The sequence below is a fragment of the Triticum urartu genome, chromosome 7A (assembly GCF_056163025.1).
Source record: "Triticum urartu cultivar PI428250 chromosome 7A, HENAU_Tu73, whole genome shotgun sequence".
Classification (NCBI taxonomy): Eukaryota; Viridiplantae; Streptophyta; class Magnoliopsida; order Poales; family Poaceae; genus Triticum; species Triticum urartu.
The window spans coordinates 204,387,568-204,531,746 of record NC_141879.1 but is presented as its reverse complement, the minus strand read 5'-3'; the positions used below and the strand labels follow the sequence as shown (position 1 = coordinate 204,531,746).

Sequence of the window (144,179 nt, the reverse complement as noted above, 5' to 3'; positions counted from 1 at the left end):
AAACCTTGCGTGGTTTGTCTCGCTCCTGCTGCGTCGTCGTCCACCCTAGCTCAGCTGCTCCAATGACAGAAGGGTCCAGCACAGCAGGGATCCGGCCTCCAGACTGTCTTTCGCCGCCTCAGATCTTCTTCCCTGCCGCTGGCAGCCATGAAAACTGCATTACCATCATCAACCGAGCAGATGACCTCGAGGACTACATGGGTCTGCAAGAGAGGTCGCACTCTTTCGTGTCTGCTTACGTTATGCATCGCTTAATATTACATGCTACTTTATCGTCCTGTTCACTAATTAGACTCTGAGTCAGCTCCAAACTAATGGTCAAACTTGAGTTTTTAAATGGTTGTGGGGTACATATCGGGGCCGCTATCAATAGTATCTATCTACTATCTGGTTAATCTCCGGTGTCTACTATGAGTTTCATGTTGGGTGGGAAACAAACAGTAAAGAAGCCATTATCTGTATTTTTTAACTGAAGCCATTATCTGCCTGCTATTATTGGTTTTGGGTCTATCCACAGGTTGCTACCATCACTCTGGATTTCTGCATGCACTCCTTACATAATCTCACTATGTTTTATTCCTATGCATGACAGTTATTGTAAACAATGGAACTGAACATGTAGAGCAAAAGATACAAGCCTTGTGTGGCAATAAAATTTCATGCAGACGTCGCTCCATGGTAGGCGCAAAGGCAGCCCCCCTCCACACATTTCGGATTGTAAACGAGAGGAAGATATCTGTTCTGAGGGGGATTCAGAAGGAGAAGACAACTCCTATTTACCCCCTGAGGTCTTCGCTCTAACTTGGCATGCTGATGTTGGTTATATCATGCATATGGTGTCTTGCATTGCTTACTTTATGAATCAAATATGTCATCTGCTTAGTTTTGTAGCGACCAGACCTCAAACAGTCTGATCTCTGTGCTCCGGTGTCATCCCTGGATCAGTAATGCTGACACCACACAGTACTCGGAGGATTTATAGCAGAGTAGCAATCACACACTTATTACATCGAGTGTCTCAAAAGAGAACTTATTACAATAAATATGGCTTAAGGCCATCTAATAACGATAACAGCGGAAGGCTTGGAAGATAAGTGAGTCCATCAACTCCAATGGCATCACTGAGTATAGAACCATGACCTAAAACTCCTTAATCGTCGTCTGAAAAGTCTGCAACATAAACGTTGCAGCCCGAAAATGGGTCAGCACATGGAATATGCTGGCAAGGTAACACATAGAGAGTAATGGAGTAAAACAGCTATACTATATGCATATTTGGCTGGTGGAAAGCTCTATGGTTACAGTTTTTGCGTAAAGCCAATTTTTCCCTACTTCAAAGGAATAAAATTTATTTAACTATCATGGTAGTTGTTAAACATTGAGAATGGTTGACAGCATTCTCAATCCTAATTAAGCATCAATATTAAACATAACCCAACAATATTAATTTAGAGTAACATGTTGAGATTCACATGAAAATCCAAGTACTAGATACTCAAGATGTCCATAACCGGGGACACGGCTAATCATGATTAGTTTATTACACTCTGCAGAGGTTTGCGCACTTTTCCCCACAAGACTCGATCGCCTCCGTTTGTTTTCTCGCACTACAGGATGTTTGAGAAGACGGATGACCGAGACATAGTCTTTCAGAAGCGCTAGCACCTTACGATCGGGTAGACCGTACCACCTACATCCCCTACATCTGCTAGTCTACCACTGTAAGAGTTCGCACAACTTAGTCAACTATGCTAGAGCCCATAATAGCTTGTGGCTGCACACAGAAGTTTCTAGTATGAATAGTCTCATGATCCCTTTGAGCCTGGGTGGCGGTCCAAAAGAAAACAGGCAAGACCTGGAATACCCAGGTGCCTCAATCCACCCAGATATGTGTTTAAGTTGCCACCTTAGATAAACCATTAATTATCAATCTCACATCTGTCAATGGATTTCACTCACCCAATCCACGTCTACTAGCATAGCATGGCATGATAAGAAAACGTAGAAGTAACTCCCAAAGGTTTGAAAATAAACTGGTAATAGGTACTACCTCATCTACTTCCCATCCCACAATTTAATTAGATCCTAATCATGCAATGTGTGAGGATTGATCTAATGCAATAAAATTGGGTAGTAGAAAAGGTATGATCAAAGTGTTACTTGCCTTGCTGATGATCCGCGAAACCTAACGATTCGAAGTAACAGGCGGCGCACTCCGGGTATTCTATCGCAGACAAACAAACAAGCATACAATAATCACTCATCTAATGCACAGGTAAAACCCAAATAAGATATCTAACCAGAAGGTTCAACTTAAGAACACCGGTTGGCAAAAGAAATCAAATCGAACGAAGCAACGAAAGTCAAACGGCGAAAGAAAACAACTTCGTTCTAGTAATCTGGATCTAGGGCAAATTTTACAGTAGCAAAATCTTGTTTAAGTTGGTTAAACGGATAGAGGGTTTCGAGACGAATCCCTAGGCGCTTGAATCGCCTGATTCCGATAAATGAGCAAAAAGTTAAACTAAAACGAAAATCGGATCAGAAATCGCTATCAGAAAAATCGCGGATTTAATCCGAGAAAAGAAAAAAACGAAGAACAGATTAACGAACGAACGTTCGTTATCTGAAACTAAACGATGAACGCGTTCGTTAAAACGAATGAATCGGTGAACGTTCACTAATTAAATAAACCAGGGAAATAAACCGATCTAGGGTTTTGAAAAAAAAACCCGAGGCGGTTTCTTAAAAAAACCGAACGGCGAACAGCGGCGGCTATACCTCCGGCGAGGTACTCCGGCGGGCGGGGCGGGGCTCCGGCGGCGGCGGCTATGCGGGGCGGCTCGGCAGCGGCGACGGCAGCAGCAGGCGGCGGGGCGGCTGCGGCTGGCGGGCGGCGGGGCGGGTGTGAGGTGAGGGCGGCGGGGTGGCTTGGTATTTAAGAGAAGGGGGGGTGCTGCCTTGGGGAGGGGGTCGGGCGGCGGCGAGGCGGCTCCGGCTCAGATTCCTCCCGAGTCCGGCGGCTGCTCAAGCGGGAGGCGGCGGCGGCTGGGCCGGCCTGGCTCGGCTGGGCCCTTGGCCCAGTCGGGCGCGGGTTTTTTTTAAATAGTTACGCACGGAAAAAAAAAGAAATACTAAACGGACTCCAAAAATTCCGAAATAAATTTTCATGGGCTTCTAAAATCAAGCCTCACAAGGTGAACATTTATTTGGGACCTAAATGCAATTTTGAAAAACGCACTTTTTTTCCTAATTCAAATAAAACACCGAAAAACTCCTGAAATAAAATCCTATTTGATTTTATTATTAAATCCTCAATATTTCTTTATTTTGGGAAAGTCATTTTATTCCCTCTCTCATATTTTTGTATTAGAAATAATTGATGATAAAATAAATAAAATCAAATGATCCTATTCTCAAAATTTGAGAGAACTCAAATATGAAAATATCGAAATCCCCAACTCTCTCCATGGGTCATTGAGTTGCGTAGAATTTCTAGGATCAACCAAAATGCAAAATAAATATGATATGCAATGATGATCTAATGTATAACATTCCAAATTGAAAATTTGGGATGTTACAAACCTACCCCCCTTAAGATGAATCTCGCCCTCGAGATTCGGGTTGGCTAGAAAATAGGTGAGGGTGGTCCTTGAACAAATCTTCCTCTCGCTCCCAGGTGGCTTCATCCTCTGAGTGGTGGCTCCACTTGAATTTGCAAAACTTGATAACCTTGCTGCGAGTAACTCGGTTGGCAAACTCGAGGATCTTAACAGGCTTCTCCTCGTAGGTCAGATCGTTATCCAACTGAATAGTTTCCAAAGGCACTGTATCTCTCAACGGTATATCAGCCATCTCCGCATGACATTTCTTCAGCTGAGAAACGTGGAACACATCATGAACTCCTGACAATCCTTCGGGCAATTCCAACTTGTAGGCTACTTCCCCCATACATTCCAATACTCGATATGGTCCTACAAATCGTGGTGCTAACTTCCCTTTACTCCAAATCGCTTTGTTCCCCGAAGTGGAGATACTCGAAGATAAGCTCTATCTCCGACTTCGTAAACTGTCTCCTTGCGTTTAGAATCTGCATAACTCTTCTGTCTGGACTGGGCTACCTTGAGCCTATCGCGAATCAACTTCACCTTCTGTTCAGACTCTTTAATCAAGTCAGGACCAAACAACTGACGGTCTCCAACCTCGTCCCACGATAACGGTGTCCTGCACCTCCTTCCGTACAAGGCTTCGAAAGGGGCCATCTTTAAACTGGTTTGGTAACTGTTGTTGTAAGAGAACTCTGCATATGGCAAATTGTCGTCCCAACTAGATCCGTAATCTAGCGCACAAGCTCTCAGCATATCCTCCAAAATCTGATTAACTCTCTCGGTCTGTCCATCTGTCTGTGGATGAAAAGCTGTACTGAATTCTAGCCTGGTTCCCAAAGTTTCATGCAACTGCTTCCAGAACTTTGAGGTATACGATACTCCTTGGAACTCCATGCAGACATACTATTCTGGTTATGTATATCCTTGCCAACTTAGCACTGGTGTAAGTGGTCTTTACTGGGATGAAATGAGCTACTTTCGTCAATCGATCAACTACAACCCAAATTGAGTTATAGCCTGAACAAGTCCTGGGCAATCACGTGATAAAATCCATGCCTAACTTATCCCACTTCCATTCGGGTATCGGCAATGGTTGTAACAATCCTGCTGGCTTCTGATGCTCTGCCTTTACTCTCTGGCATACATCACAAACTGCTATGTACTCCACTATATCCTTCTTCATTCCGGTCCACCAGAAAATATCCTTCAAATCCAAATACATCTTGGTGTTTCCTGGGTGAATTGAATACGGTGAATCGTGTGCCTCTTGCAAAATCAGCTTCCTGATCTCCGGGTCGTTGGGCACATAAACGCGGTCTTCAAACCATAGGGTATCATGCTCATCCTCACGAAATCCTTTAGCTTTACCTTTGCTCAGTTTCTCTTTTATAGCGGCAATCTCTTTGTCAGATTTCTGAGCTTCTCTGATTCTATCCATCAAAGTTGACTGAATCTCCAATGCTGCTACATAGCCTCTCGGAACTATTTCCAAACATAGTTCACGAAGATTTTCGGCTAACTCCCTAAGTATTTCTCCCGTCATTAATGTATTGACATGGCTCTTGCGGCTTAATGCGTCAGCTACTACATTAGCCTTTCCGGGGTGATAATGCAATTTCATATCATAATCCTTGATAAGCTCCAGCCATCTCCTTTGTCTGAGATTTAACTCCTTCTGTGTGAAAATGTACTTCAAACTCTTATGATCCGTGTACACCTCACAATGATTACCAATGAGAAAATGTCTCCATGTTTTTAACGCATGCACTACGGCTACTAACTCCAAATCATGCGTGGCATAATTTAACTCATGAGGCTTCAGTTGTCTTGAGGCATATGAAACAACTCTCCCTTCCTGCATAAGTACTGCTCCAAGTCCTCGACGTGAAGCGTCGCAGTACACCTCATAATCTTTGGTCTGGTCTGGCAAAATCAACACTAGTGAGGTGACCAAACGTTTCTTCAACTCCTGGAAAGTAGCCTCACACTACTCTGTCCATATGAACTTTGTATCCTTCTTCAATAACTCAGTCATAGGCTTCGCAATCCTTGAGAAATTCTCAATAAATCTCCGGTAGTATCCTGCGAGTCCAAGAAAACTCCGGATCTCTCCAACTGTTGTTGGGGCTTCCCACTTGGTCACGGTTTCAACTTTAGCGGGATCTACTGCTATACCTTCTCCGGATATAACGTGTCTGAGGAATCCTACTTCCTTCAACCAAAACTCACATTTGCTGAACTTGGCATATAATTGGTGTTCTTTGAGCTTTCCAAGTACCAAACGCAAATGCTCCTTATGCTCCTCTTCATTCTTCGAATAAACCAGGATATCATCAATGAACACTACGACGAACTTATCCAAAAACTCCATAAACACTTTGTTCATCATGTTCATAAAATATGCAGGTGCGTTTGTCCGACCAAATGACATAACGGTATACTCATACAGTCCATACCTGGTAGTAAAAGTTGTCTTCGGAATATCCTGTTCTCGAATCTTCAACTGGTGGTATCCTGATCGCAGATCGATCTTGGAAAATACCTTCGCTCCTTGCAATCGATCAAACAGATCGTTGATCATTGGTAGTGGGTACTTGTTCTTGATCGTTACTTCATTCAATCCTCGATAATCAACAACCATCCTTAACGATCCATCCTTCTTCTCCACTAGAAGTACTGGCGATCCCCAAGGTGAAGAACTTGGGCGAATATATCCCTTATCCAGTAACTCCTTAATCTGCTTCTTAATTTCCACCAAATCCTTTGCTAGCATCCTATAAGGTCTCTTTGATATTGGCCCAGTGCCGGGCAATAGCTCAATCAAGAACTCAATATCTCTATCTGGTGGCATGCCTGGCAACTCTTCTGGAAATACATCAGGGAAATCCCTTACCACTGGTACTTCCTCCTGCACAACTCCTGTTAGGCAATTTACTTGAGTCCTATTTGGCACATGCCGGGATACATACTTGATCCTTCTCCCTTCTGGTGTGGTAAGCAAAATTGACTTACTAGCACACTCAATATCCCTTCATACTTTGATAACCAATCCATGCCTAATATCACATCCAATCCTTGAGATTCCAATACTATTAGGTCTGAGGGAAAAACATAGTTACCAATCCTTAATGGTAACCGATCACACCATAGACTAGCCACATACTCTGCTCCGGGCGAGGTTACTAACATGGGTGGCCTAAGGGCTTGGGTTGGTAGGTTATACTTATCCACAAATCCCCTTGAGATGTATGAATGCGATGCTCTAGTATCAAAAAGAACGAGTGCAGTAAATGACTTAACCAAAAACTTACCTATTACTGCATCGGGCTGAGCTTCAACCTCCTCCATGCTAACATGGTTCACCTGTCCCCTGTTGAAAGGGTTCGGCTTCTTCTCGGAACTTCCATTGCCATTTTGGCCTTCAGGACATTCATTGGCATAATGTCCGGTCTTCGAACACTTATAGCAAGTGACTTGGCTTAGGTCCTTCTTGGCTGGGGTCGAGGGGTTGGTGCGGTTCTGGCCGTTGCTTCCTCCATTGCCATTACCATTCTTGGTGCCATTGTGATTCTGCGAGCTACCTCCTCCATGGGTATGCTGAATATGCCCTCCTGGTCTAGGGGTAAAACGTGGCTTCTGCTGAGCTCCTGAATTGTACTTTCCTTGTCCATACTTCCTCTTGCGATTCTCAATTTGTTGTTGCTTCCCTTCAATCATAAGGGCACGGTCTACCAACTCCTGGTAGTTGTTGAAGGTGGCTACCATCAACTGCAGGCTCAACTCATCATTCAGTCCTTCTAGAAACTTCTCCTGCTTAGCTGCATCCGTAGCAACGTCATCTGGGGCATAACGTGCTAACTTACTAAATTCCTCCACATACTAGCCAACTGTCCGTCCTCCTTGGCGCAAGTTACGAAACTCACGCTTCTTCATGGCCATAGCTCCTACTGAAACATGGGCAGTATGGAAAGCCTGCTGAAACTGGTCCCATGTGACAGTGTCGACTGGGAAAGTGGCTATGAAATTCTCCCACCATGATGTTGCGGGTCCTTCTAGCTGATGTGCGGCAAACTTCACCTTCTCCGCATCTGTGCATCCTGCTGTGGTCAACTCCCTAGCTGTCTTGCGGAGCCAATCATCTGCTACTATCGGCTTGGTGCTACAGGAAAACACCGGCGGATTCAGCCTAAGAAAACGGGCTAAGTGGTCAACAGGTGGTGGTGGTGGTGGTGGGTTGTTGTTGTTGTTCCCCTGATTCTGATTCTGGACTAGCAACTGCATCAATGTGTTCTGCTGCTGGATCAACTGGGTGAGCTCCGGTGGAAAGGCAAATCCGGGGTCATGTCTCGGAGGCATCTGAGGGTTTAGAAAAGATGAGATGTAAGAACAGAGGGGGTCTAAAGAGAAAACACTACCCATATGCACATGAGGCAAAAGCAAACAATTCACTTCATTCAATCAAACAAGGCATACAATCGATCTAACTATCGCAAAAGTGCTCGGGCTACTATATTTACATGGTGGACTACTACTACTGATGAGGTGGTCTACTAGAAATATTCTTCAGTCGTTGACTCCATAATATCTGCTCCAGCTTCATCAACATAGTCATCATCGCTACTATCTGCTTCCGAGTCGGTGCCGTCGATGATGATGTAGTCTTCCGGGTTAATTTCCTTGGGTTCTTCGTCTTCATCTACTGGTGTTGGGCCTCCCATAAATATTCCAATCTTCTTGATCAGGTCGTCATTCTTCTCCACCAATACTTCAATTTCTTCTTCATAATCTTCACGTGTAGCCTTGAGTTCTTCCTAAAGTTCCTTGATTCTAGTCTTAGCCTTCTTCAGATCTATCATGTCGGCACACATCTGGTTCTCCTGTCGTCGAATGTGCAGGTTTAATTCCTGGATAAAAGCTGCGATTGATCTATCCTTCCTGGTGCTGATCATCTCCCAGTGTTCATCTTGGCGCCCACAAATCTGGTAGATAGTATCTTTGAGATCCTTGCGGTAGACTTCTCCAATGCGTCCCATGGCTATGTGAGCTGCCATGCTCTTTCCTAGACTCCAAGTTGGTGCATCAAAAGAAAACTCTATGGGCTCAGTGACTGGCATGAACGTCCTTCCTGGAACTTGAACTTGAATCATCCAGCGCTCTTCTTCAGGTAAAGTGGCATTGTAGGTTCCCGTGAAGCTTGGTATTCCTATATTCAGGTATCTAGTGACTTCCTTCAAGTGGCGTCCAAAGGGTGTATCTTCATCCGGTTGTGTGGACTTGTTCCTTGCATCCGCCATCCTAAATAGTAGAAAAGATGAGAGGTCAGAGAAGAAGAGAGTGAATAGTGATCTATGTCTTTTAGCTTAGTGGTCGTGTCCTACAGTCAGCGTGTGCTCTGATACCATCTCTGTAGCGACCAGACCTCAAACAGTCTGATCTCTGTGCTCCGGTGTCATCCCTGGATCAGTAATGCTGACACCACACAGTACTCAGAGGATTTATAGCAGAGTAGCAATCACACACTTATTACATCAAGTGTCTCAAAAGAGAACTTATTACAATAAATATGGCTTAAGGCCATCTAATAACGATAACATCGGAAGGCTTGGAAGATAAGTGAGTCCATCAACTCCAACGGCATCACTAAGTATAGAACCACGACCTAAAACTCCATAATCGCCGTCTGAAAAGTCTGCAACATTAACGTTGCAGCCCGAAAACGGGTCAGCACATGGAATATGCTGGCAAGGTAACACATAGAGAGTAATGGAGTAAAACAGCTATACTATATGCATATTTGGCTGGTGGAAAGCTCTATGGTTACAGTTTTTGCGTAAAGCCAATTTTTCTCTACTTCAAAGGAATAAAATTTATTTAACTATCATGGTAGTTGTTAAACATTGAGAATGGTTGACAGCATTCTCAATCCCAATTAAGCATCAATATTAAACATAACCCAACAATATTAATTTAGAGTAACATGTTGAGATTCACATGAAAATCCAAGTACTAGATACTCAAGATGTCCATAACCGGGGACACGGCTAATCATGATTAGTTTATTACACTCTGCAGAGGTTTGCGCACTTTTCCCCACAAGACTCGATCGCCTCCGTTTGTTTTCTCGCACTACAGGATGTTTGAGAAGATGGATGACCGAGACATAGTCTTTCAGAAGCGCTAGCACCTTACGATCGGGTAGACCGTACCACCTACATCCCCTACATCTGCTAGTCTACCACTGTAAGAGTTCGCACAACTTAGTCAACTATGCTAGAGCCCATAATAGCTTGTGGCTGCACACGGAAGTTTCTAGTATGAATAGTCTCATGATCCCTTTGAGCCTGGGTGGCGGTCCAAAAGAAAACAGGCAAGTCCTGGAATACCCAGGTGCCTCAATCCACCCAGATGTGTGTTTAAGTTGCCACCTTAGATAAACCATTAATTATCAATCTCACATCTGCCAATGGATTTCACTCACCCAATCCACGTCTACTAGCATAGCATGGCATGACAAGCAAACGTAGAAGTAACTCCCAAAGGTTTGAAAATAAACTGGTAATAGGTACTACCTCATCTACTTCCCATCCCACAATTTAATTAGATCCTAATCATGCAATGTGTGAGGATTGATCTAATGCAATAAAACTGGGTAGTAGAAAAGGTATGATCAAAGTGTTACTTGCCTTGCTGATGATCCGCGAAACCTAAGGATTCGAAGTAATAGGCGGCGCACTCCGGGTATTCTGTTGCAGACAAACAAACAAGCATACAATAAGCACTCATCTAATGCACAGGTAAAACCCAAATAAGAGATCTAATCAGAAGGTTCAACTTAAGAACTCCGGCTGGCAAAAGAAATCAAATCGAACGAAGCAACAAAAGTCAAATGGTGAAAGAAAACAACTTCGTTCTAGTAATTTGGATCTAGGGCAAATTTTACAATAGCAAAATCTTGTTTATGTTGGTTAAACGGACAGAGGGTTTCGAGACGAATCCCTAGGCGCTTGAATCGCCTGATTCCGATAAACGAGTGAAAAGTTAAACTAAAACGAAAATCAGATCAGAAATCACGATCAGAAAAATCGCGGATTTAATCCGAGAAAAGAAAAAACATAGAACAGATTAACGAACAAACGTTCGTTATCTGAAACTAAACGATGAACGCGTTCGTTAAAACGAACGAATCGGTGAACGTTCACTAATTAAATAAACCAGGGAAATAAACCGATCTAGGGTTTTGAAAAAAACAGAGGCGGTTTCTTAAAAAAACCGAACGGCGGCGGCTATACCTCCGGCGAGGTACTCCGGCGGGCGGGGCGGGGCTTCGGCGGTGCCGGCTATGCGGGGCGGCGGGGCGGCTCAGCAGCGGCGGCGCCGTGCGGCGTGCAACGGCGGCGGCAGCAGTAGGCGACGGGGCAGCTGCGGCTGGCGGGCGGCGGGGCGGGGGTGAGGTGAGGGCGGGGGGGGGGGGGGGGCGGGGTGGCTTGGTATTTAAGAGAAGGGGGGGCTGCCTTGGGGAGGGGGTCGGGCGGCGGCGAGGCGGCTCCGGCTCGGACTCCTCCCGAGTCCGGCGGCTGCTCGAGCAGGAGGCGGCGGCGGCTGGGCCGGCCTGGCTTGGCTGGGCCCTTGGCCCAGTCGGGCGCGGGTTTTTTTTAAATAGTTACGCTCGTAAGAAAAAGAAAAAAAGAAATACTAAACGGACTCCAAAAATTCTGAAATAAATTTTCACGGGCTTCTAAAATCAAGCCTCACAAGGTGAACATTTATTTGGGACCTAAATGCAATTTTGAAAAAACGCACTTTTTTCCTAATTCAAATAAAACACCGAAAAACTCCTGAAATAAAATCCTATTTGATTTTATTATTAAATCCTCAATATTTCTTTATTTTGGGAAAGTCATTTTATTCCCTCTCTCATATTTTTGTATTAGAAATAATTGATGATAAAATAAATAAAATCAAATGATCCTATTCTCAAAATTTGAAAGAACTCAAATATGAAAATATCGAAATCCCCAACTCTCTCCATGGGTCATTGAGTTGCGTAGAATTTCTAGGATCAACCAAAATGCAAAAGAAATATGATATGCAATGATGATCTAATGTATAACATTCCAAATTGAAAATTTGGGATGTTACAAGTTTAGACATCCTTTGTGTGAATGCCATCTGTTTAGTTTATTCATCGTTTATGTGAATTATGCAACGCCATCTTGTTTAGCCAGGCATCATATATGTGAATTTTGCAATGCCATCCTGCTTAGCACGTCATCTTATATGTAAATTATATCAGGCCATCCTTTTTTTGTTACATATTACATTTGTTAACAATGTTAGTACATTCAACTGCTCTTCGTGTGCATCAGCCATTTGACACGGTGATGGCAAATTCTGGTGTGAAAACAAGGTCTTCAGAGCAGACTATGCTATCTGACGAAGCGCATATCTCGCTGGTTACGGATAGCTCCTCAGAGGAGGATTCAGAGATAGATGACCAGTCCTATTCCCCCCCGAGGTGTATGCTCTAACTTGGCAGGGTTATGTTGCTCATATCGTGTGGATGGTGTCTCGCATTGCTATTCATTTGATTAGTTTAGACATGCTTTGTGTGAATGCCACCTGTTCAGTGTCTAATTACCATATATGTGAATTATGCATTGCCATCTTGTTGCAAGACATTATATATGTGAATTATACAATGCTATCTTGTTGCAAAGGCATTATATATGTGAATTATGCAATGACATGCTGTTTAGCCAATCATCATGTATGTGAATTATATCATGCTATCATTTTTTTGTATTACGTGTTCCATTTGTCGACAACGTTTGTATATTCAACTACTCTTCCTGTGCATCAGCCATTTGAAGCGGTGACGGAAGTATCTGGAGTGAAAACAATGTATTCAGAGTAGACAATGCTACCTGCTGAAGCAGACATCTTGCTGGTTACAGAGTGCTCCTCAGAGGAGGATTCAGAGACTAATGACCAGTCCTATTTCCCCCCTGAGGTCTATGCTCAAACTTGGCAGGGTTATATTACCCATGTCATGCATGTTGTCTTGCATTGCTTAGTTTTTACATCATATATGGATTGCCATCTGCTTACTTGCTTACTATATAAATCATATATTTGAATTATATCATGCCATCATGTTTACATAGTACATACACATCATCTATCTGAATTATGGCATGGCAACCCATTTAATAAAGACATCATATAGTTATATCATCTCATCCTGTTTAGTGTTTACAGTCATCATATTTTGAATTATGGCATTCTATCCGTGAATGTATGTGAATTATGGCATGCCAACCTATTTAATGAACACATTATATAGTTATGTCATGTCATCCTGTTTACATAGTCTCATATTTTGAACTATGTCTTTCCATCTTTTTTAGTTAGCCATCATAATGTGAAATTGTGTCATGCTATCCTGTTTAGTTAGCCATCATATATGTGAAATTGTGTCATGCTATCCTGTTTGGTTAAACAACATAAATATGAATTATTTCATGCCCTCTTTTATTCCCCACTATCCATTGCACCTGTCTATCATACAATGTCTATACTTTCAATTACTTTTCTTGTTTATCAGCCATTTGAATTGGAGAGCGTGATGGCGGTATCTAAGGGAGTAACAACACGGTCTTCAGAAAAGATAGTGCTCCCAGTAGATGCAGATAGAACCACGGTTGTACTTGCCCAAGGACCAGATCCACCACACATAACCTAGACTCTCGCAGATTGTACCCCTACCCAGTTGGACTGAGAACCAGCTACACCCCTTCTAACCCCAACCCCGGCAGATAGTAACCCAGTTCCAATTGACACAGCACTGTCTCCACCACAGAGCACCCAAACACGAGCAGTTAGTAAGGGAACTGTAGTGCCCAAAGCATGAGGACCACCACTCTGAATCCCAACTCAACGCTTAAAGGAGAAGAAGATTTGTTCTCAGATCAGGTTATGTAGCTATGGTTCATAATCCTTTGCTCTTGCATTACTGTATTTACTCATACCAACTATTTTCAAATTTGAAGGATGGAATTGAAACTCCAATGGCGCAACAGGTATGTTTTAAACCTGTTCCTTTAACTGGTTTGCTATTGTAACCTGCTCTATGTTGATTTCAGTTTCAATTGAATAAACAGTTATGTTCTCATGTCATGCACATTACAAGTGTTGTTATTGCTCTATAGTTACCCACACTTATATTATGTCTATTCTGCTTTGTCTTGAAGAAATATTATTTAAACTGTGTCTCTATCTTGATTTGGCAACAAAAACTAGAATGATATAGACCATAAAGTGACCATGGTACATAGATATATGTTTGTTTCATGCTATTATCCTGTCCACTTTACTACTGAACTCATTTACCAAAATGAGTTTCATATACAACATGGTAAACATGTGATGTGTCTGCTTGTTTCTCTTTTAGAATGCGGACAAAATATTGGAGAACAGTACCACATTATCCAATGGTAAAGGAAGTAATGCAGATAAGGTTCAAGATAGTGAGACATCCCTGTTGGTCTCCAAGAAAGCTGATAAAAACTATCTTGACGATAGTGAGGGAATCCAAAAGTCCTGTCTTGATGTAGTGTTCGAGTTACTGGCCACTACTGCTGGCACAAACTCTTCGAACTCGCTGCCTGAATCAGTTCGTCTTCTTGAGTCTCAACTTCAAGTTGAAAGACATCGATCAAATGTGCTGCGACAGGAAGCTAAAGGACTGAGGAAGTCCCTGTAGAATTCAGATGCATATTTTCTGGTGCAACAGCAAGCGCTGGAGGATTTAAGCGCCAAACAAGAGAAAGTTAATAAGCTTGCTAAGCATCTTGCCAGCATTATGGGTACCCAGGATATTGTTTCTTGAGATCTTCTGAAGTGGTTTCAGTTCTGGATTTGTTTTGCTGCGGCGTTTATTTGCGCTGGTCGCCAACTTTGACAACCAGTGTATACGATATGCTGCTTTGTTCCCTATATTTGCACTGGTGGCGAACTTTGATGCCCAGTGGATGTAATATGTGTAATAGCCGTGATAGCCTAGTGTTAGTTGCTTGCTTATTTATTTCCTTGTTGTCTTCTTTATTTGTTTGCTTGTAGTCATTGCAGTTCTTTTTCCGCGGTTAGCTAGTGGCTCCAATAACCTATTTTTTAAAACTAGGCCACAATAACCACGGGCTAATATTTACTGTAGTGACACTGGGCCTCCTACTAGTCGTAGAAATAGTGGGCCTTCTACGGGCCATAGAAACAATGGGCCTTCTACGGGCCGTAGAAACAATGGGCCTTCTGCGGGCCATATCATCAATGGGCCTTATACAGGCCATATGATCGATTGGCCAAACATGGGCCAAACAGACCACATTATGGCCGTAAACGGGCTAGAGTTGGAATCGTCCATTCATGGGACGACCATAACGGGCCATCGTTAATAGGCCGTATTTGATGACGCTATGAAAACGGCCCAACGTATTAAAGGACCACAAACGGGCGGACTGTAACCATGGGCTGAATTTGGCCCACCAGCAGAAAATGACAGTAATGGGCCGTAAGTAAACGAATGCTGGAAATGAGACCAAGAATAAATGGGCTCTGAGAAGGCCAAAAGATAACATGGGCTGGAAACGGCCCAACAGAATAACGAGCCGTTAATGGGTATAAAGTGATACACTGTTCATTACGGGCCAGTTTCACCACGGGCCGTTAATGGGTGTAAAGTGATACACTGTTCATTACGGGCCAGTTTCACCACAGGCCATTAATAGGCCAAGAGTTACATAGGGCCTCATATGGACCGAAAGACGTCATGGGCCATACATGGGCCAGAAGTGAAAACGGGCTGGAATCATATTGGGTGGCCCAGATGACGCTACTGGGCCTAATTCGGATAGGGCGTAACGGGCCTTTGGTTAGCGGGCTGTAAATGGGCTATATGCGAACAGGATGTTAACAGGCTTTACATGGGCCGGCCCGCCACCTTTTGACCAAGTCAAACAGGCCGGCCTTTTCACAGGAATGGGCCTCTGTTGGGCCGTGCCACGTGTCGACGTATCATAGGCGCCTTCTGTCCAATGAGTGGATGACATCTGTCCCAACGATGAGCCGACACGTGTTTCCTCCAGCCAATGATGATTTTACACGTGGAAAATCCCCATTGGTCGGGGCTGTTAATGGGTTATCGGATCCAAAACCCAACCCGATAGCTTAACGGCGTTCCATTACGGTGGATGCCACGTGTCGGTCACCCTTGACGAAAGCACTTCTGTGACGCGGGATTTATCGTCATGGAAGTGGACACTTCCATGATGATAATTTTGGTAATGCCATGGAAAACTTCTACGACAGCACAGGTATGACTATCTTGATTCTGTCATAAAATCGTCATGGATGTACATGCATGACAGAAAATGCGACCTACTATGACAAACACGTATCATCACGGAAGTGTATTTTCTTGTAGTGGGAGAGGGGAATCCGTCGCCATCGTCATCATCAACCTTCCTCCATCACCAATTTCATGATGCTCACCACCGTGCGTGAGTAATTCCATCATAGGCTTGCTGGACGGTGATGGGTTGGATGCGATTTGTCATGTAATCGAGTTAGTTTTGTTAGGGTTTGATCCCTAGTATCCACTATGTTCTGAGATTGATGTTGCTATGACTTTGCTATGCTTAATGCTTGTCACTAGGGTCCAAGTGCCATGATTTCAGATCTAAACCTATTATGTTTTCATCAATATATGAGAGTTCTTGATTCTATCTTGTAAGTCTATAGTCACCTACTATACTATGTGTTATGATCCGGCAATCACTGGACTGGCGTTGTTTTTAGCAATATATGAGAGTTCTTGATTCTATCTTGCAGAATAATGGATTGTAGAACATAAGAAGAACCACTGGTGTAATTTGCATCACCTATGTAGGTCTGAGGAGTATCATTTGCAGGGGGCAGCTCGTTAATTGGAGTCAAGTGGAACGTCCACTCCGGGAACTCGTTGTTTAGGTGGAAACAGTTCTTTATGACTGTAAATTGTGTAAACTTGATCATCAACGATGCGTCGACGGGGTTCAAAATGATTGGCCGAGGAAGCACGACAAATTGACTAAATTCATACACCACACCCTCATGTAGCATGTCAATATGAGCGGCAAGAATATTCGTTGGGACACTTGCGTAACCATGGTTACCCTACAAAAGTAACGCATTATCCTAGACAGACAGCAACGCCGAGCATCAGGAATATACTTCTAAATAGCTTTAATTCGTACCTGAGCATCCACAAGAACCATGTGCACAAATTTGACAGGTCCATTCTCCAAACCACCACGGTAATGCCATAGGCGTGACAGATGGACACAGACAGACTGTTTGTCCCAGCCGGCGTGCAGATCGAACTGAGCAACACAAGCCATCTGGCAAGAATGACACCAAGATAACCGTTGTTAGATTCCAGATGCGAGAAGAATAAGGCAAAGAACATGTGGGTACTCTAGATCGATACAATAAAAATCAAAAAGACATGCAAGGAGATTCTTGAAGGCACGCAGAAGCTTAGGAACATGTAATGGCATGTCGGGGAAAGCAACGACAAGGCCCGGACATTGGGGGTATAGGGTGGCACGCCATTACATCAGCAGAGGAGAATGGAAGCAAGAAGAAACTTACCAGAAGGATGAGAAGGCGAAACCCTAGAGGTGCCGCCGACCGAAGGGGGAAAAACCAAGCTGGAGACCTAACGGAGCAGACGGGCAGTATATGCAGACCGATATACAGGTGGGCCAAACCAGAAGCCCATGAGAGGGTTAAAGCTTCGTATGGTTCTCATGGAAAAAACAACATGGTAATAGCAAGCGGGCCATGGATGCATCGGCCACGGTTTTATAATATCATGATGGAAAAACAAAAGAGAAAAATAGATACTATCATATGGATGAATGTAGCTATCTTACTTACTCAAACTAAAGAGGTAGGTCACGAATTCAGACTCGGCAATACGTGAGAAGTTTATATAGCTTTGAACCTGGCCATGGTTCAGACCGATTACAGCCCTGCCTATATAGTGGTGGCTAGTTCAAACAGATATAAAATGTCTTGTGCATGGTGCAATTGCTTGGAAGCAAAAGCTAATGCAAGGTACCTTGCATAAGCAGAGGTCCTCTAGGAGGGGTATGAACCAGAGGGGCTACAAGGATGCACCAAACATGATACACAGGATAACACAGAGCGCTTACTTTGCCAAATAATTTATCAGGGTAACCTGTTAACACCAGAACCGAGCAAGACATAAGAAACAACCCACAGGGGAGCCAAGAGGTGAAGCTTACACAAATTAAAATAAGAAAGACAACACGGGCATAGATTAGGTTCAACGATTCATAAACATCTGGAGTACAAAGCAGAGCTACGATGATGTGATCAGAGTGTATCAATCGCCTTTTCATTTACAAAGGTAATAATCCTGACACAAGTATTTCTACCCTCCACACACGGATATCGCCATGACCGAAACTAAAACAACAGGGCCAAAAGTACTTCACAGGGCATGTCCAGCCACTCGCCTTCCCATTTCACCTCGGGCGCCGAGTCCAGGGCATGTATGGATGCATTGATCATGTATCCTAGACAGATGCAACGGACAAGTAATAAGCACAAGACATCATACATATGTAAACCTGGAAATGAAATTGTAGAGAGTGAGCCAAGCCATCCAAACCTGTCAAAAAGATGGTTTCTAGCCAGGTAGCATGATAGTCCGGATGGACAGCAACATGAATGATCGCAGTTATTGTCACCCATAAGCAACCAAGTGATGTGGTGTTATGTGCCTGCGAGCGGTAGCTCAAGCAGGGGAATTGCTCGTACAAGCATACCGGGAAGGAACCACCAATTTACAACGACACTACCCAAAAGTGTTGCATCTCCAAAAGTTGTGTTGCCTCCTGCAACAGCAGCCAGAAAAATAGGAAACCATCGATGAGAATGGTCGGTGTAAACGCAGGTCACAGGACACCTAAAATGAAATCATGAAAAAGAATGTTCTGTGCTTACCCAGGCAGTATTCCTACTTATTTTTGCCCCGCTTACTCGGGTTGCCTCGAGCATCAGCAGGCACAGACAGGCGAGGCCTGAAAACAGCAAGGGAAATTAAATCGTTTTGCAATGGAAGCAAAACGCCCGGACACAAGTAAAGAAACAGAGCTTACTTATTTGCATCAGAAGCCTGATCAGGTACTGGCAGGGCATCTGTCTCGGTGGAACCAGCAAGCAGTGGTGATCTCTCCTGCTCAGCGACAGATCAGTTGCCCCTGTGAGAGCAAATATGTATACATAAATAAGTATAGACCAGCAAGAGATATTTGCAAAGACAGATGATGGGGAAATTACCAAGCCGTCATATTCTTCATCATCAAGAGGATTTTCAACTGGATCAGATATCACAGGGGTAGCCGAGACAGGTGTATTGTCCTTGAAAAGTCCCCGTTGAGCCTTTGATTTAACCTCAGATGCCACACCGCTGTAAAAAATAGAGAAAATGTATGAAACACAAAGGTGCATCGCCAGCTCAAAAGAAAAATGTTAAATTGAGTGTAACTGCACGGACCTAGCTACACTTGGCTTCGTCGCAGAAGGTGGAGATGACAAAGCAGAAAGCAGAGCCTGCCTCTTATCGAAAAGGAAAAAACTGATCAAATGACTGGGCAAAGTAAAGAAACAGAGCAAGTAACCAATCTATAAGAGCAAACACGATAAGAATGGAGTTGAACCTCAGGGGTGTTGACAACTGAAGGTGGGGGCGTGGAACTGCCAGGGGGCAGATTGCTGGATGATGCACATGGCGCTGTTAAAGGAGGAGGACTCTCATCTGGCAAAGATCCTGAGCTAGTTGCTCCAGTTGTTACACTTGAAGCTCGATACGCTACTAAAGACTATGGCTGCTTTCCTAGAGGCGTGTCAATCCTAAGCACCTGGAATGACAGCTCATCATCATCACTGGTGAAACACTTGCTTGATATGGAGACAACGAAACGGAATTTCCTTGAGATAACAGCAGAGAGCTCTCGTGGTGTGACAGGGTCTCCGCGGGCAGACTAGACAATCTCTAGAAGCGGGGCAATAGGTGATCGCCCATGGCGTAAAAGACTTATCAGTGGTGCTCCAACCAGCTCCCTTCCCACTCTGTCAAAGAAGACAAATTTAGCCTCACCAGGCTCATTGACCTCTGCATCATCATCTCTTGCAACGTAACAAATCCGGTACCCTCAAGACAAGACAAAGATGTATCTCAATAAAAGCAACAAACCAAAACAAATTGCTCATATGGTAGCAGACACGGTTCTCCAAACAGATAGTTACCTTGGTATTGCATCTATTCCAGCACAAGCTGGATCTGAGCATCTGTAGGCAGTACCATCTGGAAGGGAAGACTTGTGACAGGTAGTGCATGAAGAGGACCACCAACATTGAGAAGGATTAAGTCTGCTAAGAACAGCCGTGCAAAAGAACCGAGCATCCTATAACCAAAGCAGGGAAATGTGTTAGATAAAAACAGTCGAAGAACAATCGGTTCCCAACGGAAAAAACAGTTGGGTAAATTAATTACCCGGTTATCAAACATATCCAGATTAGCCAGTTCTTGGACCGTTTTTGTCTCTAAGTTAACCTGCGCATCCACTTCAACAGTTGTCTATGCATGTAAATTGATATGCTGAATAGCAGTGAAATTGTCACGGAGCCTACAGGTCAACGACAAACAAGAATCATGTTCTGAAACATAGATGAGCCACATCACTGGTCATTCGAAGTCGGTCAAGAAGATTGGGCGAGCAGCGGACAGTAGGCGTGCATACAGACAAAGATTGGATGCAGAGGAAGGAACAAACTAAATCACCTGTTGCGGAAGTCACGGATATCAGGAAGGTCTTCATTGATGTACCATCGGCAGGCAGCACTGCCGCTCACACCCATGTGACCTATTAAAGGATGAGCCCACAATTATTTGTATGATACTGAGAAACCAAAGCAGATACCAAATATGAGATGTGACAACCTAGCTAAGCAAAATCAAGTATTCTCACCATCATAAGTCTTGACCAATGTACCAACAAGGATGACTATGACAGGGTCGGTGCTGCCGAGCTCCATCACCTCATCAACTTCAAAATTCAGGGCTGCTTCTCCCCACAGTATGACCGTGATCTGATGGCCCCTGTGTAAATTAAACCAATATGTGCTTAGGTACAGGGAACCATTTGCAAAATTTACATGCTTCTGAAGACAAAGGAAACATCGGGATCATACGTGAGATCTTTCAAATGAATAACTCATTTAGTGGAAGGCTCAGTCCTGCTTGCACTAAATACTGAACAGCCTCAGAAATGCCAGTAATCAATCCAGTGACATCTAAGCAAGGAAAAGAGGTTATTGAAGATCCCCAACTAAGCACAGAAGACAGAAGCTGATCATTTGCAGAATCACCTGTAAAGCGCTCAGGCATGTCTGCTGGCCTGGGGAGGTGAGCTATCGGAGTAAGCGCATACGTACAGAAGGGGAACTCCGCCTCCATTCCAGTCCTTTCCACAAGCTCAGTGCGCTTCATAAACTTTATCATTGAATGACCTTCCACCGGTCTAAAAACATATTTCCTTGGGAACACCAGGAACTTTCAGATGTCATATATCTTCCCCTCTTTGATATGATCGATGAAGCTATCAACGTTCTTCTCTGGGACCTCAGCGTACATGTGATTGCCCTATCAATCGAAGGAGCAGAGTATAAGTGACAATATAAACAAGGATATGTAAATTCCCGTGGAGGACGACAACCATTAAAAAGGGGCGTGGACACTATACCTGTGCATCCAAAAGGACCATATCTGTATGCTTGATAGGGCCGTGGTCAGTTCCACCACGATGCTGCCACAACCTAGAGATGTAAACACGAATGTGCCAGATGGTGGTACCCTGGCGAAGCTAAGACAAAGGACTAAACTCCATCTGTAAAAAGAAAACAGTAGTTTGAAAGGAGTGAGCGTCAAGGAGAGCACATATAAAGCCGAAAAAATAGCAACGGAGGGTATCAAATGGCACACATTCACAAACTGCCAATGATATAGAAAAGAACCTTGCATGAAGAAAAAATCATCCGCAGGATACAGCGGTAGGGACGGACGAGATCCTAAGGAAACGACCAAAAGCATATTCACACTGCAAGGCCAGCAAGTTTGTCCGTAGCGTGGCAAAAGAGTATAACGACGGGTAAGGCAATGATACTAAATATGCGCATGCAGTAGTGATTGCATACGTGCTAATCAGGTATAGCAGGAAAGCATAAATTGTTACAAACAGTCCGAACAAAAGCAAAGGCATATGTAACCACTACAGGATCAACGCGAGGAAGATCAAAAGGAGCCAGCCGAGGCATAAACCTCGGGATAGACGATATTTCGAGTCTCAGACGTGCACTTCTCATCTTTATCTTCTATAAGAAACTTAATGGATTTCCTAGACATGACGCATGACACAGCAACATAAAGCTGCCCATGAGTAAACACGGGCTACTTCAGATATATTCCAACAAAAGATAAGGTCTAAACCTGACTTTTGTTTATCGTCATCGCATAGCACAATCTAATAGGAAACTATCGTCGCTTCAAGATGAAAGGCCATTTGGTTTTCTTCCCTGTCAATTCTATTCTGGGTATGTAGACAACGTTTTCTATATGAGAACCCGTCATAATAACAGCCTGAATCCCACGATCAGCCAACTCTCTAACAATCAGACGAGTCCCATTGCACAGGCCATTGGATTGACTCAAATTTCTAAGAAGCATGATAGGAACACCGGGTTTTAAGAATATTCTATGCTCAGGAAAATTTATCATAGAAACCGCGTTCAAAACCTCTGGAGGATAAAAAACATTGCTTTCTTTCACAGTATCAACGGCTTCAAATATTGAGTCGCAGCTTAAGTATTCTCGACCACTCTGCGGCACAAGAGACATCACATGAATATTAACCTTCTCAGCCACCTCATTGGTTGGGGTTAGAATAGCTCGCTCACGAAGGTACCCAGGTTTATCATAGTTTGCAAGAAAATCTGTATAAGTCGACGAAACTATGGCAGAAATGTTATCTCTGTTAGTATGAATCAATAGGTCATCAGGTATTTTTATCCATGTGGCTTCAGATTCTCCTTCCCTTTTGGTTGCTGGGAGTTTTCCGTTTCCAAGATCTAACACCCACTTACTAAAGAATTACACACCTTGTTGTAACACAGGATCCACACCAGGCATTGAGAGACACATGTTGATGGACAAACGTAGGACCAAAACAGATTTCCAAATAGGAGAATTTGTTATGGTTGCATCGACAATCTCTGGTCTAGACCCACCTTCAATAACAGGTAATATTTGTCTAAAGTCACCTCCTAAGACAACAATTTCCCCCCGAATGGAACATCAGCAAGAAAAGGATCATCATAGGACAGAAGGTCACGCAAAGTTCGATCTAAGCACTCAAAGCATCTTCTGCTTGTCATAAGTGCTTCATCCCAGATGATCAAAGAGGTATCTCTTATAAGATTGGCCAAGTGTGTGCCTCTTTTGATATCACACAGGGTGGTCTGGTCTATTAAAATAGGTATTTTAAATCGAGAATGAGCAGTCCTACCACCCGCAAGTAACAAAGCCGCAACACCCGAAGACACAACAGTCAAAACAATTTTTTTTGTCCCCTGAGAAGAGAGATTATAGCATTCCACAGAAAAGTTTTCCCAGTGCCACCATACCTAGAGACGAAGAAAACACCAGAATTTTCTTGTAAAACACAGCCAACAATAGTCTGGTAAGCAGCTCGTTGATCAACATTAAGCATCCCAAGCAAAACTATCGCTTCCTTTGCAAGTTTTTCAGAGTCATACGACAGTTCCTCACGGATCAACCTATTCTCGTAGAAAGTCATTTCAAAGGATGTTTTAGGAGGGAGATTGAAGTCGTTTATCTGAGCCCCATTTTTAACAAACACACCAGTCAGCTCCTCAAGCAACAGGTCTCTAAGTTGGTCAATTGGCATTTCATATTCAAGATTACCCATGGCAAGCCTAACATGATGTTTAATATCATCAGCAAGCGTAACCCAGTACCGCTCAAAGAACAATCTCTCATCCCTAACCCCACAATGAATAAGCATAGTAACAAACAACTGTCGAAGGCTTGGCCCAAAACCCCAGACAGACGCTTCATCAAATGCATGGTACCATTCTAGATCATCACCCAGTAAACCTCTAGCTACGCACGCCTCTTTGAAAGTACCGTAAACAACACCCTCAAAGGTTCTAAGGTCTTCATAACTCGTTGCTCCTTTTACAATCATAAGAAGCATCCGCAAGTAATATAGCTCGCCACCTGTTGGGTGAACATAGTAAATGCGACCTATCTTTTGGCAGCCCTCTCTAATATGCCATGACCTATCAGCACTATCCCACGTAAATTTAGTAGGGAAATCAGAATACGTTAATCCTAAACCTTCCTCAAACTCTAAATTAGCTTTGAACCACTCAGTGAGCATTATTTTTCTTAGGAAGTGAGAATCAGCTATTGGTTCTAGATTTGCCTGGGCACTGAAACTAACAAAGTTCATATTTGGCAAATGAACAACCAAACGCTCAACAAAGAGAATCTTTCCGTGTATAATAAAACCATATATACGCCACAAACCACTATACTCGCATATATACCTACAGCTTCGATATTCTTTAATCTCATCCACTCCATCAGAGGCAGAAGCATGATCATCATTGCTCTCAGCATTGGCTCTTTCCAAAACCACTTTTGAAAAATTTGGGCCTTCCGTGACATACTTAAATAGATATTTCATAACTTGTGTTTTGTTACACCACTGAACATTGATGTGCCCTTGAAACTTTTTCAGTAAGGTCATATTATAAGGTACAACATGTCTATTCTCAAGATAGTGACCATTTTTAAACACACGGTGCCCGCTGTCACGGCGCCTATACAAAGTGAATCCATTTTCATCTATGGTCGTCATATCCTGAAAACTCTTAGGGAAATGCTTAGAGCAGACGCCTTTTTTCATACAAACACACTTATCATTCATGTCGCCACACGGGCCATGCATCATAAACTCAGAAACTAATGAATACCCCAGTGGATCAACAAGAGGATCTGGGATCTTGCTACCTCTTGAGCACTGCATTGGTTTTCCCCGAAGAGGAAGGGATGATGCAGCAAAGTAGCGTAAGTATTTCCCTCAGTTTTTGAGAACCAAGGTATCAATCCAGTAGGAGGTTACGCGTGAGTCCCTCGTACCTGCACAAAACAAATAAATCCTCGCAACCAACGCGATAAGGGGTTGTCAATCCCTACACGGCCACTTACGAGAGTGAGATCTGATAGATATGATAAGATAATATTTTTGGTATTTTTATGATAAATGCAAAGTAAAAAAGCAAAGGAAATTACTAAGTATTGGAAGATTAATATGATGAAGATAGACCCGGGGGCCATAGGTTTCACTAGTGGCTTCTCTCAGGAGCATAAGTATTCTACGGTGGGTGAACAAATTACTGTTGAGCAATTGACAGAATTAAGCATAGTTATGAGAATATCTAGGTATGATTATGTATATATGCATCATGTCCGAGACAAGTAGACCGACTCCTGCCTGCATCTACTACTATTACTCCACTCATCGACCGCTATGCAGCATGCATCTAGAGTATTAAGTTAATGGAAACAGAGTAGTGCCTTAAGCAAGATGACATGATGTAGAGGGATAAACTCATGCAATATGATGAAAACCCCATCTTGTTATCCTCGATGGCAACAATACAATACGTGCCTTGCTGCCCCTACTGTCACTGGGAAAGGACACCGCAAGATTGAACCCAAAGCTAAGCAGTTCTCCCATTGCAAGAAAGATCAATCTAGTAGGCCAAACCAAACTGATAATTCAAAGAGACTTGCAAAGATAACCAATCATACATAAAAGAATTCAGAGAAGATTCAAATATTATTCATAGATAGACTTGATCATAAACCCACAATTCATCGGTCTCAACAAACACACTGCAAAAAGAAGATTACATCGAATAGATCTCCACAAGAGAGGGGGAGAACATTGTATTGAGATCCAAAAAGAGAGAAGAAGCCATCTAGCTAATAACTATGGAATCGTAGGTCTGAGGTGAACTACTCACACTTCATTGGAGGGGCTATGGTGATGATGTAGAAGCCCTTCGTGATCGATGCCCCCTCCGGTAGAGCTCCGGAACAGGCCCCAAGATGAGATCTCGTGGATACAGAAAGTTGCGGCGGTGGAATTAGGGTTTTGGCTCCGTATCTGATCGTTTGGGGGTACGTAGGTATATATAGGAGGAAGGAGTACGTCGGTGGAGCAACAGGGGGCCCACGAGGGTGGAGGGCGCGCCTGGGGGGTAGGCGCGCCCCCTACCTCGTGGCCTCCTCTTTTGTTTCTTGACGTAGGGTCCAAGTCTCCTGGGTCTTGTTCGTTGAGATAATCACATTCCCGAAGGTTTCATTCCGTTTGGACCCCGTTTGATATTCCTTTTCTTCAAAACCCTAAAATAGGCAAAAAAAACAGCAATTCTGGGCTGGGCCTCCGGTTAATAGGTTAGTCCCAAAAATAACATAAAAGTGGATAATAAAGCCCAATAATGTCCAAAACAGTAGATAATATAGCATGGAGCAATCAAAAATTATAGATACGTTGGAGACATATCAAGCATCCCCAAGCTTAATTCCCGCTCGTCCTCGAGTAGGTAAATGATAAAAACAGAATTTTTGATGCGGAGTGCTACTTGGCATAATTTTAATGTAATTCTTCTTAATTGTGGTATGAATATTCAGATCCGAAAGATTCAAGATAAATGTTTAATATTGACATAAAAATAATAATACTTCAAGCATACTAACAAAGCAATTATGTCTTCACAAAATAACATGGCCAAAGAAAGTTATCCCTACAAAATTATATAGTATGGCTATGCTCCATCTTCACCACACAAAATATTTAAATCATGCACAACCTCGATGACAAGCCAAGCAATTGTTTCATACTTTTGGTGTTCTCAAAGTTTTCAATCTTCACGCAGTACATGAGCGTGAGCCATGTATATATCACTATAAGTGGAATAGAATGGTGGTTGTGGAGAAGAAAAAAAGGGAGAAGATAGTCTCACGTCAACTAGGCGTATCAACGGGCTATGGAGATGCCCATCAATAGATATCAATGTGAGTGAGTAGGGATTGTCATGCAATGGATGCACTAGAGCTATAAGTATATGAAAGCTCAACAAAAGAAACTAAGTGGGTGTGCATCCAACTTGCTTGCTCATGAAGACCTAGGGCAATTTGAGGAAGCCCATCATTGGAATATACAAGCCAAGTTCTATAATTAAAAATTCCCACTAGTATATGAAAATGATAACATAGGAGACTCTCTATCATGAATATCATGGTGCTACTTTGAAGCACAAGTGTGGTAAAAGGATAGTAACATTGCCCTTCTCTCTTTTTCTCTCATTTTTTTATTTGGGCCTTTTCTCTTTTTTATAGCCTCTTTTCTTTCCCTTTTTTTTATTTTTCGTCCGGAGTCTCATCCCAACTTGTGGGGGAATCATAGTCTCCATCATCCTTTCCTCACTGGGACAATGCTCTAATAATGATGATGATCACACTTTTATTTTCTTACAACTCAACAATTACAACTTGATACTTAGAAAAATTATGACTCTATATGAATGCCTCCGGCGGTGTACCGGGATATGCAATGAATCAAGAGTGACACGTATGAAAGAATTATTAATGGTGGCTTTGCCACAAATACGATGTCAACTACATGATCATGCTAAGCAATATGACAATGATAAATTGTGTCATAATAAACGGGATGGTGGAAAGTTGCATGGCAATATATCTCGGAATGGCTATGGAAATGCCATAATAGGTAGGTATGGTGGCTGTTTTTAGGAAGGTATATGGTGGGTGTATGATACCGGCGAAAGGTGCGCGGTATTAGAGAGCCTAGCAAAGATGGAAGGGTGAGAAAAGTGCGTATAATCCATGGACTCAACATTAGTCATAAAGAACTCATATACTTGTTGCAAAAATCTACAAGTTATCAAAGCAAAGTATTACGCGCATGCTCCTAGGGGGATAGATTGGTAGGAAAAGAACATCGCTCGTCCCCGACCGCCACTTATAAGGAAGACAATCAAAAAATAAATCATGCTCTGACTTCATCACATAACGGTTCACCATACGTGCATGCTATGGGAATCACAAACTTTAACACAAGTATTTCTCAAATTCACAACTACTCAACTAGAATAACTCTAATATCACCATCTTCATATCTCAAAACAATTATCAAGCATCAAACTTCTCATAGCATTCAACACACTCATAAGAAAGTTCTTTTACTATTCTTGAATTCCGAGCATATTAGGATTATTTAAGCAAATTACCATGCTATTTAAGACTCTCAAAATAATCTAAGTGAAGCATGAGAGATCAATAGTTTCTATAAAACAAATCCACCACCGTGCTCTAAAAGATATAAGTGAAGTACTAGAGCAAAACTATATAACTCAAATGGTATAAGCGAAGCACATAGAGTATTCTAACAAATCCCAAATCATGTATGGCTCTCTCAAAAGGTGTGTACAGCAAGGATGATTGTGGTAAACTAAAAATCAAAGACTCAAATCATACAAGACGCTCCAAGCAAAACACATATCATGTGGTGAATAAAAATATAGCTCCAAGTAAAGTTACCGATAGAAGTAGACGAAAAGAGGGGATCCCTTCCGGGGCATCCCCAAGCTTTGGATTTTAGGTGTACGTAGATTATCTTGGGGGTGCCATGGGAATCCCCAAGCTTAGGATCTTTCCACTCCTTGTTCCATAATCCATCAAATCTTTACCCAAAACTTGAAAACCTCACAACACAAAACTTAAAGTAGAAAATCTCGTGAGCTCCGTTAGCGAGAGAAAACAAAAGACCACTTCAAGGTACTGTAATGAACTCATTATTTATTTATATTGGTGTTAAACCTACTGTATTCCAGCTTCTCTATGGTTTATAAACTATTTTACTAGCCATAGATTCATCAAAATAAGCAAACAACACACGAAAAACAGAATCAGTCAAAAACAGAACAGTATGTAGTAATCTGTAGCTAGCGCAAGATCTGGAACCCCAAAAATTCTAAAATAGATTGCTGAACGTAAGGAATTTATCTATTAATAATCTGCAAAAAGAATTAACTAAATAGCACTTTCCAAATAAAAATGGCAGCAGTTCTCGTGAGCGCTAAAGTTTCTGTATTTACAGCAAGATTAACAAGACTTTTCCCAAGTCTCCCCAACGGTTCTACTTGGCACAAACACTAATTAAACACAAAAAACACAACCTAAACAGAGGATAGATAAATTATTTATTATTAAACAGGAGCAAAAATCAAGGAATAAAAATAGAATTGGGTTGCCTCCCAACAAGCGCCATCGTTTAACGCCCCTAGCTAGGCATAAAAAGCAAGGATAGATCTAGGTATTGCCATCTTTGATAGGCAATCCATAAGTGGCTCTCATAATAGATTTATAAGGTAATTTAATTGTCTTTCTAGGAAAGTGTTCCATGCCTTTCCTTAACGGAAATTGGAATCTAATATTTCCTTCCTTCATATCAATAATTGCACCAATCGTTCTAAGGAAAGGTCTACCAAAAAATAATAGGACATGAAGGATTGCAATCTATGTCAAGAACAATAAAATCTACGGGCACATGATTCCTATTAACATCATTAATTCTTCCCATAGGTTTCCTAATAGTGGAATCTGCAAGGTGCAAGTTTAGAGAGCAATCATCAAAATCACGGAAACCTAACAAATCACACAAAGTCTTTGGGATCGTGGAAACACTAGCACCCAAATCACACAAAGCATAGCATTCATGATCTTTAATTTTAATTTTAATAGTAGGTTCCCACTCATCATAAAGTTTTCTAGGGATAGAGACTTCTAATTCAAGTTTTTCTTCATAAGATTGCATCAAGGCATCAACGATATGTTTAGTGAACGCTTTATTTTGACTATAAGCGTGAGGAGAATTTAGCATGGATTGCAACAAGGAAATACAATCAATCAAAGAGAAATTTTCATAATTAAATTCCTTGAAGTCCAAAATAGTGGGTTTAGCAACATCTAGGGTTTTAATTTCTTCAATCCCACTTTCATCAATTTTAGCGTCAAGATCTAAAAACTCCGAATTCTTGGAACGTCTTCTAGGTAAAGGTGGATCATAATCAGTCCCATCATTATTAAGATTCATATTGCAAAACAAAGATTTAATAGGGGACACATCAATAACTTTTAGATCTTCATCTTTATTTTCATAGGAACTAGAAGAACACGCTCTTATAAAGGCATCTTTCTTAGTGCGCATCCTAGCGGTTCTTTCTTTGCACTCATCAATGGAAATTCTCATGGCTTTGAGAGACTCATTGATATCATGCTTAGGTGGAATAGATCTAAGTTTCAAAGAATCAACATCAAGAGAAATTCTATCAACGTTCCTAGCCAACTCATCAATCTTAAGCAATTTTTCTTCAAGCAAAGCATTGAAATTCTTTTGCGAAGTAATAAATTCTTTAATATTAGATTCAAAATCAGAGGGCATCTTATTATAATTTCCATAAGAATTGTTGTAGAAATTACCATAATTATTAGAGGGATTACTAGGATAATGCCTAGGATTAAAATTTCCTCTATACGCGTTGTTACAAAAATTGTTCCTACCAACAAAATTCACATCCAGAGATTAATTATTATTATCAATCAAAGTAGACAAGGGCATATCATTAGGATCAGAAGAAACACTCTTACTATCAAATAATTTCATAAGTTCATCCATCTTTCCACTCAAAACATTAATTTCTTCCATCGCATGCACCTTTTTATCAGTAGATCTTTCAGTATGCCATTGAGAATAATTAACCATAATATTATCTAGGATTTTAGTAGTTTCTCCTAAAGTGATTTCCATAAAAGTGCCTCCCGCGGCCGAATCTAAAAGATTTCTAGAAGCAAAATTCAATCCGGCATAAAAAAATTGTATAATCATCCACAAATTCAAACCATGAGTAGGGCAATTACATATCATTAATTTCATCCTCTCCCAAGCTTGTGCAACATGTTCATGATCAAGTTGCTTAAAATTCATAATATCGTTTCTAAGGGAGATGATCTTAGCGGGAGGAAAATACTTAGAGATAAAAGCATCTTTGCACTTATTCCATGAATCAATACTATTCTTAGGCAAAGACGAAAACCAAGCTTTAGCACGATCTCTAAGCGAAAAAGGAAATAGCTTAAATTTAACAATATCGTTATCCACATCTTTCTTCTTTTGCATATCACACAAATCAACGAAGCTATTTAGATGGGTAGCGGCATCTTCACTAGGAAGGCCGGAAAAAGGATCTTTCATGACAAGATTCAGCAAAGCAGTATTAATTTCACAAGATTCAGCATCGGTAAGAGGAGCAATCAGAGTGCTAATAAAATCATTGTTGTTGGTATTGGTAAAGTCACACAATTTAGTGTTATCTTGAGGCATCGTGACAAGCAAGCAATCCAACACACAAGCAAACAAAAAGCAAGCGGGCAAAAAGAGGCAAATAGAGAAAGAGAGGGAGGATAGAGAGAGAGGGGGCGAATAAAACGGCAAGGGTGAAGTGGGGGAGAGGAAAACGAGAGGCAAATGGCAAATAATGTAATGCGGGAGATAGGGATTCTGATGTGTACTTGGTATATTGACTTTTGCATAGACTCCCCGGCAACGGCGCTAGAAATCCTTCTTGCTACCTCTTGAGCACTGCGTTGGTTTTTCCCGAAGAGGAAGGGATGATGCAGCAAAGTAGCGTAAGTATTTCCCTCAATTTTTGAGAACCAAGGTATCAATCCAGTAGGAGGCTACGCGCGAGTCCCTTGTACCTTCACAAAACAAATAAATCCTCGCAACCAATGCGATAAGGGGTTGTCAATCCCTACACGGCCACTTACGAGAGTGAGATCTGATAGATATGATAAGATAATATTTTTGGTATTTTTATGATAAAGATGCAAAGTAAAATAAAAGCAAAGGAAATTACTAAGTATTGGAAGATTAATATGATGAAGATAGACCCGGGGGCCATAGGTTTCACTAGTGGCTTCTCTCAGGAGCATAAGCATTCTACGGTGGGTGAACGAATTACTGTTGAGCAATTGACAGAATTGAGCATAGTTATGAGAATATCTAGGTATGATCATGTATATAGGCATCACGTCCGAGACAAGTAGACCGACTCCTGCCTGCATCTACTACTATTACTCCACTCATCGACCACTATCCAGCATGCATCTAGAGTATTAAGTTAATGAAAACAGAGTAACGCCTTAAGAAAGATGACATGATGTAGAGGGATAAACTCATGCAATATGATGAAAACCCCATCTTGTTATCCTCGATGGCAACAATACAATACGTGCCTTGTTGCCCCTACTATCACTGGGAAAGGACACCGCAAGATTGAACCCAAAGCTAAGCACATCTCCCATTGGAAGAAAGATCAATCTAGTAGGCCAAACCAAACTGATAATTCCAAGAGACTTGCAATGATAACCAATCATACATAAAAGAATTCAGAGAAGATTCAAATATTATTCATAGATAGACTTGATCATAAACCCATAATTCATCGGTCTCAACAAACACACTGCAAAAAGAAGATTACATCGAATAGATCTCCATAAGAGAGGGGGAGAACATTGTATTGAGATCCAAAAAGAGAGAAGAAGCCATCTAGCTAATAACTATGGACCCATAGGTCTGAGGTGAACTACTCACACTTCATCGGAGGGGCTATGGCGATGATGTAGAAGCCCTCCGTGATCGATGCCCCCTCTGGCGGAGCTCCGGAACAGGCCCCAAGATGGGATCTCGTGGATACAGAAAGTTGCGGCAGTGGAATTAGGGTTTTGGCTCTGTATCTGATCATTTGGGGGTATGTAGGTATATATAGGAGGAAGGAGTACGTCGGTGGAGCAACAGGGGGCCCACGAGGGTGGAGGGCGCGCTTGGGGGGGTAGGCGCGCCCCCTACCTCGTGGCCTCCTCTTTTGTTTCTTGACGTAGGGTCCAAGTCTCCTGGGTCTTGTTCGTTGAGAAAATCACATTCCCGAAGGTTTCATTCCGTTTGGACTCCGTTTGGTATTCCTTTTCTTCGAAACCCTAAAATAGGCAAAAAACAGCAATTCTGGGTTGGGCCTCCGGTTAATAGGTTAGTCCCAAAAGTAATATAAAACTGGATAATAAAGCCCAATAATGTCCAAAATAGTAGATAATATAGCATGGAGCAATCAAAAATTATAGATACGTTGGAGACGTATCAGATCTTGACACACACAAAGGTCAATGACATCTGCACTAACCTTTGAATGATCTCCCTTCAACCAAACAAGGATATGAGCATGTGGCAGTCCCCGTTTCTAGAACTCAACGCTGTATAGAACTGAAAAGCAAAAACAATAGCAGGTCAAAATAAACAGAGAAACACATATGCACTAAGCAGAAAATCTCAGACAGCAGACCAACTGAAAGGGGAAAAGACAGCACCAGCCTTTATAGGACTGTAGGCACGCCCCGACTTAATCTGATCTAGATATTCATCAAGTTTCATGCTAAAGACCCTAACAACAATGTCAGCCATGTCACATGGCTTTTGTCCAGGTTCTAACAGTAAGGCCTCAGCGATCTCAAGCCACTTTGGATTACACGTAAAAGTAGTAAAAATATCAGGGGCACCATGCACTCGACAGATTGCAAGACCATCTTGGAAGTTCTCCTGAAAGTAACGTTTCCCACCAGTATGACTCGACGGGCAAATGGTTTTTTTCCCAACAGACCAGCCATTGACATAACCCTGGCCAACTGCATCTGTAACACCCTGCATATGCTCAGATCGAAAATCATCCTGGTGCCTAAGTATGTACCAAAGTCGCTGCTCATCAATGCAAGCACGACAGTCAACAACAATTTGTGAAGACAAAGACCCATAACATATATAAGTAAGGATTTGGTTGTTCCGTGCAATAATGACACACATAACAGTAATAGTCCTGCATAGTAACTTTACCCCTGGTTTTTTCCCCGGCTCACAATCCTTTATATGGAACATCAATTTGGAAACCTCTCTCACCATACGGGAACAACAGCGGATACTGCAATGGCATATAGGCTGGATGCAAAGAATTAATTTGCTGTAGCCCTTCAACCCTATCATGTATCATGATATCTCGAGAAGATGCGTCTAAAGTAAAATCACCAACAACCAGGGCCGCCAGCTCATTAGCCGTGGGCAGGTTATACTGTGGACCATCACCTTCACCAGGCGCAATGATCCTAATAGCTATACGCTCAGCTGGATGCTCCTCTAACCTCTCTTTAGCCATCCTAAACTTCTTAACCAAAGAATTGTTCTGGTCAAGCATATCCTTTAAACCCTCCACAATAGAACGACCTAACTGTCCCGAGGAAGTACCATCTACATTGACTGCATTCATCCTATGGTCCACTTCATTAGCAGTGTCATAAATATACATCTTAGCGAATTTAGGCGACTCATTTTCGATGGAAAAAGAGAACCAATACAGTGATGGACCTGACCACAAATCTTGTAAAGGTTAGGACCCCGCGTACCCTCTAACGAACGATCAATGGTCACCCCCATAGATGTAAATGCAAACATGCAATTGTATTGTCGTATCTTAGCCAGGAATTGCTTGGAAACACGATCACCATCATAAGATAACAAGCGATTCAACAAAGCGGGTGGTTCCTTGAAGGGTTTAACAACGACTTTTCCACCTTTGCAACAAAGGTTATAAACGATTTTACGTTGCACCCATGAAGAAGACGACTTGACCCTCTCCTCAAACCAAAAAGAGGCCTTACAATGGGGGTATTGATACTCGTGAGGACCATAGTAAGACCTGTCCTTATAGGACGCTGCAGAAAACGCAATACTCAGAGGCCAGCCATCATAAGAAAAGGAGAAAGCACAATTATCAAGAACCTAACAGCCAGCACCTTTGAGATTGTCAACAACCTCGGCAGGAAACCCGGTCCAATCAGCTGGCAACTCATCTGGTAACCCATCTATAAACCCAAGATCTACACACGCGTTTGTTGTGAGAAACAACACCCGAAACATACCAACCAAACAAAATAAATATGCACCCACGGACATGCAGACCAGCACCTGTAACACCGTGGCGATGAAGGGTCCTAAGTAACTTACGCCTTTTTCGGTTTCTAGCCGACATGGCAGGAGTGAGAACAGGGAACCAACCATCCCCTGGGAAACCGACAGAACCAACACAAGTGAACACGTGCATACCAAACAAAACATAAACAAATGACCACACAAGACAACGTACTCTTTCTCTTACGAAGACCCAGAACACCAACAGCAAGAGCATGTAACACACGGCGACGACGAGCCATCACCAACAATGAGAAGACATGAATGCAAGTACTACATGTTGAGATAAAACAACAGCGAAGGCAGAAGATGTAAACACAGACAAATGCCAAAGAGGAGCAACCTAGACAGGATGATTAATTAAAGAACCCTCAATTAATGACAAAGTTGAACTGTTTATTACAGAGATCCCTAATAGAACACTATAATAATTTTGACACAGCCTACCCACACTCTCCTAACTAGCCCCTAGAACTCACCAACCGAACCAACCAACTGCGAATACAACAGCTGGAGCTGAACACTCGCATTTACACCAGCGGTGTTCCTGTGTCCACCTGAATGCACCAAAGGCCAGGTAGACCGAGCAAGCGCGCCTGCAAGCACCACAGCCGACTAGCGCAGCACCTTTATACGCTAGCATGCTATCATAATTGTAATCCGCAATAACAAAGCCATAAACGCCCTGTAAAAACCGGACCGCCTGATAAGCAGCCTGATCATATAAAGAGGAGCAGCCGTCAAACGAACTGCCCCAGAAAAAATGTGTTTGGCACCGTACTACATCTTCGCTAACAAGAACATCGATCTCAACCCCTCCAAGTAGAGAACCATCATATGCCACCTCTCGAACATATGAATGGAACGGTAGTCGACAGTAGCTCACAACAGCCTCAAACAGAGGCACATGGGAAGAGCGCAGGATAAACATGCCTGTAGTAATGACACATTAAGGAAAACCGAGAAAATACCGACGCACACCACACAAAGGGACAAACGCATGAGCATATATACTGAAGGGCATGAAAAATAATCTTATAACCAAGAACAGGAAATCAATCAGGTTATAGCTTACCGTGCGAAGCAACCAACAACACCACGACGTTACAGGGCCTATCAAAACGGCACGCTCGAAGGAATAACCTCTAGACCGAAACAACCTGCAAAACAGAGAGTAGATGTGACGCCCCCAATTTGATCGTACACTAATCATACACGCAAACATGTACGATCAAGATCATGGACTCACGGGAAGATATCACAACACAACTATACAAATAAAATAAGTCATCCAAGCATCATATTACAAGCCAGGGGCCTCGAGGGCTCGAATACAAGAGCTCGATCATAGACGAGTTAGTGGAAGCAACAATATCTGAGTACAGACATAAGTAAACAAGTTTTCCTTAAGAAGGCTAGCACAAACTGGGATACAGATCGAAATAGGTGCAGACCTCCTACCTGGGATCCTCCTAAACTACTCCTGGCCATCGTCAGCGGCCTGCACGTAGTAGTAGGCACCTCTAGTGTAGTAGGAGTCGTCGTCGACGGTGGCGTCTGGCTCCTGGGCTCCATCGTCTGGTCGCAGCAATCAGGTATAGGAAGGGGGAAAGGGGGAGCAAAGCAACCGTGAGTACTCATCCAAAGTACTCGCAAGCAAGGAACTACACTACATAGGTATGCATTGGTATCAAATGGAGAAGGGGTAACATATGTGGACTGAACTACAGAATGCCAGAATAAGAGGGTGATAGCTAGTCCTATCAAAGACTACGCTTCTGGTAACCTCCATCTTGCAGCAGAAGAAGAGAGTAGATGGTAAGTTCACCAAGTAACATCTCATAGCATAATCCTAACCGATGATCCTCCCCTCGTCGCCCTGTGAGAGAGCGATCACCGGTTGTATCTGTCACTTGGAAGCGTGTGTTTTATTAAGTATCCGGTTCTAGTTGTCATAAGGTCAAGGTACAACTCCAAGTCGTCCTATTACCGAAGATCACGGCTATTCAAATAGATTAACTTCCCTGCAGGGGTGCACCACATTTCCCAACACGCTCGATCCCCTTTGTCCGGACACACTTTTCTGGGTCATGCCCGGCCTCGGAAGATCAACACGTCGCAGCCCTACCTAGGCACAACAGAGAGGTCAGCACGACGGTCTAAATCCTATGGCGCAGGGGTCTGGGCCCATAGCTCATTGCGCACCTGCACGTTGCGTACGCGGCTGGTGAGCAGACCTGGCCTCCCTTATACAAGAGCAGGTGTTCCAGTCCAACCCGGTGCGCGCCGCTCAATCGCAGACGTCACGAAGGCTTTGGCTGATACCACGACGTCGAGTGCCCATAACTGTTCCCGCGTAGTTGGTTAGTGCGTATAGGCCAGTAGCCAGACTCAGAGCAAATACCCAGATCTCGTTAAGCATGTTATTTTAAAGTAACCGCGAACGCCGACCAGGGCCAGGCCCACCTCTCACCTAGGTGGTCTCAGCCTGCCCTGTCGCTATGCCTCAAAGTAATAGTTGGGGGCCGCCGGGAACCCAGACCCACCACTACCTGGGTGGAACCACCTGCCCCTTCAACCCCCAACATCGGAATCACTTGCGGGTACTCAACGAGCCGACCTGACTTTAGTCACAATATGTAATATGTATAAAGTATATAGTATATACCCGTGATCAACACCCGACGTGATCACGGCCCGGTAGTATAGCATGGCAAACTGACAAGAATGTAGGGCCACTGATGATAAACTAGCATCCTATACTAAGCATTTAGGATTGTAGGTAAGGTATCAACAGTTGTAACAACAATGAAAGGCTATGCATCAGAATAGGATTAACGGAAAGCAGTAACATGCTACACTACTCTAATGCAAGCAGTAGAGAAGAATAGGCGATGTCTGGTGATCAAGGGGGGGCTTGCCTAGTTGCTCTGGCAAGAAAGAGGGGTCATCAACACCATAGTCGTACTGGGTAGCAGCGGCGTCGGTCTCGGTGTCTAGCGAGAGAAGAGGGGGGAGAAACAATAAATATTAAGCAAACATATGCGCGAAGATGCATGCCATGTCAAGAAATGGTGCTAGGGGTTCCCTAACGCGGTATGAGGTGATACCGGTGAAGGGGGAAACAACCGGGAAAATATCCCTGGTGTTTCGCGTTTTTGGACAGATGAATCAGAGGGGGAAAGTTGCGTTTTCACTATGCTAGGTATGCGTGGCGGACGAACGGGCTGCGAATCCGAATTCGTCTCGTCATTCTGAGCAACTTTCATGTACAAAGTTTTTCCATCCGAGCTACGGTTTATTTTATATTAATTTTAAAAGTTTTAATTTAATTTTAGCATTTATTTAATTATTTTAATCCAACATTATCCAGAACGGTGCACGCTGACGTCAGCATGATGTCAGCAGTCAACGTTGACCGTTGACCTGGTCAAACTGACATGTGGGTCCCACTGTCATACACTGTTAACTAATAGTAGTTAGTTTAATTAGTTATTTGGTTAATCTAATTATGTTTAATTAGTTTAATTAATTGTTTTAGTTTAATTAATCAAGATTAATTAAGTTAATTAATTAATTAATTTTATTATTATTTCTTTTTTGTAAACGTTCTAGGCGCGTGGGGCCCCCATGTCATAGGCCCCAGGGGCCAACTGGGCGGGGTTGCTAGCGGGCGTGGCGCCCGTTTGCGTGCACTGCGGCACCCAGAGGGGCACCGGCCGGGGTAGGGCGAGGCCGGGCCGGGGCACCAGAGGCAGCGGGCGTCCGCCTGCGAAGCTGCATGTGGGCGGGCCAGGGGGAGCGCAAGGCCGGCGCGTGGGCGCGCGGCCTGGAGGTCGGGCGCGGCTCGGCGCACCAGGGGATCGGGGAGAGCGCGTGCCGGAGTGAACCACCAGCACGGCCATGGCGAGCGGTTGCAGGCGACAGCGGCGCGTGATGGGGAGCGGTGAGGAGGAGGGGCGTGACCATGGAAGGTATGGCGCGCGCGAGCGCTTGAGCGCGGCCGGCGCAGCGAGCTGCAAGCTACGGGGAGGTGCGAGCGAGCGCTCTGGAAGGCGGTTGTAGCTACGGGGAGGTGGCTGGCAGGAGCGGGGAGGGCACGGCCCGGGGCGGAGGCCTCAGAAGCGAGCGAAGGGCGCGGGGGCCGGCGGGGATGCGGGCCGCGGTGAGCGAGCAGGGACGAGGGGCGCGCGTGCGAAGGAGAGAAGAGGAGAGGGTGAGCTCACGGGGGCCATAGGGATTTAGGCAGCGGGGCGTGGGGTGGACGACGAGGACGAGGCGACGACGAAGAGGAGGCGAGGCGGTGAAGTGGTCGACGACGAGGTGGCCGTGGTGGAGGCGTTCCGCGCGGCGTCGAGGTGATGGGGATGGTCGATAGGGTCGGGGCGCCATGGGGAGGTTCGTTCCCCCGATCTGGATCTGGGAACGGGAGAGAGACGTGGGGATTGTGGGGAGGAGGAGTGGGGCGACCGGTAGTGTAACGCCCTCGATGCGGCTATATCTCCCGCGTGTCGAAGCACGACTTAGAGGCATAACCGCATTGAAAGCAATGTCGCAAATGAGGTAATCTTCACACAACCCATGTAATACATAAGGGAAAGAGATACATAGTTGGCTTACAATCGCCACTTCACACAATACATGAATAAAGCATTACATCATCCAAATACACTCAAGGTTCGACTACGGAACCAAAATAAAAGAAGACTACCCCAAAAGCTACACAGATTCCCGATCGACCCCAACTGGGCTCCACTACTGATCAACTGGAAATGGAAACGACATAACGAACACGATCTTCATCGAGCTCCTCCTTGAGCTTGGTTGCGTCACCTGCATGATTTCATCGGCACCTGCAAGCTGGTTTTGGAAGTATCTGTGAGTCACGGGGACTCAGCAATCTCACACCCTCGCGATCAAGACAATTTAAGCTTATAGGAAGGGTAAAAGGTATGAGGTGGAGCTGCAACAAGCGACTAGCATATTTGGTGGCTAACATACGCAAATGAGAGCGAGAAGAGAAGACAAAAGCACGGTTGAGAATCTATGATCAAGAAGTGATCCTAGAACAACCTACGTCAAGCATAACTCCAACACCGCGTTCACTTCCCGAACTCCGCCGGAAAGAGACCATCACGGTAACACACGCGGTTGATGCATTTTAATTAAGTTAAGTTTCAGGTTTTCTACAACCAGACATTAACAAATTCCCATCTGCCCATAACCGCGGGCACAGCTTTCGAAAGTTCAAATTCCTGCAGGGGTGTCCCAACTTAGCCCATCACAAGCTCTCACGGTCAACGAAGGATATTCCTTCTCCCAGGAAAACCCGATCAGACTCGGAATCCCGGTTACAAGACATTTCGACAATGGTAAAACAAGACCAGCAAGACCACCCGCTGTGCCGACAAATCCCGATAGGAGCTGCACATATCTCGTTCTCAGGGCACACCGGATAAGCTAAGCGTACGGGAGCCAACGTAACCCAAGTTGCCAAGGGACGGCCCCACACGGTGCTCTGGGTTGGACCAACACTTAGAGAAGCACTGGCCCGGGGGTTTAATAAAGAGGACCCTTGGGCTGGCCAACCTAAGGGAAAAAGAGGCTAGGTGGCGAGTGGTAAAACCAAGGTTGGGCCTTGCTGGAGGAGTTTTATTCAAGGCGAACTATCAAGGGGTTCCCATTATAACCCAACTGTGTAAGGAACGCAAAATCAAGCAACATAACACCGGTATGACGGAAACTAGGGCGGCAAGAGTGGAACAAAACACCAGGCATAAGGCCGAGACTTCCACCCTTTACCAAGTATATAGATGCATTAATTAAATGAGAGATAATGTGATATCCCAACAAAATCCATGTTCCAACATGGAACAAACTCCAATCTTCACCTGCAACTAACAACACTATAAGAGGGGCTGAGCAAAGCGGTAACATAGCCAAACAACGGTTTGCTAGGACAAGGTGGGTTAGAGGCTTGGTTTAACAATATGGGAGGCATGATAAGCAAGTGGTAGGTATCGCAACATAGGCATAGCAAAAGAGCGAGCAACTAGCAAGCAAAGATAGAAGTGATTTCGAGGGTATGGTCATCTTGCCTGAGATCCCGCAAGGAAGAAGAACGAGTCCATGAAGAAGACAAACGGACGTAGTCGAACGAATCCTCACAACACGACGTTATCGGAACTAGCCCGAAGAAGCAACACCGGAAAGAAGCAAACAACATAGTAAACAACCAAGCATAACATGGCATGATGCACAACCAAGTATGATGCATGTCCGGTTTAATGAAGCATGGCATGGCAAAGTGCACAAACAACACTACAAGTTAAGTGGAGCTCAATATGCAACTCCGTTGCATATTGATGAAACACCACGACAAGTTATTTAGCTCGATCTCGTTTATGTACCCAACAATATTAAATGTTGATTAACATGGCAAGTGGGGTGAAGCATAAGTAAACTAAACATTTAGGCAAGGTTAAATGAGGCCGGAAATAACAAACAACAATTCCGGTAAATCCTCATGTGCATTAGCAATTTAATGCAAACACCAATTTTGAACATCTTAAAGTTGTTAACATGATGTGGATGACATGTTCAAGTCTTATGCAATATTTATGAAAATGTTGACAAGAGCATTATATGAAGGATTTGTCCTCATGGAGGAAATGGAAGGGGTGCCACGGCGACGATAACGAAACGGTGCCACGGCGACGATAACGAAACGGTGCCATGGCAACGTTCCGGTTCCAACAACTCATTGAGACGTCGGTGCAAAAGAAAGTGACGGGAGCGTGTCATGCGATGAACGGTGGGGTGCTCCCGGATACCGGGTCCCCACAGGTAAAACTAAGTTGCTTCTTTGACAAACGAGTGAAACCAAAGAACCTTGAAAAGGTTAAGCCATTTCGAGACAAGAATACAATGAAGATGAACAAGGTTGAGAACACTCCGTTAGGAAAGAGGAACGAAGAAGAACAAATTCGGACAGCACTCCGGTTGCAAAGAGATGCAAGACTTGATACGGCGAGAAGCACTTTAACAGAGGACAAAACACTCCGGATAAAAGGATAAGCAAAGGAAAAAAACATGATCTTGACAAAACAAGATGATGGGTTGAAGAGAGCAACATGACAATGCCTCTGGAACAAAAGAATAGAAGTTGGATCGTTGGAAAGGAAAAAGTTGAGAAGAAAATGACATCTTCTACCACAAAAGAATTTGAAAAGCATCCTTAGAAAGAAGTATTGAATGGAGTTGTTCGAAAATCAGCAACGAAAGCAAAAGGCTGCTTGTGGGCTTATGGAAAACATCTCAAAATCAAGAGGTGAAATTCTGCCACTAACGGAAACGAAAGATTGGATTGATGTCAACAAGGAGATGAGAAGCTTATTTCACCGGTAGGATAAATGAAGAACTTGGATCATATATGAGCACCATAAATAGCGACAATCCTTAGGAGAAGCTTTAGGTGAAATATAACCCAAGATAACTCCAACGAAGAGGTTGATGGATTTAAAATATCTCATTCTTGACAACATGTAAATCATGAACCACATAGGGAAATCATCAAGAATGACATAACACCACCTCAAATGATACGGTATAAAGAATTGGACTCCGGATTGCAAGATGAAGAATGCTTGAGCTCCTCTGAAAAGGATCTCAAAGAACACTTCGAGAAGGAATTAAATCCTTGTTGAACCATCATGTATAGCCTCCATGAAGAGCTCCGGTAACAAGATGATGATAAAAAGAAAGAAAAGTTGACAACACATGGTGAAGCCTTGCAATGATTGGATGAAACTTTGCGACGAGATAAAGTGGAAACTTGGAACTCCGGAAGAAAAGATAAAGCATCTCGAACCGAGAATGTGATATGATGAACCACTCCGGAAAGTAGAAATTGATTTTACTCGATGAAACAAGAATAAGAATTACATTATGCTTATCCTTCATCCATTTAAATTGATGACAAGAAACGGATTGCATACAACTTAATCTCGTAGAAGGATTAAGATAGATATGGCGCAAACTTGGGAAGGTCTTCAACGAACCACCGGTAGGATTTGGAAAGCACGAATGCATTGATATGATAAATGAAGGGAGAAAAATCTTGGAAGAACCACCGTAAGAATTGAAAATGCACGAAGACAAGATAAAGAAACATCGGAAAGAATTAGAGAATGAATGAGGATACTTGAGGGAATTTGGATACATGAGTACGAATAGATCACGAGCTGATAAGAGAAAACTCGAATGACGCACCGGTAAGATTAGGAGAATGATAACTGAAAGCTGAGAATGAATAATTTTGAGATCATGGGCTCCAGAGAATCAAACTGAAAAGACTCTTGAATTGCTCCAGATGGGTGAAAAGAATTCTTGCAATCGAGTACAATGATGAGAGGATGGCCTCGAACTAGAACCACGAATCTCTGAGAGAACGGATAAGATATGGAGGTAAAACTCTTCTTCGGTCTTCAAGTGTTGAGAATGACAATGAGAAACACCACCAAGAATTGTTTAGACACTCCGGAAGAATCAAAAGCGAAGAGGTTGAGCCAACGATGAAAATAAATTGAGAGATCTTTGAGAAACACATCTGACTGATGAAAATTCATTCTTATGTCACCCTTTGAGAGATTTGAGAAAAGCTCTGGTAAAATAAGAAGAGTCTGGTAAGATCCTGGAAAAGACATGTGGGTTAGGGCCCACTCAAAAGATACACCGTTGAACGATTTAAAGAGAGAGATTGCACCGGTTGAATTAAAAGACTTGAATGAGATAACATCCTCGAAAGAGTTTGAACGAATGTAGAGTGGAAACATGAATCTTCGAGATACCTTGAGCACTCCGTAACAATTAAATAGCAAGAAATGAATGAATATGAGGAGCACCAGCATGAGAAGGTATTCGCCACGAGGAAAAAGATATGATCAATAACGCTTGAATTGAAACCACCGGAGAAGAAAAAGAAATGAGGGATGCTGAACAAGTAGAACATCTTCATGAGAACCACTGGGTAAAAATATTGACGGAAAAGAATGAAGAGACTTCACATGAATAAAAGGATACTTGATTAAGGAATCCGAGTCCTTGAAGAAAAAGGGTGGGAGGGTGGGAAAACAAAGGCAACTTGGAGATGGATGAAACAAACAGCGTTGAGAAGAACTGATAATTGATCTTGTTGATATTGAAATGATCGGATCCGCCTAAAGAGAAACACGCCGGTTGAAAAAGAATTAACATGACAACCTCGATGATCAAGAGGGATTAGTATTCAACATAGAAATATGAGAACACCGTTTAGGAAAGGTATGGAATCAACATTTGACTTCGAAGCAACTCGAATACCACAACTGAAAACAAAACAAGGATTGGCTTGCAGAATAAGCCGGAACAAACATATGATAGAGATTTCGTCCGAAGTTTTCGTGGTGGGGCCTACACAGGCTCGATCGTACAGCACCATCATGTATAAGGCAGTGCACATGACTTACGAAGCATCCCCGAGTCAGCATAGCCAAGGACTCTTTAAGATACAACAAGACCACTGTAAAACCAACCGTGGATAGGTGAACCACTAGACGTCGAACTCCAATTTCATATCATACATCTATTGGGACGATATCCTAAGAGCTACATGAATTCCCACTTATAAACTCCCGAAACTCTCCCGGTTATGCAATCAGGTGTTGGGGATACAGGGGAAGCATAATATATCACCCAAAACTAGCAAATCCTACATCCAGCTGTATCCATCCTTCAACACATAACCAAGAAACCTTCGGAAATCGTTTACCTCAACCTTCGAAAAGCATCCATTGTACGAGTTATGGCAATACCCCCGAACTCCCGCCCCAGTACTGGGTGGCGTCGAGGTTATCTCACCAACAACTGCATAAAAGAGATTTTCGATGTCGGCGAAACTCAGGTATTCTAGAACTGCAACGATAAAATTGTGACGACAACACCTTGGAGCTCAACTCCCCGGGACACTGCCACAACCCCTAAATGTCAGGAGGCACCAAGAACAATGTTCTCGTCACAAAACCATCGAAATGATTCCAAGATACCCGCGTGATCCTAAATTTTTTTTAGTGAAATTTGAGAAGAGAAGAGTCAAAACTCTACGTCAGGATACCTCACCAGAGCGACGAAGGGACTGAGGAGTAAAAAGAATCCTACTCTCCGATATATATAATCCTAAATGACTCAAAACATTTTTCTAGACTCAACAACGCCAGCGATTTGATCAAGCAGGGGGCTCCTAAGTCGGGGAAGGCTTTGATACCAACTTGTAACGCCCTCGATGCGGTGTTTGACGAAAAACAGGGGGTGCATTGACGGCATCTACAACGATCGAACTTGGCGTTGCTCCCTGTTCGTTAGTCGTCCGACTTGGCGTTTGACTGAATTTGAGTCCACGGGGACAAACTGGCAAGCTGCTGCTGCTGCTGTTGGAGGCGAAGCAGGGGCGCGAGTCGGGCGAAGTGGAGGCAGCAGCGGCGGGGCTTGGGGCTGACGATGAGGATCCTGGCGAGGACGACGTTCTCCAGCGAGGTGGCGACGGACTTGGGGTGCCGGGGTGCCGAGGGGCAGCCAGGGGACGTGGAGGAGGCTGAGAAGACGGGGAGGTCGAGGCCAGTGGTGCTGCAGCATGGTGGCACGACACCCGGATGTCGCGGCGGATGAAGCAGGGAGGCAGAGGAGCGGGATGGTGCTTGGCGGAGGTCGGCAGCGGCAACGGTGGCTGGCGTACTTGGAGCTCCGGGCGAGGAAGAGAAGCGGTGGCGCAGGCGCGGTCCACAAGATGGTGCGGGGCCGCGGCCTGGTTCTGCGGGATCCATGGCAGCATCGGACGGGATCCGGCGACGCAGCTCTGGCTGCTCGATGCAGGGGCACGGCAGGGAGGCTCGGTTGTCTCTGGCGGCTTGGAGGGTATTGGGCGCTGGGGCTCCTCCCCTGGCTCGAGGCAGACGAGAGGAGAGGGAGATGAGGGGAGGAAGAGCGAGGGGATCGGGCTCCTGCCGCTGCGAGCGCGAGCGTGGGAGGTGGCGGCGGAAGGGAAACGAGGAGGAGTTCGAGGAGAAAGGAGTGCGCGTGGGGATCAACTAGGGTTACTGGCACTGCGCTGGGCCTTGGGCCACTGGAGGCTGGGCCTAGGAGGTTGCGGGAGACCTTAGAGGAGGCCAGCCTGGGTCGGGTCAGAGAGGCCCAGTTGGGCTAGCTCTCCCCTCTCCATCTTATTTTCTTTAACAGAAAACAAGAGAAGAAAAAAAAGAGGGGGTTAGGGAACGAAGTTGGACTCGCGGATAAATTCCCGGACTCACAAAAATGAGTTTGACCCAAGAAAAATAGAAACGACAAGATAGAAAGATACAAATTCAAACTCATTTGAATTTAATTCAAATGGGTTTGAACTAGGACTTGGTTATAGAAGTGTCCAAAAATGTTGAGGTTTTTGGTGGAACTCCGGAAAGTGAAGAAAGAATATATGGCAAGGTTTGAGGAGCAACTCGAAGCAGAAAAGACTTGAGAGTTTTAAATTGCAAGTGTGTATGTGGTAAATCCAAATAATTGGAATATTTACTATAGCTCTCTAAATATCGAGAGGATATGTTGTAAAGAGAATCACCATGCGAATTTCCTCAGTTTAAATGGATCAAAGATCCATGCCATTTATTTAGTAGAGTTGCAAAAGAATTATGAGATGATGGCATGATGACATGATGCAATGCAAAAATAAAAGGGCAGGCACAAAAGAAACACACGGCGAAACCCGGAACATATGGAAGTCTTCTAGAGCAACGGTCTCGGGGCGTCACAAGTAGTTAGGGTTACGGTTGAGGGGGTTATGGAGGGGCGGCTGGGCCTATTTTAGTTAGGTGGGCCAAATGGCCCAGTAGGTTAGGTCCTCCGTTTTCTTTTCCTGTTATTGTTTTGTTTTATTTTTACCTTTTCTTTTCTGCTTTCTTTTATTTATTTAATAATTTATAGTTTTACAAAAAGTAAAACCCATACCTAAAATAGAGTTACAATTCCATCTACTTTCATAGAAGTTTTACCCCTGATCAAAATAGTTTAGCATTTTATAATATTCAAAAGACATTTATTTAATAGTTTTACCTACTGTTTTAATCACTTAAGTGCATTTAAACCTTTTATAAAAATGTGGTTTCTCCACAATAATTACCTATGCATTATTTGTCACAACCCGAACAATTTAGTTTTAATATTTGAAAACTTTTGTTGTTTGCTTGATTTTGGATTTGAATTAGAATCGGTTTCTAACTAACGCGAGATTAGCAATAGTAACCGAGGTGATGTGGCGACATTAACATGGGATTACTGTAGCCTAATTATCCGGGCGTCACAATTCTCCTCCACTACAAGAAATCTCGTCCCGAGATTTAAGAGGGGAGTAAGGGGAAGAACAGGTTACGAAATTTTAACGATTCTTCTCGGTCTTAGTTGCTCTTCTCGAAGAGGTCGATCCATTACGTTGATGTCTTCATTTCTCTGCTTCAGGTCATCATGATGAATTCGGCATCCTTTCTTCGGGAACTCCATCATACTTACAAAAGAATAAAGGTTGGGCATTCCGGGAGAACGAACCTTTGTAAGGTTGTCTATCTGGTAGATAACATCGGGGAAGGTGGAGGAAAGTAACTCTCAAATTGAAAATTAATAAAAATATCGAGAGCAAAGTATGAAGGTAGCATGAGAAGTTTCGAGCGGGCATGCAATCGTTCGTTGCGTGAAACGGAGTGTGAAAATGGGTTCAAAGCAACAAGAATAAGTATTGCGTCTGGTACCAGAATAGGTCACTAGGAAGGTGGCTCGTGAATTACATACGAGGCCACGTGCGAGGAATAATTATGGAAACAGGGGGTGTACAGGAGAGTCAGGTTTCGATCCTATGGAACTGTGGGTTATGGACCCACCATGTGGGTTAAAAGTAGAAAGGGCGGTGATATTTTGCACAGTCACGATAATAAGGCATGTCATAGGATAGTTTGTTAGTTACGTCAGCAACAACGTCGATACCAAGGGCGAGGGATGAAGAGAACCATTTTCCTGCTAGTAGAACGAGGCGGGCCAATAGGCAAAGTTCTCGTCCATCGGTGGTTACTGGAATGTCATCAACCATAGTAACAGGTTCTTACTGACAGAGTTGTACACCGAGGTGCTTACAAAAGCAATGACTTATTACTGCTTAGATCATATAAACCTCAAGAAGGTTAAACAAAACAATGGAAAGGAAAATACGATTATCAGATTAAACAGAACAATGGAAAGGGAAATGTGTTTAAACACATATTCCAGGGGTATATCTTTTCCAAGGACAAGCAGAGCATGATATCCATGACATGATAGAAAGCAGAAAACCCTTTAGGTAAGGGGAGAGAAATTTCATGACATTACCCATACAACAGTGTTTGGATAATTGATAAAGAGAATTTAGCATTGTGCTTCAAATGCTCTTATTGAAAATCGGAGTACCACAAACATGCTTCGGGATAGCATTGACATGGTCTTCAAGCAAAGATCGGACTTTGGATACACAAAGGATCCATCAGGATACACTTATTAAACAAGGCATTCAATTTCCTCATGGAAAAATGATTAACCTTGTTAAAAAGGAAACTATAACACTAGGTCCTCTGGTCAAGTGTGCTAGGCATGACATCACCTTACCGGGGCATATAGGGACCAATATTATAACTCTTGAAAATATGTTCCAACCATCATATCTGACCGAGATTCGGATCTGGTTGGTGTCAAGATACCTTAGATTCAGGATGCCTGAGAAGAAAGGTGAAACACAAATTGTTGAGGTGACATTGTAAGATTCTCGGGAATTAAACCATGGAAGCGAGTTCCGAAACAAGAGTTCATCATTAAATCAAGGAGAGGTGAAGAGGTGACTGATTGACTCAGCGACAATCCATTAACATTCCCAAAAAGGATGGATTTCCACAACTATGTGAACAAGGAGATAACATTAGCCAGATCAAATGACTTAATGATGTATGCTGGAGGAAAACATACACATTAAACATGGGTTGAAAGGTGCACCCGAAATATGGGCTAGGTTGCACGCCCAACGTCGGAATGGCGATTGAGCAACCAACACACCAAATTGGAATTATTGTCCAATAACTCTGAAGCAATAGGGTTGCTAGAGATATTAAATTTGCACAACAGAGTTCACTCAACACGGGGACCAAGAAAAGAATGGTGATGGCGAGAAGCATCACTGTATCACGAATTCTTAAGAGGTGGTGTAATTCTCACAACATTGATGACATAAGAGATGGTAATGTTCCAAGATAAAGAAGAACAATTGCTGGATAGCAAGGAACTCAAGGTATAACACCAAACACGAACAAGCTTGTGTTGGTGGGAAAGCAATAAAGTGGTCGATGATAGTAAAATTCATCGAGGGCAAGGATGGTATTTCTAATCATGAATTCAATTGATATCCTAGAAGATCTCAGAATACTGATGAGGATCACGACACATTTGTTGAGAGATTTCATGAAGATGTAATTGATCGATGATGACATCAAGTCAAAGGAATGATGAAGCACAAGGTATTGGAACCACGGGTAAGACACAAACTCAAAATCAAGCTTGATGTTCAAGGCGAAACAATAGGACAAGGAAAATCAACGTAAGCTTAGCTCACCATCGAAAGTTATGCTTCAGGAATAATCACCAAGTAGCACAGTTAAAATTACCACGATAATGATGTAGCCAATCAGGCTGGAAATGACGTGATGGAGTATTGAACTTCTCAACAACAAAGTACTAGGGGTACTGAATCAAAGTGTTGATTCGATTCACTAATCGGTGTTCTCTGTTGACGATAACCCAGAACCTGGGGGAAATCTGAGGTCGGTGAGAAGCAATACTAGATGAAGACTCGCAGGAAGCAACACAGTTCTCGAGATACCAAAGGTTAATACTCGAGGAAGATCAAAATAGAGGTTGCGAAGATGTATCATTCAACAGAAGACAAGTGCTTTAACTTGTTTGAGAAATGGAATCAAGAAGAAAATGTGGTCGGGACCACGATTGCAAAGGATCAATACGTAGATACCAGATGATATCATATCAAGGAAATAGTTATTATTACAAGAAGCTTCTATGATAGGATCTACATCGTGTCCATGGTCATGAACACAAGTTCAAGGTCGACTCCCACTTCTTCAATGTATATCCTTCCATTCACCTCTCACTTTTCAAAAATGAGATTAGTTGTTTAAAGTTTTACCTGGTGCAATACCAGATAAGTATGACCCGTGAAATCTTTCGGGTTCACACAGATTAAGGAAGGCATAGGTTCAACCCATCGGGGCATCTTAGGAACATATACCACAAACTTCAGAGTAATTAATACAAGCTTGAAAGTAGAGCATGGTTTAGAAAGAAGAGGATACAATTTACCAAAGGCATTATGTATCCAAGGACATGCTCACAAGGTTATCGAATAAGAAGGACAGTGTCGGATACAATCCAACAAAGGATCTGATAGTCCATAACGGAGCTGATGTGAGCATCGGCACACAACCAGAGGAAGAAACAATGCAAAGGCATTGGTTTATAGAAACAACTAACTAATTCAAAGCTCAAATGTAAAGGTATTATGATTTCCGATTCAAGGGATCAGAAGCAAACGCTCTGATTAAGGATGGTTAAGCTGAATAGACTTAGGGGTACAATCGACGATAATTTGATTGGTCGAAATCCGGCTCATGTTTAAAATGACGTCTGAGCCAGAAGGAGGAATTCTAGGAGCTGATTGAGGATTGCGAGCATTCGCGTCATATCGAATCAAGGGACTCAAAATGATAATGATAAATGATGCCAATAACATTACCATACTTATGGGATTAACCATAATGCAAGCAAGTAAGAATTTCAAGAGCAATAGGCTGCTGAGGACTTTCGGAAGATCGAATGGTATTTCGAAGACTTATGTGAAATACAAGAATCAACTGGGATGAGCGGATACTCAGTAAGTGCGAGAAATTGTCCGTAGAGGTATTCAGGTGGCAAAGAACTGCAAGGCAGTGGCACGAAGTATTCTCAGAACAATAGAGAATTTTCGGGGTATCTTGTAATAACAAGATCAACTGGGAATAAAAGTAAGAACCACAGGTGTATGTATTTATCCATGGGGATATATCGATGGTGGGGAATTTCAAAAGCGACGGGCACAAAGTCTCAAGAGGACATCATAGAGTAACTTTGGAATCTTCTGGTGCAGTAGGCGATCATCTATAAAAGGGGCTCTCCGGGTGAATGCGTCACATCTCTAGTTCTGGTATGATCTAGGCTTGCTTTGTGCATCATGTTTAAGTTTCAAATGAAATTGAAATGGGGAATGTTTCAAACCCTAGCACCAAAGCAAATTCAAATAGATTCAAATTATAAATGGAATTTCAATGAACCCAAAATGCTCTTCAAAAATGTTCATGGTCTTTGGAAAATGTTGGAAACAACAACCAGAGGTGATGCACATTTTTGCTAAACATTTTGGATTTTTGAATGAACCCATATGTATTTGAATTGGAGTTGTTTAAATAATATAAATATTTTAAAGGCTCCAAAAATGTTGGAAATTGGTGAGGGCCTCTGGTATATTATAACTAGTGGTCACAAGGAATCTCAACATTTTTAGAATTGTGCTAGTATTTATTTTAAGACAAAAGCAAATGTCAGAAAATAGAAAAGAAAACAAAAAATGGGAAAACTTACCTGGGCCACTTCCTGTGCGGCCCAGCTGGCCCTGCCAGTCGTCGTCTCCACCGCGCCAGGAGGATGCCGAGCACGCGCTCGCCGCACGCGGCCACGCGCCCGACCACCTCCTGCCTCCCTGCTTTCTCCGCGACCCCCTGCAGCGTCGCCACGCACCCCCCAGGCCTCTCTCACTCTCCCTCGCCCTCATCCTCTCCTCTGTCACCCTCTCCCGCGACAGCCGAAGCGCTGCCGTCGCCGCAGCTCACCGCCGACGCGCTCCCCGCCGTCCCCTTGCCCCTCCATCGTGTCCATGCGCTCCGCCGCTGTGGGCTACGCCTCCTCGTCGAGACGCGCGGCGCCAGACGCCCTGGAACGCCGCCATCGCCATCGTCTTCCACCTCGGGCTCCGCCATCCACCATCGTCGATTCACCGTCACCAGGTCTCCCCCGAGCCCGCTGTGCTGCTTCCGTGACCGCTGTGAGCTCTCCTCTGTTTCCCCTCCTTCCCCACGCTCTTTTTGTGTTGTAGCCCTGCTAACCATCAAACCCGCGAGCGCCAGCTGCCGGCCATGTCGTCGCCGTGGCCAGGGCCACCGCAGCTCGCAACCGAGCTCGCCATTGCACTCAGTGCACTCTGGCGAGTCGAGCGGACCCGCTCGCAGCTCCTGTTGTGCCCCGCAACACCCCGCGCGCACCTGGCCGAACTCTGGCTGCCGCACTCGTCGTCGCCGGCGCCATTCCGGCCACTCCCCGACCGCGCCACCACCATGGTTGGATGTGGACGAGCGTCCGCATCCCGTAGCTATGCTCCGCGCGTCAAACGGTGCTCTGTAGGTGATTTCCGCAGCGGACCGCCGCGTCTGGACTCGCCGGCGGCTAAACACCGGCAATCGCTGACCCGTTGACCGGCGTGGGTTGACCCCACTGCCCAGTTTGACCTCCCCCTCTCTCTATCACTGACTTGCGGGCCCCGCCTGACTAATTACTCCAGTTAGCACTAATTAACTAGTTAGGTTAGTTATTTCAGTCACTGACTAGTGGGCCCTGCCCAGTTAGTTAGGACTAACTAAGTTAGTTAGTTGACTGGGTCACTGACCAGTGGGACCCACTGGTCAGGTTTGACCTGGTCAGCCCCGTTTGACTTGCTGACGTCATACCACTGTCATGCTGACGCAGTTATTCATTTTCTGGTATTAAAATAAATTAGGAAAATCCAAAAAATGATATAAACTTCTAAAATTCATAGAAATTCAACCGTAGCTCAGAATGAAATAATTTATATATGAAAAATTATGAGAAAAATGCAAGGAATCCATTTATGCCAGTTCCATGCATGAAAAACCAACTTATACATGATGTATAAGTGAAAACATAATATGGGCATTTTAAATGCTTCATTTTGAATTGCATTTGAATCTTTGATTCAAATGGGCTTCAACCAACTTGGTAGCATCTTGCACTAGCCCAAACACTAGCATTTGCATATGTCATGTTCATGCATCATATTGTTGCATTTGTTTGTGTATTGATTGCCGGCACCGTTTCTTCTCGATAGGTTCCACTCCGGAAGGTGTTCCCGATACCTGTCAGAGGAGCAGTGCCCCTTCGTTGATCTATTAGGCAAGCAACCCCCTTGAGCATTTCGATAAATCCCACTCTCTCGCTCCTGCTCCTTATACTGCATTAGGACAACAACAATTCAACTGCTACTTTTCTGCTGCGGTAGTTGAACCCATTCCTCTGCATGACCTGTCATTGCCATAGTAAATAGTTGAAACCCACTAGCATGAGTAGCAGTTGCTTGAGCCTTGATGTGCCTACTCATCCATGCTTGTTTTCTTTATGCCAGCTATGCTTAGAGTTGTGTCAGGTCTGATTCATCGGGAATGAATCAGAGTGATGAACATGTCCTACCGATAAAGGCTAAGTGTGTGAACACGTTTTGGTAAAGGTAGCGATGAGAGGCCATGTAGGAGTACATGGTGGGTTGTCTCATTGGAACCGTCCCTAAGCACTGAGTTCTGTGTATGTTATCCAAGTCCAGTTACTACCACACATTGGGTTCCGGTTATCCGGCCCCTCTCGGCTTATTAATCTACTTAATCTCTGTCCAGGAGTTGCAACTAGTTTCTGGCGTTTATAGGTAGTGCTAGTTGTCTACCAGGTGGTGTCCGACGGGACGGTCTTGGGACAGACTAGGCACCGTGGCACGGTGTACCAAGTGGCACCCGGATGGTGGGCTTGGGAACCCTGCACACATCATTTGGGGCCGTACTGGAGACTTTGGCCGGAACTCCTTGTGGATGGAACTCGAATAGGCGATAAACCTGGATGAGAGACTTGTGTGGTTAGTCAGGTCGTGGCCGACACCCTCGCCCGGCTTCCGCTTGAAGGTTGCCGAGGTACATGACATGTACAGGGCGATAAGTGGCGAGAGCATGTGTGAAGAAGTACACCCCTGCAGGGTTAACATTATCTATTCGAATAGCCGTTTTCCTCGGATATGGAAACTTGGAGGAATTATGTAGTACATAGACAACTTGAAGTGGATACTCTAAAATATGCAAGATAAGCGTGAGTGCTATAGATGGCCTTCTCGTAGGGAGACGGGAGCGGATCCATAGTGGAGTTTTGATATGGTGAATATGTGGACTCGTGTGCGTCTTCTCACCTCAAAGAAGTTTCTGATACTCGTAGTATAGGTTAGCCACTGAGTCAAAGCTGGCTTGCTCCTATTAACACTCCACCCCCCCTTTGTTGATAATGTTGCATATGTAGATAGTTCTGATGTAAGACTTGTTGAGTACCTTCGTACTCACGTTTGCTTATTTATGTTTTGCAGTTGGTTACACTAGTGACTTCGACGAGTAACTTGTATCCCAGCTACGATCTTGTACCCTTGGGAGGGTCTTGTAGATAGTCAGGCTTCTCAGCCTTTTTCTTTTGTAGTTGTATGTACTCAGACATGTAATGCTTTTGTTGCTTGTATGCTCTGAATGATGGGTCATGAGACCCCTGTTTGAATTGAATGCTCTGTGACTCTTCTGGGCCTTTATCCATATGAGTTTGAGTTATGTTGTGATGCCATGTTGTACATCACATACTTGCATGTTATGTGTACATGTGACATGTATTGTTATGTGTGGGATCCGACAATCTAGTTTTTTATCCCTGGTAGCCTCTCTTATGGGGAAATGTAGTCTAGTGCTTCCACTAAGCCTTGGTAGTCCGCTACAGCCCGATTTACCGGAGTCCTGCTAGCCTAGCACTACTGCTCTGAAACACTTAGACTGGCCGGCATGTGATTCACTTCGTTCCTGTGTCTGTCCCTTCGGGGAAATGTCACGCGGAGACATCCGGAGTCCTGTTAGCCTGCTACAGCCCGGGTTCCCGGAGTCCTGTTAGCCCAGTTGCTACAGCCCGGATTCATACGCTGTTGACCGACATGCTCGAGGTTGATTCATGTATGCATGTCCTTGTAAGTTAGTGCCACTTTGGGTTCACGACTAGTCATGTCGGCCCGTGTTCTCTATCATATGGATGCTAGCGACACTATCATATACATGAGCCAAAAGGCGCAAACGGTCCCGGGCCAGGTAAGGTGGCACCCGTGGGGATACCGTGCGTGAGGCCGCAAAGTGATATGATGTGTTACATGCTAGATCGGTGTGACTTAGGATCAGGGTCCCGACAGAATGTGATCACGAGATCCTAATGTCAGAGTTAGTAAATTCGTTTAACCCGAGTAGAAGATAGTTCAGAGTCCCAGAGTAAAGATCGAGGAGTAAAAGATTCTAATACCACCCAATGGCGACGTGGGCCCGTAAGACACACAACCATGTTAGTAAAAGTTTTGCAATGTCTAGACTCGACTTCGGCCAAAGAGTGTGGAAGAGGGATTCCTACAGGAAGTCGGCTCTGATACCAACTTGTGACGCCCCCAATTTGATCGTACACTAATCATACACGCAAACGTGTACGATCAAGATCAGGGACTCACCGGAAGATATCACAACACAACTCTACAAATAAAATAAGTCATACAAGCATCATATTACAAGCCAGGGGCCTCGAAGGCTCGAATACAAGAGCTCGATCATAGACGAGTCAGCGGAAGCAACAATATCTGAGTACAGACATAAGTAAACAAGTTTGCCTTAAGAAGGCTAGCACAAACTGGGATACAGATCGAATTAGGCACGGGCCTCCTGCCTGGGATCCTCCTAAACTACTCCTGGCCGTCGTCAGCGGCCTGCACGTAGTAGTAGGCACCTCCAGTGTAGTAGGAGTCATCGTCGACGGTGGCGTCTGGCTCCTGGGCTCCATCGTCTAGTCGCAACAATCGGGTATAGGAAGGGGGAAAAGGGGGAGCAAAGCAACCATGAGTACTCATCCAAAGTACTCGCAAGCAAGGAACTACACTACATAGATATGCATTGGTATCAAATGGAGAGGGGGTAACATATGTGGACTGAACTGCAGAATGCCAAAATAAGAGGGGGGTAGCTAGTCCTATTGAAGACTACGCTTCTGGTAACCTCCATCTTGCAGCAGAAGAAGAGAGTAGATGGTAAGTTCACCAAGTAACATCGCATAGAATAATCCTAACCAATGATCCTCCCCTCGTCACCCTGTGAGAGAGCGATCACCGGTTGTATCTGGCACTTGGAAGCGTGTGTTTTATTAAGTATTCGGTTCTAGTTGTCATAAGGTCAAGGTACAACTCCAAGTCGTCCTGTTACCGAAGATCACGGCTATTTGAATAGATTAACTTCCCTGCAGGGGTGCACCACATTTCCCAACACACTCGATCCCCTTTTTCCGGACACACTTTCCTGGGTCATGCCCGGCCTCAGAAGATCAACACGTCGCAACCCTACCTAGGCACAATAGAGAGGTCAGCACGCCGGCCTAAATCCTATGGCGCAGGGGTCTGGGCCCTTCGCCCATTGCACACCTGCACGTTGCGTACGCGACCGGTGAGCAGACCTAGCCTCCCTTATACAAGAGCAGGCGTTCCAGTCCAACCCGGCGCGCGCCGCTCAGTCGCTGACGTCACGAAGGCTTCGGCTGATACCACGATGTCGAGTGCCCATAACTGTTCCTGCGTAGTTGGTTAGTGCGTATAGGCCAGTAGCCAGACTCAGATCAAATACCCAGATCTCGTTAAGCGTGTTATTTTGAAGTAACCGTCAACGCCGACCAGGGCCAGGCCCACCTCTCACCTAGGTGGTCTCCGCCTGCCCTGTCGCTCCGCCTCAAAGTAACAGTCAGGGGCCGTCGGGAACCCAGGCTCACCACTACCTGGGTGGAACCACCTGCCCCTTCAGCCCCCAACATCGGAATCACTTGCGGGTACTCAACGAGTCGACCCGACTTTAGTCACGATATGTAATATGTATAAAGTATATAGTATATACCCGTGATCAACACCCGACGTGATCACGGCCCGATAGTATAGCATGGCAGACTGACAAGAATATAGGGCCACTGATGATAAACTAGCATCCTATACTAAGCATTTAGGATTGCAGGTAAGATATCAACAACTGTAACAACAATGACATGCTATGCATCAGAATAGGATTAACGGAAAGCAGTAACATGCTACACTATTCTAATGCAAGCAGTAGAGAAGAATATGCGATATCTGGTGATCAAGGGGGGGGGCTTGCCTGGTTGCTCTGGCAAGAGAGAGGGGTCATCAACACCGTAGTCGTACTGGGTAGCAGCGGCGTCGGTCTCGGTGTCTAGCGAGAGAAGAGGGGGAAGAAACAATAAATATTAAGCAAACATATGCGCGACGATGCATGACATGTCAAGTAACGGTGCTAGGGGTGCCCTAACGTGGTATGAGGTGATACCGGTGAAGGGGGGAAACATCCGGGAAAATATCCCCGATGTTTCGCGTTTTCGGACAGATGAATCGGAGGGGGAAAGTTGCGTGTTCGTTATGCTAGGTATGCGTGGCGGACGAACGGGCTGCGTATCCGGATTCGTCTCGTCATTCTGAGCAACTTTCATGTACAAAGTTTTTCCATCCGAGCTACAGTTTATTTTATATTAATTTTAAAAGTTTTAATTTAATTTTAGCATTTATTTAATTATTTTAATCCAACATTATCCAGAATGGTGCACGCTGACGTCAGCATGACGTCAGCAGTCAACGTTGACCGTTGACCTGGTCAAACTGACATGTGGGTCCCACTGTCATACATTGTTAACTAATAGTAGTTAGTTTAATTAGTTATTTGGTTAATCTAATTATGTTTAATTAGTTTAATTAATTGTTAGCGAGCGTGGGCGTGGGCGCCTGTTTGCGTGCACCCCGGCACCCAGAGGGGCGCCGACCGGGGTAGGGCGAGGCTGGGCCAAGGCACCAGAGGCAGTGGGCATCCGCCGGCGAAGCTGCAGGTGGGCGGGCCAGGGGAGCGCAAGGCCGGCGCGTGGGCGCACGGCCGGGAGGTCGGCCATGGCCCGGCGCACCAGGGGATCGGGGAGAGCGCGTGCCGGAGCGAACCACCAGCGCGCCCATGGCGAGCGGTTGCAGGCGGCAGTGGCGGGTGATGGGGAGCGGTGAGGAGGAGGGGCGCGACCATGGAAGGGATGGCGCGCGCGAGCGCTTGAGCACGGCCGGCGTAGCGAACTGCGAGCTGTGGGGAGGTGCGGGCGAGCGCTCTGGACGGCGGTTGTAGCAGCGGGAGGTGATTGGCCGGAGCGGGGAGGGCACGGCCCGGGGCGGAGGCCTCAGCAGCGAGCGAAGGCGCGGGGGCCGGCGGGGATGCGGGCCGCGGTGAGCGAGCAGGGACAAGGGGCGCGCGTGCGAAGGAAAGAAGAGGAGAGGGTGAGCTCATGGGGCCATAGGGATTTAGGCAGCGGGGCGTGGGGTGGACGACGAGGATGAGGCGACGGCGAAAAGGACATCGAGGCGGCGACGTGGTCGACGACGAGGTGGCCGTGGCGGAGGCGTTCCGCGCGGCGTCGAGGCGGTGAGGATGGTCGACGGGGTCGGGGCGCCATGGGAAGGTTCGTTTCCCCGACCCCCCCCGATCTGGATCAGGGAAGGGGAGAGAGACGTGGGGATTGTGGGGAGGAGGAGTGGGGCGACTGGTAGTTAGGATTACGGTTGAGGGGGTTATGGAGGGGCGGTTGCGCCTGTTTTAGTTAGGTGGGCCCAATGGCCCAGTAGGTTAGGTCCTCCGTTTTCTTTTCCTGTTATTGTTTTGTTTTATTTTTACTTTTTCTTTTATGCTTTCTTTTATTTATTTAATAATTTATAGTTTTATAAAAAGTAAAACTCATACCTAAAATAGAGTTACAATTCCATCTACTTTCACAGAAGTTTTACCCCTGATCAAAACAGTTTAGCATTTTATAATATTCAAAAGGCATTTCTTTAATAGTTTTACCTACTGTTTTAATCACTTAAGTGCATTTAAACCTTTTATAAAAATGTGTTTTCTCCACAATAATTACCTATGTATTATTTGTCACGACCCGAACAATTTAGTTTTAATATTTGAAAACTTTTGTTGTTTGCTTGATTTTGGATTTGAATTAGAATCGGTTTCTAACTAACACGAGATTAGCAATAGTAACCGAGGTGACGTGGCGACATTAACATGGTATTACTGTAGCCTAATTATCCGGGCTTCACAGTAGAAGACAGGAAAACCATCAACAAAGGCAACACGCAAATCAAAGAGGCAACATAACAAACATATATGAAAGTGAACCTAAAAAACACATGGAAATAGAATCCACCAAACCCATACCAAACACTCTTCTCAATCAGTGACACGAGCCATACAACCTTCAACAGGCCGAACACAAACGACAATGACATAAAAGCAAGGCAGGACCAAGCCATACCAACCCCAAATCAATGATATGAGCTATACAATCATGAACAGGGCTAAACATAAACAACAATGAACTAAACAACCCTCAGTAAGGCTCAACATAAACAAAAATGAATTTAAACAAGGCAGGACCAAGTCATATTAACCCAGCCAGACCACACTGCCCAACATGCTTCTCCATTTTTCAGAAGGCCATTGGACGAATCCAGACACAGCAGGTTGATCCACATGGGACACATTGCAGCAGACAAACCCAAAAGGCACATGCCAGCATGAACCTATGCCTAGACAAACCCAAAAGGCAAATGCCAACATGCATCCATGGCTTCCTGAACACAACCCCACATACAAAACAACAAACTCTTTAGTTATCTAGCTAGACGTGGCCAAATCCATGGACATGAAACAAACAAAAATCCCATACAGAGAAACTAACCAAGGGACCCAGCAAAGCTAAAGATAAGTAAATCTAAAGCAGATCTTCCCCCAACCCCTTGATAAGTAAAAGGGCAGGTACCTGACAAAATTTGAAAGGAAACAAAAGTTGGTAGAAAACCACCAACAAACAAATCCTATGAACCCAGACAAAGCCAAGCACCTAATGGAGTGGTAAAAACAAACATCCATTCACCAGGAACCTATCCAGAGTAGCAAATCCAAAAAAGCTGTAAAAGACACACACACCTGTCACCTATCACCAGGCAAACAAGACAAAAGCAAGAACAACTAAAATCCACTCAGAGACAAGGACATGCGCTGGTTCGCCACAACAGCACAAGAATACCATGATCTGTCACCGTGCACACCTACCCTAACGCCAGGCATACCACAACAAGCAAAACAGCACACGAACACACCCGACCGACAGGCATACCACAACGAGCCAACCAGCACACGCACACATGTGCACACGAGTCAAACAAGACACAAAAAGGCCTATCAACAAAGAGAAAGGGAAAGTGCAATGGACCTGCAGATCCTTGGAGCAAGACGCGAAGACCAGCACGCACGCGAGGACGAGCAGGTTCGCTGACCAAGCAGGAGCAACTGCAAAGAACATAGCAGCCGCCAGAAACGTCAAAAGCCCATCTTGGCTGAAGAAGACCACATGGGTCGGGACAAAAACAAAATTTACCCACAGATCGAAGAACGGTGCAACGGATCCAGGCCCAGCGAAGAGGAGAACAGCGAATCTGCAACCAACACACACCCTAGATCCAAAACTGGTCACACACGATAGATCGAGCAGAGAAAAGAGGAGATAACCGAGAGGAGAACCACCTTAACCGGCATCACAGCAGCGCGCCACCATCGGAGCCCGTCGGCGACCAACCCTAGCGACAACTCGCAGACCAGATCGTAGGAGCACGGAGAGGAGTGAGCACCGAGTCGAAACGAAACAAAACGAGGACAGGAGGAGAAGAGGCAGGCGACGACGCGGGATAAGGGAGACGACCCACCCACCACGCCCCACGCCGCCGAACAGTGCCGAACCGCTCGAACGAATCACAAACGGCCAACTCGACCGGCGGGGCACACCCCGTACCTGCCGACGAACGACGGCCGAGCACGTCGACGAGCCCCCCCCCCCCCCCCCCCCCCGCGGCTCCCTCCCCCCGACGCGTGAAGCGCCCGCACCCACCCACACCCAAACAGGCACCCAGAGAGAGGAGAGCCACCCACGTTGGCGCTTCTGGTCCCACCTGTAAACGAGAGGGGCGAACGGGAGGAGCACGACACCGCGTCTCCCCCCCCCCCCGACGCGTGAAGCGCCCGCCCGCACCCACCCAAACCCAAACATGCACCCAGCGAGAGGAGAGGCACCCATGTTGGTGCTTCTGGTCCCACCTGTAAACGAGAGGGGCGAACGGGAGGAGCACCACACCAAATCATAACTGGAGCTAACGAACAGACAGGATCACGATGCGTCAGCTTGGACCCACAGATCGGACGGTCAGCATTCAGATCGATCTGGGAAGCCTCCTATTCCGGCACAAATCAAGAATTGAGATGTATGGTTGATTTGTTCTATCAGAACTTTAATGAATATCGGCCGGTTTGCATGAGTTTCTTGCAGTTAGTTCAAATGCGGGTTGAAATGTATGTGAACAACGTTGAAGCGGCCTCCCACATTTGTGTCCACGGACTGCCCCCGTTCGCGGATAGATGCGGAAGGATGCCCTTTCATCATTTTAAGAAAAATGCAATATTTGTAAAGTTTGTCATAAATAAGTTTGACGACAAACCCCCCCAACTATACGTATATGACTAGTTGTAATGGAAGTATTATAGTTAGTATCATGCATGCCATAGGCAATTTTGATGAGGTGTCATAAAATTAAATGAAAAAAGAAAAGGTTGAGTATCATATCATGATACTGTATCATAATAAATGCTACGTTGTTACTTCATATCATAACTTTAGAGTATATATCATGCATGACAATAAATAAAATACTACATATACTAATATACTCCCTCATTTCTAAATATAAGTTCTTTTAAAGATTTTAATATGAACTATGTATGGATGTATATAGACGTAGTTTAGAATGTATATTTATTCATTTTGCTTCGTATGCAGTTCATATTGTAGAATCTTTTAAAAGATTTATATTCAGGAACCCTTGCATTAATGATGTAGTATCAGTATTATACGCATGATATGTACTCCCTCCGTCCGAAAATACTTGTCATCAAAATGAATAAAATGGAACGTATCTAGATGTATTTTAGTTCTAGATACACCCCTTTTTGTCTATTTTGATGACAAGTTTTTTCGGACGGAGGGAGTAGTATATATATACTCCCATTACAACCAACGATACTAGCTTTTGCAAAAGTCCAAATTGTATAAAAACATGCACATGCCTTTATTGCGTGATGTGACCGTTCGTATAGCCCCGCTGCAGCGTGCGAGAGTCCCGGGCTAATGAATGAATTTTTTCCTAACTAAAGTCACATAGCTTCGGAGCGACTGATATGTAGGTCCGCCAACAGGCTGGTCTACATGTCAGCCAGGCGACTGAACGCCCCAGACGGAGAGATAAGTCCCGTGCAGCCACGCGTCCTGCATGCGGTTTCTGTTGGATCCTTTGCGCTATGCTCGCACCCTTCCCCACCATATCCCGCCCCCCAGTGTCGTCGGCTGCGGTTCCTCCCCACCTCCTTCTGCGCTACGTGCTCTGCGCTCGGAATCCAGAAGGGGAGGCCTCCCTGTAGCTTGTGGGTACGATCCGGTTCATCTCGATTCATCCGCCGGGCTGTTTCTCTCGATCTATTCCAGTACCACTGTTCTTGGTCGCTTTTTTTCCCGGAGTTCGTGGCCGTTTCTTTTCCGGGGGTCGTTTCTTAGCGTCTAAGCGAAGTCAAATGCGGCGATTTTAGTTCTTGGCGACCAATGTGGGTGGCGGTTCCTCCTGATCTGTACCAGTACCACCTTCTCGAGCACTGTTCTTGGTCGTTTTTTTGCGGTCTTGGTCGTTTCTTGGGGTCTTTGCGAAGTCAAACTGCGGCGATTTTGGTTGTTAGCGGCTGCCTTCTGTCCAAGCGTGTTATTAGTCAGATCTGTTCTAATTTTTGATGGTTTTCTTCGAAGAAGACGCTTATCTTGGCGGGATCATCTTGCGAAGTCTGGATATTTCTTCTCGAAACGTGTTCTGGGATTCCTAGGGCCTGTTCTCGCACTTTCTGCTATTTTTTATCTTGCAAAATATTACTAGATGTGAATGGATTTTTTAGTAACCGCTAAGGGGCTTACGGTTCGTCTCATCTCTCGTATAAAGTTTAGAACAGAATTTCCTGACTTCACAGTTCAGGATGACTGGATCCTCTGACTTGGAGGAGGCAGTGCCCCCTCTGTGTAAAACGGGGAAGGGAAGTCAGAGGAACAGGATCCCTGTGGATAACTGCTGTTCATAAATCATCGTATTAGATTGCAGTTTAGGAAAATCAAGCGAAGGGAAGTCAGAGTAACAAGATTCACTGTATATTTATTACTGTTCATAGATCCCTGTAGATAACTGCTGTTCATAAATCATCGTATTAGATTGCAGTTTAGGAAAATCAAGCGAAGGGAAGTCAGGGGGTACTGTAGCTTCCCTCCCTTTGTTAGAGGATCTGGATCCTAACTGGAGGGGAAAACCCCCTGGATTCTGATGCGTCAGGAAAAAGAAACTGCCATGCTCTTTCTCCGGCCAAGGGATTACCATGTGAATAATCAACTCTTGGACCATATGAATGCTGGCGCTTCTCGGAGTGGGGTTAAAGGGATTACCCCTTCGGTAGTTTGTGATTTCCCTAAACAAAAGAGAAAAGCAAAACAGGGACTCGTCTTGACTGCCTGTGCTGATTGGTCACGCAATCGACAATGGAGCTTCATCTTCGGCGAGCAGATTGATGTTGCCGCCTGTTGCCTGCCAATACCATAAATATTAGTTTCTCCACGATGATGCCAGAGCTCGTCCATCTCATTATTCTTGCTGTGTCGGAGCCAATCACCATGAGTGTGTGCTTGTGCTCGCCGATCCCCGTTGATGAGACGGACAGCTTCAGCGGGTTCGCTCAGCTTGATTCACTAGGAATGGATCGCGCCATGTGGTCAACTGTTCATCAATGTGGTCAACTGCGTCAGCGGCCATGTGGTCAACTGCTCGTCAATGTCAGCGTATTCTTCTGCGTCTCAGCGAAACGGGATGGCATGGAGCCATGGAGGGCAGCTGCGGACGCAACAAGAGCGGTGGCACGAGGTGGGGTGGAGTGATGGATTTGCTAGGGTCCTGCCCTTTCCCCTGAACACCAAACAATCCCTTACTGGTTTCCACAGTTCCCCAGCATTCATATGGCCCAAGAGTTGATCATTCATTTTCTACTATACTCAGATCTGTCCTCACTCCTTACCGTTTTAATAAAAAGATGGTTTCCTTCCTTTTCTGGTTTGTGGTTTGCTTTGCATTGGTATTATGTTCTAAGGTTAATTTGTGACTTATCATTGATTTACTTCTGTGTTTCCAGTGACTCCAGTGAGACTCAGATTTGTCTCTGCTAGAATCTTGCAATGACAATTTTTGACGATGATGATGATGCGGAGCCACAACTGAAGGTCGTTGACAACTACTATTTTGTGAAAGCCAAGAACGAGTTTGTTTGTTTCAGCACCTTGCCCCTTAAGTTTGATGAAAATGATAAAGTCTCCGGGAAGGGTATCTACTTGCGTCGATATTCCACAGATGGCGCCCCTGCAGTATACAAGCAGGTTGTAGCTTGGACAGTAGCACTTAACCGTGAGCAGCCAAAGATCTCAGTGCTTTCAAGTGAGGGCTATTGGATAGAATTGGATCTATTGAAACCACGGAAAATCTATTGGAAGTTTGCTCGATCAGCATTAACGACAGTTCAAATGCTCCACTTTGTCAAAAGGCAACCCAGAAAACCGATGATAAGTCTTTCTGTTCACCTTCGTGAAGTATTCAGGTATTTTGTCCACATAAATTTTTTTCTTGGCTAACGCTAGCTATGGGCTCATAAGTTTTGCATTTTGGATGCTCATTTGTAGTAAATTTGAAACGGAAGAGATGGAGAATGCTTTAGGGAAACACCATCACATAATCAAGCGATGTGCAGAGAGGGATCCTGCTTTAATGAGGTCAAAGGTGTGGATATCAAACTTTCCTGTATCGAATGTAGTTGTTCAGTTTGTAAACTCTGTTGAGCTCGCTCTATTTTCATATGATTCCTTTTTTTGACACCACACTTTGTCGAGCTGAGCTCTAAACTACTCGAACTTTGGCAAGCTAGTATTACTTGGACTTACTATTTTTGTATGTTTAAAATATTTGTCAAGCTAAGTTCTAAGTCCTCTTGAGCCGTTGTTGCTGATTCAATGGTCAGCAATAAAAAAGACATTTTTCTATAAACAACTGGATGTACTCTTTGGAAAGATAGTCACATTCTAATTGTCAATTTTGCCTCATGCTCCGTTCCCGCTTGTGTTTCTGGCTCCTGAGGTTCTCGGCTCTAGTGAGTTGTGTGATGATATAAGTTGTTGATGTTTCTGTAGAACAGTAGAAGAAAGCTACACTTAGGTGTATATCTTGTTTCTGTAGAACAGTAGAAGAAAGCCCATTGGGCCCATGTAGCTGCATGTATATCTTCTTCAAAGGAATAGAGAAGAAGTGATTTTGCCAATTCCAGTTTTGTTAACATGGTAACAGAGCTATGCCATCTCCACCGTAGACCTAGGTTCCCGTACGTCGCGGTCGCCGGCGAGTTGCTGGCAGCCGTCCCCATCGCGTTCGTGCGAGTCCAGGTCTGACTCGGGTGAGTCAGAGTGTGCAGCAACGCCATCCTCCGCCGCCCCAGCTGCGCTATTCCAGGTCAGACTTGGGCGTCGCCGCTGCCATCATCCGTCACCCCAGCCACGCGAGTCCAGGCTGAGCTCTGCCGCCGCAGCAATTTGTTGCTGTCTGCTTTCTAGTCATCGTGCTGCAGCTGGTATCATCTGAATTATACTCTTAAACATCCCCCTTCAAACTCAGGGATGGTCAGAAATACAAGCCTTTGTCAAGAAAAAACTTAGCGAGCAATGCAAGATGTTGGCCATACTGAGGAGGGTTACTATTTCTCTCAGCATCGCTACACTCAAGATTTGGTTTCCCGCTCAGCTCTTTCTGATACGCGCACTGCTCCTACCCCAATGGAGCTCCACTTGCAGTTGCGTCCTAGTGATGAAATTCGCCTTGAGGATCCTTCTCACTATCGTCATCTTGTGGGCAGTCTTGGCTATCTCACTGTGACAAGACCTGACATTGTACACGCTGTCCACATTTTGGGTCAGTTTGTCAGTGCTCCTACCTCAATTCATTAGTCACTTCATGTGCTTTGATACTTGAGGGGGACATCTTCTTGTCAGTTGTTCTATGCTTGCTCCAATCAGCTCCAATCTTCTTGTCAGTTGTTCTATGCTTGCTCCAATCAGCTCCAGCTTCATGCCTACTCTGACTCCACTTGGGCGAGTGATCCTGTTGATCGTTGCAATGTCACCGGCTACTGTCTCTTTCTTGGCACTTCTCTCATTGCAAACAGACTGCAGTTTCCCATTCCACTGCTGAGGCTGAACTTTGATCCCTAGACACTACCACATCAGAGATTGTTTGGCTTCGTTGGCTCCTTGCTGATCTTGGTGTGTCATGTAATGCTATGAAGCACCCATACAGTGACACTGATACGTGGATATGGGTATGGGGATACAGGATACGACAATTTCTGGGAACAACAATACGACGATACTGCGAGTATATATAAATAATTAATAAAATAACATGCAATAAAGACAAAAATACTAATTGACTGCATGGGATGGGATCATAATACTGCCCCACTGGTTGTCTCCATGCCTCTTTTAAGTCGGAAATGATCATCAATATCCTCAATCTTCGTGGTGCATGCAAAATACGTCATATGATAGTATTAGCATTTTTTTCAATTTGGCACATAACACTCAGCAAGCATGCCTTTAACTCTCTAGCGCCAGCAACAACTACAGGTTAGCAGCAACCTTTTCTTACGAGCATTGGTCAGCAGCAACTCAGGAACTGTATGAAAAAACATGGCTAGCGTTGGTGGCGACTCCAGGCAGCCGCGGCGGCGCGTGCACAGGACCTCGTCGCGGGACTAGATCGAGTCGCTGGTCTTTCGATCGAGGAGATGAGGACCGGTGGGTACCTGTGTAGTGTTAGGAGTGGGCTTCTACTGGGCTCGGGCTGTGCTCCCGTCATTCTGTATCTCTGACGTGTTGACGGCGTATCGGATTTATTTTATTTTCTTTTTAAATCGGAAATCACGTTATCACTGAGATACTCGTATCGGTGCCGTATAATGTGTATTGGCGCCGTCCCGTACGGGGACACACCAGTTTTTGACGTATCGGTGCTTCATAGATGTGATGCACCCACCTCGCTCCTTTGTAACGGCACCGCTGCTATTCAGATTGCCAATGATCCAGTTAAGCATCAGCTAACCAAGCACATTGGCGTGGATGCATTGTTCATGTGTTCTCACTGCCAATAGTCAACTATTCTTCTCCAGTATGTTCTATCGGAGCTTCAAATGCCAGATTTCTTCACCAAGGCTCAGACTGGAGAACAACATAGACTTAATGTTCTCAAACTATGTTTCTAACCCATGTGTATAACTTAGATGTATATCTTGTTTCTGTATAACAGTACAAGAGAGCCCATTGGGCCCATGTAGCTGCATGTGTATATCTTCTTCAGAGGAATAGAGAAGTGATTTTAGCAATACCAATTTCGGTAACAGTTGGTGTTTAAAGTTCGGTCTAGCAGCGAGTTCAGAGGAGGGCATTGAATGTCGGAGGTTGTTTTTGTGATGATGCGGACTATATCAAGTTACGTTTTGGTACGTTAGCCGCTAGGCAGTCAATGTCGGCACCGGCTAGAGCTGTTGATGCCTGAGGGAGAGGTTGACGGTGCCAGGCTGCTATTATCACAATATCCCTCCTTTTTCGGTTAGTGCTATCAATGCAAGAGCAGGCACGTTGCTTGCCAACACTATTCAGATGATGGAGGAATTGAACCAAGTGCTAGAAATCCGCTCGTTTTTTAAAACAAAATTGCTGCCTGCCCTATATGTGCTCTATAGATAATCATCTTCTCTCATAGTGGCGATGCTGAGGCTCTATGGTGGGTAGCTAGGTTATACTCCCCCCTTTTCCGTAACAGTTGTCTGTTTGAACATTGACACAATATCCAAAATATAAATCTTATCAGTAATTTGTATCTTAACATACTATAAGATCTAATACAGTTAATATTGTGGAGTGGTTTCTGAGACAAATTTATGCATATGATTGTCTAGTGCATAAGCCAAATGTTTCTGAAGATATTTATAGTCAATGACTGGAAGGTTTGACTTTACCAATGTCTAGAGCTGTCAACTTGATCAGGTTGTTACAGAATTGATCCAACAGCTAGGAGTTAAACTGACCTTTTGAAACAAATCTGACTGTACCTGTTGGGCTGGCGTGTTACAAATTGTTGCCGTCACGTTGACTGACACAACCAAAGTGGAACTGCACAGCACTAGTCATTGAAACAGTTAGCTTTAATGAAAAAGTAGTATTGCAACATCCTTTCATATACAGGTATGGGCTATGCATTGCCGTTTGTTTTAGTGTCCATTTGTATGCTGCTTGCCGTGTCTGCATTCCCATTTACAAAATTCCACTATGCTTCAATTGATACATGATTTTTTTTCCTTTCTGCACATACAGGTTCTGCAAAGCTTTATCAATGACACTTCTGGGAAATACTTTGAGGTATCTAAGTTCATAGTTTGGAGCTTTCTTTGGATACGTAGTGTTTTTGGCATGCAGGCTAAATACACATTATTTCAAACCTTCTTAAGCTTTATTATCACACCATTGTTTACATGGTGTTTCGAAATTTCTCATGTCTTGTCTAAATGTTGTTACTTTTCATATGAAAATTAGTGCATATTAAGGAGTCTGAGCACCAAGGAGTCATTCATTGTTGTTGCTGAGCCTCTTGCAAGTGGGGGTAAAGGCAATTGCGATACAGATAGTGATGGTAACATAATCGGCGATGATGGTGATGGTACTGAGCCAATATGTGCAATATGTGACGAAGGAGGAGAATTACTTAGGTATATATGTGTTCTTTTATACTTACGAGATATCTTTTTAATGCCTCTCACAACATTGTGGGTTAGCATATGCTCCATATCTCACTTGACATCATTATAGTTATTCTAATAGTGTTGTAGTGTCCTATTTAACATGCATTTGTGCGAGTCGTTATTGAAGCTATCCTTGCAAGCATATGTTTGATAGTTAGTTTAGATTATACCTTCATGTTTGTTGGTACGATAATACTAATCTGTACTATATTTGCTCTCGTTCTGAGCCCTTCTTTGTTTCTTTGGATCCTAATGATCTCAAGAACAGCAAACTTTGGCGCTATGTTTTTCTGAAGACTTTGCATCTGGTGTAGGTTATGTGTGTTCAAACTTTATTATAATTTAATCTGGTGCATTATGCTTTCTGTAGCTAATTATTTCCTGTGTGTTCATGCTTTTTGTTGCTTCTTAAACCTAAGTCTCTTGTTGCTTCTTCTTATCTTAAGAATGTACTCCCTCCGTTCCAAATTACTCGTCGCAGAAATGGATGTATCTAGAACTAAAATGCATCTAGATACATCCATATCCGCGACAAGTAATTTGGAACGGAGGGAGTATTGAGCAGGTTTCTTCGCCCTCCCTATCTGTTCTTTTATGTTTTCTGTTTCTAATGTTGGAGAAGAATGTGTAAACTTGTCAAGGGGTTGATCCTCATACCATTTGATGTTACCTTGTTACCATCCACCATTTCATGGATAATTCATTTTGTGTGAAGTGACCTACATAATCTATTATGTCGAATTATCATGGTATTTTAGCTGACATAAATCTCGTAACTCCACCTGACGCTTAACACAATGCTTTGATGCAGCTGTAAAGGTCGATGCAAGAGAGCCTTCCATCCTACAATAGAAGCTGGCAGAAAGTCTAAATGTGTAACACTTGGTTACACTGCTGTACAAGTAAAGGTGGCTTTCTGAAGTTTTTACTGACTGATACTTCAGCTTTATCACTTCATTTTGTTGTCACATATTAATTACTGTCATTTTTACATATTTACAGGAAATGAATAAGTTCATATGCGAAAACTGTAGATATGAACAACACCAATGTTTCAAATGTGGAGAACTCGACTCGTCTCATGAGCCTAATGCCAAGGTGACATATTGTTTCTTCCTTAGAAGACTCTACCTGTGGTAGAGAATATCGGTTTTTGGTTTCCTGATTTCTTTTCCTGTGCCCTTTCTTCTTGTCTTGGGAATGGCAAAATGCTGCTTGTGTTGTTATTCATCTTTGTTACATCCTGTGCCCTACTGATCATTAAAACCATAATAATGCGCTTCAAGTATCTTTGCCTCTTCTAGTCCTAAGTTTGGAAACTGTATGTTGTCAGGTCTTTCAATGTTGTAAACTGTTTTGTGGCCACTTCTACCACCCCAAGTGTGCTGCAGAATTACTTCAGTCTCACAGTAATGGAGCCTGTGAGTTGGAGAACAAGATTGCAGCTGGGATGCCATTTCCATGTCCTGTACATTGGTGCTCCAGACCTGATTGTAAAAAAATGGAGGAAGGGACTGAAAGAGCAATGTGGCTTGCTGGCTGCAGACGTTGTCCAAAGTCATATCACTTAGATTGTTTGCCAAGGTATGGTGCAGTATTCATCTGGGATGATTTTCCTTTCCTTAATTTGTGGATTCTTGGTTCTGCATGGTTGAATTCTTCTCATCACGTATATTTATGTTTCACAGGGAGATATGCTTTAAGTATGGTAACGGGGGTATACGTGCTTGGTTTCTATCGGAAAGAAACCTATCTAAAAGACTCATCATTTACTGCATGTAAGTTAATTCTTTACCCGTTTCCCTACTTCCTCCACACCGGCTACTAACTTCTGTTCATACCATGCAGAGACCATGAGATAGACCCAGCTATGGGAACACCTTGCAGGGATCATATAAAGTTCCCTGCTCTTGTAGAAAACAAAGGTCATGGTTCAACAGAATCCACAAAGTTTCAGCACTCTGAGGTACTTAAATATTAAAGTTGCTAGCATGTGAACACACATAATATAAAGGTTGCTAGCATGTCAACATACATAAAACCATAACCTAAGGAAGTGAAACTCCGACTAGTGAAATGTGCTTGTGATTGCCACATTGTTGGCCTTATAAGCTACCCCCTTTGATCCAAAATAAGTGTCCCGTTTTTAGTTCAAATTTGAACTAAAACCACGACACCTATTTTTGAACTAAAACCGCGACACCTATTTTGGATTAGGGGGGGGGGGGGGGGAGGAGTATTTTGCATGATTCTGTAAACTAGTAATCAAGTATAATGCACAAAAATAACCTCATGGCACTCACCATGTTGCTTTCGTCAATTATAAGTAAATAAATGGAATCAAATGTAGGCTTCTTGATTTATGAGTATCACTTTGTAAAGGTTGTTTCTTGAGCTTCTATAATGACTCGAATGGTAGCTTGCTTTTCTGTAGCACCCTCCCAAGGGCCTCGATACTTTTGGTAGGGGTTTGACTAATGTCATAAAATGTAGAACTAAGATGTCAGTTTTGGTCATCAGACCATAATGTTCACAAGCCCATATAAATAGTTTATACTGATTTATCGGTAAATTAGTGGCATAAAGTGTTAAGGATATGCATGTGTTAGTTGGGACTATTACCCATAGTTACCAAATTCACTGCTCCCTTGATTCGCAATTTGGGTTTTTATTGGGGAGAAAAGCCACATAAATTTTATTGGAAAGGACTAGGACCATGACCTGGAAAAAAGAAGACTGACGGATAAAGATTTGGTGTACTCACATGGCATGATAAACACGAACGAGCAATGAATGTGGTGAACCCAGCAAAAAAGAGAAAGCAGAAGCTAGGAAGCACTCACGAGAGAATGATGTAGGGGCCCATTGTGTTTGTAGGGGGATCATGAAGGAAGCCATGCAGATGGGATGTAAAAAGAGTAGTGTTGAATGGCAACTAATGGATGGACACCCACTTGATGGAAGGTGCATGTGTGAGACGGAGTTGGCAAAATGGTCAATGTCAAGAATCAGCGGACAACAAGAGAAACGATGTCGGGCATCGAAGACATGGGACTCAATAAAATAAATATGCCTTGAAAGAGCACCTATCAACGCTGGCATCAAAACATGGGCAACTGTAGTAGGAGAGTGGCATGCTAATAGCAGCACAGAGAGCCACATATGGGGTAGTAAGCATGTAGCAGCTAGCCGCTAGCTAGCCAGCGGAGGCAATGACCAGCGAGGACCGGCCTCCTTGAGATGGCGAGGGGCTGCTTGTAGACCGGAGGGTGTCTTCAGGAGTTTTGAGCGAAGCTAGCTGGGGACGAGCAGTGGGAACAATAGAGGGCATTGGCTGCCCAAGAAGTCGCAATAATGTCTTAGGAGATCAAGGCGCAGCATGTATTTGGGGCCAACAACCAATCTACTTGGTGGTGGATTGGTGCGGCAAGCGGGGAAGCTATTGGGCTAGGCGTAGTGAACCGTGGAGGCATGGCCTATGGCATGGGGACCGGCCTCCTTGAGATGGCGAGGTGGCGCTTGTAGACTAGAGGGTGTCTTGAGGAGTTTTGAGTGGAGCTAGCTGGGGACGAGCAGTGGGAACAATAGAGGGCATTGGCTGCCCAAGAAGTCGCAACAATGTCTTAGGAGATCAGGGCGCAACATGTATTTGGGGCCAACAACCAGTCTACTTGGTGGTGGGTTGGTGTGGCAAGCGGAGAAGCTGTTGGGCTGGGCCCAGTGAACCGTGGAGGCATGGCCTATGGCATGGGATTGGGAAGCTTCGACTGCAGACGACAGTCGTCGATTTAAAGCTTAGAGATGGCGCATCAATTGGAGGTTGCAAGGATGGAGTGAGGAAGTTGGCGACCTTTATTCGGGAACAAGAGCTGCCGAGACGGCTTGATCTGGTTGGCAACGCATCGTGAGTTGTGACGCGCATGAGAGGGTGCCTGATGCAATCATGGTATCTGTAAATGCCTAAGCAACAACAAAAGTAGATGAGTCTAGAGGAAGAATCAATCTGAGAAGATAGGGAGTTTGAGAGGCAAACTCGATCGAGAAGTGGAGATAAAAAACAAAATGCATCTATCTGGATTGAGGGCATGAGTTGTGTGTGACCCCCCCCCCCTTAAAAATGGGCCCCTTGATACCATGTTAGAGGATGCAACTTGAATTATTGCATACCCCAAGGGACAAGTATATAGTACATGAGACTTGGGAGTACAAGTTAGGCATCTAGACTTGGGAGTACTCTACTAATACTCCTTGTGAAAATCTTGATTATAGTTTGAAGCCATTCGCACTGAATCTCGTAACTATGCTATTACCATATTGATCTGGTTCTTTTTCTTAGAATGGTAGCTTATATGTGGTCCATTGATAGGTAGGATGATCATGGATGATGCAACACCATCTCGTGTTTGCTAGGCCATGGACTTGGGAGTTGGGATGAGGGTTGCAAGTCTTCTTTCCACCATGATGATTACAAACCTGAGTAGTATGAGCATTTTTGTTGGAGGCGCTATGAGCATGACGGGTTGGTCAAAGGCATAAGGATGATTATCCCCACAAGGTGCATGAGCCTAGAATGCGAAGGAAGGAAAAGTAGAGATCTCTGAGGGAGGGGCTTATCATGCCCGTGTAGTAAGTGTGAAATTAGCCGAGGTTAGATTATAGCCACGAGGTGGCCTCTAAATGTTGTGGAGGGTGCCTTGTCATACAGAGGGTTGTTTGAAGCCTGATCAACCACTTGTATTCAATAGCCAATAGCCACGTAAGTCATGCAGTAGCATGAAGTTTTTCATATCGTCAAGTCAAGTAGAGTCGCATGCCTTCATAGCAATTTATAGCCAAGCAGCCCCAACTAGTCATAAGGGATTTATAACAGCGAATGAGAGGATGTCTTGGTACATGGGAGGTCAGAGGGTAGAGTTGCAGTAGTGGAGCCTACTAGGTGGTATTTTCATGAAAAAACTTTCAACTCTAGAGTAGCTCAAATCCAGAAAGAGGGAACAACTAAAATAGAAAGGCATGTGAAGTTTGCTAGTAAGACTCAATCAAGGCAACATACATGAGGCAACCAGGTTCGAACTCAAGGAGAGGCCACGATAGAGAAAAATCCCTAGGCAAGGTCATGGATGTTCAAGTTGAGCGAAGGTGATGATAAGGGTTCGGCGTCCCTAGCCCATGAAATGAGTTGTGATATTAATGCACTTTGGCTTCTTAAGAATAACAATTTATCTGCACCTTCCTTTCTCTATTGATGTAGGATTATGTATGTTCACCTGGTCCTTCACAAAGGAAGGCAAACACTACAAAAGTAGAGGAAATTAAAGAAAGGCTTGAAAAGAAGAGAAGGCTTCGGCACAACAAAGAGATGGGTTCGAGATTGTCTATAGAAGGAAATAAAAACATCAAGAGAGATTCAACATATGTTTTGTTGGGATCATCTCACAAGGCATCTAGGTAATTTGCTAAAGCTCTATTGATTTTGAATATACTTGTATCCTAACTCCTATCTCCCTGTTATGGCCTTGTCGCCTGAGGTCTGGGAACTTGCACCCGAAGTCCACTATAACTTGCTCCAAGTGTTGTCAATCTTGCTATTCATGGAAAACTAAACCAGGGACTGGGTTTCAACCCAAGTGCCGAAATTAGAATCTTTTGAAGATACCCTAAGGATTCCAATAGGTGCTCCTCTTCCTTCTACCTTGATAACCTAGTCTCTTTTAAGAAAATATCTTGTTCTTTTTAACACTCTCTCGCGTCCAATCCAATAGCATCAGATGCCATGGCAGTTTTGCTCAATCTGACTTGTCCTAGCCCTTCTCCTTTGCCCTCTCATTTCTAGCAAGTTGGGAACCCTCACAATCCTCTTCCTTGGTTCTTTCCTCCTTCGGCTATAGCAGCCCAATCCCCAAACATCCTTCTTGTTGCTTCCTCTCTTGCCTAGAGCAACCTAAATCTACACTTTGGGTGCGCGATCTAGCGTCACCGCACCAATGGCCAATCTGGGAAGCAGACCAACATGGCCTCTACTTCGCTTGAAGTCAACCGCGTCGGTGTCCCGCACCTCCGTCACGTCATTTGTGTTACCCTTCTCCCTCTTCCTCTTTCTCATGCATGTATGCTCTGCCAATACATGCCGCGAGCATCCTTGGCCCACTAGCTTAATTAGCCTTGTGTGTGTTTCTCAACTCGATGTTCACAATAATCCACTTTGCTTCTGCCGCGGGCACCCTAGCCGTGCGCAACTTCCCCACTCCCTTCTACATCTGCTTGGAACTATGTCCAACACTTTCGCCTTTGTGCCCCCCACCCACACACACACGAGTTGCCTATCCTACCACTCAACCTCGTTGAATGTGCATCCTGAATTCCTCCACTGCACCCATGGACCATGCCATGTGTACTGGCTGAACATCTATACATTTGGTGAATTAACCCAGTCTGACAAAGTTCTCGTCGGCTCTAGTTTGAAATCCATGATCCCTTCGACCCCTCGCTTCCTGGTCATTGCCCTCATTGTTTTACTTCATCGGTTATGAGAAAGATAGCTCATCGACGAGCCCATGTTTGACCTTGCCACCTAATTGTTGTAATGCTCCATGTCGTGACCCCCAACCATCACTAGTCGGTGTGGAGCCTTTTTTGACGACATGCTTGCTCTCGTAGCCTAGCTTGTCATCATTCAACCGCCAGGTAGAACTTTGATGAGCTCTTCTCTACCACCATCACACTTATTACTAACGGGTCCTACTTTCAACGAGCTTGTGTAATGGTTTAAATCTGATCGGTGGAACCTACTAGTAGGTTTAGATCGTTACTAAAAGTGTACCCCCTTTGAAATACTTTCCCTTTTTGAAAAAGTGTAACATTTGTTTAGTTCCATGTGTCATCATGTCATTGTTTATAGTAATATAAATTGTGTCATCGTTTATAGTAATATAGAGGGTCTAACTTAAGCCTACATGGTGGTTGTTCATCGATTAACGCATATAATTTTTTACTCAAGAACGAAAACAGAAGAACATTAATATCTCCCATATTTAAGCCAATTTAGTGATTTATTATTTGTACATTCATAGAATTCATAACTCAACCCAATAATACCAATTTTTTTTGCATTATTTTGGGATTAGTTTATTCATTATTTCTAAAATTCGTTCTCTTATCTGCGATTAGAGGAAACCATTGTGTAGAATTTTGATGATGGTCCTGAGGACTTTGAAGATTCTGCCAAACCAGGTAAGAACCTCGTCTGATCATGTTAATCCCATGGTTGAACCACTATTATTTTTATTGTTACATTACTTAATTCCCTAGAAATGTTATTTGCTATGCCCTATTGTACCTTAACGCAAAAAACATGGGAATTGATAATAATAATCCTTGCCACTTAGGTATTGACACCCACCCACTGTTCATACCCAAATAGGTGGGATTTAGAGACTAATAGTAACAAGTTTGGATATGGTTGGCACATAAAATCATAGGACATGTGAGAATCACTAATTAAGACTCGCATGATTTTACTACTCTTGGGGGCCATTTAGTGCCCAAGGTTTCTAGAAAGGAGGTTTTTAAAGTGTAGAATGAATCAGAGGATGTTCTTTTACAAAACCTCAAGTCTCGGCCCTACCCAAACCATACATGTGCGACCACGTTACCCCAATATGGGTTAGTACCTTGTTTGGCCTAGCATAGGACCCTTGGTAGAGTAGGGAACCGTGCAGGAGATTCTATGTTGGCTCTCGGATAGGACCTTAATGATTGATGATATGGTTATCTGGACACAGTGATGGGTCTCATTGAAAATGTATCGACAATAGCAACCCCTTCTTTAGGAGTGGCGTGTGTTCTAGTTGGTTGCTAAATATTTGTGTCGAGCCTAGTGTTGGAGGGCAGTACCCCATTAAGCAGGTTCTGTGTTAACATTGAGTAGGGGATAAGTTATGTATTGTTCTTGCATACACCTATGGCACGACATGGCTGGCATTCTTGTCGATAGTCGTGTCCATGATCAAGGGTAACTAGTGAGGTCACACTAGACTTGTGGATGTCTTTGATTTCAAAATAGGAAACTTGGGACGGTACCATAGTGGTGTGTATTGAACACCTGGAGTTGGAGATGTGTCACTTATATGCTAGACATGGACTGAAAGACTTGTATTCCATTCCATGAATAGAGATTGAAACGATTATTACTTGGTTAATGATGACATAGAATGTAGTAAGAAATGTCGTTTTAACCATAATCGAGAAAAGTATATTTTTCGTCTCTCAACTCTTTGCGAAGTATGAATTTGGTCCCTCAACTTTAAAACCAGACATCTTGCACCCTTAACTTTTCAGACTGGACAAGTTTGGTCCTCTGACTTGTTCTAAGTGGTATCTATGATGACATGGTGTGTGTTGACCCCAAATGTACACATCCCCATCGCGACATTTTCTTGAATACCCAGCGTGCGCTCGAGATCCTCCTTCCCCATCTTGCTCCCATTGCTCGCCCACATTGCCGCCTCTACTCGACTCACCACCCCACTATCGTGAACGCTGGTGCCGTTTTGCCCTGGCCTGCCCAAGAGCAGCATTGACGTGTTGTGCGCGCGGGAGGAGATGATGCTGCCACTAAAGCCGCCGCCTTGGCGCATGGCCCCTCGAGGACAAATGGTGCTATAGCAAAGCGAGCGAGGTGAGCAACGACGACGGCGCGCTCAACAAGTGGGAGTTATGCGTGCTCATGTTGCCTAACATGAGGATGAGGACATCTCATGTTGGTTGCATTGCGTCTCGACGAGAATGCTTACACGGGTATGCCTTCGAGCCAGCTTTGGTGCTGATGCCGCCACGACGGCTTGTGGATAGGGCAGATGGTGAGGAGGTGCATAGGGAGTGAAGGCGGTTGCTGCAGGGCATCGTGAAGCTGTCGCGGGAGCATGAGTGCCGCTTCCAAGCCTGCCGAGGGATGTTGGCACTTCACGGTAAGTGTCGCTGCACTAGGTGGACATGAAGACAATGGCGGCGCGGGGGTAGAGGAAGGGTCACGCGTGGGAGTTGACGAAGCGGGAGTTCGGGGTACGAGCGTGTTGTGGTGTGGCGGACATGAAGCATGCCGCACTTGGTCGCTATCCGAACATCCTTCGCCTCCTTGTTGCATCGCTCTCACTGGCCATCGCCGCAGAAGATGTCAGGCACTGTCTGGAAATGTTGCAGGCGCGTGCAAGGTGCCTAGTAAAATGACAAACAGAGTTTGGACGAGAAAGAAAGAAGAAATGTGATTAGCAGGAGAGATACTATTTCCATGTGGAAGAAGACCAGGAAAAACATGTGTCCGCAACAATACTGGGTTTGCTGAGCCGAGGAACCAAATTTGTCTTGTTTGAGAAGTTAAGGGTGCAAGGTCTCTGGTTTTACATTTGAAGGACGAAATGTTTACTTTACAAAGAGTAGTAGGACAAAAGATATACTTCTCTTTACAATCTAGTGTTTTGCAACAGGAATCCATCTTCCTGCAACAAATGGAAAATAGTATAGTGACCCCTCCTTTTTACTTTGTCTTCTCGTATACATTTCGTATAGCATCCTTGTTGGTTGCTTGTGAGTACATTCAGTGTACTCATCTGGCTTTTAATAATTGATGACCAGACATGAAGGAGAGACCAATACCAGAAGGAGTTTACAACGTCCATGCAAGCTAAGGTGCCCTTGTCAACTACCTATAGGGTTAAGACATGTTGGTTAGCATTCGAAGACAACTTTGAAGTTTTGATTCAGACTTGCTTGATATTTCGTCCTCGAGCTATGTTTATGTTTAAGACTTTGCCATAATGGCCCTACTTATGTAGAAGTATTTGGTATGTATGGATGTAACTTGTGATACCAATTTGGTTGTAATCATCGACAAACTGATCATGCTATCGCTATTGTATGCAAATGGGCAGTCCAGTCAGCTAGGTCGGGTCCCTATACATGCCTACTAAACCAGTTTGGTTTGACTGAATGATCATGTCGGTTTCAAGCGGTTGTTTGGTGGCATGATTTGTTTTGCTAGTGTGCCGATTTTGTCGTTGGCGATTAGCAACAATAAACATGCTAACGAATAAGGCAATTTTTGTGGCTAAATGCCATTTTTATTCTGAGCTACATGCAAGAATTTGTTCCATGGTTGCTCCGTATGTCGGCTCATGATTGCTACGACATAGATGATGTTGGGACTTGTATTTAACAATGTTGTGCAACTAAGGGTCATCACCCGTAGCGTTCTTCTAAAATTTATGTGCATTCTGTGGCCGCGCAGAGATGCGAGGTACTGGGCACGACAGTGTTGCAGTCCATAGTGGCTGGTGAGGTATACCATTTATATTAATTTATGGTATAACAAGTTGGCAATTAACTTAGCAAACAACCCAGTTCAACATGATTGACAAATTCTTTATCAAAGAAAAATTGGATGTTCGATTATCAAGAGTGAGTATGTGAGTTCAGGGCAACAAATTGCAGATTGCTTGACTAAGGACAAGAACAGTGAATTCAGCTTGGCGTGTGACAAGATGGGAATGATAGATATCGATCACCCCTCTTAAGGGAAGTGTTGCTTGTGAGCCCATATCTAGGCTGGCACATAAGGCCCAGGCCCATGTACTTGACCTTGAAGAGGAGGTCGTGCATGTTTGAGGCATAGCGCCGCCAAAGTTGTATAAGTGAAAGGTTAGTATCCAACCTGATCGCTCCGCTCCCTTCCTCCTAGCTTAGCCTAACCCAACCCCCGCCCACTAGCCTCGCTGCCGACATATTCTCGCCGCTAGCCCTCCATTCCCAGCCCTCCCCGCCCATGCAGCCCCTTGCGATAGCTCTGGCGACCTCAACCTTAGCCCTGCTAGCGTGCACAACTAGATGGTCCTTTGCTCACTCCTACAACGATGTCGCCCGCTGCCCCCCTCCCCCGAGCCAGGCACAGTTGCGGCTCCTCGGCGCGTTCCCACCTCCGCTTGCCTGGGAACTTGCTCTGAGGTGCATCGCGTCAATGGAGGCGCAAAGATCGACACGGGTGGCTTTCAGCTCTCGCGGTGCAAAAACCTATTAGCTCCGCTCCGCCCCCTCCCTCCTAGCTTAGCCTAACCCAACCCTCGCCCACCAGCCTCTCTATTGACATATTCACGCCGGTAGCCCTCCACTCCCTGCCCTCCCCACCCATGTAGCCCCATGGCATCCCTTCGCAACAGCTCTGGCGACCTCAACCTCAGCCCCGCCGGCGCGCACAACAAGATGGACTTTGAGGTAGTCCTTTCCTCGGTCCTACAACGACGTCGCCCCCCCTGAGCCAGGCATAGTTGCAGCTCCTCGGTGCGTTCCCGCCCCAGCTCGCCCGGGACCTCGCTCTAAGGTGCACCGCATCAATGGAGTCACAGAGGTCGACACAGGTAGCTTTCAGCTCTTGCGGTGCAAAAAGCAATGCCCGCGAGTGCAACGCGAGGCCGCCCCCAGCCCCCGCTCCAGCAGTGTCGTCGGAGCCCGTCCCAAGAGAAGACTGCCGGCCTCTGCTTTCGTTGCCTTGACCCCTGGCTTCACTCTGTCGCTCCACCCATTGAACAAGCTAGCTCCTTCGAGCACAATATCCAGGTGGAGCTTCATGGAATCCCAACGCAGGCGTGGCACCTTCTTGGCAGTAGCTGCTGGGTCGAGCGGCTGCACCTGAGCACGTGGTCGCACGCTGACCTTGCCATATTCCAGTTGATAGCGTGCATGCATGATTCGGCTTGCATTCGTCGCAAGACCATCCTGGAGATTGTGGAGTATGTCCTCGCCCGCAATCGTGCCCTGCCGTCGACCATCCGCACCCTCACCAGAGCTGTGGCTGGCCGCCCTGCTTCGGCCAATGCTGGCAATGGCGGAGGCCCGAGCAATGAGGCGCCTGGAGGTGATGATGGCGCGGCTGAATGCGGGCATGGCGCAGGGCGCAACACAGCCACCGCCACAGCCGCAAGCGATGCCGCATGTATGGCGCTCCCGACGGCCGCGCAGATGGCAGGGTCGTTGATTCTGCTGGCTAGAGAGCTACTAACCACCGTACACGTGCTGATGGTGTCGCCGCCTCCTTATCACGCCTCAAGACGTACGATGGAGCACTGGTCTGCCACAGGTGGTCCCTGGCGTTCTCGTCGCATTTCCAAAATGAGTAAGTGCGGTGGAAAGAAGAGGCGTGCTACAGAAGCTGCTTCTTTGTTTGCTGGCCTGCTCGCACGGCCTAGGTGCATTGTTCGGCACCAGATGGCCGCCGCCCATTGGTGGAAAAGCCTTGCTGTTTTCGCCATGATTCCAGAAGGGGAAAGTGCAGTGGAAAGAAGAGGCGTGCTACAAAAGCTGCCTCTTTGTTCGCTGGCCCGCTTACACGGCCTAGGTGCATGATCCTGCACCAGATGGCCATTGCCCATCGGTGAACCCCTCGTGCCTTGCCTTGGACCCGCCGCCCTTGTCGTCGAGCGCACGTGATCCCGGCCACGTAGACATTGTGCCATACTTGGTCAATCCTAGCGAGCATGGGGACAAGGATGGCTCCATGGGCCACCCGTGGTTAGACAGCGAGGTTCCTGATTCGCCAGCCATGGTCCCCGAGGCCGATTCGTTGTCGTGGCAAAGCAACGCCTCGACTCTGTGAACCCTTGATGTGTTGCATGCCTGGCTGCTCTTTTTCATGGGATGGCACGATAGAGATTCAAACAGCGAAGCCCACCTTGTCGTCTGGCCAGGACGAGGAGCTTCTGGATGCTTCCACTGTAGAAGAGCTGAGCCAGGGCCTTTCTCCAGCAGCCCATCACGGGCACATGCTGCACCTAAAGTCCAGCAAGAGCAACAACCCTCCATGGAAAGCCCATAAGCTTGCATGGACTAGGTTCCTCTCCATAGAGAATCACCATGTGTTTCGCTTCGCCCCCGATCATCGTGTGTCGCTCTCACCCGCATGCTGCTGTGACGACAACCTGGACCCTCGGTGACTTCCTTGCTGTTGCTACCAAGGAGATTGTCTTCGCCCTCCTGACTCTTGGCAAGTGACACAGGAGGTACCCACCTAACTTCGCGCCATGACAAGCAAGGCTGTTGCCTCGCCCATGGCTAAGAGGCGCACTCAAATCCGCATCTAGCGCACACTAGGAGTCGTCGGGGTCAAACAACGAAGCCCACCTTGTCGTCTGGCCAGGACGAGGAGCTTCTGGATGCTTCCACTGTAGAAGAGCTGAGCCAGGGCCTTTCTCCAGCAGCCCATCACGGGCACATGCTGCACCTAAAGTCCAGCAAGAGCAACAACCCTCCATGGAAAGCCCATAAGCTTGCATGGACTAGGTTCCTCTCCATAGAGAATCACCATGTGTTTCGCTTCGCCCCCGATCATCGTGTGTCGCTCTCACCCGCATGCTGCTGTGACGACAACCTGGACCCTCGGTGACTTCCTTGCTGTTGCTACCAAGGAGATTGTCTTCGCCCTCCTGACTCTTGGCAAGTGACACAGGAGGTACCCACCTAACTTCGCGCCATGACAAGCAAGGCTGTTGCCTCGCCCATGGCTAAGGGGCGCACTCAAATCCGCATCTAGCGCACACTAGGAGTCGTCGGGGTCAACCAGAAAATCACCACCGTCGAGATGCAAGCGTACGATGGCCTCTTCATGACGCCCATCTACATGTTCGTCCTCTCGACCATCGCCGCACTGGTTAATCGTGAGCTCCCCTTTGATCCTACCATAGCGTTGATCATCACGGTGATCGTGGGTAGCTCGATTGAGGTCTAGCTGCGCTCTTGTGCCCACCTGTCGACCTCTCCTACATGGATTACGGCCCTAAGATCCTTGAATGTAATGTGCGCGGCCTCAACGCTGTGCTCGTCATACCGCCATCCGATCACTAATTGTAGCTACTAGTGCTCGATCGTTTGTTTCAAAGAAACAAAGATGGAATTGATCTGCTCACCGATTGTCCTCAAGCCCTAGGCTTGGAATTCGACGATTATGTATACCTGTCCGCGTTGGGGACCCGTGGCGGCATCTTTGTTGGCCTGGAAAAGTAGAGAGGAGACCATCATTGATCCTCTCTTCACCTCCAACACCTTGTCTGCTAAGGTCTCTACCCTGTCCGGTGTCGGCACACTGTGGTCTACAGACCATAGCATATGCCGCCAAGGTCGTCTTCTTGCAGACCTTCACGACATCCGCATCATGTGCCTTGGATCGTGGATGTTGTGGTAATTTCAACCTCATCTACCGCAATGAAGACAAAAACAATGGGCATAACCGCTGATCCTCGTCAGCTTTGGGTCACTTCCGGCACGTGCTTAACGACCTCGCGCTGAAGAAGGTTTACCTCAAAAGACGCCGCTACACTTGGTCGAACGAGCAATCGCCCCCGATCCTCATCCACCTTGATCGCGTCCTCTGCACCACGGATTGGGAGGAGCTGCATGGTGAGTGCCACCTCCGTTGCTTAACCTCCGTCATCTCCAACCACAGCCCCATCATGGTTGATCGGCCAACCGACACTTCCCTTTGTGGACTTCTAGACGCGCTTCGATGGTTTTCAAGATATCGGCACTATGTCGATCATGCTGACCCCCTTCTAAAGCTTCATGCTAGGCATGCAAGCCACAATGTGCAAGCTCACGGACCGTCGACAAGTGCGACTCAAACTCTTGATCTCTTGGGAGCTTGTCCTTAGGCTCTGTCCCCGCACGAGGACTGGCTCCGGCGACAAATCAAGGCCTCCTATCTTGGTCTTGCATCCCTGGAGCGCACCATCGCTCGTCAACGTGCCCGCCTCGCGTCCCTCAAGGATGGCGACGCCAACACGTCCTCCCATCAGCAATGCACGTATCGGCAACAAAAGAACTGAGTACACAACATAACATCGGAAAAGGATGTGATCACGGATACATGCAACATGGTTGTGGCGGCCTATGCGCACTTTGATGCCCTTGGCTCCGCGGTGCCTTGAGAGTGCACCCTGGACCTCTCGGCGCTCATCACGCCCGCCAACCTTGACGACCTTTATGCACCCTTTGATGCAGCGGAAATCTGGCAAGTTGTGGAACAACTATGCCTGCGCAAGGCTTCAGGCCCCAACGGCTTCACCACTAAATTCCTTCGCACTTGCTGGCCCACCGTCCAACAAGACCTCGTTGACGTTTCCCAACAACTTTTTGCACTGCGGGGCCAAGGATTCAGCTGCTTGAATCAGACGCTCACGCTGCAACACAAGCGTGCCGATGCTCCTGGCCTAGGCAATTACAGGCCCATAAGCCCGACCCACCTCGTCGTCAAGATCTTCGTGAAGGTACTGTCGTTGCGCCTCGCACCCAAGCTCAATGCCCTCGTCAGCGCGAACTAGAACACGTTCATCCTGGGGCGTAGCTTGCATGACAATTTCGTCCTTATGCGGCACAAACCTTCGGCGCGGGGACCTAGTCGTTTCTCTTTGATGTCTTGTGCCAATATGGCTTTGGATTCCTGGACTGACTGGCCATTATCCTCTCGTCGGCCAGCACCAAGGTGCTCCTAAATGGCGCGCCCGGCCCGGCCATTTTAGCATCTTTTCTGGCTTTGACAGGGCGACCCTATGTTGCCCCAGCCTTTTGTCCTCGCAACGGGCATGCTAGGTCGTCTATTGTGTCGTGCCATCGAGCTGGGCATGCTGCAACAGCTCCACCCTTGGCGCCCTATCTCTGTCTTCTCGCTATATGCGGACAACGTGGTCCTCTTTTTCCACCCTTCACAGGGAGATATTTTGGCAGTGAGCATCTTGCAGCTTTTTGGGCGTGCCTCGGGCCTTCAGGTTAATTTCAAGCTTCGCGCTCATTACAACCCTGACGATGTAGCACCCGTTGTCGACCTTCTAGGTTGCCTCATTATTGATTTGCCCATCACCTACCCGGGCATCTAGTATTGATAACGCGCCCCCACCGTGGCTCAGCTACAACCCGTCGTCGACAGGACCGTCGTTATGCTCCCAGGGTGGAAGGCACGGCTCATGAACAAGGCCGGTCGCCTCGCGTTTGCCATGGCCGTGCTGGGCGCGATCAATATACACCAGCTACTCATGTTAGCGCTCCCAAAGAAGAAGACAATCAAGTCGCTCGAGAAAATCCAGAGAGTATTTCTCTAGGCGGGACGCGCGATAGCAAATGGTGGCAATTGCCACGTTAATTGGCGGTGCGTCTCGCAGCCAATCTTGCTTGGTGGCCTCGACGACCATGACCTAGAGCGCACTGTCGTTGCGCTTCGCACGTGCTTCACATGCGTTGGCTTTGGTTCAACCTCACGGACAGCACCAAGGCATGGGGTGGCCTTAACCTGCAGTTTACCTTCGAGGAACACGCCTTCTTCGCTTCCATCACCATGCAGATTGGCAACGGCCAACAGGCCCTATTTTGGGAGGACCACTGGATTGGCCAGCGTTCTGTCTGCGAGATCACACCGCTCAAGTGAGCCTGCATCCTAAAGCACTGCAAGCTGCAGACGACCTATAGGCTAACCGTTGGGCGCATGACATGCACGACACCATCGGCCTCCACGGTATAGGCCAATACCTTTGGCTATGGCACATGATCGAGCAAAAGACGCTCTCCATCGAGGCAGATTGCCTACTCTAGAATTTGAACTTGAGCGGCTTCGCATAATCTGCCCACATGGCCACATTCCATGACTCCACCACCTGCAATGCTTGGAAGCTTACCTGGAAGTGTTGGGCTCCGTTGCGTCTCAGGTTCTTCCATTGGCTCGCCTGTCTTGATTGGTGTTGGACCACGGATCGCCTCTCCGCCATGGCATGCAGCACCCCACAGGCTGCCCCTATGCGACCAAGGACCAGAGACCACGCACCACCTCCTCTTAGCGTGCCCCTTCTCTTGCCAAGTTTGGTACGAGATCCTGAGCTAGCTGAGGATACCCCGCCACTCGCCCCACGGCGATCGATCTCTCAATGCTTGGTGGCTCAAACCCTTATTGACTTTTGCGTTTTCTCGAAAAAGAAGAGGTTAGTATCCACGGCCACACTCCACCTTGCAACTAAGTTGTCAATGGCCACCATTACAACAAGGCTACTACTTTACATATGTCATCTACCCTCATTGGGCCACAATTTTGAAGACAATTTGACACTCGGAGGGCATTTAGAGATCTCATTTTGCAATGTGCTAAGAAGCTACGAGAAAGGACGTTGAGAGAGCTTTTGTGGTGCTACAAAATCACCTTGCTATTGTTCGTGGCCCTATTGAGTACTAGGACCAAAAGTTGCTGTGGGAGATCATGGCAACATGTTTGATCTTGCACAAAATGATCATCGAGGATGAGAGAGGTCAACCAGAGAGCTTTGACTATGACTTCAATGGGTTGCACGTCCAACTATTGATATGGAGCAAATATGAACCAAAGACTTCTACAAGCGCATCGCAGGATCGAGCACTGAGAAGCCATGACCAACTATTGATATGGAGCAAATATGAACCAAAGACTTCTACAAGCGCATCGCAGGATCGAGCACTGAGAAGCCATGACCAACTCTGAGATAATCTTGTGGAGCACTTGAGGGAACTTCACAGTTCTTGATTATTATACTTTTATTATGTTTCATTTTGATTATTTACTTCCTTTGGACTGTGTTGTGTTTGAATTTGAATGTGTAAATTTTCAAACAATGAATTTGACTTGTTGTTAGAATGTGTGCGTTAGAAGTATGAAGGTTTCATTTAATATGTTTGTGCAAATGTAATTCAGATGGGGTTTATGCATGGAAAGATTGATGGAATAGTAAAGAAAAAGTATAGAGTTTAGGGTAAGGACTAGGTTCAAGGTTTAAGCACTCAAATTTTAGAAGGGGGGGATGGAGATGCTCTAACTCTTTAATGTTTACAGCTGATTTCAATGTTCATGGATCTGCTGCCAATCATGGCACCCAAGCCATAGGCCAGGTGCTTCCTCAGTTTTCCACTTTCTCAGGTCGAACCCCTAACTGGAACAAATATGCTATCTTAGTACAACTATAGTTTAATCTGCCACATTCCACTAAATATTATTTTACCGAAAAAGGCTTTCGCCCCGCTTTATATATAAAGCACCAACCACTTACAACGAGCGATACAACACACAACACGACACGCACCCAAGGCAAGATACATAGGTGCTAAGACGCAACCAACACTCCCCCAACAATTCCAAGACAACAAAGATACACACTAGGTACACTAGGAAGTCGAGGGAGAACTCAACCGGGAACAAGCCACAGAAGAGACCAAGCTGCAAGCCGTCGATCCATGAACCCCAAGGCGGTGCCTTGAAGAAGGATACGCCACCGGAGTGCCGCCACCACCCGATCCAGAGGATCAAGATTTTCATCCGGGGTACCTTGGAGGACATGGAGCAACCGCAACGGAGTCTTCAAGAAGATGCCGACGTCCTCGGGCGCCGCCTCCGTCGGCCTGGACATGCCAGGCAGGATTTTCATCCAGGTTAACAACTCCGCCTCCGAACAGGTTACGGACAGTCCTGGGGACAGAGCCGCATCACCGCCACCGATCGACAAGCACCAGCCGCCATGCCGCCCATGTGACCATGGAGACTAGCCCGCACCTGAGCCGCGAGCTCCGCCCACGAGCACGCCGCTCCCACCACCAAGGCCGCCGCCCTGCATCCCGACACTCTGGAGACCGACAAAGGAACATGCTTGGAAACGACCGACCGATCCCTATCATGGACAGAGCTGCCGGTGACCAGCCTGCCCCGAACACAACGAACCCGGAAGCACTAGGCAGGGGAAATGGGGAGGAGAGGAGCGGAGCATGTCCGGACCGGCACCCCCTGCACCGGTGACGGGTAGAGAGCCCACCTGTCCCTCCTGCAACCTTCCCAGACGTCACCCCTGACGCCCTGCCATGGCCTCCAGCCCGACGCGGCACAGCAGCGGCCACCCCGTCCACCGCGGCGAGGGTCGCCGGACTGTCCGAATCCTGCAGCCAAAGAGGGCCTCCAAAGCGCCCAGCCACCGATGACCCACACCGCCGCACCGCTGCAGGAGCAAGCCGCACGTCGCCGCGGACCACGCCCCGAGCCACGACCTCACGAGGTCATGGCCAGCCCCCCGCGCCGCCTGCTAGGAAGGAGCCGCCAGATCTGAAGGCCGATTTTGAGCCCCGTTGCAGTCAGGTCCACGCCGCCTCGGCCGCCATGACGAGCAACACCGCCGGCAACACACGCAGCCCTCCACGCCGTAGCAAAAGCCACCAGCGCCGTTGCGCCCCACAAAGCGCCACGTCCTGGAACGAAGGGGCCGTCCCGCGCCGCCCACCACCGCTCGGAGAGGAGAGGAGGCCCCGCCGCCGCCGCTGCCGGCCGGGCTTTGCCCGCCTGCGAGCTCCGGCAGCGGCGAGGATAGAGGAGGAGGAATTGAAGGTAGGGGCGGCGGCGGCTAGGGTTTCCCCCCGTCGCTCGCGGGAGCGACGCGGGGGGAGGGAGATCTTTTCAGTTCGAGCTTTTCCAGCCCCTGATATGGGTCTTTCTATTACTCATCTAATGTTCTTCCAGGGAAAAGCTAATCATCTGCTAATACCTTCTTATTGACAAACTTAAAGTAGTGTTAAATGGATACAAGGCTAATAGATTGTTTTATGCAGGTAGGTTTACCTAAATCAAATATGTGTTTTGTTCTATTCTTTTTTACCACATGTCAAACATTTGCTCAGTAAGAAAATCATATCGAACTTCTATTGTTAGAAAGTTCTGGTTGACAGCAGAAAAACCATTCATCTAAACCTTCATATCAGTGATCTTCAAATTGGCACATTTGAAAACAAAAATTCTCTACCCAAGTCTGCCTTCTGTGTTCTGTGCCTCTGTTCTTAAAGTTTTACCCGGCATTATTGAATCTTCAGGAATGCAAATTGCTGATGGAAAGTGAAGCTTATGTCAACATCATTGTGTCCTGGTTGCCCTAGCACTACAAAATATCTACGGTTTGATGGTTCTAGAAGTTGGGGTATCGATAAAATTTCTAATTCTGCTTATTAATAAGTTATGCAGATACCTATTAATCTATTATTAATGCTAACTTTGATGATGAAATGTGCTGGAAACATACTCCTTATGCTCAATGCTCCTCAAAAAGTGCATACAAAACATCTGTGCAGGAGCCATGGCTGGAATCCGCGCATCTACTTGTGGTCCTTCGGATCAAGAAAATCATACTCCTAATGCATCTTGGAAGGATAAAACCATCCCTCAAGCCCTTCTGCATGGAGACTTATAAGGTGGGGTTTAGCAACTGGTAAGAGAGCATCTAAACATATTTTGAAAGGATGCATCCTATCCAATGCATCCGTGAATCAGATGCTCATATGTTCCATTGCCCCTTTGCTAGATCAGTCTGGTTCTCTTATTTAGGCTTTAGATCAGATGTTTTTGCTCCTGGCGCCTCTATATTTCCTCCATGCTTAATTCTAATCATCCTGGTATCTCCGTTGCTAAATCATTTCCATGCTCTCATTTTTGGAAAGCCAGGAGTGATTTGCTTCTTAATTAAACAAGCTGGTCCATTGTGCAGGTTCTTCATGCTTCCTCGGCCATTCTCTCCTGTAGCTTTGATATTGCTGATTCTTGTCGGTCCTGTTGGCTTTAATCTTGATTCCATGTATCTGCATTTTAGTTTGATTTCTTACATGCATGTAGTCTAGATGGTCTAGGGCATTGTATCCAGGTTGAACTTCACTTGAGCGTACAGGAGGTGGGATGCGGAGCTAGCCGTGCGATGCGGCCGGAGTGCAAGGCGTGATGCCATGCAACAGTGTGGTGTGAAGCGACATGTTACGAGGAGGTGGAGCGTGACAACCTGTGTGATCCAGTACTAGAGCCAATGTCCTGCAGTGTTCCCATACGAGTGAATCGTTGATGCGTCAGTTAGTTAGTTCGTGGAGCTTGTTATCCAGTCATGTGCATGTGCATGTTGGTCATTGTGTCGTTGTGTTGGAGTATGGCATGCGTTTAGGAGGTAGTGGTCTGAGATGGGCTGCTATATATTCTGTAATCATCATATTTATTTGAAGAGGCAGAAAGGAAAAGGTTGAGCTGTGAGAGGCAGCACGACGCCAAAACAATTGTCTCCATTTTTCTTGAGTGTGTTGTGAGATGCAAAGTGAGGTGGAAGGGGTGCTGCGTGTGGCAGCTCCAACACCTTTCTGGAGACAAACTCTAATGCGCTACTCTATTTGTGTTAATCTTGCCATGATATTTGCCTGCAGGTCCACAAGCATACTGCGATGCAACTTTTAATCCTTCTGTTGCAGGAATAGTAGCAGGGCTGGGAGTGTTGCTCCACAACCCATCCACTTATGGTGCAAGATTTGTTCAAGCTACCACCTTCCATATTGGCTCCGCTCTTCAGGGTGAAGCTCCAGCGTTGGGTTTGGCCGTTATGTTGCAAATGCCCTCACCTTTCTAGCCAATATTGGTTCAAGGATCAGAGAAGTTTCGAAGATCCATCAACAAGGTTTTCCATGCTCTAGCAAGGAGTCCAATGTGACTTCCGTAGAAGTGCTCTCTCTGGCGTGCCCAATATGCAAAGCCCTTGAAATACTTGAAATGCAAAACGCGGCCCTTTCTGGCGTGCTGAATATGCAAAGTCCTTGAAATATTGGAAATGCAAAATGCAGCCTGGGCTCACATGCTATCTTTATCTGCGCCATCCAGTTGCATCGGGATTGCTAGACCCAGGTAATGCAAGATGTAAACTATGTACGTTTTCCACATTTGAGCTCGCATCTTTATTTGCGCAACCCAGCATCGGGATTGCTAGACACAGGTAATGCAAGATATAAACTATGTGCATTTTCCACATTTTCTCTTTCCACTTGTCAGAACAAAGAACTGACATAGCTAGGCACTGAACATGCGGCTCTATGTGTCAGAACTAGCACAGTAGCCTGTGCATTGGCGGGTATTCATTTTGGCTCCCAGGTCCATATGATGCTAAAGTCTGTACCGACCATGCTCGTCCTGATATGTGTTGGCTGCTGTATTCCAGGATCGTTCGTTAGGGTGGGTTCCTGGGGGCAAACGAATTTGTTCGCTGGGTTGTTGCATCCAGCGCGAACTAATGGTTCGCCAGGACCACCTCCCCTGGGGAACGAATGTCATATATTGGTGTCCTTTATTTAGTGCCTCTAGGGCATATTTCCACTATATTCCGCGTAGATGAGGCACTCACCATCTAATCTGTTGACATGTATCCATGATCTCAAGTGTCAGCACATATTATCTGTGGTATTTGGAATGGCGCCGTCATGAGAACCCACTTGGTCTATAGATAGACGTCATCATGCTCACTTAGTCAGTTCCTTCCTCTCTTGCCTTGAGCTCTATCTCGCGCAGGAACCCTATCCAGTGTTGAATCACCTTTGCCTCGTGTTAGATGGAAAAGGACATGATTCACGACCGCTAGTTCTAAGTCCGACACATGGATCATCTTCCACCGCTGTCACCATAGCCGGTGGTTCTCGCCGAGTTAGGGCAAGATGAACGATCCGTGTGCTCCTCGTCTTAGTAGCATTTCATTAGTTCATCTCGCGGAAATTTTTTTCTTTTGTTTTCTTTTTTTTTGAGCAATGAAAACAGCAGGAGACTCCTACTGTTGCTTTTATAAATATGTTATCCGAACGGAAGACCACGTGCGAAGTGCAAACCCGACTAGGGACTAAAAAAAGCAGGCGGGAGAGGATGGAGGCGCTGGCGTCTGGCGACTGCCCGGGCGGCGCCCCTGGCGACGCGGGCGATGCGGCTGCCCCGCCGCCGCCCAGCCCCCCGTCCCCTCCCTCGAGCGCCGCCCCCTCGCCGGCGTCCGCCGCCCCTGTCCCTCCGCCGACCCCTCCCCCCTCTCTGGCTCTTCGCGGATTGTGTGGGCTGACATCGCCGAGGCCGACGACGTCGCCGCTGGCCGCCCCGTCGTGTGTTGGGACCGTGTCCCTCCCAAGGCACCGCCGCGGCTGCTGCCCGACCACGCCGGTGGCCCTACTCCCAGGGGTGGGAGTTCAGCCGCCCATGGGTCGGGCCAGCGCCGGCGTCTCCCTCCTGCCGCCTCTTCGGCGCGGGGATGCAAGGTCTGGCCTTGGGTTCCGGGATGCCCTCCCGGTGGCGCCGCGCTGGCAGTTGGGGTGTTGCCGGACGCGCGGATCGCGGCCCTGCTCGCGCCTCCTGGAAACCCTCGACTCCGGCCATGCCCTCCTCTGCTCCGGCCTGTCCGGCTCTGGCGAGCCCGCCCGAGCTCGCCCCGGTCCTCTCCCGACGTGCTCCCTTCCGGCCCTTCTTCCCATCGCGCGGTTCCTTCGTGCCCCTCCCTCCGGGTCGCGTCCCCGCCCCGCCTTCCCCTCGCCGTCCCCGTACGCCCCCGCCGGCGGCCACCGTGGCGGTGCTCGAGGAAACCCTAGCTCCACGCTTGGCCACTTCGGGGCGCTCATACCGGGCTGCGGTGCTCTTGGGCCGGCCTATGGGCCTGGCTGCCGGGCCCCTCCCCAGGGTGGTGGACACGGCTACGGCCCAAGGGATGGGGGTCTCTGCGGGTGGGGTGGGCCGGCTCGACGGGCCGGTTCCGTCCCGCACGGCCCAGGTTCGCCCTCTGGCGGCCTCGGGCCCAAGCAGGCGGTCGATATGGCCCCCAGTAGGGTTCCCTCGTCCCCCGCTTCCTCCCACCCGCGCCGCCAGTTCCAGTCGCCCCGCCCCGATCCCTACTCGCCGGCGCCGCCATCCTCCCCACGCCCCCTCTCTCCCCACGTCGTCCATGACTCGGGAATTGGGGACGACGCGGGGCGCCCCAAGCGCCGGGCCGACGAGCGCCGTGACCCGCCCCGCCCCTTCCCCGATGGCCACCGGCGTGAGGCCGACCTACGGCAGCAGCTCTTCTCCCGGTCGGCTCGACACTCCCCGACGCGCGGCTCCCGCCGCTCCCCTCCCGCCCCTCGCGCCGCTCGCCGGCCCGCGACGATCGCCGCTCGCGCTCCCCGGCACGCCGCTCCTCTCCTCGGGCGGCGTCGCGGGACCGTGGTAGGTCGCCGGCCGGTGAGTCAAGGCCGTCCTCGCGGCGGCGGATCCCCTCGCCTGCTCGTCGCCGGGACCGGTCCCCCTTCCCGCCCCGCCCGCTGCCCGTCGCCAACCCCAACAGCGCCCCGGCCACCCGTCGCTACCAGCCTCCCCACTCCCAGGCTGCGTTCCCGCCGTCTAACGACGGTAATGGCAATCGGGGGCGCGAGGGTCCCAAGAAGAAGAAGAAGATGAAGAAGAAGAAGAAGAAGGGCCCTTCGCGCCCTCAGGCTGCCGCCTCCACCGCCGCCGCGGTTCCCCCTTCGGGCACCAACGCCTCTTCCGACGGCCCGCCGTGCTTCAACTGCGGCTTGATCGGCCACTTCCAGGTGGCTTGTCCCAACCCCCCGATGTGCTACCTGTGCAAGGATGCCGGGCACCCCGCGATTCTCTGTCCGGATCGCCCGGTGACGGAGGAGATCATGATGTACGGCCACGGCATCGAGGACATGGCCTTCTTCCACATCGAGGTTCCAGAGATCCTCCCTCCCTCCCCCTCGCTGCTGGCGATTGTGACGGTCGTGGGCGAGGCCGTCGCCACCCCGGAGCTGCTTGAGGCAGAGCTCAACCACTTGTACAGGTGCACGTGGGATTGGCAGGTGACCCCCACCGCTTCCAACGCCTTCTCGGTGATCTTCCCCGACGCTATGAGTATGGGATTCTGTACCCGCAGCAACAACATCACCCTGGCACTCAACGCCATTGTGGTGAACATATCTGAGCCGCGGTGGGATCCCAAGGCTGTCGCTGTCCTGGACACTGCTTGGCTCCTCATCGCCGGCCTGCCAGATGTGGCCTGGTCTGAGCAAGTCATCCGCAGTATGTCCAAGATCCTAGGCAAGGTGGTGGTGGTCGACGAGCTCTCCTTACGCAAGGAGGAGGTTCGGGTCAAGGTGAAGTGCCTGGACTCCTCCAAGCTCCATGTCACGATGCGGGTCTTCTTCAACGACGACGGCTACGACCTCAAATCTGCCCCGAGCCTCCGAACCATGTCGGCCGCCCCCACTTCTCTGATGATAGTCACCTGGGGGTGGCCCAGCTGATGCCGACGACTCCCACCGCAGGCGCTCGCGCCACTCCTGCCTCGACGATCCAGGAGATGACGAGGACGGCTCGGAGCACTCCCGCCCCCCCTCCCGGGAGCCCTCCAACCCACCAGCGGGTCGTGGCGGTTCCGGGACGGGGCGCACTCGAGTGTCGGTCGCTGACCTCGCGGTGGCCCTCCGCTTGGCCAACCCGCCAGTCATACCCTCTCAGTCTCCGTCGGAGTCGGCCAGTGACATCTCCAGTGTGGGCCTCCTCGTCGCCCCGCCATCGTCGCCTCGCTCCTCCTGCGCCGTCTCCGCCCTTCGCTCCACGCCGTCGGGGCCGGACCCCCCGTCCCCCGCCGGCTCGGCCTCCCCAGTCTCCACAGGTGGAGGCGGGTGTGAGGTTCCCGTCGCACCTGCCCCGTCACCTCCACCCGCGGGGGTTGCGGTCGGTATCACCCTGGAGCTCGCTGGCCCGCTTCCCCCGCCGGTGCCCTTCGATGTCCGCCTCTCCTCGCCGACCGCCCTGTCCGCCTCGGTGGCTGTGGATGTCTCCTCGCCGACCTCCGTGCACCCCCCCTCCGACGGTGGCGTACGCCAGGCGGCCCCGCTCCACCTCGACACCGGTGACGTCCTCCCGCCGAAGTGCCCGCCTCGATGCGGCGCGGCCGGCCGACTCTCCGGCACCGTCCATCGCCGAGCGCGCGGATCTTCGCGTGGCGGTCCGGAACCTCGAGTCAGGTGCGGACCCCGACCTCCCCAGTTCTTCCTGTTGCTCATTTTCCGCTCTTGAGGCTGCTTCGCTTGGCCATCTCGCCAAGGTGGCCAATGACTCGGCCATTGTTTTCAGGGGGGAGGTCGGTCCCCCCTTAGAACAGATCGCGACCATTAGGGCCCGGGAGATTCTAGATGGCAAGCTGGCTGAGACCCGCGCTCGCCTACTTCGGCCTCCCGAGAGGTCGACCACCACCCCCGCGGTTCAGGCCCCTTGGTGGTCGACGGGATAATCCGTGGCCGCACCCATTCGCGCACTGCTGCCTTCCGCGCTCAAAGCGCTTCCCGTGTCCTGGGGTCAAGCAGCCCCCCGATGGGGGCTTACATGCGGGTCCTTTTCTGGAACATCCGCGGCTTCGGCCATGATGGTCGTCGTCGCCAACTCATTGAGTACATTCCTGATGAACGCATTGACATCATTGCCATCCAAGAAACCTTGCGTACTGAGTTCACCCTTCAGGAGCTTGAACGCCTTAGCTCCCACCTCTTCGCTTGGCACTGGCTCCCTTCTAGTGGGACCTCAGGCCACTCTGGCGGCATCCTCTTAGGGGTAAAGGATGCCACCTTTGAGGTGGGTGACATGGACCGGGGCGAATTCTTCATTAGTATGGAGATCTTCGAGCGCGCCCTAAATTTCAAATGGGAGGTCATTATTGTGTACGGACCGGCGGGCCACCGCTGCTCCCCGGCCTTCCTAGCAGAGCTGCAGCTGAAGATCTCTAACTCCCTCCTCCCAGTTCTCGTGGGCGAAGACTTTAATCTCATCCGATCCCCGGATGAGAAAAATAATGATCGGATTAACTTCCCCCGGATGCAATTATTCAACGATTGGATCGCGGAGCTAGGGCTCCGCGAACTTGATCGGACGGGTGCCAGGTTCACCTGGACGAACCGGCAGATTGTCCCGACACAATCCGTCCTGGATCGTGTCCTAGTTTCCCCTGAATGGGAATTACGCTGCCCACTGGCATTGCTTCGGGCTGTCACCCGGATCGGGTCTGACCATGTCCCCCTCCTCCTCTCCACCGCCGACGAGCGGCCCTCCATCCCGCCGCGATTCCGGTTCGAGCCCTTCTGGCTCAATCAGGCTGGCTTCCGGGAGGCTGTCGTCGCTCGCTGGATTTTTGCTCGCTTTGCTCCCCATCGCTCCATGTCCGCTGTCGACTCGTGGCACTTCTACGCCAAGCTAGCCCGCCAATTCATGAAGGGTTGGGGGGCCAACCTGGGCCGGGACCTTAGAGAGCGCAAAAGGCCCTCCTGATGGCTATCCAAGCCCTGGACACCCGCGCCGACTCGACCGGGATCTCCCCTGATGAGTGGATGCTGCGATACGATCTGGAAGACCAACTCTCCACCATTTACACAGATGAAGAGGCCTACTGGCGCCTACGTGGTACCCAGAGGTGGGTACTTCGGGGAGATGCCAACACCGCCTATTTTCAGGCGGTGGCGAACGGCCGGCGTCGTCGCAATTCCATCCACTACCTTTGGGATGGAGACACGCTAATCGTTCTCCCATCGGCCATCCGTACCCACGTAGACGGCTTCTATAAAGCCCTATTTACTCCCACCCCGCGGCGTGGGGCTAGTCTCGCCCCCGACATTTGGTCGGGTGCGCAATTGGTCTCGGTAGAGGCCAATGCGGCATTAGTTGCCCCTTTTGACGAGGACGAGGTCCTCGCAGCCATTAAGGGGATGAGCCCCTCCTCGGCCCCGGGTCCTGATGGCCTGCCCGTGACGTTCTTTAAAACGTTCTGGCCTACCATCAAGCCGGAGGTCATGGCTCTGTTCGAAGAATTTTATTCGGGCTCCATGGACCTTGGGCGCCTCCATTACGGGATTGTGACCCTCATCCCCAAGGTCCCGGGTGCCTCGGACATCCGCCAGTTCTTCCCAATCACAGTGATTAATGTGATTTTCCGAATCTTGGCCAAAGGGTACGCCAATAGGGTGACCCTCCTCGCTGACACGATTACCCATCCGAACCAATCCGCCTTCATACAAGGTCGATTTATTCTCGATGGAGTGTTAGTATTCCACGAGGTCCTCCACGAGGTCCGTCTAAAACGCCTTCGCGCGGTCTTCCTAAAGCTAGACTTTCACAAAGCCTACGACACGGTACACTGGCCATTCCTGCGTGAAGTGTTGCTTCGCAAGGGCTTCGACGACCGTTGGGTGACCCGCGTCATGCAGCTTGTCTCTTGTGGCCGGACCGCGGTGAACATCAACGGTGGCATTGGGCCCTACTTCCCCACCCTTTGTGGGGTCCGTCAGGGTGACCCCTTTTCTTGTTCAACATGGTGGTCGATGCCCTAGCATCCATCTTGGATAAGGCCAAGGCTGCTGGTCATATCCGCGGCTTAGTTCCCCACCTAGTCGGAGGGGGAGGGGTCTCCCTCCTTCAATATGCGGATGATACCATTATAATGGTCGAGGGATCCGCCCTAGATATCACTAACTTGAAGTTCCTCCTCCTGTGCTTCCAACAAATGTCGGGCCTAACCATCAACTTCGATAAGAGCGAAGTGATGGTCCTCGGGTACCCCTTGGAGGAAACACAGGCTATTGCTGACCGACTAAACTATCGGTTGGGTTCTTTCCCCACGACCTATCTGGGGATCCCCATTAGTGACTCGCGCCTCACCGTGGCTGATCTTCGCCCCACGGTGACCCGTATGCAACATCGCATTGAGTCCTGGAAAGGGCGCTGGCTATCGAAGGCTGCTCGCGTGATCCTTATCAACTCTTCGCTTGCTAGCCTCCTTTGGTTCCTCATGAGCTTTTATAGCCTACATGAAACCCTGCACCAGGAGATCGCCAAATACCAATCCAGATTCTTCTGGGCTGGGGAGGGGGGTAAGCAGAAGTACCACATGGTCAGCTGGCCAGATGTATGCAAACCTAAGGACCAGGGCGGTCTTGGGATTTTGTCCTCCCGACGCATGAACATTGCCCTCCTGACTCGTTGGCTTTGGCGCATTGCCAATGGAGATGGAGGTCTCTGGCTTACTATCATCCAGAACAAGTACCTGCGTGGGCAGCCTCTCGCATTTTGTCAGCGCTCAGGCGGCTCTCAGTTTTGGCAGGCCGTCGTCCAGCTGCTGCCTGTTCTGCGCATTGGCACATCCATTTCGGTGGGTACTGGGTCCTCGACCCTGTTCTGGCTTGATAGGTGGCTTGGCGACACCCCCCTAGCCGCGCGCTTCCCAGTTCTCTTCGACATCGTTGTTGACCCTCGGGTCTCTGTCGAGACGGCCCTTATTGACTTAGGGCGCCTCGCTTTCTGCCGCCCCTTTGGCCCCCTTGAGGTTGCAGCTTGGGATGCCCTCTTCCAGGACATCACACTCCTTCCTATAGACGTTGCCGACTCCCCGGACGTCATCTCTTGGCGACTGGAACCCTCCGGCTGTTTCTCCACCAAATCTCTCTACGCGGCTATCGCCCCATCGACGGCCCCCGAGCCCTTCAGTTTGATTTTGGACATCCGCCTGCCCCTGAAGATCAGGATCTTCCTGTGGCAATGGATCCGCGGCTGCCTCCCGTCCGGAGTTGAGGTCCTTAAGCGTCATGGACCTGGAGATGGGATGTGCCCCATGTGCGGCATGATAGAGGATGCCAACCACATCTTCTTGTCGTGCTACACGGCACAGTTCCTCTGGTCCTGTTTCCGCGAAACAGTTAGGGGCCAGTGGTGCAACACAACTTCCCTGACCTGCTTGCGGAAATTCAGGGCTCACCCCCTCGCTACATGCATATTAGATGGCTGTGCGTGGGGGTCCTTGCCTGGACGTTGTGGACTGTTCGCAATAAGCTTGTCATACAGAAGGTGCCTCTTCGGCGTGCTACTGACTCCATTTTTAAAATATGTGGTTACTTGCAGCTCTGGCAGCAGCTTAGCCGCCCTCAGGACCGGGACGTCATCAGCACCCTCCTCGCCGACCTTCGATCGATGGCCTTCCGCTTGGCGCCCCCGCTCCCCCCGCCACCCCCGGAGCCCGACTAGATGTTGTGTCACTCCCGACGCGTGTGCCTTTTTGTTTTTCAGGGCTTGTTGAGCTGTGCCCTCAGCATTAACCCTTCCACTACTTATCTGTCTGCGTGTGTGTGTGTGTGTGTGTGTGCTTGAACCTTGTTGGATGTTGGCTTGGGCATTTGCTTTATAATATAAAGCAGGGCGAAAGCCTTTTTTGGTAAATATGTTATCCGAAGGTTAACAAATCAACATGGGGTTTTACATGGATATTACAGGAAATGAGACAAGCCCCTTTGGGCAGTCCCTCTCAGAGTAACTACAAAGCCTACTGAGAGGAGTGTGTTTATGTTGTAAGAGAGTTCCTGAATCCTTCTAAAAAGGTCAGGTTTTGAGAGTTGATTCTATAGCCCAAAATCACAAAGTCTTCCTTGAGCCAGTCAAAATGGGTGGCCGTCTCACCATCAAACACCACTTTATTTCTCTGCTTCCAGATATTCCAGGATGCCAAGATGGTCACTTCTTTGAATAGTGGCCTTTGCCAGCTTGCCCTAGCTTGATCATATTTTTGTTGCATTTCCAGCTGATTGTTCCAGCTGATACCAATTATCTCCCAACATCTAATGGCAAAGGGACAATCGTAGAACAGATGTTCATTAGTTTCTAGGACCCCCATGTTGCAAAGAGGGTAATCATGATCATCACCAATGTTAAAGTGTCTTCTCAGAAGCATATCTCTGGTATTGACTTTGTCGAGTAGCATCAGCCAGGCAAAAACCTTATGTCTCATGATGCATTTTGTCTTCCAAATCGAGGTGAGGAACTGTGGCGCTAACACATTTTTGAACATGAAGTTATAGAACTTTTTTGGTTTGTATTTTGTGTCCCCCCAACACAAGATCCATTCATCAGTGGCCATAGGTTCCAAGCTGATTTCTGCCATCATAGCCTGCAAATCATCTAGTTCGGTCCGGGCTTCCATTGATAATGGCAACATAAAGTTCTCCGCAGGCGTGCTGTTGTTGTAGAATTGGGCCAATGAAATATCCTCATTGTTTGTGTAGGAGAACAAATGCTCGTGTGTGTTCATCAGCGCTCGGTCTTCCAGCCAAACATCTTTCCACAAAAGTACAGTATCACACGCTGCTGGAATACAAGAAGTAATCCCACGATAGATATCCATCAATGAGAACACATCTCGCCACCAGAATGAACCACAACTAGGTTTTGCATGGGGAGGAGTGTCGTCATAATAGGCATCCTAGACTATCATCACCCATGGTGTATATTGTTTGTGCATGAACTTATGTATTTGAGCAATAGGGCCTTATTTTGAATTTGTAAATTTAGGACACCAAGCCCTCCTATTTTCTTAGGGCGGCAGACCATATTCCACGCAGCGAGAGAATGAGTTAGCATCTCTATCAATTTCTTTCCTCCATAAGCAGTGTCTTCTCGCTCTGTCAAAGACCTCTATTAACTTCAGAGGGAGTTTCAGTACGCACATGGCAAAGGAGAGTAGCGAGGAGAGAGCAGAATTGATTAACTGCACTTGTTCCCCATATGATAGCCAGATACTCCCTCCTTTCCGGTTTATAGGGCTTATCTCAAAATATTAGTTTTTCCATTTTATAAGGCTCAATTTTGTTGTTTTCCATCACATGTTCAGATTCCAAGGTAAATTAAATCATTGCATGCAAGTATTAAGAGAAAATTGACCAATGCATGTAATTTATGCATGCATGCATTGCAATTAATGCATTGGTAAACATTTTTTTTGAGAAAAACAAGAGCATTAATTGGGTGCTTTTGCAAACTACAAAAAGTATTCCACCACTCACCATCTACCTTGGTTGGCGAGATTTTTGAATTGAGCCTTATAAACCGGAAAGGAGGGAGTAGCAGTTCCCTTCTACCTCGGTTCGATTCTATCCACTAGCGGCATCAAATCTTTCACTGTGGGTCTGGTAGTCCTGAGTGGTAGCCCAAGATACATGAACGGCATTTTGCCAACTTGGCAGCCTAACACGTTGGCCAGATCTGTAGCTTTTTGAGCTGCCACATTAATTGGCATTAACTGAGATTTGGCGTAATTAAATTTCAGACCAGTAGCTCGGGCGAAGGAGTCCAGTATCGCCTTAATTGTTTTGAGCTCATCATGATTGGCTGGAAGGACAATTAACTTATCATCGGCATATTGGATAACTGGGAAGTTTTTTGATGCGGGTTGGTTGATTGGGAGTGTAATGAGCCCTTCCGACCAGGCCTTGTTAATTAAAGACTGTAGAAGATCTGCTGCCAACTTGAATAGTAAGGCTAGTCATAGTGGGGAGTAACTTAGACTAGTGTCATATAAATGACACTAGTCTAAGTTACTACCTTCATAGTGCAAAGTAACATAGTACTAGTGTCATATGTGGCCTTATTTAATAGCTTGTAGACTCATGTTGTCTTGGAAAGCGCTATGTTACAGTAACATATTATGTTACTACTTCTCATTAACTACTTGCCACATAAGCAAAAAATTCTCGAGGTGCGCTATGTTACTACCTAAGTTACTCCCACTATGACTAGCCTAAGACTAGCTACAATGGATAGTAACATACACTAGTAACATAGACATATCCCTAGACTATGTTACTACCTTCATAGTGGGTAGTAACTTAAGGGTGGTAACATGTAAAGATTCATTTATTAGGTTATAGACTCATATTGCATTGGGACATGTGATGTTACAGTAACTAGCTAAGTTACTACAACTACCTTTCTCCTCAGACTAGCCACAGTGGGAGTAACTTCAGTAGTAACTTCGAGTCCAACTCAGCAAATTTGCTTATGTGGCAATGAGTTAATGAGGAGAGAGGTAGTTGTAGTAACTCAGCTAGTTACTGTAACATCACATGTCCCAATGCAATATGAGTCTATAACCTAATAAATGAATCTTTGCATTTTACCATCCTTAAGTTACTACCCACTATGAAGGTAGTAACATAGTCTAGGGATATGTGTATGTTACTAGTGTATGTTACTATCCATTGTGGCTAGTCTCATTAACGCATTGCCACATAAGCAAATTTGCTGAGTTGGACTCGACGTTACTACTGAAATTACTCCCACTGTGGCTAGTCTAATGGTGATATCGGGTCCCTTTGTCTCATCCCCCGCTTGCATTTAAATTCCGTGCCAGGTATCCCATTGAGAAGTATTGAAGAAGATCCCAAGTCAAGCAGCATTTTAATCCACGTGCACCATCTGTCATCAAACCCCTTGCACTTGAGCATGTTTAAAATGAATGAGTGTTCCATAGTGTCGAAAGCCTTTTGAAAGTCAAGTTTTAAAATGACTATTACCCTGCCAGAGTGCTTGCATTGATGCAAGTACCCGAAAGCCCAGCCTAGACAATCTTGTATTGTCTGAGATTTAATAAAGCCATATTGATTGCGATGTACCACTTTAAGTATCCATCTTTGAAGCCTTTCTGCTAGAATCTTTGTAATGACCTTGAGTACACAGTTTAATAAAGATATCGGTCTATAATCATTGACCGTTTCTGGTGTCAATTTCTTTTGTTTTCTTACCGCGCGTTTGATCTTTTCTTAACTCAATCCTAGACAAATTGTTGTTTTTAGGCGAGATCTAAAGCACTTGCCCATTTTTGATCTACTCCTTTCTTCCGAAATTATTCACTGAGCGCACTTGACTCTCTGATACCTCATTTGCACAACATTTTTTATATCAAAAAAGGCTTTCGCCCCTCTTTATATAAAAAGCATGATCCACAACAACACGGTTCAAACTCACGCCATGATAACACATGCACACACCCAAAACAGGATACAATGATGCCGTACGCAACAACACCTCCCCTAGCATGCACTACAATAGCCACCGGTGTCCTCCGCCGTGAACACGCCACTGTGATGAGATGAAGCCACATATGACGAACTGTGAGCTCCAAGGCGGCGCCTTTAGGAAGGAAACGACACCGGAGCGCCGCCACCGCGCGACCCGAGGGTCAGAGTTTTCCCTAGAGCAACACGACGGGCAATGAGAGCCGCGACGACGCCTTTGGGAAGGGAGCGAGTTTCGCCGCCGCCGGTCCGTCTGAAGAAAGAGTGGGTTTTCACCCCGGCCAACACTCATGCCACCGAATGCCACACCCCGGTAACCACACCGCCCCCACGGCCATAGTCATCGGGCAGCATCGAGCCACGGGCTCTGCCCATGAGCACCGCGCAACCACCACCAGGGCCATCGCCCCGGCATCCAAGGCCTAAACACCACCTCACTCGAGACCTGCCGCTACCCCAACCAAAGAGACTGAGCGCCCCCTAGCATCTGGCCTCCATCGACTCATCCTGCGACACCGTGTGTGAGACGAGCTCGGTCCTGCAGCCGTGCGCGAGATGGGCTCGGTCCTAGTGCCAGGCACGAGAAGAGATGGACTTGCAGCCCGGGCGCGAGACGAGAGATGGACCAAAGTTGGGGACGGGCCAACCCTCCGACGAAGATTGCGCCCGGACACCGAGAGGAGGGGTCGAAGGCCTGCACATGCCGCTCACCGACGGGCCAACGCTGAAGAAGTCCAACCGCCGCCGTGAGACGATCCCGACCACAGCCAAGAGCCACCACCACGCCGTGGCAGCCCCATCCACGCCGAGCACAGCCCGCGACACCTGCCATCACCGGATCGGCCAGGGGTCGGCAGGCCTGCCACCACCAGAGAGCGCTGCAGAAGGGGCGGCCATCAGAGCCGGCCACCACCTGCAGCGAGCCGGAGCCCCGCCACCACAGGGGCCAGGCGACCTGAGCCGCCGCTGCGTCAGATCTGAGCCGCGTCCAAAGCCGCCGCCACCGGGAGTAGGGTACGCCCCAGCTTGCACCAGCCACTCCATGCCGCCGCTTGCATGCTGCGCCCCCGTTGCCAGCCGCCGCCGCCCAGCCCAGATGGCCCGTGCCATCCAGCGCCGTGTGGGGGGAGGAAGAGGCCCCCCGGCCAGCACGCCGGTGCAGCGGCGAGGGAAGGGAGGAGCAGGGAGGAGGGCCGAGCCCGCGCGCTAGGGTTTCCCACCCGATGGCGCTCGCGGGAGCGGCTAGGGAGGGGAGGGAGAAGGGGTCAACTCTTGGGCTGTTCACCCTCATGTCGCACAACAATTTTTTAAACAAGCATTTGCGCAACAATTGTACTCCCTCCGTTTCAAAATAGATAACCCAACTTTGTATTAGCTTTGTTCTAAAATTGTACAAAATTGAGTCATCTATTTTGGAATGGAGTATTGTACAGTTAATTCCCCAATGAGTTCATCTTAAGGAACATATTTCAAGGTCTTTAGCTAAAATAATTTTCTTCAAATTAAGTTATGCGGCACTTGTGGCTGTGCCCGATTCCCCTCGCATCTAATTCTTCACAGGTACAATGGTTTTAGGTGATTCTAGTGCTGGCACGCACGTTGAGTTTGCCACTCATCTAGCGGAATCTAGAAGAGAATCTGGCACAAGCTCGAAGGGGGCGGGTGAAGCTTGAAGGGTCAAATAAATTCAAATCAAGCTAAAATTTGGCAAATCAAAGCACCACAACTTGAAAGTATTATTTGGAGAATATCATTCTTTGTTAGCATGGAACTCTATGAACGCTCCCTCAACTTCAAGTGGGAGGTTATTGTTGTCTATGGCCCCACCGACCATAGCCGGTCCGCCTCCTTCCTTGAGGAGCTCCACCGGAAGGTTTCGGTTGCCTCGCTTCCGGTGGTGGTTGGGGGCGATTTTTAACCTCCTACATTTTGTGGAGGACAAGAGCAATTCGCACGTCAACTTTGCCAGTATGCAAATGTTCAATAACTGCATTGCTGACCTTGGGCTCCGCGAAATAGACCGGGTTGGTGCCAGGTTCACCTGGACCAACCGTCAGGCTACTCCGACCTAGTTCGTCCTGGACCGGGTCCTAGTTTCCCCGGAATGGGACCTCCGATGCTCTCTTGCTTCCCTCCAGGCCATCACTCGGATCGGTTCCGACCACGTCCTCCTCCTGTTGTCTTCAGCTGACGAGCGCCCCCGGTCCCTCCTTGATTCCGGTTTGAGACATTTTGGCTGTCCCAAGCTAGCTTCATCGAGGCTGTGGACACTCGCTGTTTGGAGGCTCGCGCCCAATCCCAATTCTAGTCCCTGACTCGCCCCTCTTCCGTCATTGACTCGTGGCAATTCTGTGCCAAGCAGGGCCAACCGTTCATGAAGGGGTGGGGCGCCAACTTGGGCCGCGACCTCCACGAGCGAAAGAAGGCCCTTCTGTCTGCTATTCAGGCTCTCGACCTACGCGTTGACGCCTCTGGCCTCTCTCCTGAGGAGTGGCTTTCTCGGTACGACCTGGAAGACCAACTCTCGATCATATACTCCAACGAGGAGGCTTACTGGCGTGTGCGCGGGACTCAGAAATGGGTTCTGAAAGGTGACGCCAACACGGCGTACTTTCAGGCCATCGCGAATGGTCGGCGCAGGCGCAACACCATCCCCCTTCTTTGGGATGTGCTGACTCTTTTGCAGTCTCCTCGGGACATTAGGTCCCACGTTGACGGCTTCTATAGAGCTCTGTTCGCAGCCGCTCCTTGGAGCAGCTTATCCCTGGCCCTGGACTGCTGGTCCGACCGCCAGCTTGTCTCAGATGAGGAGAATGCGGCCCTCACGGCCCCCTTATCTGAGGACGAGATTTGGGCCGCCATCAAAGGCATGAACCCTACCTCAGCTCCGGGATCGGATGGCCTGCCAATTAAGTTCTTCCAAGCCTTCTGGAATGTGGTCAAGTCGGAGGTCATGGCCATCTTTGATGAGTTCTATGTTGGGTCCATTGATCTCGGGCGCCTCAACTACAGGACGATCTCGCTTATCCACAAGGTCCCGGGTGCAGCTGACATCTGTCAGTTCCGCCCGATTACGGTGATAAACGTGATCTTCCGTATTCTGGCAAAAGGGTACGCCAATAGGGTGACCCTGATCACGGACCAAATTACCCACCCCAACCAGATGGCCTTCATCCAAGGTCGATATATTCTAGATGGGATGCTAGTCCTCCATGAAGTTCTCCATGAGGTCCGGTCCAAACACCTTAAGGCTGTCTTCCTGAAGATCGATTTCCATAAGGCTTACGACACTGTTAGTTGGCCCTTCCTTCGGGAAGTTCTCCTTCGAAAAGGCTTTGATGACCGATGGATCGCTAGGGTTATGCAGATGGTCTCCTGTGGTCGCACTGCCGTGAACATCAACGGTGAGATTGGTCCTTACTTCCCCACTCTATGTGGGGTGAGGCAGGGCGACCCTTTCTCCCCGTTCCTGTTCAATATGATGGTGGACGCACTGGCTGCCATCCTGGACAAGGCGAAGATGGCAGGCCATATTCGGGGGCTTGCGCCCCACTTGGCCGATGGTACCGGCATCTCCCTGCTCCAGTACGCTGACGACACCATCATCATGGTCGAAGGGTCGGCCACAGACATCACTAACCTTAAGTTCCTCCTCTGCTTCCAACAGATGTCTGGCCTCAAGATCAACTTCGACAAGAGTGATGTGATGGTGATGGGCTACTCTCCGGCTGAGGCTCGGGACATTTCCAACCGCCTGAACTGCCGCCTTGGGTCCTTTCCCACCACTTACCTGGGAACGCCCATTAGTGACTCTCGGCTTGCTGTTGTTGATCTGCGTCCGGCAGTTGCCAAGCTGCAGACGCGCATTGAGCCTTGGCAGGGTCGGTGGCTATCGAAGGCGGCCCGGACGATTCTCATCAACTCTTCGCTCTCCAGTCTCCTCTTGTTCCTCATGAGCTTCTACAGCCTTCACGAGACCCTTCACCATGAGATCGCCAAGGTCCAATCCCGCTTCTATTGGGCTGGGGACAATAACAGGCAGAAATACCATATGGTTAGTTGGCCCGACATATGTAAGCCTCAGGAGCAAGGTGGCCTCGGTATCATGTGTTGGGGAACGTAGTAATTTCAAAAAAAATTCCTACGCACACGCAAGATCATGGTGATGCATAGCAACGAGAGGGGAGAGTGTTGTCTACGTACCCTCGTAGACCAGAAGCGGAAGCATTAGTACAACGCGGTTGATGTAGTCGTACGTCTTCACAGCCCGACCGATCAAGCACCGAAACTACGGCACCTCCGAGTTCTAGCACACGTTCAGCTCGATGACGATCCCCGGACTCCGATCCAGCAGAATGTCGGGGAAGAGTTCCGTCAGCACGACGGCGTGTTGATGATCTTGATGTTCTACCGTCGCAAGGCTTCGGCTAACCACCGCTACAATATTATCGAGGATTATGGTGGAGGGGGGCACCGCACACGGCTGAGAGATCAATGATCAATTGTTGTGTCTTTGGGGTGCCCCCCTGCACCCGTATATAAAGGAGCAAGGGAGGAGGAGGCCGGCCCTAGGAGGGGGCGCGCCAAGTGTGGAGTCCTACTAGGACTCCCTAGTCCTAGTAGGATTCCACCTCCCATATGGAATAGGAAAAGAGGAAGGGAAAAAGGAGAAGGAAGGAAGGGGGCGCCCCCTTCCCTAGTCCAATTCGGACCAGACCAAGGGGAGGGGTGCGGCCACCCTTGAGGCCCTTTTCCTTCTTTCCCATATGGCCCAATAAGGCCCAATACGTATTCCCGTAACTCTCCGGTACTCCGAAAAATACCCGAATCACTCGGAACCTTTCCGATGTCCGAATATAATCGTCCAATATATCGATATTTACGTCTCGACCATTTCGAGACTCCTCGTCATGTCCCCGATCTCATCCGGGACTCCGAACTCCTTCGGTACATCAAAACTCATAAACTCATAATATAACTGTCATCGAAACCTTAAGCGTGCGGACCCTACGGGTTCGAGAACAATGTAGACATGACCGAGACACGTCTCCGGTCAATAACCAATAGCGGAACCTGGATGCTCATATTGGCTCCCACATATTCTACGAAGATCTTTATCGGTCAGACCGCATAACAACATACGTTTTTCCCTTTGTCATCGGTATGTTACTTGCCCGAGATTCAATCGTCGGTATCTCAATACCTAGTTCATTAGTTGCAATGCTTGCAAGACTTAAGTGATGTGCATTACCGAGAGGGCCCAGAGATACCTCTCCGACAATCGGAGTGACAAATCCTAATCTCGAAATACGTCAACCCAACAAGTACCTTCGGAGACACCTGTAGAGCACCTTTATAATCACCCAGTTACGTTGTGACGTTTGGTGGCACACAAAGTGTCTCCGGTAAACGGGAGTTGCATAATCCCATAGTCATAGGAACATGTATAAGTCATGAAGAAAGCAATAGCAACAAAATAAACGATCAAGTGCTATGCTAACGGAATGGGTCAAGTCAATCACATCATTCTCCTAATGATGTGATCCCATTAATCAACTCATGTCTATGGTTAGGAAACATAACCATCTTTGATCAACGAGCTAGTCAAGTAGAGGCATACTAGTGACACTCTGTTTGTCTATGTATTCACACATGTATTATGTTTTCGGTTAATACAATTCTAGCATGAATAATAAAAATTTATCATGATAGAAGGAAATAAATAATAACTTTATTATTGCCTCTAGGGCATATGTCCTTCAGTCTCCCACTTGCACTAGAGTCAATAATCTAGTTCACATCGCCATGTGATTTAACATCAATAGTTCACATCACCATGTGATTAACACCCATATTTCACATCGACATGTGACCAAAACCCAAAGGGTTTACTAGAGTCAATAATCTAGTTTACATCGCTATGTGATTAACACCCAAAGAGTACCGAGGTGTGATCAAGTTTTGCTTGTGAGAGAAGTTTAGTCAACGGGTCTGCCACATTCAGATCCGTAAGTATTTTGCAAATTTCTGTGTCAACAGTGCTCTGCATGGAGCTACTCTAGCTAATTGCTCCCACTTTCAATATGTATCCAGATTGAGACTTAGAGTCATCTGGATCAGTGTCAAAACTTGCATCGACGTAACCCTTTACGACGAACCTTTTGTCACCTCCATAATCGAGAAACATATCCTTATTCCACTAAGGATAATTTTGACCAATGTCCAGTGATCTACTCCTAGATCACTATTGTACTCCTTTGCCAAACTCAGGGCAGGGTATACAATAGGTCTCGTACACAGCATGGCATACTTTATAGAACCTATGGCTGAGGCATAGGGAATGCCTTTCATTCTCTCTTTATCTTCTGCCGTGCTCGGGTTTTGAGTCTTACTCAACTTCACACCTTGTAACACAGGCAAGAACTCCTTTTTGACTGTTCCATTTTGAACTACTTCAAAATCTTGTCAAGGTATGTACTCATTGAAAAAACTTATCAAGCATATTGATCTATCTCTATAGATCTTGATGATCAATATGTAAGCAGCTTCACCGAGGTCTTTCTTTGAAAAACTCCTTTCAAACATTCCTTTATGCTTTGCAGAATAATTCTACATTATCTCCGATCAACAATATGTCTTTCACATATACTTATCAGAAATGATGTAGTGCTCCCACTCACTTTCTTGTAAAATACAGGCTTCACCGCAAGTCTGTATAAAACTATATGCTTTGATCAACTCATCAAAGCGAATATTCCAACTCCGAGATGCTTGCACCAGTCCATAGATGGATCGCTGGAGCTTGCATATTTTGTTAGTACCTTTAGGATTGACAAAACCTTCTGGTTGCATCATATACAACTCTTCTTTAATAAATCCATTAAGGAATGCAGTTTTGTTTATCCATTTGCCAGATTTCATAAAATGCGGCAATTGCTAACATGATTCAGACAGACTTAAGCATAGATACGAGTGAGAAACTCTCATCGTAGTCAACACCTTGAACTTGTCGAAAACCTTTTTGCGACAATTCTAGCTTTGTAGATAGTAACACTACTATTAGCGTCCGTCTTCCTCTTGAAGATCCATTTAATATCAATGGCTCGCCGATCATTGGGCAAGTCAATCAAAGTCCATACTTTGTTCTCATACATGGATCTCATCTCAGATTTCATGGCCTCGAGCCATTTCGCGGAATCTGGGCTCATCATCGCTTCCTCATAGTTCGTAGGCTCGTCATGGTCAAGTAACATGACCTCCAGAATAGGATTACCGTACCACTCTGGTGCGGATCTCACTCTAGTTTACCTACGAGGTTCGGTAGTAACTTGATCTGAAGTTACATGATCATCATCATTAGCTTCCTCACTAATCGGTGTAGTAGTCACATGAACAGATTTCTGTCATGAACTACTTTCCAATAAGGGAGCAGGTACAGTTACCTCATCAAGTTCTACTTTCCTCCCACTCACTTCTTTCGAGAGAGACTCTTTTTCTAGAAAGGATCCATTCAAAGCAACGAATATATTGCCTTCGGATCTGTGATAGAAGGTGTACCCAACATTTTCTTTTGGGTATCCTATGAAGACGCACTTCTTCGATTTGGGTTAGAGCTTATCAGGTTGAAACTTTTTCACATAAGTATTGCAACCTCAAACTTTAAGAAACGACAGCTTAGGTTTCTTGCCAAACCATAGTTCATACGGTGTCGTCTCAACGGATTTAGATGGTGCCCTATTTAACGTGAATGCAGCTGTCTCTAATGCATAACCCCAAAACGATAGTGGTAGATCGGTAAGAGACATCATAGATCGCACCATATCTAATAAAGTACGGTTATGATGTTCGGACACACCATTATGCTGTGGTGTTCCAGGTGGCGTGAGTAGTGAAATTATTTCACATTGTTTTTAACTGAAGGCCAAACTCGTAACTCAAATATTTTACTTATGCGATCATATCGTAGAAATTTTTATTTTTGTTATGATGATTCTCCACTTCACTCTGAAATTCTTTAAACTTCTCAAATGTTTCAGACTTGTGTTTCACCAAGTAGATATACTCATATCTGCTCAAATCATCTGTGAAGATCAGAAAATAATGATACCTGCCACGAGCCTCAATATTTATCGGACCACATACATCAGTATGTATGATTTCCAACAAATCTGTTGCTCGGTCCATTGTTCCGGAGAACGGAGTCTTAGTCATCTTGCCCATGAGGCATGGTTCGCAAGCATCAACTGATTCATAATCAAGTGATTCCAAAAGCCCATCAGCATGGATTTTCTTCATGCGCTTTGCACCAATATGACCTAAACGGCAGTGCCACAAATAAGTTGCACCATCATTATTAACTTTGCATCTTTTGGTTTCAATATTATGAATATGTGTATCACTACGGTCGAGATCCAACGAACCATTTTCATTGGGTGTGTAACCATATAAGGTTTTATTCATGTAAACAGAACAACAATTTATTCTCTTACTTAAATGAATAACCGTATTGCAATAAACATGATCAAATCATATTCATGCTCAACGCAGACACCAAATAACACTTATTTAGGTTCAACACTAATCCCAAAAGTATGGGGAGTGTGCGATGATGATCATATCAATCTTGGAACCACTTCCAACACACATCGTCACTTCACCCTTAACTAGTCTATGTTCATTCTGCAACTCCCGTTTCGAGTTACTACTCTTAGCAACTGAACCAGTATCAAATATCGAGGGGTTGCTACGAACACTAGTAAAATACACATCAATAATCTGTATATCAAATATACCTTTGTTCACTTTGCCATCCTTCTTATCCGCCAAATACTTGGGGCAGTTCTGCTTCCAGTGACCAGTCCCTTTGCAGTAGAAGCACTTAGTCTTAGGCTTAGGACCAGACTTGGGCTTCTTCACTTGAGCAGCAACTTGCTTGCCGTTCTTCTTGAAGTCCCCCTTCTTCCCTTTGCCCTTTTCTTGAAACTAGTGGTCTTGTCTACCATCAACACTTGATATTTTTCTTGATTTCTACCTTCGTTGATTTCAGCATTACGAAGAGCTTGGGAATCGTTTCCGTTATCCCTTGCATATCATAGTTCATCACGAAGTTCTATTAATTTGGTGATGGTGACTAGAGAATTCTGTTAATCACTATTTTATCTGGAAGATTGACTCCCACTTGATTCAAGTGATTGTAGTACCCAGACAATCTGAGCACATGCTCACTGCTTGAGCTATTCTCCTCCATCTTTTAGCTATAGAACTTGTTGGAGACTTCATATCTCTCAACTCGGGTATTTGCTTGAAATATTAACTTCAACTCCTGGAACATCTCATATGGTCCATGACGTTCAAAACGTCTTTGAAGTCCCGATTCTAAGCCGTTTAAGCATGGTGCACTAAACTATCAAGTAGTCATCATATTGAGCTAGCCAAATGTTCATAACATCTGCATCTGCTCCTGCAATAGGTTTGTCACCTAGCGGTGCATCAAATACTTAATTCTTCTGTGCAGCAATGAGGATAAACCTCAGATCACGGATCCAATCCGCATCATTGCTACTAACATCTTTCAACTTAGTTTTCTCTAGGAACATATCAAAAATAAAACAGGGGAGCTAAACGCGAGCTATTGATCTACAACATAGATATGCTAATACTACCAGGACTAAGTTCATGATAAATTAAAGTTCAATTAATCATATTACTTAAGAACTCCCACTTAGATAGACATCCCTCTAATCCTCTAAGTGATCACGTGATCCAAATCAACTAAACCATGTCCGATCATCACGTGAGATGGAGTAGTTTCAATGGTGAACATCACTATGTTGATCATATCTACTATATGATTCACGCTCGACCTTTCGGTCTCCGTGTTCCGAGGCCATATCTGTTATATGCTAGGCTCGTCAAGTTTAACCTGAGTATTCCACGTGTGCAACTGTTTTGCACCCGTTGTATTTGAACGTAGAGCCTATCGCACCTGATCATCACGTGGTGTCTCAGCACGAAGAACTTTCGCAACGGTGCATACTCAGGAAGAACACTTATACTTTGATAATTTAGTGAGGGATCATCTTATAATGCTACCGTCAATCAAAGCAAGATAAGATGCATAAAAGATAAACATCACATGCAATCAATATAAGTGATATGATATGGCCATCATCATCTTGTACTTGTGATCTCCATCTCCGAAGTACCGTCATGATCACCATCGTCACCGGCGTGACACCTTGATCTCCATCGTAGCATCGTTGTCGTCTCGCCAATCTTATGCTTCCACGACTATCGCTACCGCTTAGTGATAAAGTAAAGCATTACAGCGCGATTGCATTGCATACAATAAAGCGACAACCATATGGCTCCTGCCAGTTGCCGATAACTCAATTACAAAACATGATCATCTCATACAATAAAATTTAGCATCATGTCTTGACCATATCACATCACAACATGCCCTGCAAAAACAAGTTAGACGTCCTCTACTTTGTTCTTGCAAGTTTTACGTGGCTGCTACGGGCTTAGCAAGAACCGTTCTTACCTACGCATCAAAACCACAACGATAGTTTGTCAAGTTGGTGTTGTTTTAACCTTCGCAAGGACCGGGCGTAGCCACACTCGGTTCAACTAAAGTTGGAGAAACTGACACCCGCCAGCCACCTGTGTGCAAAGCACGTCGGTAGAACCAGTCTCGCGTAAGCGTACGCGTAATGTCGGTCCGGGCTGCTTCATCCAACAATACCGCCAAACCAAAGTATGACATGCTGGTAAGCAGTATGACTTATATCTCCCACAACTCACTTGTGTTCTACTCGTGCATAACATCAACGCATAAAACCTAGGCTCGGATGCCACTGTTGGGGAACGCAGTAATTTCAAAAAAAATTCTACGCACACGCAAGATCATGGTGATGCATAGCAACGAGAGGGGAGAGTGTTGTCTACGTACCCTCGTAGACCGGAAGCGGAAGCGTTAGCACAACGCGGTTGATGTAGTCGTACGTCTTCACGGCCCGACCGATCAAGCACCGAAACTACGGGACCTCCGAGTTCTAGCACACGTTCAGCTCGATGACGATCCCCGGACTCCGATCCAGCAGAATGTCGGGGAAGAGTTCCATCAGCACGACGGCGTGGTGACGATCTTGATGTTCTACCATTGCAAGGCTTCGCCTAAGCACCGCTACAATACTATCGAGGATTATGGTGGAGGGGGGCACCGCACACGGCTAAGAGATCAATGATCAATTGTTGTGCCTTTGGGGTGCCCCCGTGCACCCGTATATAAAGGAGCAAGGGAGGAGGAGGCCGGCCCTAGGAGGGGGCGCGCCAAGTGTGGTGTCCTACTAGGACTCCCTAGTCCTAGTAGGATTCCACCTCCCATATGGAATAGGAAAAGAGGAAGGGAAAAGGAGAAGGAAGGAAGGGGGCGCCCCCTTCCCTAGTCCAATTCGGACCAGACCAAGGGGAGGGGTGCGGCCACCCTTGAGGCCCTTTTCCTTCTTTCCCGTATGGCCCAATAAGGCCCAATACGTATTCCCGTAACTCTCCGGTACTCCGAAAAATACCCGAATCACTCGGAACCTTTCCGATGTCCGAATATAGTTGTCCAATATATCGATCTTTACATCTCGACCATTTCGAGACTCCTCGTCATGTCCCCGATCTCATCCGGGACTCCAAACTCCTTCGTTACATCAAAACTCATAAACTCATAATATAACTGTCATTGAGACCTTAAGCATGCGGACCCTACGGGTTCGAGAACAATGTAGACATGACCGAGACACGTCTCCGGTCAATAACCAATAGCGGAACCTGGATGCTCATATTGGCTCCCACATATTCTATGAAGATCTTTATCGGTCAGACTGCATAACAACATACGTTGTTCCCTTTGTCATCGGTATGTTACTTGCCCGAGATTCGATCGTCGTTATCTCAATACCTAGTTCAATCTCGTTACCGGCAAGTCTCTTTACTCGTTCCGTAATACATCATCCTGCAACTAACTCATTAGTTGCAATGCTTGCAAGACTTAAGTGATGTGCATTACCGAGAGGGCCCAGAGATACCTCTCCGACAGTCGGAGTGATAAATCCTAATCTCGAAATACGTCAACCCAACAAGTACCTTCGTAGACACCTGTAGAGCACCTTTATAATCACCTAGTTACGTTGTGACGTTTGGTGGCACACAAAGTGTTCCTCCGGTAAACGGGAGTTGCATAATCTCATAGTCATAGGGACATGTATAAGTCATGAAGAAAGCAATAGCAACAAACTAAACGATCAAGTGCTATGCTAACGGAATGGGTCAAGTCAATCACATCATTCTCCTAATGATGTGATCCCATTAATCAACTCATGTCTATGGTTAGGAAACATAACCATCTTTGATCAACGAGCTAGTCAAGTAGAGGCATACTAGTGACACTCTGTTTGTCTATGTATTCACACATGTATTATGTTTCCGGTTAATACAATTCTAGCATGAATAATAAAAATTTATCATGATATAAGGAAATAAATAATAACTTTATTATTGCCTCTAGGGCATATTTCCTTCATCATGTGCTCGAAGCGCATGAATATCGCGCTCCTTTCACGCTGGCTTTGGCGCATCTCGCAAGGTCATGGTGGGCTGTGGCTAGACATCATTCGGAATAAATACCTACGTGGCCAACCTTTGTCCTTCTGTCAGCGATCCGGGGGATCCCAATTTTGGCAGTCTGTCATCCAGTTGCTTCCCGTCCTCCGTATTGGGACCTCCATAGCGGTCGGATCGGGATCGGCGACCATGTTCTGGTTTGACCGCTGGGCGGGCGACTCCCCCTTCGCAGCTCGGTACCCCGATCTCTTCTCCATTGCTGTCATCCCGACTATCTCCGTCGAACGGGCCCTTATTGACTTAGGGCGCCTCGCGTTCTGGAGGCCATTTGGGCCTCCGGAAGATGCCTCTTGGCAGGAGCTTCTTGATTGCATTGCCCTCCATGTGCCGGATGTCGATACCGGCCCGGACGAGGTTCGGTGGCGCCTTGAACCATCGGGGCAATTCTCCACCAAGTCCCTCTACTCTGCCATCGCCCTCTCCACTGTGCCGCCTCCCCTCCTAGCTGTATGGGCCATTTGCGTTCCTCTGAAGATCTGGATCCTCTTGTGGCAGTGGATCCGCGGTCAGCTCCCATCCGGGGTTGAGGTCCGCAAGCGCAATGGTCCGGGCTCCGGCTTGTGCCCGCTCTGCAGTACCCCCGAGGACTCGAACCATATCTTCTTCAATTGCGTTTCTGCCCAGTTTATGTGGAGTTGCTTTAGAGAGGCGGTCAGTGGTAACTGGAGCCACACCAACTTACCTGACCTCTTCGACGAACTCCGGACCTCCCCCTTGCCCACTCGCCACATTAGGTGGCTGGAGATTGGGGCCCTCGCGTGGACCATCTGGACGATTCGCAATAAGCTTGTGATTCAACGCACTCCGCTTCGTCGAGCTACTGACGCTCTCTTCAAACTGTCTGGTTTCTTGCAGCTCTGGCGATCGCTTAGCCGCCCTCGGGACCGGGACGCCATCTCCGCCTTCATCGCCGACATTCGTTCAATGGCCGCCCGCCTGTCGCCGCCGCCCCCTCCGCCTCCTCCAGAGCCTAACTAGATGATTGACGAGCGCTCGCCTTGGCTTTAGCCTTTTATGTGTTTATTTCTGGGCTTGTTGAGCTGTGCCCTCAGCAGAACCTTCGGATCTCATGTGTGTCTTGGGTGTGTGTGTTCTGTACTAGATCTTATATGTGTGCTCTGGGCGGTTTGCTTTATTTATAAAGCGGGGCGAAAGCCTTTTTCGGTAATATCACATGGATTTAGAATATTTGGAATCAAAAGGAAATTCAATTGCAAGTGTGTTTATGAGTGATTCCTAAATTAATGGGATGTTTTATTCTAGCTCCCTAATAATATTGGAAGGATATGTTCATGGGTTATAAAGAGAACCATCACGTGAATTTCCTTATTTTAAATAGATCAAAGCTCTAAGCAATTTATTTATTTGCGTTTTAATGGCATGATGACATGATGATGCAAAACTAAAATAAAACAAAGAATATAATAGCAATTAGGGAAAGAAATCTAGAGAATTGGTCTGTGTGGCAGGGGACACTTGAGAATGGGAAACGGGTGAGGGGAAATGAGTTCGTGTGTGTGCCCTTTTTTATAGTAGTATATAGGAAAAGAGAGTGTGTGTTCTCTCTGTAAATGAAGTGTGTACGTGAAGTGCTTTATGTGGGCCAAGCTTAAATAATGAAAAAATAAATTAGAATCTTCCCAACCAAGCAATAAACTCTGTCTAAAAAATCAACATAGTAAAATAGTTTTAAAAATGTGCAGAGTTCTATATATATTCACACTTTCTAAAAACTGGCAAAAATTTCCAATAAAAAAAGTCCAAATAATGTTCTCCTTAAAAACATTCAATTTTTAATAAAACATTCAGTTTAAGAAAATGAATATTCATGTTTTTCCAAAAAAGAATAATGATCCACAAATTATTCCACGAACCACTACTCTTTCATCAGATAAAGAACACTAAGAAAGCTTTTCTAATGTCCAAACTTCATACTCTGAAAAACAATAATAGCAAATGTTTATCAGAATTAAATATAAACTATGGTATATAATAACACATGGATCAGGTTTTAGAGTTTCTACGCCCGTTGCAAGACACTGGCATTTGTACTAGTGCATGCTAAAAAGAAAGAGACCAATCTCAAAAAGAAAAGCATGCATCTAGACTGTTTAGCTAAGCTCCAAGGTCGACACCAATCAAGCATTACCAGGCTATCAGTACCTAGTAGTCATACACAATCATCACTCCGGCAGCTGCATTCCTTGACCAGATCCATCAGCATATTATTATCTCTACGGATGAGGAGGGCCCATGTGTGAGTCGCTCCTTAATTCGACGCCTGCGGGCTTCATCCACGTGGGATCTCATCGGGTCAATGTCATCAATGTCATCGCATTTCTCGCATGGCTCTTCTCCATGCAGCTCAATTCTCTTCAACCCCACAGTTCGCTTCATGACTAGCCTTATGTAGTTTGTCACCTTGTCTTCCTCCTCGAACCCGGACATCTGCAGAACCTTCAAGTTCAGGTGCTTCAAATCCTTCGATGGCTCCCACACCAAATTGGTCTTCTCAGCAATGCCCTTTGTTATTTTGGCACACAAATGCCGTTCTCGAGACAACTTCATGCATGTACATAGAAAATAAACAATACATGTTACAATTAAACTCGCAACCAGCACATGCAGGAAAACATAGGAACAATGGCAATTACACATATTTCCCATTTAAAATTTAGCAACAAGCTCACGGATGGAGGGAGTAGCATCTAAGCAAGTTTAGGCCTCTGTAGAGCTTCTGGAAGATCTGCATGAAATAAATCCTGGATTAAAGTAATCGAATATGTTTCGAGGATTCCTATGAAATCGCGGTCCCCTGTGCGAAATTCAAATGGAGCATCGCGACTTCCATTTTCACTGCACCATCATTCCTATGCAACCATGTGTTCCTCATATCCAATTACAATGCGGCGTGTCTGCATTCTACTTGTAAAACTCTGCTACCTGGCTATCTAGAGCAATTGCTGCACGAGCGGCGTTTTCCACCACTGGTGGTTTTACTGTTAGCCTTTTTACCCCTGTTGGCTGGACAATCGTCCATCCCTTTTGCACGCACAAGCTCGGGCTAAGGTTGGATGGCCGGTGGGCCCGTTCGATTATAGGGCCAGGGGACAGTGAGTGGGTTGCTCCAATGCTTGGTCAGCAATTGGCTGGTGATGGACGTGGGATGGGTTGCGCGGACGACCGAAGCAGTAAAACCTAACCACCAATCCTCTTCCATTCATTGGGGCGCAGCTGCAGAGGAGCAGGATCAAAGTGAAGACTGAAGGCGTTACAGCAAGGTCATCCCCTTTTTTCTATTTCTTTCTTTGTCCCTGAATTTAGGGCTGCTGAGTTCGTGTTCGTGATAGAAAATTACGGGTTAGTATTTCCATTGGTTTGTGCCTTTGTGGGGTTACAGACTAACAGGGCATCTATGCTTGACGAGGCCATTGAGTATCATAAGCAATTGTAGCTTCAAGTACATGTCTGTACAAGCATGCTTGGATGGCTGGATGACGAGTCCTGCTTGAGGGATACGGCGGTCTCATCGATGGCACTGCAGTTTAGTTCAGCTCAGCAGCCGAGATCAGGAATCAATGGCATCAAAGTTTCTATGGAGTTCAAACCATGGGAAGAGACGGGGCAACTCAGAAGGCGAGGTCGGGCGGCTGGGCGAAACCCTAGCCGCCGTCACTCGCACCCCTTTCCCTTGCCGCCGCTAAAAGGCGCCGTTGGGCGAAGCCCGGCTGGCGTCGGCGTCGGCGGGGCCCCTCCTCCCCTGGTGGTTACGACGCGAGACGTGGCGAGCAGACGGGGAGCGCGGCGCTCCCGCAGGGCGACGCAGCGGTGCCTCGGGCAGTCGGGATTTGGGCGCGGAGGCGGCTGCGTGATGAAGGTGGCAGGGCGGGCCGGCACGGTGGGATGGCTGGCTGCTGTGCCAGCTCCATTAGATCCGGCGGCTGCAGCCTCGGGCTGCCGCGGCGTGGACTGGAGGCACTGCTGGCTCGGCAGGCGGGCCTGCAGTGTGGTGGGGAGTGCGGCGGGCATGGCCTCGGCCTCCCCTGCTGCCCGTCCGGCCGGCTAGCTCTGGTCGCGGTCGACCGGCCCTGGTCCCCGCTCGGTTCCCTGCCTTGATCGAGCAGAGGCTCGATCTGCGTTTCCCTGCCTCGACCGCTCTTTGCTCGTCAGCCTAGTCCGTCGACTTCAAAAAGAAAAAGAAAAAGAAAAAAAAAAGAAAAAGAAAAAGAAGAACTCCTTATGTCTTCCTCGAGCTATGTCGTTGTTCCTAGGTGTTCAGTGATCTTTGATGGCACCAACTATGTTGAGTTTGTCGGCTTCATGCGCATCCATATGCGTGGTCTTCTTCTGTGGGGTGTTCTCTCTGACGAGGTCCTCTGTCCGCCATGCCCTGTTGCGCCAGTGGCCCCAATCCCACCGGTGCCGCCGGTACTTGCTGCTGATGTTTCTCAGGCTGACCGGGATGCAGTCAAGGCTCTCGATGATGCTGCGGTTGATACTTATGACCGGTAGGTATCAACTTATTCAGATGCTCTTTTTGTGTACCGCGATGATCTGTCTGCTTAGACTCAGTGGTGCAATGATGATGCTCGTGCTGCTACTGTTCTCACTGCGAGTGTGCTCCCTCAGTTTGCTTCGGAGTTCATGGGACTTGGCACAGTTGTAGCGATGTGGTCTTATCTCTGTCAGCGCTATCAGTCCTTTGGTGATGCTCTCTATCTATCTGTGGTGCTCAGGAGCACGCACTCCAGCAAGATGATTCCTCTGTTGATGCGTTCTATTCACAGTGCTCTGTCATCTGGAGTCAGCTTCTCTTCGGACAGTTATTTGTGGGACTTGCCGTTGTTGTCAGACTACGTGGTCTAACTTGGAGTTTCAGCGTGTCCATAAGTTCTTATCTCGCCTCCGCGCCGAGTTTGAGCCTCGACATGCTCACTTGTTTGCCCGTGGTCGTGTCCCTATCTCGGAGGTACTTGCTGAGCTTCGTGCGAAGGAGACCCACCTTCGATCTGCTGGGTTGCTTGCGGTTCCTTCTGTGTTGGCTGCTCGAGCTCCTGTGTCGTCTGCTCATCTCACTGCTCCACCGCTCCTGCCCACACCTTCAGGGGGTGGGCCGCCCTCCTTATGTTGAGAAGGGTCAGTCGCGCCGCGACACCTTCTGTGATTACTGCTCCAGGCCAGGTCACCCAGAGTCTGATTGTCGCCAGAAGCAGCGAAACCAGAGGCGCTCTTCTTTCAGTGGGACTCCTGTGTCGTCATCGACTCCGTCACTCACTGACCAGGACATTGTGCGGCTCAAGCGCCTTCTGGCTTCATCCAGTTCTTCATCGACGGGTTCTGCTGCTGCTGTGACTGCTTCCACCACTTCATCATCGCCGGCATCTACACCATCAGGTACTGAGCTTCCTTTCATATGTCCTTTGATTCTTCAGCACTGTCTTCTCTTCGCCCTCTTGATTCTCCTATTAATGTTCTTACTGCTGATGGCACATCTCTTCATGTTGCTAGTCGTGGTATTATTTCCACTCCATTCTTTTCTATTCCCAGTGTTTTCCATGTTCCTCGTCTTATCATGAATCTCTTTTCCACTGCCCAACTTACTGATTCTGGTTGTTGTGTCATTCTTGATACCGACTCTTATTCCATTCAGGATCGTCGCACTAAGGTTTTGGTTGGTGCTGGCCCCCGACGCCGTGAGTCAGAGGGCCTTTGGGAAGTTGACTGGCTTTGTGTTCCTTCCGCTGCCACCACTTTAGTCAGCTCTCATGATGTTGCTGCCTCTTCATCTGCGTCCTTCCAGCAGTGGCATCATCGCCTTGGTCACATCTGTGGCTCTCGCTTGTCTTCATTAGTGCGTCAGGGCCTCTTAGGGTCTGTATCTGGAGATGTTTATTTACATTTTAATGGTTGTAGACTTGGCAAACAGACCCAGTTACCTTATCCTACCAGTCAGTCGGTATCTCAGCGTCCTTTTGACTTAGTTCATTCTAATGTCTGGGGTCCTGCTCCCTTTGATTCAAAAGATGGTCATCGCTACTATGTTTTGTTTATTGATAATTTCTCTCGCTACACTTGGCTCTACTTCATGAAAACTCGTAGCGAGATTTTCTCTATATACAAACGATTTGTTGCCATGGTTTACACCCAGTTTTCCACGCATATTCGCATTTTTCGTGCTGACTCCGCTGGAGAGTATATCTCCCAGCTGTTGCGTGGTTTTCTCGCAGAACAGGGTGCCCAGTTCTCCTGTCCTGGTGCTCATGCTCAGAATGGCGTTGCAGAATGTAAGCATCGTTATTTGCTTGAGACGGCTCGTGTGCTGATGATTGCCGCCTCCCTTCCACCCCACTTTTGGGCTGAGGTTGTTTCTGCATCCACCTATCTCATCAACATTCAGCCATCGACTGCTCTGCAGGATGGTATTCTTATGGAGTGTCTCACTGGTCGTTTTCCTAACTACTCAGCTCTTCGTATGTTTGGATGTGTGTGCTATGTCCTTGCCCTGCGCGAGCGCACCAAACTGACTGCTCAGTCGGTTGAGTGTGTTTTCCTTGGCTATAGCAATAAGCACAAGGGCTATCGTTGTTGGGATCCTGTCGGTCGTTGCTTGCGCATCTCGTGTGATGTGACTTTTGACAAGTCTCGCTCTTACTTCTCACGTCCTTCTTCCTCGAACTTCTCCGCGGACGAGATTTCTTTTCTTCTCCTTCCCGATTCACCCTGCTATGTGCCTCATGTTTCACCTCTTCCTCCGGCACCTCTCATCCATTCCCATTCACCACCGACACCCTCTTCCCCATCCTCCTCATCTACCTCTCCACCATCATCTCTAGTCCGTCGCTCTCTCTCACCGTTTCCTCTCCACTATACTCGTCGCCCTCGTTCTGAGGATGCTTCCCTTGATGCGCCTTCCACCTCTAGTGTGCCTCCCTTCACGCCTCCCCCGGTTCATAACCTCCATGCTCGGCCTCGCCCCCGCCTGATCGCTATTCTCCTGATAGGTATGATCTCTCTTTTATTACTGAGCCCACTTCCTATCGGACTGCCATGACTCAGCCCGAATGGCAGCTTGCGATGGCCGAAGCGCTTGCCGCCCTTGAGCGCTCTGGCACATGGGATTTGGTTTCCCTTCCTTTCGGTGTTTGTCCCATCACCTACAAGTGGGCCTACAAGATTAAGACTCGCTCCGATGGTTCTCTTGAGTGCTACAAAGCTTGGCTTGTGGCTCGTGGTTTTCAGCAGGAGCAGGGACGCGATTATGATGAGACATTCGCTCCATGGCCCACATGACCACTGTCTGCACTCTCCTTGTTGTGGTTTTTGTTCGTCATTAGTCTATCTCTCAACTTGATGTCCAGATCGCCTTTCTCAATGGCGAGTTGCGTGAGGAGGTTTATATGCAGCCACCACCGGGGTACTATGCTCCTGATGGTATGGTCTGTAGACTTTGTCGCTCCTTCTATGGTCTTAAACAGGCCCCTCGCACCTGGTTCGAGCGTTTCGCCTCTGTGGTGACTACCGCTGGTTTCTTGCCCAGTGATCATGATCCCGCATTGTTTGTTCACACATCTCCTCGTGGTCGGACTCTTCTCCTTCTCTATGTTGATGACATGATCATCACTGGTGATGACTCTGACTACATTGCCTTTGTTAAGGCACGCCTTCGCGATCAGTTCCTCATGTCTGACCTTGGTCCACTTTGATACTTCCTTGGGATTGAGATCTTCTCGACCTCTGATGGCTTCTACATCTCCCAGGAAAAATATATACAGGATCTTCTTGCTCGTGCCGCTCTTAGTGATGAGCACACTATTGTGACTCCTACGGAGCTCAACGTTCAGCTTCGTGCCTCTGATGATGACCCTCTTCCTGGTCCTACTCGATATTGTCACCTTGTTGGCAGCCTTGTCTACCTTGCTGTTACGCGTCCCGACATCTCCTATCCTGTTCACATCCCGAGTCAGTTTGTTTCAGCACCCACCTCTGTCCACTATAGTCATCTCCTCTGTGTTCTACGATATCTTCGTGGCACGATCTCTCATCACCTTTTCTTCCCCCGCTCCAGCTCTCTCGAGCTCCACGTCTACTCTGATGCTACCTAGGCTAGTGATCCCTCTAATCAATGCTCGCTGTCTGCTTACTATGTTTTTCTTAGTGGCTCTCTCATTCCCTGGAAGACAAAGAAACAGACTGCAGTTTCTCGCTCAAGTACAAAGGCTGAGTTGCGAGCCATGGCTATGTTGACGGCTGAGGTGATCTAGTTACGATGGTTACTTAAGGATTTTGGTGTGTCTACTACTACCTCGACTCCCTTACTGTCAGACAGTACCGGTGCTATCAGTATTGCGCGTGACCCGGTGAAGCATGAGCTCACCAAGCACATCGGTGTGGATGCCCACTTTGTGCGTGCTGCTCTACAGGATCAGACTCTTGCTCTTCACTATGTGCCCTCTGAGTTACAGTTGGCGGACTTCTTCACGAAGGCACAGACTTGAGCGCAGCATGGTTTTCTTCTCTCCAAACTCAGTGTTGTTGATCCACCATGAGTTTGAGGGGGGGTGTTAGATGTGTATAGTCCCTTTTCGGTACATCCCCATTGTATAAGGGGTTTCCTGCACTTTACCACACATGTATATGTAATGGCCTTTGGCCCTCAGGGAATACCAGTTGCTGATTATCCAACATTTCCTACCATGGTGGGTGTGCCGTGAAGTGGGTGGTTGGCGGTGTTTTGGGCCTTGGATGCCAGGGCGGCGGCCTCGGATGGTGGGTTGCATAGTTGGCTCACCGACGGGTGCTAGGACGACAGTGGCGGCTTTCCTTCTTGGTCGTGTGGGCGGCGAGGGGGTACCGTCAGGTGGCTCGGGCTCACCCTCTGGCATTGGTAGTGGCGACACCGAAATCAAAATCTGGGAGTCTGAGCTCGTCGTGGTTGTCCTATAGACCTCGTGGTGACACGTGTGAGCTGCCGAGCGAAAGCTCTGCACCTTGGTGCCAACGACGGCGACGCTCATGGGCGTCGTTCTCTTCTTGAAGACGTCGTTGTGGTTGTCCTCTCCATGTCAAGGTTCCTGGTGAAAACTCTTGTCCATTTCGGACTCCACAGCAATGACGCTTCGCACCGTCTTCCCTTCCCTCCTGGGAATGTTGTCGTGGAGCTTAGGTGTGCTAGGGCGTAGCGAGGCGTTGTACTCTGTGTCCTCCTTCGGTAGCGTAGTCGTGTGCGTGTTGTGTGATCCGGTTATCCCAGGATTTGCTTCATAAGAGGGCTACCTCACCATCTTGCATCGTTCTGCCATGTACTTTGTTCGGTTGTTGCTTTACATATAAAGCGGGGTGAAAGCCTGTTTCAAGAAGGTGAGGTCGGGCGCGGGACGCTTCTTCAATGTTGCCCTTCTTCACTTGCAGGCGACGAGTGCAGATTGGTGGGCTTGAACCTCTCGGACAGCTCTTCCTCCAGCCCATAGGTTCCATTTAGTGCAGTCGGGGCGACAGGGCGGTGGCTTCCTAGTGCGACGGTGCGGGTGGCTGCACGTCGGGGGCGCGGCGGGGCATGCCTACACGGGGTGGCGGTGGTGGGCGTCCTGGCTCGAGTGGCTGCTCTGGCCGACTGCCAGAGGCTGCGCGGGCTCTGCAGCTGTTATGACCTCGTCCAGGGGCGCAAGTGGTGCGGATCAGTGGGGTGGTGGCGCTTGGTGCCGAGTGTCGTGCCCCAGTCAGTGACGCTGGGTGGAGGTGCAGCGAGCCTCCTTCCCATGGTTCTAGACCAGCGCATGGCTCGTGCTCGGGTGGATCTGGACGATGCCTGGGAGAGTCGGTTCGTGCTCCGAATAGGTACGCTTGGGCTCGATCTGGGAGGTGCCTGTGGGTGGTGACATCCCTCTCCTCGCGGGTACAGTGGACGGTGGTGGTGGTCAGGGCTCCACTATTCTGTTGGGCAGATCGGCGTCAAGGGCCACGTTCATGGCATCGTGCGAGCGTGCTCAATGACGGTCATCGGTAGTCATGGAGTAGGGTCTCCCCGTCCACCGAGAATGACTCGAGACCCAGGCGTGGATGCCTCCTACTGTGGAGGCGTCCACCTAGACTCTGTGGCTGATGTCGGGCTAGGAGCGAAAGGTGTCACCTTTTACTCCTTCCGTGACGGGTGCACCATGATGTGGGTAGTTGGTGGAGTCCTAGACATGGATGCCGGGGTGGCGGCCCTAGATGGCGGTCTGCATGGTTGGCTCTCCAGCGGGCACCATGGCGGCGGTGATGGCCTTCCCTCTTGGTCATGTGGGCAGCGAGAGGTGGTGCAGCGGGTGTCGGACGCGCTCTCTGCCTCTGACGGTGGTAGTGCCCCGATCCGGATATGGAAGTTCTGTGCTCGTCGTGCTTGCCCTGGAGACCTCGTGGTGACGTCGGGGAGTTGCCGAGCAAAAGCTCCACGCTTTGTCGCCGACGATGGCGATGCTCGCCGGTGCCATTATCTTCTTGAAGACGTCGTCGTGGTGTTCCTCTCCATGTCCGGGTTCCGAGTGTAAACTTCTGTCTGTTGTAGACTCAGGCACTCAGCAAAGACAATGCTTGCCGCCGTTATTCCTCCTGCGGGCGTTGTTGTGGAGCTTAGGTGTTATAGGGCTTAGGGCGGTGTTGCTCTCAGTTCCTCCTATACTCTATTTTGGTAGCGTAGTTGCGTTTGTTCTGCGTGATCCAGTTATCTTGGGATCGGCATTGTATGAGGGCCACCCCATCTCCTTGTATCGTTCGGCCGTGTACTTTGGCCGTGTACTCTGTTTGGTTGTTTGCTTTATATATAAGCGGGGCGAAAGCCTGTTTCGAGAGGTAGCCATCAATCTTTTCATTCTAAGAGTACGTTAATATGCACACCCTGTACATTCGTGTATCCAAATTTATTTCTTACATTGTTATGAGGTGTTTATGATCGTGCATTATTTCAAAAAGGACGTACATCCAGTTTATTCGTGTATCTAAATGTGATTATAGTCTAAGGATCCCTACTGCTCTAAGAGTAATTACATGTCTCCTTTTCTTTTGATTTTATTATTGTGGTCAGTGTATAATTTGTTTTTTTGGTTGCGAGTTAAGCTGTTTAACTGCCGCAGAGCCAAGCTCAAATGATTTTCGGGTATAAAATATATTTCAATTCATCGTCACTGTAAATTTCTGAGGGGTACTTTCCATCTTTTGTTCAGTTCATTTAGATATAGAAGGAGGACTAGCAACCTATTATTCTACAGCAAGCTTAAGCCTGAACGAGTTATCAAGTCTACTGAAACCTTTCCTGTTTAGGATTGTCTATTGGTTTTGGAAGAGACGCTTTCTTAAGTATGCTTAATCAATTAAAAGGAGGGGGTCAGATTATTACAATGTTAGTGCCCGAACTATAGGCTTGATCCACTATCACTTGCTCCTGCCACTGTCATAATATCTCCTTTTCATATATATGACGATAGTAACTGAATGATCATATTAGGAATGCATTATTGGCAGCCTTGTGAGGTTTTCTTCATAACTTGTTCTCCTGTTTTTAATATTTGTATTCTCTTTGTTGCAAGGTGGCTGCAGGTAAAGTTATCAAGTTAATCTGGTGCTTGCTCGAGCCGTTGATTACTGCTGCTTTGCTAGGGTTCAAGGTCTTACTACAGGAGAAATTTACTCCAATGCTTGCTCGATCCCTTTTCCATGATGACTACCCCAGAGGAACCTTTGATGTGTATAGATGGTGATGGATATGGGGACACATAAGAACAGATAAGAACTAGCAAACTGGATATCAGATGCCCTAAACTAGGAATCCTTTAATTATTGGAGGCTTTCATCTTCACATATGCAAGGCGAGATAAGATGCAGGTGAATGGCCTTTGTTTTGTTTCTTTATGATTTTCTCCTCTATTTAATGATAGATGCAGTGCATAGGGTGAACTTGCTTCCGTGAGAACCAGTATAGCACTGAATCAGGTAAGGTGTGAAGAAATGTGCTTAAACGGTTGCTCTATTTATGTGTTTACTGCTGACTATGTCATACAAGTTGCCACTTTTGAATCTGCCCTCTTTTAGGCACGTGTCTGTCCCACATCTATGTTGGTAAACTTGCGCACTATATAGTTTTCTTTCTCAGGTGTCTGTATGATCTTTGTCATGGAAGCTTGCTGTCCCATTACCATCTATTTTGTTATGAGGGGAAATCAGCCCTGTGTGCGGCTGGACCGTTGCGTTCTCAGGCCCAGGACCCCCCTAGACTTCTTACACGGTGCCTGTGGCTGCCCAGGGGTTCCCCAACCCTAGTCTTGGTTCTCCTGCCGTCCCGCCCAAGTGCGCCTCCTCATTCACTCTGCATGTGGCCTCCGACCACCTCCGCCCCCTCCAGTCACCCGATCCTACGCGGCGGTCGCGGCCATACCTTGGGCCTCCGGAGTTCCAACCTTTTTCAAGTATTTCACCATGGAGATTCGGTACAAGGATTAACCTTATGTTGTCAACTTCTTTTTCCTTCCGTTTGATCATTCTTTTGGTTAACGGAGTTCTGAATGAAGGTTCTACACGATGGTTCATAAAGGATTTAATTCATTCTTGAAGTATTGATCGAGATTCTTTTCAAAGGAGCTCAAGTGTTCCTCATCTTGCATTCCGTAGTGCAATTCCTTCTACATTATCTTTTGAGGTGGTGTTATGTCATTCGATAATTTTTTCTTCGTGTTTCATGATTCACATGTTGGCAAGAATGGGATATTTTAAACCCACCAATCTCTTTAATGGAGGTATCTTGGGTTATATTTCACCTAAAGCTTTCCCTAAGGATTGTGGCTATCTATGGTGCTTATAAGTGACCCAATTTCTTCTTTTATCCTCCGGTGAAATAGTTTCTCGTCTTCTTGCTCATATCAATCCAATCTATTGTTTTCCGTTAGTGGCAGAATTTCATCTTAAGTTTTGAGATGTTCTTCATAAGCCCACAACAAGCGTACTCTTTTCGTTGCTAGTTTTTCCAACAATTCCGTTCGACCATTCTCTTCAAGATGCTTTTCAAGCTCATTTGGGTCAGAAGATGGTGTCTTATTCCCCGTTCTTTTGTTCCGACGATCCAACTTCCATTCTTTTGTTCCGGAGGCATCGTGTTATTGCTTCTTCAACCATCATCTCGTTCTATCAAAGATCATGTTCTTTCCTTTGCTTATCCATTTAACCAGAGTGTTGTGCCCTTTTTGATCAAGTTCTTTTCGCATTGTCAAGCCTGACACCTCTTTTCAACCGGAGTGTTGTCTGAGATCTTTCTTACCCCTTGTTCCATTCATTCAATAGTTCCGGAGGAAGTGTGTTGTGATTTCATCAAGTGTCTTCTCATCTTACTTCTTATTCAATTCTTTTTTTTTTCAACCGGAGTGCTGTCTGAATTTGTTCTTCCTTGTTCCTCTTCCCTACCGGAGTGCTTTCAACTTTGTTCTTCTTCATTGCTTTCTTTCTTTCAATTGTTTAACCTCTCAAGGCTCGTGGTTTCACTCGTTTGTCAAAGAAGCAACTTAGTTTTACATTTTCTCTTTCTCTTCCGTTTTCACTCCGGTGCCATCCTAGATCTCGGGACGAGATCCTCTCATAGTGGTGGAGTGTTGTAACGCCCCAAGACCGGAGCTTCAGATGCCTTACAGGGTTTCCGAGTTTCGTCATGTGATTTGTTTTGTCTGTTGCATTCATCTTTGCATTTGTGCATTGCATCATGTCATCATTTGCATTGCATCGGCACTCGTTGCTGTCATTGTTTTTAAAACTTGCATCCGCTCGTAGCTGCCGCGTTCCCCCTTGCTTTTGTTGACCGTTCGAAGACCAACCCTGTTCTTCGTTTTCCCTCTTGCCTAAACCGGAGTCTCTTTGCACAGTGCATCAACCCCTGCATTGTCTCTTTCTCAACTTCATCTTCTTCTCCACCCACAACCGTGCTTGGTCATCTTATATTCTCTTGATCTTCTTCTCCTTCTTCGTTAATCCATTTTAATTGTGGTATTCTATTCCCTGCACCAATTTAATGTTCATTCTTTTCCTATAATTTTGGGACCATGCCAGTTACCTCTCGTCCTAATCTCATCTTTTTTGAGCTGTTTTGGTTAGGTTTAAAAAATGGCCCAAGTTTGAATTTAATTCAAACTTGTTTTATTTTTATACCTCTAAAAAATTGTCCAAACCAATTTTATCAATTAGGGCATTAATCCAGGGTCTCGAGGATATTTTTATATTACTCATACTCCCCTCTTTTATCCCTGTGCTTTTCTGTTTACTTTCTGGTTGAGGAATGTAAAAGAAAAGACAAAGCAGCAGCCTACCTGGGCCTCAGCCTTCAGGCCGGCCCAGCAGCGGACCCAACATCAGATCTAGCCACAGCCCGCTAGGCCTGCCCTGCGCCCTCCTCCCTCCTTTTTCTCACCAAAGCGCCGCACACCCCTCTCTCCCACTCGACCCACGTGGACATGCGGGTCCCCCGTGTCAGCGGCCAAGCCCGAACCGCACCCCCCTTTTTCTTCTACCTCGCTCCCTCTCTTTTCACGCACGCCATGGACACAGGGGCACCACGACACCCGCACCCCTATATAGCCCCGGCTCTCGCCTAGGGTTCCCTCTTCCTCCCCCTTCCTTTCTCCGCCACTGCCAGGAGGTAATCCATCCTCACACTCCTGTAACCTCCTCCACCAACACCATGTCCGAGAGGGAGACGAGCTCCTCCGACATGATCTGCGACCCCGTCGGCCTCCGTCTCCTCTCCAGCGTGCGCGCCTCGATGTCCCTGCTCCGTTCCCGCATCAAGTCCTAGCCCAGGAGCGCCAAGACCGGCGCATCTTCTTCCTCTTCGTCTCAGACCCGAAGCCCCGCCAAGTCCACCGCCTCGATCAGCGCATCCTCCCCCCGTCTATGATCTCTGTTGACCTTGTACGACTCCAGCAGCACCCCCACGGTGATGCCTCGCTCCTTCCCAACTCCCTCTCCGGTTTGATCCTGTCGTCGTGGTCGTCTTCCCGAGCCTGCCTATTCCATATCCGCCATGGGCGAGTTCCTGAAGCTCACCTTGCATGCCACCCTGCCTCGCGCACTCGCTCCCGCGCGCGCCCAACGTGCTTTGCCTTGCAGCCGCCCCTCTGCTTCGCCCCTGCCTCGCGCGCAGCCGCGCCGCACCACCTAGCTTCAGCCGCCCACCTCGTTGTGCTTCTCTGCCATGGCCGCAATCACACAGAGTCCCTGTCCGCGTGCGTCCTCGAGCAGAGCATGCTCGCGTGCTCCACCACGAGCACCCTCACCTTTTTCCGCAGGCACGTCGCCGCTCTGCTTGGCGAGGTGTCGTCTCCTGGCTCGACACTGTCGATGCCGGTGTTCTCCTTGTAGCCATGGCCAAAGGCTCGGCCCTCTGGTCATAGGTCAAAAGAATCCAGGCGCCCGGATTTATGATAAACACGCTTGCAGCTCAGTGGTTGGGATTACTAATTTGCAAGCGGGAGGTCCTGGGTTCGAAACCCAGCTCTCCCTGTTTTAATTTTCTTTTGCCTGCACACACATCCAGCCGCTTGGGCCTCTTTCGCTCCCGGGTTGCTTCTGGCCCGCGTATGTTTTTTTCTCTTCCCTGAGTTTTTCTCTATTTTCAGTGCATGCATAATTACAGGAATGCCACTGCTTTAAGATGCTAATAACCGAATATCCATGCATCCAAATAAAACATGTCATATATGTAAAATGCTTAGAATTTTATCTAGTTTCACAATATCCAACTTTCATGCATGTTTGACATGTTTAAACTGTTGTTTGGTTAAATTTGCTCCTATGCCATGTTAAAATGCTTTAATTCATAACTTAATAACCGTAGCTCGGTTTTAAATAATCTTTATATGTAAATGGGGTAGAAAAATGCCTAGTTTAACATGGTGGCATCACTTTGCATGTTGAACAACTATAAAATATGCTTTAGGGCAGAACAGTACCAAACCTAATGTATGCATATGAGGAGTTTCCGGACTTGTTGTTTTGTTGTTCCGGCCTCATTTAAACCTGCCTAGATTAGATAGTTTCGTCATGCTTCATCCACATCCAGCCGCTTGGGCCTCTTTCGCTCCCGGGTCGCTGCACTGTGTTGCTTCTGGCCCGCGTATATTTTTTTTCTCTTCCCTGAGTTTTTCTCTATTTTCAGTGCATGCATAATTACAGGAATGCCACTGCTTTAAGATGCTAATAACCGAATATCCATGCATCCAAATAAAACATGTCATATACGTAAAATGCTTAGAATTTTATCTAGTTTCACAATATCCAACTTTCATGCATGTTTGACATGTTTAAACTGTTGTTTGGTTAAATTTGCTCCTATGCCATGTTAAAATGCTTTAATTCATAACTTAATAACCGTAGCTCAGTTTTAAATAATCTTTATATGTAAATGGGGTAGAAAAATGCCTACTTTAACATGGTGGCATCACTTTGCATGTTTAACAACTATAAAATATTGTTTAGGGCAGAACAGTACCAAACCTAATGTATGCATATGAGGAGTTTCCGGACTTGTTGTTTTGTTGTTCCGGCCTCATTTAAACTTGCCTAGATTAGATAGTTTCGTCATGCTTCACCTCTTGCCATGCTAAAAACATTTAACCTTGTTGGGTAACGAGAGAGAACTAAATAAGTCATGTGGTGTTTTCTTCAATATGCAACTCCGTTGCATGTTGAGCTCCACTTAATTTGTAGGTTTGTTTGTGCACTTTGCCATGTCATGCCCTCTTTAAACCGGACATGCATCATTCTTGATTGTGCATCATGCCATGTTCATGTGTTGGTTGTTTACTATGTTGTGTGCTTCTTTCCGGTGTTGCTTCTTCGGGTTGGTTCCGGAAACGTTGCGTTTGTGAGGATACGTTGGCTACATCCGTTTGTCTTCTTCATGGACTCGTTCTTCTTCCTTGTGGGATTTCAGGCAAGATGACCATACCCTTGAAATCACTTCTATCTTTGCTTGCTTAGTTGCTCGCTCTTTTGCTATGCCTATGCTGCAATACCTACCACTTGCTTATCATGCCTCCCATATTATTAAGCCAAGCCTCTAACCCACCTTGTCCTAGCAAACCGTTGTTTGGCTATGTTATCGCTTTGCACAGCCCCTCTTATAGCATTGTTAGTTGCAGGTGAAGATTGGAGCTTGTTCCATGTTGGAACATGGATATTTTGTTGGGATATCACAATATCTCTTATTTAATTAATGCATCTATATACTTGGTAAAGGGTGGAAGGCTCGGCCTTACGCCTGGTGTTTTGTTCCACTCTTGCCGCCCTAGTTTCTATCATATCGGTGTTATGTTCCCGGATTTTGCGTTCCTTACGCGGTTGGGTTATAATGGGAACCCCTTGACAGTTCGCCTTGAATAAAACTTCTCCAGCAATGCCCAACATTGGTTTTACCATTCGCCACCTAGCCTTTTCTTTCCCTTGGGTCGGCCAGCCCAAGGGTCATCTTTATTTTAAGCCCCCCAGGCCAGTGCTCCTTTGAGTGTTGGTCCAAACTAGAGCCCTGTGCAGCGCCCCCTCGGGGAAACTTGAGGTTTGGTTTTAGTTGTATGGAGCGCTCATCTGAGTGTGCCCTGAGAACGAGATATGTGCAGCTCCTATCGGGATTTGTCGGCACATTCGGGCGGTGTTGCTGGACTTGTTTTACCATTGTCGAAATATCTTGTAACCGAGATTCCGAGCCTGATCGGGTCTTCCCTCTAGAAGGAATATCCTTCGTTGACCGTGAGAGCTTGTGATGGGCTAAGTTGGGACACCCCTGCAGGGATTTGAACTTTCGAAAGCCGTGCCCGCGATTATGGGCAGATGGGAATTTGTTAATGTTCGGTTGTAGAAAACTTGAAGTTTACCTTAATTAAAATACATCAACCGCGTGTGTAACCATGATGGTCTCTTTCCGGCGAAGTCCGGGAAGTGAACACGGTGTTGGAGTTATGCTTGACGTAGGTTGTTCTAGGATCACTTCTTGATCATAGTTTCTCGATTGTGCTTTGCCTTCTCTTCTCGCTCTCATTTGCGTATGTTAGCCACCATATTATGCTAGTCGCTTGCTGCAGCTCCACCTCATACCTTTACCTTACCCATAAGCTTAAATAGTCTTGATCGCGAGGGTGCGAGATTGCTGAGTCCCCGTGACTCACAGATACTTCCAAAACCAGCTTGCAGGTGCCGATGAGTCCGTGCAGATGACGCAACCAAGCTCAAGGAGGAGCTCTTTGAAGATCTTGTCCTTTGTGTTGTTTCGTTCTAGTTGATCAGTAGTGGAGCCCAGTTGGGGTCGATCGGGGATCTGTGTAGCATTTGGGGTAGTCTTCTTTTATTTTGGTTCCGTAGTCGGACCTTGATTGTATTTGCTTGATGTAATGATTTATTCATGTATTGTGTGAAGTGGCGATTGTAAGCCAACTATGTATCTCTTTCCCTTATGTATTACATGGGTTGTGTGAAGATTACCTCACTTGCGACATTGCTTTCAATGCGGTTATGCCTCTAAGTCGTGCTCCGACACGTGGGAGATATAGCCGCATCGATGACGTTACAAGTTGGTATCAGAGCCTTCCCCGAACTTAGGAGCCCCCACTGCTTGATCGAATTAGCAGCCGTTGTTGAGTCTAGAAAAAATGTTTTGAGTCTTTTAGGAATTATATATCGGAGAGTTTAGGAATTGTTTTTACTCCCCAGTCCCTTCATCGCTCTGGTAAGGCATCCTGACGTAGAGTTTTGTCTCTTCTCTTCTCAAATTTCACTAAATTTTTTTAGGATCACGCGGGTATCTTGGAATCGTTCCGATCGATTTGTGACGAGAACACTGTTCTTGGTGCCTCCTGTCATTTAGGGGTTGTGGCAGTGTCCCGGGGAGTTGAGCTCCGAGGCGTTGTCGTCACAATTTTATCGTTGCAGTTCTGGAATACCTGAGTTTAATTTTGCCGACATTGAAAATCTGTTTTATGCAGTTGTTGGTGAGATAACCTCGACGCGCCCCAGTACTGGGGCAGGAGTTCGGGAGTATTGCCATAACTCGTATAACTGATGCTTTTCGAAGGTTGAGGTAGACGATTTCCGAAGGTTTCTTGGTTATGTGTTGAAGGATGGATACAGCTGGATGTAGGATTTGCTAGTTTTGGGTGAGATATTATGCTTCCCCTGTATCCCCAACACCTGATTGCATAACCAGGAAAATTTCGGGAGTTTATAAGTGGGAATTCAAGTAGCTCCTAGGATATCTTTCCGACAGATGTATGATATGAAATTGGGGTTCGACGTCTAGTGGTCCGCCTATTCACGGTGGGTTTTACAGTGGTCTCGTTGTGTCTTAAAGAGTCCTTGGCTATGCCGACTCGGGGACGCTTCGTATGTCATGTGCACTGCCTTGTACATGATGGTGCTGTACGATCGAGCCCGTGTAGGACCCACCACGAAAACTTCGGACGAAATCTCTATCATATGTTTGTTCTGGCTTATTCTGCAAGCCAATCCTTTGTTTTGTTTTGAGTTGTGGTATTCGAGTTGCTTCAGAGACAAATGTGGATTCCATCCCTTTCCTAAGCAGTGTTCTCATATTCCTATGTGAATACTAATCCTTCATGATAATCGAGATTGGCATGTCAATCCTTTTCAACCGGTGTCTCTCTCTTCAAGTGGATCCGTTCATTTTCAACTTTCACAAGATCCAATCTCAGTTTTCTCAACGGTGTTTGTTTCATCCGTCTCCAAGTTGCCTTTGTTTTTCCCGCCCACCCACCCTTTTCCTCAAGGACTCAGATTTCTTAATCAACTATCCATTTTATCGATGAAAGTCTCTCCATTCTTATCCGGTGTTTCTCATGAAGATTCTAACGGAGATTCAAGTTCATCATTCTTCGTGCTTTTCCTACTCCGGTGGATTCAATTCAAGCTTTCGGTGTTGATCATATTCTTCTCCTCGTTTCAATGCTTTTCATGCCGGTGCACCTCTTAGTCATCCACTCCTCGCTATTCAATTATTCCGGAGTGCTGAAGATATCTCGAAGATTCGTGTTTCCACTCTACATTCGTTCAAGCTCTTTTGAGGATGTTCCCTCATTCAAGTCATTTAATTCAACCGGGGCTTTCTCTCTTTTGAATCGTTCAACTGTGTATATTTTGAGTGGGCCCCAACCCACATGTCTTTTCCCAGGATCTTACTTGACTCTTCTAATTTTTCCCGGAGCTATTCTAATTTTTTTTTCGAAGTTTGACGTAAGAATGAATTTTCATCAGTCAAGTGCCTCTCTCCAAGATCTTTCAAATTCTTTTCATCGATTGGTTCAACCTTTCTAATTTTCATCCCGGAGTATCTCAACAATTTGGCGGTTTCTCGTTGTCATTCTCAGATTTTGAAGACTGAAGAAGAGTTTTACCTCCATATCTTATCTGTTCGCTCAGAGATTTGTGATCTAGTTCGAGCCCATCCTCTCACAATTGTTTTTGATTGTCAGAATTCTTTTCACCTATCTGGAGAAATTCAAGATTCTGTTCAGTCTGATTATCCGGAGCCCATCATCGAAGATTTATTCATTCCAGCTTTTAGCTCTCATACTCTAAATCATACCGGTGCTTAAATCAAGGATTCTCTAATCATCTCGTAATCTCGTCGTTCTCATGGATCTAAATTCTCTCAAGCATCTTCGTGTATTTGTTAATCCTTCCCGGTGTTTCTTCATGTTTTATTCATTATTTTTCAATTCTTACGGTGGTTCGTTCAAGAGTTTTCTTCCGTCATGTATCATATCTATGCATTCGTGCTTTTCAAATACTACCGGTGGATCGTTGAAGACCTTTCCAAGTTGACGCTATATCTATCTTAATCCTTTCTACGAGAATAAGTAGTATGTCAAATCCGTTGCTTGTCAACAATTTAATTGGTGAAGGATAAGCATAATGTAATTCTTATTCTTGTTTCATCGAGTAACTCAATTCCCTATTCCGAAGGCTCATCAAATTCCTGATTTCAATTGTTTTCATCTTTTTCTCGGAGTTCCAACCTTTTTCAATTATTTCACCACGGAGATTCTTCTAAATCGGTACAAGGATTAACCTTGTGTTTTCAACTTCTTTTTCCTTCCGTTTGATCATTCTTTTGGTTAACGGAGTTCTGAATGAAGGTTCTACATGATGGTTCATAAAGGATTTAATTCCTTCTTGAAGTGTTGATCGAGATTCTTTTCAAAGGAGCTCAAGTGTTCCTAATCTTGCATTCCGTAGTGCAATTCCTTCTACCTTATCTTTTGAGGTGGTGTTATGTCATTCGATAATTTTTTCTTCGTGTTTCATGATTCACATGTTGGCAAGAATGAGATATTTTAAACCCACCAATCTCTTTAATGGAGGTATCTTGGGTTATATTTCACCTAAAGCTTTCCCTAAGGATTGTGGCTATCTATGGTGCTTATAAGTGACCCAATTTCTTCTTTTATCCTCCGGTGAAATAGTTTCTCGTCTTCTTGCTCATATCAATCCAATCTATTGTTTTCCGTTAGTGGCAGAATTTCATCTTAAGTTTTGAGATGTTCTTCATAAGCCCACAACAAGCGTACTCTTTTCGTTGCTAGTTTTTCCAACAATTCCGTTCGACCATTCTCTTCAAGATGCTTTTCAAGCTCATTTGGGTCAGAAGATGGTGTCTTATTCCCCGTTCTTTTGTTCCGACGATCCAACTTCCATTCTTTTGTTCCGGAGGCATCGTGTTATTGCTTCTTCAACCATCATCTCGTTCTATCAAAGATCATGTTCTTTCCTTTGCTTATCCATTTAACCAGAGTGTTGTGCCCTTTTTGATCAAGTTCTTTTCGCATTATCAAGCCTGACATCTCTTTTCAACCGGAGTGTTGTCTGAGATCTTTCTTACCCCTTGTTCCATTCATTCAATAGTTCCGGAGGAAGTGTGTTGTGATTTCATCAAGTGTGTTCTCATCTTACTTCTTATTCAATTCTTTTTTTTTCAACCGGAGTGCTGTCTGAATTTGTTCTTCCTTGTTCCTCTTCCCTACCGGAGTGCTTTCAACTTTGTTCTTCTTCATTGCTTTCTTTCTTTCAATTGTTTAACCTCTCAAGGCTCGTGGTTTCACTCGTTTGTCAAAGAAGCAACTTAGTTTTACATTTTCTCTTTCTCTTCCGTTTTCACTCCGGTGCCATCCTAGATCTCGGGACGAGATCCTCTCATAGTGGTGGAGTGTTGTAACGCCCCAAGACCGGAGCTTCAGATGCCTTACAGGGTTTCCGAGTTTCGTCATGTGATTTGTTTTGTCTGTTGCATTCATCTTTGCATTTGTGCATTGCATCATGTCATCATTTGCATTGCATCGGCACTCGTTGCTGTCATTGTTTTTAAAACTTGCATCCGCTCGTAGCTGCCGCGTTCCCCCTTGCTTTTGTTGACCGTTCGAAGACCAACCCTGTTCTTCGTTTTCCCTCTTGCCTAAACCGGAGTCTCTTTGCACAGTGCATCAACCCCTGCATTGTCTCTTTCTCAACTTCATCTTCTTCTCCACCCACAACCGTGCTTGGTCATCTTATATTCTCTTGATCTTCTTCTCCTTCTTCGTTAATCCATTTTAATTGTGGTATTCTATTCCCTGCACCAATTTAATGTTCATTCTTTTCCTATAAATTTAGGACCATGCCAGTTACCTCTCGGCCTAATCTCATCTTTTTTGAGCTGTTTTGGTTAGGTTTAAAAAATGGCCCAAGTTTGAATTTAATTCAAACTTGTTTTATTTTTATACCTCTAAAAAATTGTCCAAACCAATTTTATAAATTAGGGCATTAATCCAGGGTCTCGAGGATATTTTTATATTACTCATACTCCCCTCTTTTATCCCTGTGATTTTCTGTTTACTTTCTGGTTGAGGAATGTAAAAGAAAAGACAAAGCAGCAGCCTACCTGGGCCTCAGCCTTCAGGCCGGCCCAGCAGCGGACCCAACATCAGATCTAGCCACAGCCCGCTAGGCCTGCCCTGCGCCCTCCTCCCTCCTTTTTCTCACCAAAGCGCCGCACACCCCTCTCTCCCACTCGACCCACGTGGACATGCGAGTCCCCCGCGTCAGCGGCCAAGCCCGAACCGCACCCCCCTTTTTCTTCTACCTCGCTCCCTCTCTTTTCACGCACGCCATGGACACAGGGGCACCACGGCACCCGCACCCCTATATAGCCCCGGCTCTCGCCTAGGGTTCCCTCTTCCTCCCCCTTCCTTTCTCCGCCACTGCCAGGAGGTAATCCATCCTCACGCTCCTGTAACCTCCTCCACCAACACCATGTCCGAGCTCCTCCGACATGATCTGCGACCCCGTCGGCCTCCGTCTCCTCTCCAGCGTGCGCGCCTCGATGTCCCTGCTCCGTTCCCGCGTCAAGTCCTAGCCCAGGAGCGCCAAGACCGGCGCATCTTCTTCCTCTTCGTCTCAGACCCGAAGCCCCGCCAAGTCCACCGCCTCGATCAGCGCATCCTCCCCCCGTCTATGATCTCTGTTGACCTTGTACGACTCCAGCAGCACCCCCACGGTGATGCCTCGCTCCTTCCCAACTCCCTCTCCGGTTTGATCCTCTCGTCGTGGTCGTCTTCCCGAGCCTGCCTATTCCATATCCGCCATGGGCGAGTTCCTGAAGCTCACCTTGCATGCCACCCTGCCTCGCGCACTCGCTCCCGCGCGCGCCCAACGTGCTTTGCCTTGCAGCCGCCCCTCTGCTTCGCCCCTGCCTCGCGCGCAGCCACGCCGCACCACCTAGCTTCAGCCGCCCACCTCGTTGTGCTTCGCTGCCATGGCCGCAATCACACAGAGTCCCTGTCCGCGCGCGTCCTCGAGCAGAGCATGCTCGCGTGCTCCACCACGAGCACCCTCACCTTTTTCCGCAGGCACGTCGCCGCTCTTCTTGGCGAGATGTCGTCTCCTGGCTCGACACTGTCGATGCCGGTGTTCTCCGTGTAGCCATGGACAAAGGTCGGCCCTCTGTTCATAGGTCAAAAGAATCCAGGCGCCCGAATTTATCATAAACACGCTTGCAGCTCAGTGGTTGGGATTACTAATTTGCAAGTGGGAGGTCCTGGGTTCGAAACCCAGCTCTCCCTGTTTTAATTTTCTTTTGCCTGCACACACATCCAGCCGCTTGGGCCTCTTTCGCTCCCGGGTTGCTTCTGGCCCGCGTATGTTTTTTTCTCTTCCCTGAGTTTTTCTCTATTTTCAGTGCATGCATAATTACATGAATGCCACTGCTTTAAGATGCTAATAACCGAATATCCATGCATCCAAATAAAACATGTCATATATGTAAAATGCTTAGAATTTTATCTAGTTTCACAATATCCAACTTTCATGCATGTTTGACATGTTTAAACTGTTGTTTGGTTAAATTTGCTCCTATGCCATGTTAAAATGCTTTAATTCATAACTTAATAACCGTAGCTCGGTTTTAAATAATCTTTATATGTAAATGGGGTAGAAAAATGCCTAGTTTAACATGGTGGCATCACTTTGCATGTTTAACAACTATAAAATATGGTTTAGGGAAGAACAGTACCAAACCTAATGTATGCATATGAGGAGTTTCCGGACTTGTTGTTTTGTTGTTCCGGCCTCATTTAAACTTGCCTAGATTAGATAGTTTCGTCATGCTTCACCTCTTGCCATGCTAAAAACATTTAACCTTGTTGGGTAACGAGAGAGAACTAAATAAGTCATGTGGTGTTTTCTTCAATATGCAACTCCGTTGCATGTTGAGCTCCACTTAATTTGTAGGTTTGTTTGTGCACTTTGCCATGTCATGCCCTCTTTAAACCGGACATGCATCATTCTTGATTGTGCATCATGCCATGTTCATGTGTTGGTTGTTTACTATGTTGTGTGCTTCTTTCCGGTGTTGCTTCTTCGGGTTGGTTCCGGAAACGTTGCGTTTGTGAGGATACGTTGGCTACATCCGTTTGTCTTCTTCATGGACTCGTTCTTCTTCCTTGTGGGATTTCAGGCAAGATGACCATACCCTCGAAATCACTTCTATCTTTGCTTGCTTAGTTGCTCGCTCTTTTGCTATGCCTATGCTGCGATACCTACCACTTGCTTATCATGCCTCCCATATTGTTAAGCCAAGCCTCTAACCCACCTTGTCCTAGCAAACCGTTGTTTGGCTATGTTATCGCTTTGCACAGCCTCTCTTATAGGGTTGTTAGTTGCAGGTGAAGATTGGAGCTTGTTCCATGTTGGAACATGGATATTTTGTTGGGATATCACAATATCTCTTATTTAATTAATGCATCTAAATACTTGGTAAAGGGTGGAAGGCTCGGCCTTATGCCTGGTGTTTTGTTTCACTCTTGCCGCGCTAGTTTCCGTCATATCGGTGTTATGTTTCCGGATTTTGCGTTCCTTACGCGGTTGGGTTATAATGGGAACCCTTGACAGTTCGCCTTGAATAAAACTTCTCCAGCAATGCCCAACATTGGTTTTACCATTCGCCACCTAGCCTTTTTATTTCGCTTGGGTCGGCCAGCCCAAGGGTCATCTTTATTTTAAACCCCCCCGGGCCAGTGCTCCTCTGAGTGTTGGTCCAAACTAGAGCCCTGTGCAGCGCCCCCTCGGGGAAACTCAAGGTTTGGTTTTAGTTGTATGGAGCGCTCATCTGAGTGTGCCCTGAGAACGAGATATATGCAGCTCTTATCGGGATTTGTCGGCACATTCGGGTGGTGTTGCTGGACTTGTTTTACCATTGTCGAAATATCTTGTAACCGAGATTCCGAGCCTGATCGGGTCTTCCCGCTAGAAGGAATATCCTTCGTTGACCGTGAGAGCTTGTGATGGGCTAAGTTGGGACACCCCTGCAGGGATTTGAACTTTCGAAAGCCGTGCCCGCGATTATGGGCAGATGGGAATTTGTTAATGTCCGGTTGTAGAAAACTTGAAGTTTACCTTAATTAAAATACATCAACCGCGTGTGTAACCATGATGGTCTCTTTCCGGCGAAGTCCGGGAAGTGAACACGGTGTTGGAGTTATGCTTGACGTAGGTTGTTCTAGGATCACTTCTTGATCATAGTTTCTCGATTGTGCTTTGCCTTCTCTTCTCGCTCTCATTTGCGTATGTTAGCCACCATATTATGCTAGTCGCTTGCTGCAGCTCCACCTCATACCTTTACCTTACCCATAAGCTTAAATAGTCTTGATCGCGAGGGTGCGAGATTGCTGAGTCCCCGTGACTCACAGATACTTTCAAAACCAGCTTGCAGGTGCCGATGAGTCCGTGCAGATGACGCAACCAAGCTCAAGGAGGAGATCTTTGAAGATTTTGTCCTTTGTGTTGTTTCGTTCTAGTTGATCAGTAATGGAGCCCAGTTGGGATTGATCGGGGATCTGTGTAGTATTTGGGATAGTTTTCTTTTATTTTGGTTCCGTAGTTAGACCTTGATTGTATTTGATTGATGTAATGCTTTATTCATGTATTGTGTAAAGTGGCGATTGTAAGCCAACTATGTATCTCTTTCCCTTATGTATTACATGGGTTGTGTGAAGATTACCTCACTTGCGACATTGCTTTCAATGCAGTTATGCGTCTAAGTCGTGCTCCGACACGTGGGAGATATAGCCGCATCGAGAGCGTTACAGGAAAGATACCAAAAAGCCCCACATTGGTCAGGTTTCTGAATGTAAAAGTGAGCTGCTTCGGATGTTCCATCCGAATCCACATCTGCAACAAGAGAAACACAAATAGACAGATGAAATTGCTGGAGAAGAAACACATACGATATTCAGAGGCAGACAAAAACTCATGTGGCACATCGAAATTAACTCACCATTTGGCTGCCAAAATCGAGATACAAATTAGAGAAGTTCCTGGAACTCCATGGTAGACACCCACTCAGTGCGAGTGGCGCCGAAAAGCTTATGATACGGGAAATGAGGAACAAGCAGCGAAGCTCCGGAACATAGCCGAATCGCACCGGAGGGTTTTCGAAGCGTGAAGATTGGAACCGCACTTCTGTAAGTTTGGGTACATCGATCAACTCAATCCATCTGCAACGAAAGCCGATGAAGCAGAGCTCATGGAGCCTTGAGCGTGGCGTGTCGTTCTTGAGCACAGAGTGCCGATCAACCAGTCCGCAGGAACTCAGGGTGAGGTGTCTGAGCCTATTGCAAGCTCTAATGAGATCGGTGACGTCAGAATGGCCAAACACAAGGTCGTTGAATTTAAGCATCGTGAGCCACCGGAAGGTAACTGGATAGGCACGGGAGAAGGACATGAACAGCTGCCCCAGCTCAGCACGCAGCCCTTCAGTGTTGAAACCAGTCCGTAAACTGTATGGCGAGCACGTGTGAAATTCAAGGCATTCAATCTCGCCGCCGGCGACAGCGTCCTCGACGGCGCGGCCTATGGAGCTCAGGTCCGACATCGGGAAGAAGCGGAGGCTGAGGGTTTTGATGGCGCACTTGCACTGGGCCGGAGGAGGACATGCAGACAGTAAACTGCACAGCGCGCCCGTGAACGCCTCCATGACGTCGGCCACCGGAGAATTCCCAGTGATCAAGACCGCCGAATTGGCTCCGACGAAGTGGCGGACGTCGAGATGCAGGCGCGGGAGCAGGTGGTGGAGGTGCCGCCACCGCGTGGAGACTGCGCGGGCGCGGACCACCTCGCACAGGTCGAGGCGCTCCAGGATTCCTCGGAGGACGTCGTCGGGGAGCGCGCTGAATCTGTCCTCATCTCGGTCGAGGTTGGGCGGCGGCGGCCGGATTCGGAGGTTGACTGAAACCCTAGATAGAAGTGGAACCAATCGCTTGTATGCGGCACGGAGCCAGAGGGGCAGCCTCCCGCGCCGAGGCCGCGGCTCCTCCGGCGCTCCGCTCCCCGCCTCCGATGTGGAACCCGTCGGTCCGGACGGAACGGCGGAAGCCGGCCCCGTTTCGCGGCCAGGTCCATGGATCCGACTCCCCCCTACTCCTCCTCGATTCCCCTCCTGCGCCCCGTTTCGATTTGGTGCTTGCATTTCTGACGGCAGTGGGAAACTGATTGGGAACAGACGCGATCTTTCCTTCTTATTTCTCGCTGCTGGTGCTGTCACTTTCCAGAGGAAATCGACTACTCTTCTTTTCTTTTTTTTTGAAATCCTCCCCTTCAGCCGGCGGATTACAATCCACCTCCTTTGTCGAACGACACGTGTCTTTTTCTTTCTTTCCTTCTGTTGATTTCTCATACCAATATCACTGATGCTGGTATTGTTGTTTGATTTTTCTGTACGAATCTTAAAGCCATTGAGGAGGACACATCAAACTCAAGGATCGTTCGCTGTTAAACACATACGCCCGGACGCATACTCTCTACTCTCTTCTCTCGTCACCTACCCCCAACCCACCATGCACAGCAGTCACTCATGGGTACATCACCGCCGCTGCCCCGCTCTGCTAGGGCGACTATGAGCTGCCAGGCCGCCACCAAACGGCGAGGCCGTCTCACCCATGACCATC

At 46.9% G+C, this 144,179-nt stretch overlaps 5 protein-coding genes and 2 pseudogenes across 21 annotated transcripts; 4 read left to right on the top strand and 3 right to left on the bottom strand.

Annotated features, from left to right (window-relative positions):
* Positions 1-23,054: 23,054 nt before the first annotated feature.
* LOC147959024 (uncharacterized) lies at positions 23,055-24,265 on the bottom strand (annotated as a pseudogene).
* An 8,895-nt stretch (positions 24,266-33,160) lies between these two features.
* Positions 33,161-61,423, bottom strand: LOC147959023 (uncharacterized). The gene is made up of 6 exons (XM_087532419.1): positions 61,420-61,423; positions 60,885-61,091; positions 60,731-60,795; positions 60,566-60,642; positions 36,051-36,135; positions 33,161-33,223 (listed from the first exon to the last, which is right to left on the bottom strand). The coding sequence occupies exons 1-6, from the start codon at positions 61,421-61,423 to the stop codon at positions 33,161-33,163; spliced, it is 501 nt and encodes a 166-aa protein (XP_087388545.1).
* Positions 61,424-62,665: 1,242 nt separating this feature from the next.
* Positions 62,666-90,403, top strand: LOC125519770 (protein ENHANCED DOWNY MILDEW 2-like). Of its 17 annotated transcripts, XR_007288315.2 has the most exons (14): positions 62,666-62,824; positions 64,609-65,067; positions 65,150-65,246; positions 68,885-68,929; positions 69,104-69,276; positions 70,121-70,217; positions 70,312-70,407; positions 70,643-70,893; positions 70,998-71,087; positions 71,158-71,275; positions 74,561-74,757; positions 76,477-76,539; positions 89,200-89,574; positions 90,045-90,062. XR_007288315.2 is itself a non-coding variant. In XM_048684531.2 (13 exons), exons 2-13 carry the CDS (start codon positions 64,652-64,654, stop codon positions 90,093-90,095), a joined length of 1,617 nt encoding a protein of 538 aa, XP_048540488.1. In that variant the 5' UTR covers positions 62,666-62,824; positions 64,609-64,651; the 3' UTR covers positions 90,096-90,403. The 17 variants fall into 17 exon arrangements, 16 of the variants coding, with proteins under 16 accessions (XP_048540488.1, XP_048540487.1, XP_048540485.2 ...); XM_048684531.2 differs by lacking the exon at positions 74,561-74,757 and having other exon boundaries at positions 89,455-89,574; positions 90,045-90,403; XM_048684530.2 differs by lacking the exon at positions 74,561-74,757 and having other exon boundaries at positions 89,455-89,574; positions 89,868-90,403.
* A 5,103-nt stretch (positions 90,404-95,506) lies between these two features.
* On the top strand, positions 95,507-96,454 carry LOC147959022 (uncharacterized). Its single transcript, XM_087532418.1, has one exon. It carries the CDS (start codon positions 95,507-95,509, stop codon positions 96,452-96,454), a length of 948 nt encoding a protein of 315 aa, XP_087388544.1.
* Positions 96,455-115,818: 19,364 nt separating this feature from the next.
* On the top strand, positions 115,819-116,667 carry LOC147959021 (uncharacterized). Its single transcript, XM_087532417.1, has one exon. It carries the CDS (start codon positions 115,819-115,821, stop codon positions 116,665-116,667), a length of 849 nt encoding a protein of 282 aa, XP_087388543.1.
* Positions 116,668-117,906: 1,239 nt separating this feature from the next.
* Positions 117,907-143,701, bottom strand: LOC147959019 (uncharacterized). Its single transcript, XM_087534747.1, has 3 exons — positions 142,511-143,701; positions 142,261-142,404; positions 117,907-118,251 (listed from the first exon to the last, which is right to left on the bottom strand). The coding sequence occupies exons 1-3, from the start codon at positions 143,699-143,701 to the stop codon at positions 117,907-117,909; spliced, it is 1,680 nt and encodes a 559-aa protein (XP_087390873.1).
* On the top strand, positions 120,010-121,265 carry LOC147959020 (uncharacterized; annotated as a pseudogene).
* Positions 143,702-144,179: the final 478 nt, after the last annotated feature.

What these genes read in the sequence shown, in the direction of transcription:
- LOC147959019 (XM_087534747.1), bottom strand. Translation starts at nt 143,701, where the DNA reads ATGCAAGCACCAAATCGAAACGGGGCGCAGGAGGGGAATCGAGGAGGA. An exon ending in TCGATTTTGGCAGCCAAATG is followed by an intron (nt 142,405 to 142,510) that starts GTGAGTTAATTT and finishes CTCTTGTTGCAG; the next exon opens with ATGTGGATTCGGATGGAACA. An exon ending in CACGACTTAGACGCATAACT is followed by an intron (nt 118,252 to 142,260) that starts GCATTGAAAGCA and finishes ACATGCATGAAG; the next exon opens with TTGTCTCGAGAACGGCATTT.
- LOC147959021 (XM_087532417.1), top strand. Translation starts at nt 115,819, where the DNA reads ATGTTCTGGTTTGACCGCTGGGCGGGCGACTCCCCCTTCGCAGCTCGG.
- LOC147959022 (XM_087532418.1), top strand. Translation starts at nt 95,507, where the DNA reads ATGGGGGCTTACATGCGGGTCCTTTTCTGGAACATCCGCGGCTTCGGC.
- LOC147959023 (XM_087532419.1), bottom strand. An exon ending in CACCGTTCTTCGATCTGTGG is followed by an intron (nt 60,643 to 60,730) that starts GTAAATTTTGTT and finishes TGTTCTTTGCAG; the next exon opens with TTGCTCCTGCTTGGTCAGCG. An exon ending in GTTGTTGGTTGCTTCGCACG is followed by an intron (nt 33,224 to 36,050) that starts GTAAGCTATAAC and finishes TTTGCTTTTCAG; the next exon opens with TTCTATACAGCGTTGAGTTC.
- LOC125519770 (XM_048684526.2), top strand. Translation starts at nt 64,652, where the DNA reads ATGACAATTTTTGACGATGATGATGATGCGGAGCCACAACTGAAGGTC. An exon ending in AGACTCATCATTTACTGCAT is followed by an intron (nt 71,088 to 71,157) that starts GTAAGTTAATTC and finishes CATACCATGCAG; the next exon opens with AGACCATGAGATAGACCCAG. An exon ending in CAAAGTTTCAGCACTCTGAG is followed by an intron (nt 71,276 to 76,476) that starts GTACTTAAATAT and finishes ATCTGCGATTAG; the next exon opens with AGGAAACCATTGTGTAGAAT.